Source organism: Mytilus edulis, chromosome 6 (genome assembly GCF_963676685.1).
Source record: "Mytilus edulis chromosome 6, xbMytEdul2.2, whole genome shotgun sequence".
Taxonomy (NCBI): domain Eukaryota; kingdom Metazoa; phylum Mollusca; class Bivalvia; order Mytilida; family Mytilidae; genus Mytilus; species Mytilus edulis.
The window spans coordinates 33,492,698-33,630,770 of NC_092349.1; the positions used below are offsets into that span (position 1 = coordinate 33,492,698).

The 138,073-nt window shown below is 32.0% G+C and overlaps 5 protein-coding genes across 8 annotated transcripts; 2 read left to right on the forward strand and 3 right to left on the reverse strand.

Annotated features, from left to right (window-relative positions):
- Window positions 1–33,211: 33,211 nt before the first annotated feature.
- Window positions 33,212–86,612, reverse strand: LOC139527550 (ATP-binding cassette sub-family C member 9-like). 4 transcript variants are annotated; one of them, XM_071323057.1, is made up of 35 exons: window positions 85,668–86,609; window positions 83,988–84,167; window positions 82,888–82,944; window positions 80,800–81,084; window positions 77,506–77,658; window positions 74,055–74,210; window positions 73,111–73,245; window positions 71,707–71,869; window positions 71,133–71,173; window positions 70,442–70,690; window positions 69,712–69,916; window positions 68,404–68,610; window positions 67,454–67,559; window positions 66,545–66,640; window positions 65,137–65,221; window positions 64,183–64,263; window positions 63,408–63,545; window positions 62,488–62,612; window positions 61,560–61,674; window positions 60,625–60,642; window positions 57,910–58,027; window positions 54,035–54,312; window positions 53,370–53,530; window positions 52,825–52,894; window positions 51,833–51,990; window positions 51,039–51,131; window positions 48,908–49,010; window positions 47,323–47,436; window positions 46,143–46,263; window positions 44,729–44,859; window positions 43,740–43,927; window positions 42,754–42,857; window positions 39,550–39,599; window positions 38,332–38,478; window positions 33,212–37,208 (listed from the first exon to the last, which is right to left on the reverse strand). In XM_071323057.1, exons 1-35 carry the CDS (start codon window positions 86,232–86,234, stop codon window positions 37,065–37,067), a joined length of 5,142 nt encoding a protein of 1,713 aa, XP_071179158.1. In that variant the 5' UTR covers window positions 86,235–86,609; the 3' UTR covers window positions 33,212–37,064. The 4 variants fall into 4 exon arrangements, with proteins under 4 accessions (XP_071179158.1, XP_071179159.1, XP_071179160.1 ...); XM_071323058.1 differs by lacking the exon at window positions 77,506–77,658 and adding an exon at window positions 78,614–78,766 and having other exon boundaries at window positions 85,668–86,584; XM_071323059.1 differs by lacking the exon at window positions 60,625–60,642 and having other exon boundaries at window positions 85,668–86,612.
- A 169-nt stretch (window positions 86,613–86,781) lies between these two features.
- On the forward strand, window positions 86,782–104,918 carry LOC139527551 (transcription elongation factor SPT4-like). Its single transcript, XM_071323061.1, has 4 exons — window positions 86,782–86,940; window positions 93,749–93,855; window positions 94,552–94,607; window positions 103,293–104,918. Exons 1-4 carry the CDS (start codon window positions 86,860–86,862, stop codon window positions 103,412–103,414), a joined length of 366 nt encoding a protein of 121 aa, XP_071179162.1. The 5' UTR covers window positions 86,782–86,859; the 3' UTR covers window positions 103,415–104,918.
- Window positions 104,919–107,874: 2,956 nt separating this feature from the next.
- LOC139526068 (uncharacterized) lies at window positions 107,875–111,661 on the forward strand. Its single transcript, XM_071321225.1, has 2 exons — window positions 107,875–108,965; window positions 111,273–111,661. Exons 1-2 carry the CDS (start codon window positions 108,086–108,088, stop codon window positions 111,659–111,661), a joined length of 1,269 nt encoding a protein of 422 aa, XP_071177326.1. The 5' UTR covers window positions 107,875–108,085.
- Window positions 111,662–115,006: 3,345 nt separating this feature from the next.
- Window positions 115,007–115,567, reverse strand: LOC139526360 (ankyrin repeat domain-containing protein 29-like). The gene has a single exon (XM_071321497.1). The coding sequence runs from the start codon at window positions 115,565–115,567 to the stop codon at window positions 115,007–115,009; it is 561 nt and encodes a 186-aa protein (XP_071177598.1).
- A 586-nt stretch (window positions 115,568–116,153) lies between these two features.
- LOC139526361 (ankyrin repeat domain-containing protein 29-like) lies at window positions 116,154–116,576 on the reverse strand. The gene has a single exon (XM_071321498.1). The coding sequence runs from the start codon at window positions 116,574–116,576 to the stop codon at window positions 116,154–116,156; it is 423 nt and encodes a 140-aa protein (XP_071177599.1).
- Between the last annotated feature and the right edge of the window lie 21,497 nt (window positions 116,577–138,073).

A 138,073-nucleotide genomic window follows, 5' to 3' on the forward strand; every position in this document is an offset into this window, starting at 1 on the left:
ATAATACAGATTACGCCTCACCCGATATCAATTTTATTTTCCTGATAAATTTTCTTATATCAATTGCACACTGTGTTAACTAATAATATTCTTTCAAAATAATGTTCACATGGCTGACTTTTGAATTATTATATAAAATGACTAAATGTGATAAATAATGTACCTGACCTTTTCTTCTGTTGCACATTAATAGCAATTGTTCCATAAGAGTAATCCGCTACCTTTTCTGTGTCTTTGTTTAATTTTGTAAAGGAGGCAATGGTAAATTTGGGGATTGATCGCTCGATATTTTTGGCATGAATTTTCCTGATTGTTTCTTCCTTCACCTGAAATATATATATATTTACTAGAACACACCCGTGATATCGCGGGGTCGTGACTGAATTAAAGTATATAACTATGCGTAAGCCTTATTTTAGTATTGGGATTGTCATCTGATAAAGTCATGCAGATTACAAGACGCAGTTTTCTCTGCTTTCAAAATCTTTCTGTTTGAACCCGTCGTCCTAGAATTTATCAGTTATTGGTAATATCAATTATTTAGAAAACAAAAGGTCCAGGGATGGAATATTTATTAATCAACAGCATTGTCCTATATTAGTTATAAATAAAGTTTAATTATTTTATTCGCTGTTTTACATCATGCCCGCTAACAAATTAAAAACTGTACCTATACGCCTTCTTTAAAGTCCAGAATTTTAGTATTCGTATTTTGATCTACTGATTAAAATACTACAATAGGGAACAATTTGACAATGATTGAATTTAGTAGCGTCAACCCTATGATTATAACCCGTGTATATAGCAAAATTCGAAATACACCGTTTGGTGGTGCGCCTCTCAGATGCGGAACGTTGTAACGATATGGGCCTCGTCTTTGTACTTTAGATATGGGGTTTCGACTAGCTCATGAACCAAAACACATCTTACGTTAACGACATCACTTGTACAATTCCGTAAAATATATAAAACTTAATTACACATGAATAAAACATATATATCTAAATATACAACATATCCCGGCAGAAAGAAAATTCCCATTGAATTTTTGCATATGTGGAATTCAGATTCACAATCAAATAAAAATACAGGATCAATATTACCAATATATCTTTCTAACTTTCATTATATTCAAAATTCTCTAACTTTCAATATATTTTAACAAACAAGTAACTGGTATGAATAACTTTGTGGAATAAGCATATTGTAACAAATTGCAGAGTACTACATGTATAAAAAAAATATCTTGCTCGTCATAAACGTGACAGTTAATATCATATGATATAAAATACTATGAAATCACCAGAGACCTTACTCTTATTTTGTAGATAAATGCTAAACGTGATAAAGTATGCACACATTCAAAGAGTCTTACACAAAAATAAAATATAAGACCAGCTCATAATACTCTCATGTACTCTGAATTTCTCGTGAACCATACTATTCGCAGCAATACATCGTTACATGGTGGAGGACCCGGGCAATCTGACATTCTAATTGTCTATCCTGCGAACGAAACTGCTGTGGTTCAGGATGTTGTTGGAACAAATTCCACAAATAAATCGAATAATATGGAAGCTCGAGAAAAACAAGTTTAATGATAATCGGAAAGGAACTTATAAATATGTCTGTATGTTTCACATACGCAATTCACTCTCTCATTATTAACCGATTGTAATTCAATAAATTTTCCAGTCTTTTCTGTCAGGTCACAAGTACCTAGCCAAAAGTAAATTGTAATATGTCGTGAAGAAAGTACCTGAATTTTAGATTCTAAGTTTTCTTTTAACCAAGTAAACTGAGTTTCAGTGTCCGCACCACATTTCCACCACCAAAAAAAATGTATTATCAGGATGCGATGACCAGTCAATAATGTTAGCTAAATATTTGGCCTTGTTATCAGACAATATTACAGGTATTGTGCGCAAAGAGGCGCTTGGTCAAGTCTCTGCTCTAAATTACGCACTTGTTTACTCACACGGGCTAGACTCATTTATAATGGCGAATAGATGTGAAAAATAAATGTCTTATGTATATGTTGAAAACAAATGTGTTATAAATGAATATCTGTTTGTATAATGCAAAAGTCACTGGAAAAAATGTTCTCATAATTTATCCATATTGACGAATCAACCTCGTGTGTCGTTCTCGTGTTCGGGGTCTACATGTAAAATTGCACGGAAGTCACATTTTCAAAATGAAGATTATTTGTCTTGAAAATTGCATAAATGTTCTAAAACATTTAGTGAAAAGTCTCCAGATATTCTTTTTAGGGTCACTCCACCATGTAACGATATGGGCCTCGTCTTTGTATACTTAAGATTTGGGGTTGCGACTAGCTCATGAACAAAACACATCTTACGTTAACGACATTTATTAAAAGAGAGAGTAAAACAAAAAGGCGTTTCCGGACATCACTTGTACAATTCCGTAAACATATAAAACTTAATTATACATATATAAAACATATATATCTAAATATACAACGTACAGATAAGGTAATAGGCAACAGGTGAATATAGTATCGGTATCGGATTCGACCCGGAACTTGTTAATTATTGGCAATATTAATTATGTGGAAAACAAAAGGGTCTAGAGTGGTGTAATTTTTAATCAACAACATTGTCCTATATTGGCTATATATCAAATTGAATTCTTTGATTTGTCGTTTTTTTGCCCCATGACGGCTCACAAATTGGACCTCTTTATTTTAGTATTATAGATGACATATGTAGATTAGTTAGTGATGGTTAAACTAAAAACAGATAAAAAAAAAATTATATGGGTTTCATCATGAAATCGGTTATTCACACTAAATTAATATTCATGGTCTCTTATTTCTAGAAGAAACAATATAAAGCAATGACGGGATGTATAAGTACCGAGCCACGTCAAATGAATAATACCAAACATCAACTTAACAGTAAAAGTATTTTATGCCAGAACACATTTAAAGTTTTAGCAGATTGAATTGGGGATCAAAATGCACTACTTGAAAAACCTAGAGGAGGTAATCAGAAGAGGGTTATTTGAACCCATCACTCTAAACGTCTGGTCATATCTCCACTTGTGAATATTTGGACTTCGTGTTAGAGGAATAAAATGAACAGTGAAAGCAATGATTTAGTAAAGGGATACATGCAGATGCTGTTCATTCCAATGATTCTGTGGAAAACTAACCACAAACACATTTAACTGTGGGGTGGGTTATTTGCCATAACAACAGATAGAACAAAATGACTGTATCTGACTTGCATAATTAGAGCTTAATGATCTGCAGCCAGTTGTACGAACATGTCATTAACCTAATGTGTCATTAAGTCTTCATTAAGCCCTTATGATGCATTAGGCTAATGACAACTTAGGCTAATGACATGTTTGTACAACCAGCTGCTGAAGATTACAGAATCAGAAATTGTAAATATTAAATTACTGCTCCTCTGACCATGATATTACTGTGGATCTAAATATAATTCAACATGAAAATCTCCGAAAGATGATTTCTCATAGTCCTTAGTTTAGAGAGCCCCAACACATCAATTTCAAGCATCTACGCCAGGGCATGTGGTAAACAAGAAGTTGAACTGGACACTTTAACGAGTGAAATTTATGTATTACTAAAAAATTAAAACACCAGGGTTTCGATATCACAAACTAGTCAAAACATTTGCTAAACTTTTTGGAATTTCGGATTCTCAATGCTTTTGAACTTTGTACTTGTTTGGCTTTATAAATATTTTGATATGAACGTCACTGGTGAGTCTTATGTAGACGAAACGCGCGTCTGGCGTACTAAATTATAATCCTGGTATCTTTGATAACTATAATCATCGGTATAAGGACATTCATTCGTAAATATAGCTAAACATGCAGACTTCTTATACGTTCAGGTATTTCACATCCAATTTTTTATGGAAATGTTCTTTATTATTAAAGCACAAACATGTCAGTATTCACATCAGAAGCTAACAAAACCTTTAAATAGACTTATTAAGAAGGGATATAGTTACGACACTGTTGTCAGATGAATAAAGATTGCATATTTTGGCGTTAATATTGATTCACTTATAGGGTCTTTGTATCGGAACTAAACACATTTATTTAAAAAACAGTTGTTGGCATGACACGGGTTATGTTCTTCTAATATATGTTATGTTGATATGATACTAAACCCCTAACGGGAAGGAATGAGCCTGATATTCATATGATGAAGACACAATCTTTCAATCAGTTTAATTTAAGTCTGGAGCTGGCATGTCAGTTAACTGCTAGCTGTCTGTTGTTATTTATTTATCATTGTCATTTTGTTTATTTTCTTTGGCTACATCTTCTGACATCAGACTCCGACTTCTCTTGAACTGAATTTTAATGTGCGTATTGTTATGCGTTTACTTTTCTACATTGGCTAGAGGTATAGGGGAAGGGTTGAGATATCATTAACATATTTAACACAGCTGCATTTTTGCGTTTGTCCAAAGTCAGGATCCTCTAGCCTTTGTTAGTCTTGTACTATTTTTAATTTTTGTTTCATTCTGAACTAGTATATATATCTGTTTAGGGGCCAACTGAAGGACGCCTCCGGGTGCGGAAATTTCTCGCTGCATTGAAGACCTGTTGGTTACCTTCTGCTGTTGTCTCTTTTACACCTTCATTATTTCCATTCTCAATTTTACTGTCAGAATTGGTCAAAACCATCAGGACCCGGTTGCACGAACGTCAGTTAGTTTAACTAACTGTTAAGCCTTTAACTGTTAGTTTAAATTTTAACTGCAAGTTACGTAACTATTGATTAAAAATCCGTTGCATAACAGTAAGTTACGTTTGAGTTTACTAATTTACGTTTAACTAGTAGTTTGGTATTTAACAATCAGTTATGTTCGACCTCGCGCAATTTCGCCTACTTTTGGCAGACATGGCGTCTAAGAGAGAAAGGCAACCAAACTGGAGCATCTCAGAAATAACTCTATTACAAGAACTTGTAGAAAAGGATGAGTTCGTGTTAAAATCAAAGCAAACAAACACCATAACAAATAACAAAAAAAAAATGAAAAGTGGGCAGAAATATGTTCTAAAATTAACGCAATGGGACTTCAAAAAAGAACGACGAAGCAAGTAATATCGTCTTGGTACCTGTTTTGACGCGGACCAGAAATGACGCACCAATTTAGTTTTGGGTTTTATATTTCTAAACAAAAGATGTGACGTCATCGATAATTACTATTCATAACATGATGGTGAGGGTCATATGACTACAACATAGATGCCTCAAACTCTGTCCAGAAATGTTATTATTGCTTGAATTAGTAAAGATAATGCAATTTCTGCCATTTTATTAAGGTCAAAAACAGTCTACCCTTCCCAGAATGATTATCAGTCCTAAATCCACTTTGGCCGGCAAAAGTATGTATGCACATGCTGCCCCAGTTTGTGTTTTTCAAATCATATGACTGTCATGTGACATGGTTTTACATTTAAGCGGGAATCACTGTAGAACAAATGATCGTCGCTTATATAATTTTCTATTGTTTATCGATTTTTTTCATTCATTGTACGAAGTATACATTGATAAATGTTTTAATGTCAATGTTGTTTTATGAATGCAATTACTTCTTATTTTCAAGTATATGGAATATATATGTCACTTTGATAAATTTTGAACAATTTTATATAAAATTTGAAATAAAATATAGGTTACAATTAAATTAATGAAAAAAATTGTGTTGCTATCAACATAATCATAAAAGTGACTGTAAATGTCAAAATTTGTTATTAAAATTAAATTTGTTGAATAGTGTTAACTTTAAATTATCCGGATTGAAGCAATTTTTCGAACATCAGGTACACTGCAAGTGGTTTTTACTGGTTTGTTTATAGTGCGTCATTACTGGTACCCATCATAAGTTGACAGTCCGTTTGTAATGTTAGCAAACATGATTTTTATTGCTTTTACTGTTTCAAAAATCAACTGTTTAATGATTGAAATACATTAACAAGTGATCAATCTTTCATTCTATTCCGTGTTTCTTTTTCTTTTAAATGGTAGATTAAATGCAGAGACAAACACAATGTTAGGTGCGTCATTACTGGTTCCTCGGGGATATATAAATGGGGAAACTTACAACAGAATGCAAAAAAAAATATAGTGAAGTAAAAAAACAGAGGAAATTGACTGGAGGAGGGCCGGCACCAAAGCCACCATCAGCCGTGGAAGAAAAAATCATTGAAATGATGAAAGGACAGGCCAAATTTTAGTGGAATATCCTGTGGTTTTGAGTCCACTATGCCTCCATTGTTTGAGAGTACGTTTTATTATGCATATGCTAAATAACTTTATATGAAATATACAGATACACGTATTAGCTAGCCAATCTTTCTTTATTGTCATGTATCTATTTGTTTTGTTCACAAACGCTGGGGTTACAGTCATTTTAATGACGTCATAAAATGCAAAATAACCACTTTTTCACGATTTCGAAAAAAAAAAGAACTTACCTTTCAAATACTGTTTATTCCTTCTCTTTATATGTACTCAATCAAACAGAGCAAGCGATTATTGAACACACTAAATCCTTTTTTTTTCCTTTAGATTTCAGGATTACAAGTTTGACGTTTTCTAAAATCATACATATGAACATGTTTATAGTCATTCTGACTTTTCACTGAAACTTTCTACATTAGGTTAGGCAGAGATATTTGTATAGATGAAGGAATAGTAGAATTTTAAGATGAACATAAATAAATGCAACAGTAGTATACCGATGTTCAAAACTCGTAAATCGATAGAAAAAAAACAAAATCCGGGTTACAAACTATAACCGAGGGAAACGCATTAAATATAAGAGAATGACGACACAACATTAAAATGTAACCCACACAAAAACGAACTAAGCATTAGGCAAAATCCGATGACAATAACAAATATAACATCAAAACATGAATTTGGGATAGAAAAGTACCGTGACACGTCTTATGATAATGTGAATTCACACTCGAATATAACAGGAAACAAACGACACGAAAGAAACACAACGTTAAAATGTAACACAAAAAGAAACGAACTATAATATAACAATGACCATATTCCTGACTTGGTACATAATATCGTCCAAAACACTTCAACGAAAAAATCTCATTGATGGGGAGCCAAAATTTTTGGTTCTTATTGAATATTATACAGGATATACTAAGTACGTACAGTTTTACTATTGACAACGTAACCACGAGCTTCCATATCATCATGGAGTTGGTTATTAACAGAGTTAATAGAAACATACTATAATATATTTCACCATGTAACAACAGACAGTCTTAGCCACTCCAAAACTCACTCACGACTTACTTGGCAATGACACTTACTCGACCGTGACAGTCAAAGATGGCAAAAGGGAATGCCGTTGAGTTTCAAAACACAAAGGAATGATTAATGCTAATAAACGGTGAAATGTACTTGCAATTTATTGGTCTGATCGTCGAAATGTGTCATCTGATCATAAAGGTTTGTAAAGTTTATATATGCTATGGTCAGATATATTAGCTGCCTTAGAACTTTCAAATTCATGGTTTAATATTTCTTTCTTTGAAATTTAATGTAGAGTTTTCAGATATTACTAATTATAGTAGTTATAGAAATAATGATAATAGTAATACAAATGTAGTACTAAATGTAACTAAACAGTAAACATCAACAATGATTAGAAAGCAATTATTATAAATCAAGATAATCCGAAAACTAAACAAAAATACCAGCCAACACGACTGCAGACGGTAGTGAGAGAGAATGATTTGGTACTGCAGAGGATGACGACATCGCGATATAATGAATTCTGTTTAGGCAAAAGACACTCAAAAATCAGTTTGCTTAATAATTAGCTTTGACTTCTGTGTATCAAAAAGGAGAGACGAAAATATCGAGGACGTAAGCCCAGCCAGTCTGAATATTTTTTTAAGGAATTCTACGTAAATATTCGCCAAACAAATGGAGATTTCTTTTCCAGGAGTAGCTTTTGTGTAATTCGATAGTCAAACAACAGCCGTCTAAAGCATCCGCCACACAACAAACTATTTGACATGATATCTGATACTGAATTTACTAGGATAAACAACGTCTTTAAAGCAAGGTGTAAAAAACTTAGGAGGGAAGTAAAAGGACAAACTACACAGAAAAAGTCAGTTGCAAAAGGTGATATCAACAAACTGTATGAAGGCACGTGTATTTAATGTTCATTCACCTTCATCATGTTCATGACTGTTAAATAAAGTTTGGTTTGATGTACGTCTATATTTTTGCCGATGGGGGGCAAGTAAACCTCCCTGAAATGACGCCATCACTTTCAAATTTCTGAAAAATATGAAGGTAGAATATATGCTTAAAATGTCAGCTGAAGTGATAAAAACACAAACACCAGGGAGCCCGGAGTGGAAAGAATGTATGCCGAAGGTATCCAAATGTGCCCCGTTTAATCCCCGTTTTATCCTTCAAGAAGTATCTACAAATACTTAACCAAAACAAAACTGATTTATGGTAAAGACCTAGAGATTTTTTAAATAAGGAGGACGAAATATATGGTATGAAAATAAACACATAAGAAAAAACATTTAAGGAAGTATGATGAAAAACCTTTCTCATTCAACAAATCTCTGCAAAACTTGTACAAATCAAATTTGTTTTTTTTACAAAGCTAGTGCTTCTGACATCTGAAATGTAGATGAAGCTTGTATATTAAACTACATAACAAATCCATTCAAAACGGCCGGTGCTATTGGAGTTAAGCAAGTAGACGGAATTAAGTCTGATAAATAAAGGCAACAGTGATAAGTAAGATTATCTTGTCACAGTAAGCTCGATCCGTAAACGCCATTGGGAACAGTGTACCACCCATATTGATTTTAAAGCACTTCAGTGACCACTTTATCAGAGATGGACCGAACAGAATTTGTGGTGGAGTCCATTCATCAGGTCGGACGACAGCTGAGAATTTTCTCATTTTTCTACAACAATTTGTGAACCACAACTCTAGTACAGAAATCCCGTTCTGCTTTTGTTAGATAACCACCATTCTCATCATGTAACAATACTTGCCTTTGCAAAACTCAATGGAATTGTAATGCTTTCATTTCTTGTTCCCACAAGCTTCAACCATTGGACAGGAATGTGTATAGTCCATTGAAAAATTACTTTGCAACAGCACATGACTGTTGGTTGAGAAATAACCCTGGAAAGCCAATGATTATATATGACTGACCTGGGATCTTTAGAGAGTCTTAAATTTAAAGCTTTACTACAACTTTCACATAAACTTAACATGATCCAAGAAAATGAGGTCAGTCTCATGTGAACCGAAGGAGAAATACATGTACACTTTACAATCATATAATACACTAAATTTAGTTGGCTTATTGAGCTTATAGTTTTTAAGAAACGGACTACTTAACCAAGAAAAACTTAACATTGGCCAATGAACCATGAAAATTTTGTCAATGTCAGATTGACCATACCAAGCTGTGCGTATTGGTGTGTGTTTGTTTTTTCTACATTGGCTAGAGGTATAGGGGAAGCTTGAGATCTCAAAAATCATGTTTAACCCAACCGCATTTTTGAACCCGAGTCTCTGGCCTTTGTTAGACTTGTATGAATTTTTATTTCAGCCTCTTGTGTATATTTCGGAGTAAAGTATGTCGTCCATTAGCACTGAAATAGTATACATTTTTGTTTACGGGCCAGCTGAAGCATGCCTCCGGGTGCGGGAGTTTTTTCGCTGCATTTAAGACCCATTGGTGGCCTTCGGCTATTGCCTGCACTTTGGTCGAGTTGTTGTCTCTTTGAAACCTTTCCCATTTCTATTTTCAATTTTATAAGAACTATTAAAGCATTTCACATAAATGACCCCCAAAAAAGTGGTCCGATATTGGAAACATAAGTTTGTTATCATACTAGTATTTTTCCTCTTTGTCTTGATAGTGGCTGATTAAGGCTTAACATTTATAGAATCATTTCTTCTTCGTTTTCAGCACAAACTTTTAAAATGTTAGAGCAGTTTAATTCTGTGTTTTTTAAGTATGAGTGATGTTGTTTCAACATAAAATTGAGAATGGAAAATGGGGAACAGTTTGTTTGCTGTTGTTAGTAGTTGCATATTTGTCATTTTCTACACTTTGAGGTTCCTGAAGGCTTGTTGACACTTCAATTTCTTCAGCCACATAAATATCATGCCAGATATTCTAAAATAAAAAAGATGTCATAAAAGGTGTGCCATGGATGTGTTCAGCTGAAATTGACTGTTGAGTCTCCCTTGACATGTCATTTCTGTGTGTATCCCCTCATCTGTCTCGTCGACTCCATCATTTTGTTATTCTTGGTTTTTATCTGAATTACTGTAAGGATCTACTTTCCTTTGTTTTATTTGTGCATAATTATGAAAATATAAGGTCACGGCAAAAATATGTCCATACACCAAATATTACACCATGTACCTATAGTATAAGAAAAAAAATAAACACTTAACTTTGACCAATGAACCATAAAATTGAATTCAAGGTCAGATGACACCGGCCAGATGAACATGTACACCTTACCATCATTCCATACACAAAAAATAGTAAACATATTGCAAACAGTATAAGAAAATCAAACCAAAAACACAACAAAATTACTATAACCCCTGAACCAAGAAAATGAGGTCAAAGTCATATGGTACCTGCCAGTTGGACATATTCACCTTACAATCCTGTAATACACCAAATATACTAGACATATTGCATATAGTATCTGAAAAATGGACTTGAAAACAAAAACTAAACCGTGTTCACTGATCCATGAAATGAGGTTGAGGTAAAGTGAAAAACAACTTTTTACAAATTGAATCAGAAAAAGACAAATTTACCGTTTTCCATTAGTGGATCTCTTTCTTGTGGACTCGTTCGTTTCCTTTTGTTATAAGTTATATAACTTATGATTATAATACTGTCACAAATATTCATTAAATAATAATCATAAAAATTTTTTTTAGTTTTTATTCTAGAAATAAGTGAGCATATAATTTGTATCACCAAGTTCGATAAATCATTAGTCCTTGCTAAATTTAAACTCCAGCAATTACTACGAATACATTCTGTGAAAGATGACTTCAAAACAACATGGTCAAAATACGTTTATGATTCACACGAGCAAACTTGACTTTGCAAAAGAAACGTTAGTTATTGCAAACAAAATCTCAAAACAAAATAATGCTTCTAACTGGTGCGGAAAAAGCAAAAAGTAAAATCATAAAAAATACTGAACTTGGAGGAAAATCAATTCGGAAAGTCCATAATCACATGGCAAAATCAAACAACAAAACGCATCAAAAACGAATGGACAAGAACTGTCATATTCCTGACTTGGTACAGGCATTTTCAAATGTAGAAAATGGTGGATTAAACCTGGTTCTATAGCGCTAACCCTCTCACTTTAATGACAGTCTCATCAATTTTTCATCAAAGCGATGGCGAGAGTGTTGAGAATCAATACCCTTGGAAATATGGCGAATATCTGCAAAAGGAAAGGAAAAGATACAAAGATTAAACAAAATATTTGTGTTTTTAAACTAATTAAGGATATAAGATCGAGCGCAAAGGCGTACTCAAAAACACCGGAGTAAACACCAAGCCAATAAAAGGGAAAGCATTCAGCAGGCAATCAAAACAAATATTTTTTGATTGACTCTGAACGAGCCTGATGTCTTTACCGTGCCATCTTAGTGAACCGCTCCTTGCCCGACTAGTGCTGTTGGGAGCGGCCAACTACGAACATCGACGGCATTCTTCTCAATGGGGACCTACTAAGTCTTCTGCGTGTGTCTTTACGTTTTAAACTTCTCTTAGGGGATCGATCCCTACTAGCTGAAATAAATTGTCGGATCTTTCTCTTAGGTCGTGTTTCGACCTTTCTGCAAACCACTTCAATATTCTCTTGGACATGTTCTCCTTACATAGTATACTGGTCTCTTATCCTTAAGCCCGATTCCTCTGTCTGCCCTATGTTTTGGTGTCCTCTTTTCGAAAATCTTTTTACACACTGTGCATTTAGATCCATATGGACGGTGCAGCTCCATTATATGTTTTCTCTCTGGTCATTTAAACGGAAATTATCTATCGACAAAAATCTTGCAAACTAGCATCTGCTTCTCTTTATTAAAACTCGTGTTGTTAGTATTGTAACGATATGTGGTTCACCTGAAAATCAAATGGTACTTAATTCCACTAAAATTGTGTAATGAAGTTTAATTCTTACCAATAATTGACTTTTCTTATTATATATTTCTTGTATAACTATGATTAACCTCTAATTTTTTTTATTATTCTTGACTATGTTTTAACATTCGGAACACCTGAATTGTTTGTTTCAAATGACGTCATTACCTATTTGGGTAATGATTTTATCATTTCTGGTTTTGGTAATTCCGGTATTTTCCGAAATGGCGAAACAAAATGGAAAACGGTAAACCATATTGGTAATCGACCTGCTTACCTTCCTCATGCTATTTTTCTTGCACTCGAACGCCAATGAAAAACAAAGCATGCATGCATGTCGCCTTTTAATGTATCACGTTTAGACAATTGCAAATGACACAATAAGTTCAGACAGACACAAAAAGTGAAACCATCGTCCCATTCTTTTCTTTTGATTCTCATACACGACGCACAATTCAATTTCATAAGTGACAACCCCGTGCTTTATAGCACGGTCTTTCAGCGTGTTGTGCTGCGTTTTAAGGTGTGTGATTGCATCACTGAGAGTTTCACTTATATTAAAGTATATAAAAAAGTTGTCCACTGCATTTGGGTCATTCTTTGTAAAGATTTGCACACCAACTGCCGGTGGAGAAGCCATGACGATCTATAACCGGAAGTTTACATTCGATGTCAATTTAGTTGGATACGGAGACAATACGGTACGGACATTACGGAAAGTCTGGAAACGATTTTTTTTTTTTCGCATGGAATATTCTGAAAATAATGTCCAACCGCATTAAGATAATCATTAAGAACAATAACTCCCTTTTTTCGTGTAAGATTTTTGTTAAATACTGCACTTAAGGAGGTAGACCTAGGTTAAGGGAAATAACTCTTAAAATCATCAGTACGTTTGTGTCAACCATTTTCAAAAACATATTCTAAGCTTCTAGGTTACATAGATTATTTTCAATCTGTTTCAGGTAAATGCTTAAAATACATTGATGAACTTGACTTTTACAAACGCTTGACTGATTTAAAGAGTTATCTCCCTGAACCAAGGTCTACCCCCTTAATCAGTGCTAAAAAGCAAAGCGATGGCGAGAGCGTCAAAATCAGACCCTTGGAAAAATAATGAATATCTGCAAAAGGAAAGGAATAGATACAAAGATAAAATAAAATCTGATGATTTCAAACCAATTAAGGATATGACAGAACGAGAGCAAATTCGTACACGAATACACTGGAGGTAACACCAAGCAAAAAAAGAGGAAAGAATGAGCAGGCAATAGAAATAACAAAAATTTGGCAAATAACACACCTCATGTGTCCAGAAAATGAGACACTCCGTACATTTTACGGATACAATCATGAATTTATTGATTCAAACGATGTGACTGTCTGGTCTAAAAGAATATGAATGTTTTAAAGATTGTGAATTCGCATTGCTATAAGACGTGTCACGGTATTTGTTTATCCTACACGCATATTGTATTTGTAATTCTGATCTGATATTGTCTTATTGTTTGTAGTTGTAATTCTTTTTTGTATGAAAATTAAAGATAATTAATCGCCCAGTTCATACATGTCATTTGAGTTTAAAGTAACTATATTTACACAATTTTATTTATTTTACAGCTTGATTTAGAAGAAATACCAACATAGCTAGATAGTGCAATTAATTATGTAACTTCTAACACAATTCTATATTAATATTCTTGTAATCGTTATATAATACATCAAATAACATAATTACAAACTCCATCTTGATTTATATGCATTTTTTTTAAAATTTGTCCTAGGTTGTTTTATGTGTTCGTTGTTATGTGGTTAGCATGTCGAAATATACTATTTTATATTTATGTTATTTGTGTTCTTCTCTTTCCTGAATGTTCTTGCCTTTATTTGTACTGTATTCCTGTCATGTAATGTTAAAGTTTTTGAGGTAAATTTAACATTGCCATAAAAGCGGGAGTTTTTTTTTCTTAAACTGTCCCGTACTAAGTCCGGCAAAATGACAGTGGTTATCTTATAGTTCGTTTCTGTGTGTTGCATTTCAGTGTTTCTGTTGTTTCGTCGTTTTCCTTTTATAGTTGATGTTATGCCCTCTGTTTTAGTTTTTAACCCGGATTTGTTTTCTCTCAATCGATTTATGTCATTTGAACAGCGGTATACTACTGTTGTCTTTATTCATAGAACAAAGATAGAACGATTACTTAACGACGAGGTAAAAATACAGAGGTGAGAAAAGGTAGACCAAAGGCGTAAAGACAACTGAAGAAATTTAGTGTCCATCTCATTAGCGTAGAAATTTGTAAAAATCACCAAAAAAAAGCTGAGCTCGGAGGATCTCCGAAAGTCCTTAATCATATGATAACATCAAAAGCTTAAACACATCAAACGAATGGATAACAACTGTCATATTCCTGACTTGGTACAGGTATTTTCTTAATTAGAAATGGGATTAAACCTTGTTTTATAGCTAGCTAAACCATTTACCTGTATGACAGTCGCATGAAAATTCCATTATATTGACAAGGATGTGTAACAAAGAATGAAGAGTAAAGGAAAGCTTACATGTGAATCACACCGATCTAACTATTTTCCTAAAGGGAGAGAACGTTAACCCGAAAGTAAAGAAAATACCCCTCTACCATTCCACTTTAGTATAAGGCATTAAGCTAAAGTACAGAGACAATATCAGTGAAATCAAACATTTTGAAGAAATACACATTTAAATATTTTATAGAGAAAAGATTGTCTTCTTGCAGGGAAAAAAGTCGGAATACAATAGAAAACAGCATAAAAATAAAATAAAATAGAGTGGGTCTCATTGGAGTCTAAGCGTGACGCGGGATTGACGATGTTTTGTAAGCGTGACACGTGAAAGTCAAATTATTGTGCCGTGAAAACGGGAAATAAAGTCTAGCGGGACACGGGAAATTACAAAAAAATGAGAATTGATTACATACATCCACTGACTGACTCGCTTACATGCAATTCTGTCTTGCGACAACTCTAAATTAAAGGAAATTCTTAAAAGACAAATACCCGTCAATTCCAAAAATCCTAAAAGCTTCTTCATCAATCAATCGTATTGCTACAACAATACAAACTGCCAAACATTCTTGACTCCAGTAGAAAACTGCCTTCCAAGGTAGAAGGAGACTATAACATGAAATAAAATCAAAATCACAGTTAATAACAACTAACATTAATTGACAATGTTTGCTATAATATCGCCAACAAATTGTATGTAAAGGCAATGTGACAGATGTGAAAAGAACGAACATGATCTTACACAACAGCTGCAGGTATCGTTGTAAAAGGGGTGCACACATAGAGATGAAAATATAATAAAACAAATGATCAACTGAAACAATTTCAACAGTTAACGTTGACGATCATCTTATTGGTGATTTTCAAAGAAGTTTGAAGAAATTTTACTACCACTGTTTCAACATAGTACACCAGTATTCTGGCCCTGCAAAGGCGGAAGGAAAATTTGAATGACAAAAACGTAGTATAGATGTGAATTTTCCGAATATGTTAACTGCAGATATGAAATAGAAATCCGGAGCGTCCATCTTGGTGCCAAATAGCGTTCCGTTTCACTACATACTGGTTTTGTATCATCAAAATAGAGTATTATTTTAATTTTGTCGGCATTTTTATGGAAACTAAATGTGCGCCTCTCCTTGTCCACCTCTTCTTATTTTCCTATAAATCGGAGTTCCTCCATACACTTGTCAAAAACAAGAAGATCAAAGAAGAGAGGGGTCCTGGTCACGTAATCCCGGGCTTAAAAATATGAAATCCCGAGGTCCCAAATTTAAAGAAATTTAAATCCCACCATTCCGAAATTCGACCAAAGAATTCCCGGATCCCAAAAGGATCATTCCCGAAATCATGAACTTAAATAGTTATCAAAAGTACCAGGATTATAATTTTATACGCCAGACGCGCGTTTCGTCTACATAAGACTCATCAGTGACGCTCAGATCACCCGATCACAAAGTCCCGAAAAAGGTCCACCATTTCTATTTCTATATATCTAAACTATCCTCGTTTGAGATAAAATTAGTGTCTGCGATTATCGAAATCATTATAAATCGGATTCTGAAAGTCTGTACAATACTGTGTGAAAATATATTGGTTATGCTACCTATTCTGTATTTCTATATAGGCAAGCTAGACGCATGTCTAGTTAACGTAACGATACCCAAATTGCACCGAGTACCCAAATTGCACCTATTTAGCAAAACTAGCAGCGAAAATCTTGGCAAGATTTCCTAGAGACTAAACAATTTGTATTTTTATGATTTGATACTAAGCACATCTTTCAACATAGGTAAAACTATTTAGATATGCACAAAACGTTCACAGTATTTATCAACAGATGAAGTGTTTACTGAAAAAAGCAAAATGTACTGAAACGTCGCCATGCGACGTCATCAAAACGTCATCTTTTTAAAATGAGCAAATACAATATGTTAAAGTATCCATTTCTTAAAAAATGAAGAGTAAGCATGGACTAATATCCAATAGTTCAAAATATTTGAAGAAATTAAACAAAAGCTCAGTTATTAGACTTTTGACGATGCGAATTTAAGCATGGATGCAATTTGGGTACTCCTCATTTCAGAATCATTGATGGTTTGGAGGTCAGTTTAGACCAATTTTTCTATGATTCCATATGGAATAAAAATCAAATTGGTGTACCTTTATAATAAAGAAGGATACGGCTACAAAATAAACACAGAATGGACATTTTTGTCTTTATCATAAAAAAACGTACATGAAAAAACTGTCAAAATAGGTGCAATTTGGCTATATATAGGTAGAAGAGGAATTATGTAGCTTATTTCAGATGAAACATGGGTTCAATTAAGACATGCATATCGCTTATAAGGAAAAAAAGTTAAAAAAAAAAGAAACCACCAAGAAATTTTGAATACGTAAAGTCTTAGAGCAAATGGCTAAATGAAAATCAAAGCTCAATCTCATCAAACTATTTGCTAACAATATAAAACAACACGTTTAATAATTTATTGCGTCCGAAGCGCTTTTCTGGATTTACCTTCATCAGGAACGCTCAAAGCCAAACATTTGAAATCCGAAGATGTATAAGTACCGAAAATCGTTGAAGAGCTATATGTTAAAAATACCTAAAATAAATAGCCAAATTCATCTAAAGCCAACTTTGCCTGAGGGAGTTGAAACCTTAGTTTCATAATAATTTCAAAATTTATAAACGGACAATTTTAGTAAAGTTTGTTTAATCATGTCAGTACCGAAGCACTGACTACTGAGCTGATGATACCCTCGGGGACTGATAGTCCACCAGCAGAGGTATCGACCCAGTGATGTAAAAATATAAAACAACACGTTTAATAATTTATTGCGTCCGAAGCGCTTTTCTGGATTTACCTTCATCAGGAACGCTCAAAGCCAAACATTTGAAATCCGAAGATGTATAAGTACCGAAAATCGTTGAAGAGCTATATGTTAAAAATACCTAAAATAAATAGCCAAATTCATCTAAAGCCAACTTTGCCTGAGGGAGTTGAAACCTTAGTTTCATAATAATTTCAAAATTTATAAACGGACAATTTTAGTAAAGTTTGTTTAATCATGTCAGTACCGAAGCACTGACTACTGAGCTGATGATACCCTCGGGGACTGATAGTCCACCAGCAGAGGTATCGACTCAGTGATGTAAAAATATAAAACAACACGTTTAATAATTTATTGCGTCCGAAGCGCTTTTCTGGATTTACCTTCATCAGGAACGCTCAAAGCCAAACATTTGAAATCCGAAGATGTATAAGTACCGAAAATCGTTGAAGAGCTATATGTTAAAAATACCTAAAATAAATAGCCAAATTCATCTAAAGCCAACTTTGCCTGAGGGAGTTGAAACCTTAGTTTCATAATAATTTCAAAATTTATAAACGGACAATTTTAGTAAAGTTTGTTTAATCATGTCAGTACCGAAGCACTGACTAACAACTGTCTTAAAATTATATTCCTGACTTGGTACTGACATTTCCTTATGTAAAAATGGTAAACTAATTCTAGTTCTATAACTTACTAAAGCCTCTCACTTGTATGGCAGTCGGCACAAGAATACTTTATATTATTGACAACTATGTGAGCAATACAAGCAGATATTATATGTAAAAATGGGTACAGCAATCTTTTTTTAAAAACTATTTTCAACCAAGGAAACCAAATTAACATATAGACAAAAAACTTAAATAAAATAAAACGGACGAGTACAAAATATGATTTTGCACGATCACACAATGGCGGGATGTATAAGTACCGAGCCACGCCAAAAGAATATCCTTTAAGAGAGACCAAAGATACCAGAGGGACAGTCAAACTCATAAATTGAGGATAAACTGACAACGTCATGGCTAAAAATGAAAAGACAAACAGACAAACAATAGTACACATGACACAACATAGAAAACTAAAGAATAAGCAACACGTCGTGTTGCTCATGTTATAAAAAATCATAATTAGTCTTATTCGGTAGGTCTTATTCATGAAAGGGAAGGGGATTGTAAGTTACGACGTAAAAAAAATATCCGATATCATCTGCGAGACTCGTGATGGCGTCCGTAAAATTTACGAAGGTCTGATTTCACCATTTGGAACTTTTGCTTTAAGAGCTTCCATGTGAGAAGCAACCCTCTATCAAGAAAATCTTGATAGGAAATACAAGCACGGGAATATCGTTTCAATTTGGAGATGTTTACCCGGTATGCAGGTGCTGCTGGAATGTTGCTACTTAGAAATGGAAAGTTCACAATTGGAAAGCTGAAATCATCTTTTTTGTCGTAATGTTTTCTATCAACCGAAACTCATTGTCAATGTCTAGATACAAGTCAGATATGAGGCCGACTTACTGTATCTGTAGTATCCGTTATTTCGATGGGATAGATGCGTTCAACATAGTCACCAAATTTTGAATTATTTAGTGAGAAAACATCATCTATTAAGCGGAACGTAAAGTTAAAGGATATTGCCAACTTCTTATCTTTCTTCCTAAGAAGTTCCTGTATGAAGTCAGCCTCATAATAATAAAGAAACAAGTCGACAAGAAGAGGGGCACAAAAAGCTCGTCCTCCGTACGTAACAAATATGTTGTCAATTAAGAAATCAAGCATCTTGATAATGTCGGTTTCAGAGAATTTTTTGTTTGAATCAGACTCATCCTTTACAAGGTAGGATGTATCCCTCTCCAAGACAAGATACTTGTATCTACGTTGGTCATTCTATTTTATGAAACTAAAGCAATACCATCTCTTTCAATTGGTCTTTTAGTTAGGAATGTTGTATAATTGTGTAAAGTGTAGAAAACTTGTGTAAAGTGTAGAAACGTAATACTATTGAAAGATGAAAGAGAGTTAGATTTCTATGTACTCTAAAAGCTCTTTGGAATATTTAATTGTTCACATCTGATCCACGCCACCTCTAGAATAGACAGTTTCACAATAACTTTGAAGCCCGGCTTTAATTGCTGATAAAATAGATAATAATAGTTTAGAAAGAGGTTTTGTGGAGCACTTGGGAGACCCTGCAATATACCGTTTAAAATGGATCAAACTGAAATGGTTGAAAATATACAGACAGATAAAAAGAGAGCAATCACGTCATTTAAAAGACAAACAAAGTCAGTACATATAATCTATACAAGACCATCATGTATTCTGGTTAAGATGTCTTTTCGCTGAATTCACTGGATCTGTAATGATGGATAGTTTAGCTTAAGATGCATGAAACTCTATATATATAGTGCTGTTTATTTCTTTGAATAAGCTGTCCGATTATTCTTGTATTTATTCTTAGTTTTCATTTTGTTGTTGGGATATACAAATACCCTCCCACGTCCACTTTGTGTTTTTGTTAGATGTATTTTGATTTGTACCAATCTAACGAGTTTAGCCTTTTTCAATTGATGATTTTCATAGTGTGTGACAGGGGCCGGGTTTGACACCCGTTAATATGTTTACTCCCGCCACATTCTGTATGTGCTTGTTTGAAGCCAGGAGCCTGTCATACAATGTTGTTGTTTGTTGATGTACTGTGTTAAATATTTGTTTTTCGTTAATGTATTGTACATTAATTAGGTCGTTAGGTTTCTCGTTGGATTTTTGTTAAATTAATTTGTCAGTTCGGAACCTTTTGCAGCTGACTATGCGACATGGACTTATGTCATTGTTGAAGGCCGTACGGTGACCTATAGTTGTTTCTTGGTCATTTAGTCTCTTGTGGAGAGTTGTCTCATAGGCAATTGTACCAAATTTTCTTTTTTTATATTTGGTCTATCATTCATGCAGTTTTTCAACTCATGAATTCGACGTTTACTCATCAGATACCCGATTGTTTTTGACACATTTGGAAAAATTCTGGCGTAGTCCGCAATGAACATGTTGAACTACTGTGTGCTTTATTAGACAAATTAAAGGCATGTAAATATCATGAATATGTAGAACGTAAATCAGATTTCACGGTATCCCTTTTGATTGAATTTGGATTGTTAGCTGTTCACTTGGAAGTTCTTTAATTGGTTCTTTTCTAATGTTGTGAAAATTGCATATCTTTTGACCAATTTATGAAAATTTTATAACAGAAAAATTATTCGTCTGATCTATTAATTCGAGAATACTGAATAATGCAGAAACAACCAAACGCAACAGTTACGGATACTCTATTCTTAAAGTTAAATACAGTTACGGATATCAGTCTTTACAGTTACCCATATCATCGGGGTTTTTTTGACGACCAATATCTCCATTTAATTAGCGGTTAAACTATAAAAAAAAACATCGTTTTTCAGTTTCAAATTTTAAAATAAGGTTAAAAAGACTTGAAAGACCGAAGAATAGAACATAGTTATTACAAAATCGACAAAAGACATATTGAGCAGAAAGCCGTTCGCCATCTTTGGATACATGTAACTGCAGTTACGGAGATCACATTTACCCCATTGATTAATATATCCCCAGATCTAGAAAATTAAAGAAACAACATACACGGCTTCCTCCAACTTAGTAGCTATATACCAATTTCACCTGCATATTGGATATACATTTCCAAACAAATTCGGTATTCAAGAGCTTGCATTTACTACTCAGACGTCACCCTAGTTCAAATAATTATGACGTCTGGTAAGGCTATTATATTTTTTTTCTGGGACGCCTTCCTACGAAGGCGTCCCAGAAAAAATTAAAATAGCCTTGCCAGACGTCATAATTATTTGGACTAACGTCACCCGTATCAGACATTGATGAATCGTTTTTTTTTTCTAAGAAAGTCTCGTCTTTTTCCGAAGTTTTTTTAAAAGTTCAACGGAAGGTACCAGTACCAAGACCATGATGATAACTATTCCGTATCAACTTCACAAAAAATATGTGATGGTCTTAAATTATAGATTATAGGTACTGAAGTGGTTTAGCATCTTAGGCAGCAACCATTTGATTTTCTGGGGGGGGCTATGGTTTTTTTTGGAAAAAAAAGTTTGTTTCCAGTTTTTGGAGAAAAAAATAATTTGTTTTTTGATTCTGAGAAAAAAAAATTGTTTGTTTCACCCTCAGCTGCCACTATATGTAATGCTAAAATTGAAAGAAAAAAATTGTTTTTGACTTGTCGCGAAAAAAATAGATTGTTTTTCGCCGCCGGCGAAAAAAAAAATTTGTCCAGAAAAAAAAACCATAGCCCCCCCCAGAAAATCAAATGGTTGCTGCCTTAGTAATGTGTTGTAGTATTCTTTTTATATGTCTTCGTGAATATTACATTTAATTGTACCATGTGTTGTTGTTCTATGATCTTTTTGTATTGTTGGTTTTCATTTATGCTATAAACGTGCTTTGTCTATGCCTTATTGGGTTTCTTTGATACATTTACGTGGCTCTGTACTTATTCATCCCGTCATTGTGTTATTGTTGTAAGAAGATTAAAGAAAGGATTTTTACGATTCAATTGATACTGTAAACCTTATAAGTGATGGACAAATAGCCCAGTATAGAGATGAATAGAATATTTACTTGCTGTAAACCTATTTTTCACGATAGGTTTAAAAGTAGGAAATTGGAATTTAATTTGTTTTAACGCCGGCCGGGGGAAAGGAGCTGCTTATTGCAAAGGGGTTGCGGTGTCACCGTGAAAATGACAGCTGATAGGGTAATAGCAAACGGTCATGATATCACGAATTAAAAATCGTTGCGGCAAATGTTACATGACGCTCTATTTAACATGTTAGTGATATCCCAACCCCCCCTAACCTGGGACAGTCCGCTTTTGATTGTGAGAAGCTTCTGTCCAAGTTTGGTAAAAATCCAGGCTAGTTTAAGAATCTTAAAAATGTTTTAAATACTTTAACTGCAGACTGTATGTAATGTTAACTGGAAGAAAAACTAAGTCCATTTATAAGTAAAATACGGGAAAAATGGAATTTTATTTTTACAAAATTTACTTCTGGATACTATCTCCTGATCATAAACAAGCTTCTGGCCAAGTTTCTTACAATTCCAGGGTAGTTAAAGAAAGTTATTAAAATTTTAAAAACTTTAACCACAGAGTGAATGTAATGTTTCCTGGCAGAAAGTCCATTTATAAGTAAAATACGGAAAAAATGGAATTTTATTTTTACAAAATTTACTTCTGGCCAAGTTTTGTACATTTCCAGGATAGTTTAAGAAAGTTATTAAAATTTTAAAAACTTTAACCACAGAGTGAATGTAATGTTTCCTGGCAGAAAAAACTAAGTCCATTTATAAGTAAAATACGGAAAAAATGGAATTTTATTTTTACAAATAAAATTGAGAATGGAAATGGGGAATGTGTCAAAGAGACAACAACCCGACCAAATAAAAAACAACAGCAGAGGGTCACCAACAGGTCTTCAATGTAGCGAGAAATTCCCGCACCCGGAGGCGTCCTTCAGCTGGCCCCTAAACAAATATATACTAGTCCAGTGATAATGAACGCCATACTAATTTCCAAATTGTACACAAGAAACTAAAATTAAAATAATACAAGACTAACAAAGGCCAGAGGCTCCTGACTTGGGACAGGCACAAAATGCGGCGGGGTTAAACATGTTTGTGAGATCTCAACCCTCCCCCTATACCTCTAACCAATGTAGTAAAGTAAACGCCTAACTAATTAAATTCTGGATACTATCTTATGAACATAAACAAGCTTCTGTCCAAGTTTCGTACAATTCAATGATAGTTTAAGAAAGTTATTAACCAACCAAGATGGCCACCATGGCTAAAAATAGAACATAGGGGTAAAATGCAGTTTTTGGCTTATAACTGAAAAACCAAAGCATTTAGAGCAAATCTGACATGAAAAAAATTGTTCATCAGGTGGAGATCAATCAGCCCTGAAATTTTCAGATGAATCGGACATTCCGTTGTTGGGTTGCTGCCCCTGAAATGGTAATTTTAAGGAAATTTTGCTGTTTTTAGTTATTATCTTGAATATTATTATAGATCGAGATAAACTGTAAACAGCAATAATGTTCAGCAAAGTAAGATCTACAAATAAGTCAATATGACCAAAATGGTCAGTTGACCACTTTAGGAGTTATTGCCCTTTATAGTCAATTTTTAACCATTTTTCGTAAATCTTAGTAATCTTTTAGAAAAATCTTCTCCTCTGAAACTACTGGGCCAAATTTAACCAAACTTAGCCATAATCATCTTTTGGGTTAGTAGTTAAAAAAATGTGTCCGGTAACTCGGCCAACAAACCAAGATGGCCTCCATTGCTAAAAATAGAACATGGGGGTAAAATGCAGTTTTTGGCTTATAACTAAAAAACCAAAGCATTAAGAGCAAATCTGACAGGAAGTAAAATTGTTGATCAGGTCACGATCTATCTGCCCTGGAATTTTCGGATAAATCGGATAATCGTTGTTAGGTTGCTGTCCCTGAATTGGTAATTTTGAGGAAATTTTGCTGTTTTTTTTTTGTTATTATCTTGAATATTATTATAGATAGAGATAAACTGTAAACAGCAATAATGTACAGCAAAGTAAGAACTAAAAATAAGTCACTATGACCAAAATAGTCAATTGACCCCCTAAGGAGTTATTGCCCTTCATAGTCAATTTTTAACAATTTTCTTAAACATTTTCCACAGAAAGTACTGTTATAGATAGATATAATTGTAAGCAGCAAGAATGTTTAGTAAAGTAAGATCTACAAACACATCACCATCACCAAAACACAATTTTGTCATGAATCCATCTGTGTCCATTGTTTAATATTCACATAGATTAAGGTGGAGCGACACAGGCTCTTTAGAGCCTCTAGTTTTAAGTGCAGCCGTGAAAAGGGTTTGTTTTTCACCGTGTTTGTTGAAATCGATAAAAAGATAAATGTGCAAGAAATTTTTGATGTACGTTCATCATGAAATGGCATTTTTATTTCGAGTTTTTCTGTGCAGATACCCTCTTTACTCCCCTCTTTAAACATAATTTTCATATTTACTCTGGGACAGGACAATTATTTTCATGTTATTCTTCATGTATACTATGATTATAATCCTATTATTTATAGACTCTCTATTATATATAGTAGTAAGCGTTGTGGAGAAGAAACAGATTCTTTTCTTATAAAGGCCTGCCAGAATTATATGAAACCAACCATTTAACTGGAAACAGGGAGGCGGGCAAGTCTGGAAAAACGGAGGCTGTACGGATTCTGATTCTGAAGTGTGGGGAAAATTATATTCTGGTCAGTAAAGGAAGAAAAAAAGTATTCTGAGAGAGGGTTATTGCCACATTGGAAAAAAAGGAGGTTACTTTTATTTCTGCTAGAAATGTTTTTAAGGACGCGGCATGGCAATATTTTTTTCCAAATTTCTTTTCTTTTTTTTATTCCCTTGCATTTTTCATCAATTAAATCCGATTTATTATTTTGTATACTATGCCATGTTGCTCTTGTTGCACACAATGTGTGCCTGGGTTTATTTTGTTAAAAAAAATTGACAGCCCAGGTAATCGTTTTATCCACTGGGTCGATGCCACTGCTGGTGGACGTTTCGTCCCCGAGGGTATCACCAGCCCAGTAGTCAACATTTCGGTGTTGACATGAATATCAATAATGTGGTCATTTTTATAAATTTCCTGTTTACAAAACTTTGAATTTTTTAAAAAACTAAGGATTTTCTTCTTCCAGGCATAGATTACCTTAGCCGTATTTTGCACAACTTTTTGGAATTTTGGATCCTCAATGCTCTTCAACTTTGTACATGTTTGGCTTTATCAATATTTCGATTTGAGCGTCACTGATGAGTCTTGTGTAAACGAAACGCGCGTCTGGCGTACTAAATTATAATCCTGGTACTTTTGATAACTATTATAAGACTGTTAGTATTTGCCACAGTTAATGATAGTCCGAGCTAGATGTTTGTCATAAACTATTGGTATACGTTTAAGCTATAAACAATTATTATAGAACAGAACATTACTGCCATTAGAAGGGATAGTCGGTTAATTATGCAAGTACAAATAGGAATTTCTATGAGAAAATAATTATGAAAAATTGTGTTCAAAAGAAAACACACAAAAATGGTAGATCGAACCTGGTTTTATAGCTAGCTAAACCTCTCACTTGTATACCTTAGCTGAATTTGGCAAAACTTTTAGGAATTTTGGTCCTTAATGCTCTTCAACTTCATACTTTATTTGGCCTTTTTTACTTTTTTGGATTCGAGGGTCACTGGTGGGTCTTTTGTGGCGTATATACAAAATTTAGTCCTGGTATCTATGATGAGTTTATTGTATGACTGTAGCATCAAATTCCATAATATTGACAACGATGTGTCTAAATAATTAAATACTATTTCATCAAAGATACCAGGATAATATTTAGGTATGCGAGATGTGTGTTTCTTTTACATACTGCTCAGGTCAAAACAATTTGATCCTTAACCAAATTCAAGATGAATACCATAAAATCAAAAATTGTGCAAAACTACTTATAAAGGCAATCTAATACAACAGTTTAGAATTCCTTCAGTACAACATTAACTTGAAAGAAAATTTTAAAGATTAATCAAACAATATTCAAGGGACTAAACCAATCAGATGGCAACCAAGTAAAAATACAGAATTTAACTTTTCCAAAGTTGATTAGTGCAAAGTAATAGTTAAAAAGTCAAAGAACACTCGGACAAAATACATATTTTTTCTTGGTGGGATAAAAATTTCAGTGAGAAAATATCACCATTACAAATACTATTCTGCTTCAAATAGTCATTCAAAGTACACATGGTTATATCTACCCACCAGACAATATTTCAAAGGCAATTTTTTATTCTCCCTCCATTTAACTTTCTATTGTTGTCTTAGCCTGCAAAAAAGCTCCTCAAAGGGAGGTAATTTGGTAGGCCCAATAACCAAAAATATGACAACAAACACTCATTTTTACCATAGTTACAATGAAATATTTTAGTAGGGATTCATTTGCCCATAAAAGTTTCTTTCATTTATTATTTACAATATAATGCTCAATTAAAATATATTGATGATTAACTGTGAAATGGCTGGCTTTTCTTGAAATTTGAAAATAAAAATAGCTGATGAAGACTTCTTTCTTGAGGGAAAATCAAGTAGAAATTAATGTTTTCTCAATTTTTGACAAAATTTTTCTTTATTTCATAATAAGTTCTAGTAGATATTGATAGTGAGCTGCTTTTTTGTGTTCAACATGTACACAGCAACAGTAAGTTCTGCAAATTGGATCTCAGGCCATTATTCCACATTTTGACATGTTCTGACTCAGTTACCATGGAAACGACAAAACAAATCATTTTTGTGTAACATAATTTTTTTCTCATCTTAGTCTACTAAACACAATTACATCAAATTTGGGGCATTTTGGTTTGGTGTGTGCCATTGGATTTTGGTGGTTACAGAGAATTGCTCTTAATAGTCCAGAGAAAATCTACCAACAACAACCTCTGGGTGATTGAAAAGCACGTAAAATATGTGGTGGGATAAAACATGTTTCCAGTATATTCATTATGTAAGTTCACCTAAAAGGTATATTAGTTAGAGAGTCGTCCGTTGATAATTGGTCTACATTGAAAGTAGCTCATCAACAATGCTTACTATATGTATATATTTCCACCCTTTTTCACAACAGAGTGTATTCCAATCTGATCTTAAGTGACTAGGACTGCAAATGTCCTGGACATTCTGGCTTTCACCAAAAAAAAACTGACTGTCATGATAAAGCCAAGAGTTCTAAAATAGAAATAAACACCAACAAACAATCAACCATTAGTAGGAGGGTAACGATGTATATAATCAACAAGAATAACAAACATTAGAAATCATTTTCATGTTTAATCATTATATTTCCCTGTAAATTAAGCCAGGAAAAATCTATGTTAAATAGACAATTCTGTACAAAAAGTGTTAATAATGCCTAAAATGCAATAATCAGAAAAAAATAATCAAAACAAAAATATATGTGACAAATAAACCATAAAAAAACTAAGACTCTACATTTTTAAAATGTCTATGTAAATTTTATGTGCATGTGTAAAACTACAAAATCAAACTTAAAAATAAACAAATATTGTACTCAGCAACTATATTCAAATATAAAAAAGGAAATAAATAGATACATTAACAAACAACAATGTCAACAGCGTAAATAATCTTCTTGTAGATTAAATATTTCAAAATATGAGGTGATGCACACATCTTTCATTCTAAGAAGCAAACTGAAAATATACCAATTAAATTGGCTAAAGCTGTGTGTTGAGGCAAAAGATATAGCTGCTGCAGCTGCTGCAATTTATATATATCTCGTCATTTGGCTGATTGAAGCAAGTCAAATCCTAAGATGATTCACATGAACTAATATTTATAAAAAATTGAAACTAAAAATAAAAAAAAACCATCTTATTTGTTTGATTAATCTTTAAAATTTTCGTGAATGTTGTACTGAAGGAATTCTAAACTGTTGTATTAGTTTGCCTTTGTAAGTAGTTTTGCACAATTTTTTTTTTATGCTGTTCATCTCAGTGGTGGATCCAGGCGGAGGGTTCCGGGGGTTGGAGGCTCCCTTTTTTTTAGCACGATCAATGCATTTGAATGGGGACATATAGTTGGAAACCTTCTTTGTCCTGGGTTGGGACCCCCTTTTCAAATGGTTGGATTCGCCACTGCATCTTGTATTTGTAGGTTTGAAATTGTTTTGACTTGAACAGTATGTAGAAGAAACACACATCTTGCATACCTTAATATTACCCTGGTATCTTTGATAAGTTAGAACTTAATAATTTACAGACATGTAGTTGTCAATATTATGGAATTTGATGTAACTGTCAAATAAGTGAGAGGTTTAGCTAGCTATAAAACCAGGTTCAATCCACCATTTTCTACATAAGAAAATACCTATACAAAGTCAAAAATATGGCAGTAGTTGTCCATTAGTTTGATGTGCTTGAGCTTTTAATTTTGACATTTGATTCCATTTTGAATTTTCCTCAGAGTTCAGTATTTTCGTGATTTTACTTTTGAATGGATCTGGGGTTAAATATATGCCCTCTGATAAATGGTGTCTCTCATTTATTTAGGGAAGCAAAACTAATAAACATGATTATATATGTTTGAAACTGTTACCTTTTAGACGCCTAACAGTTATTCAAATATCTGCTCATCATTTGATACAAACAAAAAGAACATTTGTTAACATTTAAAACTGTTACTTATATGTTATGTGTGGCTTTGTCAAAATATTTACAAGTCTTTATCAATCATAGCTGTATAAAGAAGATAATTAGAACTTTCTTTATTGCTATATATTACACTATTTATAATTAAATTCTTTTCATTCAATTAAGTTATCAAAAACAATCATAAACTACGATTTAACAACAATCTACTGATAAATAATAAAACATTTATTTTAAAAAAGTTATAAAATACTTCCACAATGTGTTATCGTGTAATTCAGTAAAAAAAAATTGTCATGTCACAATAATAATTGGCACCAACTGAAAACAAATATTTCATAGCCTATATAAATATGTAACAATAACGCAACGCAAAAGGTTGGGTCAAAAAGATCGTGAATTATGTTAAAATGACTGAAAAAGCCTTGAAAACTAAAAAGTATATGACCGTTTCATGCTTTGCCCAGTCGGACTTTTACCAAACATTATACAAATGACCGGAATATATGACCGTTTTGGAAGCCCTGCCTAACAGGTGAATTTATTTCCACTATTCACTATATAAATGAGTGTGGATGGGGTTTAGAGAATAATGGGCAAAATGTGCAGAATAAAAGGCAAACAAAATAAATAGAGAAAAGAGAATCATGGGTGGTCAAAATAGATAAAGCAAATAGAAAATTGGTCTAAAATAATAAAGAAATGAATGGTCCACTATCCAGACCCTAATATATTCTGTCGCCAAAGAAATTTTGTGTAAACCAATGCAGTGCAAAAAACTGTTCCTAAAATAAATATTTAACAACTAGCTGTCAACTGAAAGTGTGTACTGTAATCATATAATTGTTTGCTAGGTAATCAACTAATATATCAATACATGACAATATGATATAAATGTTTCATTCACATAAATTCAAGCACTGATTTCATCAATTTTAATATTGTCAATACTTTTTACATGCATACCTGTATGTTGTTTTCTTTTGAACACAATTTTTCATAATTATTTTCCCTAGAAATTACTATTTGCACTTACATACTTAATGCTTAGTTAATTCCCTTACTAAACATACGATAATAAACCGAAATATGACTATCCCTCCTAATGGCAGTGATGTTCTGTTACAGAATAATTCTTAACAGCTTTAACTTTTAAAATTTTATGAATAACATTAAGCTTTGACTATCTTTAACTGCAATAAATGCTGTCTTATATATAGTGTTTACCTGAACTGTCAAAAATAAGTATAACAAAAAAACTGATATTAAATGTAAATTCAAAAAGTCCATAAAAGGTGTCAGACCACCGATTAAAAATCTCTATCTGTTCAACCAAATTTTGCAATTTTCACAGCTTTCTAAATATTTTACCTTGAGTTTAACTTCATAGAAACCAGGTATATCCTGCATTGTACATGTATCAGCTTTCTACATGCCAATTTTCACCATACCTTTAAAGCCTTCTAACAAAATAACTGACCTTGGAACAGAGGTACTCCAAAAATAACCCCTGGTTTTCTGGAAATCTTAAATTAGTATACTATGGAGTGCATTAATCCTCAATTTTTAATGAAAACTCATAGACAAGTAAATTTTGGCTCAAAATGGTCTAGATATATTTCTTTTTCACCAAAAGTTTGTTTCATTTCTGCAAATTTGTTGATTAGTTTAAGTAAACAAGGACATCAAAAGCACTATTTTGTGTCAGAGAAGGACTACTTTTACATACGTTCTAAATTGGAGGGTGTGAATTGGTGGTCTGACACCTAAAAACTGACAAAATCAAACGTAGGAATATATCAACAAAGGGAATGAAGTTAAACAATTGTCCTGGCTTTGTACAGGCATTTTCTTAATATAATGGTAGGTTAAACATTGTTACAAGACATGCAATTTCACAGTCATTTCACATAGCAGTCCTTGACAACTAGGAAAAGTATATCTCATGTTATTGTGTTCATCACATTCACTGACAGACTGACAGACCAGGTAAAGATGTTAATATGGATGTGAACGATAGTTCTGGAACAGAAATTGACTACCACAAGGAAGAACAGTTATTTTATTGTCATGATAAAATGTACACTAAATCTAAATATAAGGTGCATGATTTACGATAAAAGGTTTACAAATGTACTTGATGTAAAATGTTATAATTACGTTCTACTTTATTATCCAAGTCTTTTTTCTTGTCACATTTTCTAATTGATCATAAGATTTTAGAAACAAGGCAAATATTATTCTGACAATTAAACCTACAAAATTGTTGTGATCTCTCAAAGGTGTTGCATTTTTCAATGTTAACTGTTAAGAAATCAGTGTGAAAAGATTCATCACAACTAGATACAGTTTATGTTTTGAAAATGCATGAAAGCCTTGCTGTTACATTCATATATATGGAATAGCTTGGACCTAATTTTATTTCTAACATTGTAAAACTAAATACATATTTTATTGCTGCCAGTATCAACCTATTATGGGACTAGATTTGATTTCAAATTAACTATTTTTGACACTTTTGACCAATGCACTAAACATGCTGTCTTTGTCTTTCATTAAATTCTTTGGTGATTCATATTCCATAACCTTGCCTTTGTCAAGAACAATAACTCTGTCATAATTCATAATTGTGGAAATACGATGCTACAAAAGAGACAAAAATCATGTTAAGTTACAATACAACTGGTGCATACTGTATTGGTGCAATATTAATATCATTACTAAATATGTTATCATGTTTGATTGATTGATTGGTATTAAATGCTAATTTCAACACTATTGTGCTATTTGTTGGAGGTGAGTTGGTGAATGGTGCTGCAGTTATAGGAGAGAACCAACGACCTTTGGTAAGAAAACTGACAATCCTAGTCAATTAAGACTGGAATAGAGTGCCCTTGCCTCTCGTGGGATTAGAACCAACAACTTCAGCATTGACAGGCTAGTGATGTAGAAGTTCCACTAAGACCACTCTGCCCCATATTTAGTTTGACAAACCCCAGTAATCCTTCCAAGAAACTGTTCAAATTGTGCACTTTATTGCAGATATTTTTTTCAGTATAATTTTGGGATTGTCAAAGAAAAACATGTCTATGGCCATTCATTTCTAATTTACAATGCTATTACTTTTATGCTAAGTTAGTCTTGGTGGGATAAAAATTTCAGTGAGAAAATATCACCATTACAAATACTATTCTGCTTCAAATAGTCATTCAAAGTACACATGGTTATATCTACCCACCAGACAATATTTCAAAGGCAATTTTTTATTCTCCCTCCATTTAACTTTCTATTGTTGTCTTAGCCTGCAAAAAAGCTCCTCAAAGGGAGGTAATTTGGTAGGCCCAATAACCAAAAATATGACAACAAACACTCATTTTTACCATAGTTACAATGAAATATTTTAGTAGGGATTCATTTGCCCATAAAAGTTTCTTTCATTTATTATTTACAATATAATGCTCAATTAAAATATATTGATGATTAACTGTGAAATGGCTGGCTTTTCTTGAAATTTGAAAATAAAAATAGCTGATGAAGACTTCTTTCTTGAGGGAAAATCAAGTAGAAATTAATGTTTTCTCAATTTTTGACAAAATTTTTCTTTATTTCATAATAAGTTCTAGTAGATATTGATAGTGAGCTGCTTTTTTGTGTTCAACATGTACACAGCAACAGTAAGTTCTGCAAATTGGATCTCAGGCCATTATTCCACATTTTGACATGTTCTGACTCAGTTACCATGGAAACGACAAAACAAATCATTTTTGTGTAACATAATTTTTTTCTCATCTTAGTCTACTAAACACAATTACATCAAATTTGGGGCATTTTGGTTTGGTGTGTGCCATTGGATTTTGGTGGTTACAGAGAATTGCTCTTAATAGTCCAGAGAAAATCTACCAACAACAACCTCTGGGTGATTGAAAAGCACGTAAAATATGTGGTGGGATAAAACATGTTTCCAGTATATTCATTATGTAAGTTCACCTAAAAGGTATATTAGTTAGAGAGTCGTCCGTTGATAATTGGTCTACATTGAAAGTAGCTCATCAACAATGCTTACTATATGTATATATTTCCACCCTTTTTCACAACAGAGTGTATTCCAATCTGATCTTAAGTGACTAGGACTGCAAATGTCCTGGACATTCTGGCTTTCACCAAAAAAAAACTGACTGTCATGATAAAGCCAAGAGTTCTAAAATAGAAATAAACACCAACAAACAATCAACCATTAGTAGGAGGGTAACGATGTATATAATCAACAAGAATAACAAACATTAGAAATCATTTTCATGTTTAATCATTATATTTCCCTGTAAATTAAGCCAGGAAAAATCTATGTTAAATAGACAATTCTGTACAAAAAGTGTTAATAATGCCTAAAATGCAATAATCAGAAAAAAATAATCAAAACAAAAATATATGTGACAAATAAACCATAAAAAAACTAAGACTCTACATTTTTAAAATGTCTATGTAAATTTTATGTGCATGTGTAAAACTACAAAATCAAACTTAAAAATAAACAAATATTGTACTCAGCAACTATATTCAAATATAAAAAAGGAAATAAATAGATACATTAACAAACAACAATGTCAACAGCGTAAATAATCTTCTTGTAGATTAAATATTTCAAAATATGAGGTGATGCACACATCTTTCATTCTAAGAAGCAAACTGAAAATATACCAATTAAATTGGCTAAAGCTGTGTGTTGAGGCAAAAGATATAGCTGCTGCAGCTGCTGCAATTTATATATATCTCGTCATTTGGCTGATTGAAGCAAGTCAAATCCTAAGATGATTCACATGAACTAATATTTATAAAAAATTGAAACTAAAAATAAAAAAAAACCATCTTATTTGTTTGATTAATCTTTAAAATTTTCGTGAATGTTGTACTGAAGGAATTCTAAACTGTTGTATTAGTTTGCCTTTGTAAGTAGTTTTGCACAATTTTTTTTTTATGCTGTTCATCTCAGTGGTGGATCCAGGCGGAGGGTTCCGGGGGTTGGAGGCTCCCTTTTTTTTAGCACGATCAATGCATTTGAATGGGGACATATAGTTGGAAACCTTCTTTGTCCTGGGTTGGGACCCCCTTTTCAAATGGTTGGATTCGCCACTGCATCTTGTATTTGTAGGTTTGAAATTGTTTTGACTTGAACAGTATGTAGAAGAAACACACATCTTGCATACCTTAATATTACCCTGGTATCTTTGATAAGTTAGAACTTAATAATTTACAGACATGTAGTTGTCAATATTATGGAATTTGATGTAACTGTCAAATAAGTGAGAGGTTTAGCTAGCTATAAAACCAGGTTCAATCCACCATTTTCTACATAAGAAAATACCTATACAAAGTCAAAAATATGGCAGTAGTTGTCCATTAGTTTGATGTGCTTGAGCTTTTAATTTTGACATTTGATTCCATTTTGAATTTTCCTCAGAGTTCAGTATTTTCGTGATTTTACTTTTGAATGGATCTGGGGTTAAATATATGCCCTCTGATAAATGGTGTCTCTCATTTATTTAGGGAAGCAAAACTAATAAACATGATTATATATGTTTGAAACTGTTACCTTTTAGACGCCTAACAGTTATTCAAATATCTGCTCATCATTTGATACAAACAAAAAGAACATTTGTTAACATTTAAAACTGTTACTTATATGTTATGTGTGGCTTTGTCAAAATATTTACAAGTCTTTATCAATCATAGCTGTATAAAGAAGATAATTAGAACTTTCTTTATTGCTATATATTACACTATTTATAATTAAATTCTTTTCATTCAATTAAGTTATCAAAAACAATCATAAACTACGATTTAACAACAATCTACTGATAAATAATAAAACATTTATTTTAAAAAAGTTATAAAATACTTCCACAATGTGTTATCGTGTAATTCAGTAAAAAAAAATTGTCATGTCACAATAATAATTGGCACCAACTGAAAACAAATATTTCATAGCCTATATAAATATGTAACAATAACGCAACGCAAAAGGTTGGGTCAAAAAGATCGTGAATTATGTTAAAATGACTGAAAAAGCCTTGAAAACTAAAAAGTATATGACCGTTTCATGCTTTGCCCAGTCGGACTTTTACCAAACATTATACAAATGACCGGAATATATGACCGTTTTGGAAGCCCTGCCTAACAGGTGAATTTATTTCCACTATTCACTATATAAATGAGTGTGGATGGGGTTTAGAGAATAATGGGCAAAATGTGCAGAATAAAAGGCAAACAAAATAAATAGAGAAAAGAGAATCATGGGTGGTCAAAATAGATAAAGCAAATAGAAAATTGGTCTAAAATAATAAAGAAATGAATGGTCCACTATCCAGACCCTAATATATTCTGTCGCCAAAGAAATTTTGTGTAAACCAATGCAGTGCAAAAAACTGTTCCTAAAATAAATATTTAACAACTAGCTGTCAACTGAAAGTGTGTACTGTAATCATATAATTGTTTGCTAGGTAATCAACTAATATATCAATACATGACAATATGATATAAATGTTTCATTCACATAAATTCAAGCACTGATTTCATCAATTTTAATATTGTCAATACTTTTTACATGCATACCTGTATGTTGTTTTCTTTTGAACACAATTTTTCATAATTATTTTCCCTAGAAATTACTATTTGCACTTACATACTTAATGCTTAGTTAATTCCCTTACTAAACATACGATAATAAACCGAAATATGACTATCCCTCCTAATGGCAGTGATGTTCTGTTACAGAATAATTCTTAACAGCTTTAACTTTTAAAATTTTATGAATAACATTAAGCTTTGACTATCTTTAACTGCAATAAATGCTGTCTTATATATAGTGTTTACCTGAACTGTCAAAAATAAGTATAACAAAAAAACTGATATTAAATGTAAATTCAAAAAGTCCATAAAAGGTGTCAGACCACCGATTAAAAATCTCTATCTGTTCAACCAAATTTTGCAATTTTCACAGCTTTCTAAATATTTTACCTTGAGTTTAACTTCATAGAAACCAGGTATATCCTGCATTGTACATGTATCAGCTTTCTACATGCCAATTTTCACCATACCTTTAAAGCCTTCTAACAAAATAACTGACCTTGGAACAGAGGTACTCCAAAAATAACCCCTGGTTTTCTGGAAATCTTAAATTAGTATACTATGGAGTGCATTAATCCTCAATTTTTAATGAAAACTCATAGACAAGTAAATTTTGGCTCAAAATGGTCTAGATATATTTCTTTTTCACCAAAAGTTTGTTTCATTTCTGCAAATTTGTTGATTAGTTTAAGTAAACAAGGACATCAAAAGCACTATTTTGTGTCAGAGAAGGACTACTTTTACATACGTTCTAAATTGGAGGGTGTGAATTGGTGGTCTGACACCTAAAAACTGACAAAATCAAACGTAGGAATATATCAACAAAGGGAATGAAGTTAAACAATTGTCCTGGCTTTGTACAGGCATTTTCTTAATATAATGGTAGGTTAAACATTGTTACAAGACATGCAATTTCACAGTCATTTCACATAGCAGTCCTTGACAACTAGGAAAAGTATATCTCATGTTATTGTGTTCATCACATTCACTGACAGACTGACAGACCAGGTAAAGATGTTAATATGGATGTGAACGATAGTTCTGGAACAGAAATTGACTACCACAAGGAAGAACAGTTATTTTATTGTCATGATAAAATGTACACTAAATCTAAATATAAGGTGCATGATTTACGATAAAAGGTTTACAAATGTACTTGATGTAAAATGTTATAATTACGTTCTACTTTATTATCCAAGTCTTTTTTCTTGTCACATTTTCTAATTGATCATAAGATTTTAGAAACAAGGCAAATATTATTCTGACAATTAAACCTACAAAATTGTTGTGATCTCTCAAAGGTGTTGCATTTTTCAATGTTAACTGTTAAGAAATCAGTGTGAAAAGATTCATCACAACTAGATACAGTTTATGTTTTGAAAATGCATGAAAGCCTTGCTGTTACATTCATATATATGGAATAGCTTGGACCTAATTTTATTTCTAACATTGTAAAACTAAATACATATTTTATTGCTGCCAGTATCAACCTATTATGGGACTAGATTTGATTTCAAATTAACTATTTTTGACACTTTTGACCAATGCACTAAACATGCTGTCTTTGTCTTTCATTAAATTCTTTGGTGATTCATATTCCATAACCTTGCCTTTGTCAAGAACAATAACTCTGTCATAATTCATAATTGTGGAAATACGATGCTACAAAAGAGACAAAAATCATGTTAAGTTACAATACAACTGGTGCATACTGTATTGGTGCAATATTAATATCATTACTAAATATGTTATCATGTTTGATTGATTGATTGGTATTAAATGCTAATTTCAACACTATTGTGCTATTTGTTGGAGGTGAGTTGGTGAATGGTGCTGCAGTTATAGGAGAGAACCAACGACCTTTGGTAAGAAAACTGACAATCCTAGTCAATTAAGACTGGAATAGAGTGCCCTTGCCTCTCGTGGGATTAGAACCAACAACTTCAGCATTGACAGGCTAGTGATGTAGAAGTTCCACTAAGACCACTCTGCCCCATATTTAGTTTGACAAACCCCAGTAATCCTTCCAAGAAACTGTTCAAATTGTGCACTTTATTGCAGATATTTTTTTCAGTATAATTTTGGGATTGTCAAAGAAAAACATGTCTATGGCCATTCATTTCTAATTTACAATGCTATTACTTTTATGCTAAGTTAGTGATATTGAATACATATCTGAAAGTCAAACTCATAGTTAAAATTCAGAATTCATACCAAAAACATGAATTATGGGTTTCAATTCAATAGGCTTTCTGAAGAGAAAAAGATACAAAGATATATACAATTTTCACTTTCAGATACTAATGCATTCTGGGTAATATTTTCAAAAACATAAACAAAAAAGCATTGAGTTTTGTTAAAATCATCCTACGATTGTGCTTTTTGTTGGAGGTAAGTTGGTGAATTGGTTGTATTATCATCAAATACAACTTATATTTAAATATTAAGAATGAACACGAATGCGGCCACTTCCATTTAAGACGAAAACCGTCTAAAATTTAACTCAAATGCTAAAATTGTGAAGATTTCAGTAATATAGCATGACTTTATGATGCTAGTACCCGATATATGTGCATTGTATTGTACGCCCATATTCATGTGGCAGAAGTATTCTACTTTCCAATAAATAGCTAGAAGTTTGTATTTTTACAATTTTGTAAAACTGCTATAGTTTGGGGCCAAAAAGGGATCCTTCTGAACCTACTCCTTTGTGGTTTATCTTTACCCACTAAATCCATAAAAAATGGTATCCTATGAACAGTAACAAATCTAAAAAAGTACTTACTGCTATAGTGATGATAGTTTTGTTTTTAAATGCTGAGAAGATAACTTGTTGAAGTTTATTATCCGTGGCTAAGTCTATGGAGGCTGTGGCTTCATCTAGTACTAGTATCTTATTATTTCTTAAAAAGGCTCTGGCTAAACAGAATAACTGAAAATACAAAATAACATAAAAAAATTATATATTTTAATATATTTTTTTTACTCCAGGAATAGATTACTCTAGATTCATTTGGCAAAACCTTTCAGAAATATTAGTCCTGGTTGTTTTTCAACTTTGTACTTCATCTTTCTATTTTATTTTTTTTTATTTGAGCATCAGTGATGAGTCTTTTGTGGACAAAATATTGGACTGGCATACAAAGATATACACCAGACATCTTTTTTTTAAGATGAAATTGATAAAATGTTGATTGAAACCGCGTTTATATCACACATGTGTTATATTGTGGAATAGAAAACATAATTTAAAAAAAATATTTGTATTTTTAGTCTTGTACGATTTTTAATTTTAGTTTCTTGTGCATAATTCGGAGTTTAGTATGACGTCCATTATCACTGAACTAGTAAAGATATTTGTTTAGAGACCAGCTGAAGGACGCCTCCGGGTGGGCGAGTTTCTCGCTGCATTGAAGACCTATTGGTGACCTTCTGCTGTTTTCTGTCTATGGTCGGGTTGTTGTCTCTTTGACACATTCCCCTTTTCCATTCTCAATTTAATTCTATCTAAAAACAATAGATAACCAAAGGCAAAAGACAATTAAACTATCATAAGAAGACTGACTGAACAATGCATGATGTCATCCCAAGACTAACTCAGAAACAAAAGATTTTTAAATAGTTTTACAAAATGGAAACATAATGTCAAACTGAAATTATTGGGGAAATCAAGTAACAGCTCCATAACATGTTCTTAATGATACAACTTTCAATACAAATTACAGTATTGTTCAACACTGGAAATAATATAATAGAGTTATATCACTAAAACAATAATAGAAGACAGAATCTCCCATCTCTGTGAATCAAAGTTAGAAATGTGAAAGTTTGTCCTCCAAGTTAATTTCATTATATTGTTTACACATGCATGTAACAGTTGTACCTTATAGTTATATTTATATATGTTCTCTATAAGTATGTAATTGTAGTTTTGTGAGAAAAAAATATTCATAGTATGTATGTTTGATTATCAATGTATGTTAAAATAAGTAATTCAACAAACCTGTTTCTGTCCAACACTGAAGTTTTCTCCTCCTTCTGTTACATCAGAATCTGAAAGGAAAACACAAGTTTTCAAATGTTTAAAAATGTGTATAAAAGTGTAAAGTTATATGAAAACTAGAGGCTCTAAAGAGCATGTGTCGCTCACCTTGGTCTATGTGCATAGTAAACAAAGGACACAGATGGATTCATCACAAAATTGTGTTTTGGTGACAGTGATGTGTTTGTATATATAACTTTACTGAACATTCTTGCTGCTTACAATTATCTCTATCTATCATGCCTATAATGAACTTGACCCAATGGAAAATATTTTGTAAAAATTAACAAAATTTATGAAAATTGTTAAAAATTTACTTTTAAGGGCAGTAACTCCTAAAGGGGTCAATTGACCATTTTGGTTACTTGACTTATTTTTAGGAATTACTTTGCTGTACATTATTGCTGTTTACAGTTTATCTCTATCTATAATAATATTCAAGATAATAACCAACCAGGTGCTCCGCAGGGCGCAGCTTTATACGACCACAGAGGTCGAACCCTGAACAGTTGGGGCAATTATGGACAAAACATTCAAGCGTGATACAGCTCTGAATTTGGATTGTGATCAAATTTTTGACATTACATGGTTTTTTTTTACACAAAACAAATGTCAAGATCAATTAAAGATTTCTTCTTCAAACTTATTTAAATCTAAAATTAAATAGTTGACACAGCATAGGTTTCTGACACAGAATGAATGTGGTCTAATGAACTTTAAAAATTGTTTTTGCCTTTGAGCAATTCACTATGCTGTTGAATATTAATCCTCTCAAAAAAATGTTTGAAGAAATTTTCTTTTTATTTATGAAATCTGAAATGAGAAAAATTTAACCCCCCCCCCCCCCCTCATTTTTTTTTTCACATCCCTGTTTCCCTTTTTCCAAAACTGATATCAATTCAAATTTCTAATGGAGTTTGCAACAATAACTACTCTTTTAAATACATCATAAAATATTAAAATGTAAAATAAAGTGCTTGTTATCACTGAATGGTAAAGATTGGTTGGTAGTAAAAGTGAATATACATTGTTTATTGTATAAAACAATAAAAAAAACTTCATCAGCAACATTTTATATTGGCAAATTTCCAATGAAGTTATTTACATAAAGTTATTGGCAAATAAAAATGACATCATAGTCATGTCTGGCAAATGTCCAACATACATTATCTAAAAACATTTTAGATAAGATAAGGAAAAAAAGCTTCATCAGCAACATTTTATATTGGCAAATTTCCAATGAAGTTATTTACATAAATTTATTGGCAAATAAAAATAGAAAATGACATCATAGTCATGTCTGGCAAATTTCCAACATATATTATCAACTACTATTCTATACAAAGAAAGATAACTCCAATTGAAAATTAACTGCTATTGCACAATATTGTGCAATTAGATATTTCTTGCTATTGTGCAATACTGTGCAATTGAAAATTTTTTGCTATTGCACAATACTTGATATGGAATCCTGATTTGGACCAACTTGAAAACTGGGCCCATAATCAAAAATCAAAGTACATGTTTAGATAAAGCATATCAAATAAGCCCAAGAATTTAATTTTTGTTAAAATCACACTTAGTTTAATTTTGGACCCTTTGGACCTTAAGAATCTACATACACAGTTAGATTTGGCATATCAAAGAACCCATTTATTCAATTTTTGATGAAATCAAACAAAGTTTAATTTTGGACCCCCATTTGGACCAACTTGAAAACTAGGCCAATAATTAAAAATCTAAATACATTTTTAAATTCAGCATATCAAAGAACCCCAAGGATTCAATTTTTGTTAAAATCAAACTAAGTTTAATTTTGGACCCTTTGGACCTTAATGTAGACCAATTTGAAAACGGGACCAAAAATTAAGAATCTACATACATAGTTAGATTCGGCATATGAAAGAACCCCAATTATTCAATTTTTGATGAAATCACACAAAGTTCAATTTTGGACCCTTTGGGCCCCTTATTTCTAAACTGTTGGGACCAAAACTCCCAAAATCAAACCCAACATTCCTTTTATGGTCATAAACCTTGTGTTTAAATTTCATAGATTTCTATTTACTTATACTAAAGTTATGGTGCAAAAACCAAAAATAATGCTTATTTGGGCCCTTTTTTGGCCCCTAATTCATAAACTGTTGTGACCTCAACTCCAAAAATCAATCCCAACCTTCCTTTTGTGGTCATAAACCTTGTGTTTAAATTTCATTGATTTCTATTTACTTAAATTAAAGTTATAGTGCGAAAACCAAGAAAATGCTTATTTGGGCCCTTTTTTGGCCCTTAATTCCTAAACTGTTGGAACCAAAACTCCCAAAATCAATCCCAACCGTCCTTTTGTGGTCATAAACCTTGTGTCAAAATTTCATAGATTTCTATTCACTTAAATTAAAGTTATAGTGCGAAAACCAAGAAAATGCTTATTTGGGCCCTTTTTGGCCCCTAATTCCTAAAATGTTGGGACCAAAACTCCCAAAATCAATCCCAACCTTCCTTTTGTGGTCATAAACCTTGTGTTAAAATTTCATTGATTTCTATTCACTTTTACTAAAGTTAGAGTGCGAAAACTAAAAGTATTCGGACAACGACGACGACGCAGGACGAGGAAGACGACGACGCCAACGTGATAGCAATATACGACCAAAAAATTTAAATTTTTGCGGTCGTATAAAAACTGCAAAATTTCCTTAAAATTACTAATTCCAGGGCAGCAACCCAACAACGGGTTGTCTGATTTGTCTGAAAATTTCAGGTAGATAGATCTTGACCTGATAAACAATTTTACTCCCATGTCAGATTTGGTTTCAGAGATATAAGCCGAAATCTACATTTTACCCCTATGTTCTATTTTTAGCCATGGTGGCCATCTTGGTTGGTTGGCCAGGTCATCAGACACATTTTTTAAACTAGATACCCCAATGATGATTGTGGACAATTTTGGTTAAATTTGGCCCAGTAGTTTCAGAGGAGAAGATTTTTGTAAAAGTTAACGACGACGACGGATGATGGACGTCAAGTGATGAGAAAAGCTCATTTGACCTTTCGGCCCAGGTGAGCTTAAAACTAAATCCATTTATCAGTATAATACAGTAGCATACAATTTTTCAAACTTTTTTCTTTCAGATACCCTCTTAAAATGTCAATTATAATGAAACATACTTAATTGGTCAGGCAGGGCTGTTATGACCTCTTTCATTTGTACTGTTTCTAATGCTGACCACAACTTCTCATCGTCTAAAGTATCTGTAGGGTCTAAATTGTACCTAAAACAAATAGACAAATATTTTTCATTACTTACTTATAGCATTTTCATATTGGACAGATGCATGTATGCATATTTCCATTTTTAAATGCTTTTAGACTCCATTAAAGAAGGTCCGTTTGTTTTGTTCACACATTGTTGTCAGTATAATGGAATTTATTTGACTGCCCTACAAGCAAGAGATTTAGCAACAATAGCTAAAAAAATAGGTTTAATCCAGCATTTTCTATATAAGGCAATGCCTGTATCAAGTCAGGATATGACCGTCGTTTTCCAACCAGTTGATATGTTTGAGCTTTTGATTTTGCCATTTGATAATGGACTGTCCGTTTTGAAATTTCCTTGGAGTTAGGTATTTTTGTTATTTTACTCTGTACTTAGCATAAAGTTTTAAACTGGAACACATTGTATCATTCATATAGGTGCACCAACTTTCATGGACTAAAGAAATGTAGTTTTTGTCATTTTGACAATACTGCACACAAGCTTATATTTGTTTTTTTGTTGAACACTTTTCTTACATTCATAGTTATATTCTTAATTCTAGAAATCAAATGAAAATAATAAGTATACAGTATTGTCATTGATTCAAATTTAGTCATCAAATAAATCATAACAAGAGGGATTCTGACTGTAGCTAATCTGTCTATCTTAGTAAACACAAGGAAAATTTTCATTTTTAAAGAATTTGATCTTTATTATTTATATAACATATATATGTCCAAACTTTTACTCATTTCAATAAATTTTGAAAAAGTTATGTGCAACAGATATTTATACTGTGAAGAAATTGAATATGGTAGTGCGCTTCTTTTGAAGTTGAGTATATGATGTAAAGAAAGAAATGCATCTGTTCACATATATCTTTACATCAAAGACTAACCTCACTGAGCCAGCAAACAAAACTGGATCCTGAGGGATTATTGCTAACTGGGATCTCAACTTTTCTAAAGGCACTCTTGCTATATCTTTCCCATCTATGATTATACTGCCACCACATATATCAATCATGCGGAACAAACTCAACGTAACGGATGATTTTCCACTGCCTGTTCTTCCACATAAACCAACCTGAAAATAATTGTATATACTGTAAACTCAAAAATTATTGGGATGTTTTATTATTATGAAAAATGCGACAGGGTTATAATGACAATAATTTAAACTCGCATTTTGAAGTTTTTTCATATGAATTAAACAGGATTTTTCTCAATATTGCAAATATTAAAACCGCATTGTAGTCTGAAATGACAAAATGGCAATACTGAATAAATGTAACAATTTCTGAATTTACAGTATAATATTTCAAATTTTTGGAAAATTGCTCTTAAAAATGCTGATTTATTTCCCATAATATAACCATGTACATTGTAATTCCATTTTCATGTAAATCATAATAGGGATCTTATTTTAAACAAGGACATAAAACATGTTTGAAGTCTGTAATAAAGATCTAATATTTGATACATCGCAACCATTTCAACATCCCTTAATATTTTAAAACTCTAAAACAAAGCTTGCAATTCTTTCTTTTATATTGATAGATTGATTGATTAGTGTTCAATACCACATTCAACACTATTGCGCTATTTCGTGGGACTCAGTTTTTATGAGTGAAAGAAGCCAGATAAAATGACTGATCTTCAGAAAGAAAACTGACAATCCTAGTCATTCAAGATCCAAGTCCAGTGCATCTGCAACATGCTGGATTCGAACTCACAACCTTAGTGTTGACAGGCTAGTGGTACAGTCTTTCAGACCACACGGCAACAGGGACCCCTTTTTTTTTATAATATTCAACATTAATTAAATATGAAATAAAAGTAAGGGTATAATACTGTAGAAATAACAAAACATTTGCTATGACATTACCTTTTCTCCAGGATTTATTGTAAATGATGCCTCTGTTACCACAGGATCTAAGTGGGAATCATATCTTAGACTGACTTTATCAAAAGTTATCTCCCCTTTCTCAGGCCAGGATTCATCAACAATCAAGTTTCCTATAAAAAAAAAACAAAAAAAAACTGTTTTACAATATAATCATGAGTATTGTTTTTTATGGTAATATATTCAATATAATAACAAAGCTTATTTGTGCAATGACCCTTCAGGAGCATTCAAAAAATATGGATATTAGTAAGAAATAAAACAGTTAAACAGATCAGAAAATCAGTAACTTTTCTTATGATTCAGATGCAATACAGTTGCAAATTAAAGAACAATGCATGTTCAATGGAGTTTTTGGACTCATTTATTTTCATGGATATAAACTTTTGTAAATTGAGAAAACTTGTTTTTGATTTTTTGTCAAATATTCAAAATCCTTTTGTTTTATCCATGGAGCCATTAAACAAATTTTTAAAATTTCAAACCCTTCTTTTCTTTTCAGAATATTTTTTTTTTATAAAATCATTGGTTTTTGTTAAAGCTTTTGAAAGATAAAAGGTGCAAATATTAAATATATAAAAAATGTAGAGAGAATCATTTTCCGCAAAATTTTCAATGGCTCATTTCTTGGAAACATGGACATAGAAACTTATTTTTTTTTCTGCTATTTTTGTTTTGTTGTTTAAATACTACCAATTTATACCAGTCTTACTAAAAGTTTTGTTCATTTTGAAACATTTTTATTCATCATATAACATCTCTATCCTTTTATAAATGTTCTATCTACTATTGTACATTTAACAACCCTCCCCTGTTTAGAATGTATATAGGTGTTACAGCATTTTGTAAACATATATCCTCTCTTTTTAAAATAAAATAGTTTTTACTCATCAACTGAGTGTTTGATAGGTTAAATAATTTATCATCTTGGTGTTTGTAAGGTTTATTCACTGTCTTAAGGATGATTGCTGCTCAGTTTCAAAATAAATAGCTTTCCATAAAACTAGTATATAATGATAGGGGACTAATTGAGGAATCAAAAAAGCAAAAAAAAATAAAGGGGTCAATGTGCTTGTTTTCAAGATATTAGCCATTGGAATTTTGGCAGGAAAATGTTCTCTCTTGATTTTTCATAGCTTTATCATTGACCAGTTAAAGTTCTCAAAAACTATTAAAAAATAAATAAGATTTAATAAGACTTTAACAAATGGCTTATAATTATACATGCAAAAGATTTATAAAAAGAAAATGGGGGTCCATTGGCAAATTTTTTTAAGGCATTCAAATGGATAAAACTACAGGATTTCGAAAATCTGACAAAAATTCCGAATCATGACAAGCAAACATCCTTAAGCTTGTTGTTTGTTAGGTTATATAATTTTAAGGTGTTACTCACCGTCTTGGTGTTTGTCAGGTTCTCTTTCTAACTTGGTATACTCATGAACTCTCTCCACAGAATTCATTAACATTTCTGTCTCAGTTGTCATCCTTACAATCCAATTTAAATAAAATGATACCTGAAATAATTTTGTTACAATACATTATTATAATAATTAAAATCATAAAGGTTGATATTTTTCTCTCTATAAAATTTAATTTATTAGTTTCATAAAAATGTATGACATATTAGAACATAGACTTCTGATTGTTTAATATCAACATATTTCAAGAATTAACCTAAATAAAGCAGTGCATTTTTCTTATTTGAAACCAGATTTTTTAAGAGAGTGTAGAAATTGTATCTTTGTATGCCAGATATAATCAAATTAAAGTTCACAGTCTCATGCTAGCTTGGTTACTTTTTTTCAGGGGTGAAGTCTTTCTTGTTATTTCTCATTCCACGGTTATCATAATAGTCTTATAACTTTATTTTCATACTCTTGCCTTTGCACTATTTTACTCATGATTTTAAAAAAGAAACAAGATTGACTGATTGTTGGTGTTTTATATTTCTTTCGGCACAGTCATGTCGTCCAATTCTTATAGAAGAAAAGAATTTTATGATAATATTTCAGTAGGTTGTAAAAATTTTGAAAAGTTAAGCACAAGTGCCAAATTTAATTGGCTTTTTATTCAAGAAAACCTAGAGGTATTGAAAAATATTGCTATTTATATTAATAAATGTTTTGAACTGAGAAAACTATCAATATAGTATAGATATTGTTTTATTAAAGATGTTGAGAATATTTGCCTGTTAAGAATAAATATATTGTTATGCCTTTTTATGTATATGGCTCTGATCTGGTTGTAGATTAACATCTAAGAAATAGTTAAATTCATGTTTATGATTTGTGTCATTATTGTTTCATTATTGTAACAATTATAAAAATCATTGTAATAAATTGCTTTGCTCTTCATGGGCCCTTTAATTGGAATAAAAATATCTTATCTTATCTTATCTTATCTTATAGACATAAGGAGCTTGAAAATGCAAAGAAAATTGGACCTTCAGCATTAAAACTGGCATTCTTACTCAATTAAGACCCGAGTCAAACACATCTTGCCACAAGTAGGGTTGAAAATCACAGATTGGTGATCACTATACAAAAAGATGAAGGTTCACAGTTAATATATACCTGTAAAGCATATGTTATTCCTAGACCAACAAATGCAGGTGATGTACTGCCTGCCAGACAGCTGGATAGTGTTACTACAGCAGCAAATAAAACTTGGATTGACCCTAAATAATCCTTGGAAAGAAAAAAATACATTTACTAATTAGACTCTGTAAATTTAGAAATTTATTGTTATGATCCTTGTAAAAGGAGTAGGTCCAGTAAGACCCCTTTTTGGCCCCAAAATATAGCAGTTTTACAAAATTGTTAAAATGTAAACTTTTAGTTATTTATTGGACAGTAGAATGCTTCTGCTACATAAATATGGGCTGTTTTTGACAATACAATGCACATATATCGGGTACTATCACCATTAAGTCATGCTAAATTACTGAAATCTTCACAATTCTAGCATTTTAGTTAAATTTTAGACAGTTTTCGTGTGAAACGAAAGTGGCCGCATTCGTGTTCATCCTTATTATTGAAATGTAAGTTGTATTTTATGATAATACATAACATATATAAAGGTTGAGGATGAACACGGATGCGGCCACTTTCATTTTTGACAAAAATCATCTGAAAAGTGACATTTTTCGGCATATTTGGTAGATTTTTCATATTTGAGCTTGAATCGGGTTGTTTTTAATGACTAAATCAGTTAAAATCTTTCACATAAATTAATTGATTCAAATGAAATAGACACTTAAGTGTTTAAAAAGTGGTCAAAATCTTTCGTCAGATGAACCTGAAATTTGAGGCCAAAATCGATCCTTACCGGACCTACTCCTTTATAGAAATATGAGATTAAGGTGGTACCTAACACTACAGGGAGATAACTCTGTAAAGTTAGCTTAAAGTTTTAATGATGTTGTGTTGTAAAAGGAATATAAAGCTTCTCAATGATCAAAATAAGTGTTTGTCAAACTGCTATATAACCAGTGTAATTTTTCTGATAAAACAATTGGTTCAAATTTTTTGAAATTTTTATATTTTTGTAAAAGGGTCAAAGTAAATACTTTGTCAAAATTTTAAGAAAATTAAACGAGCCAAATTAATTTTAGTTCAAGTGTTGGGTACCACCTTAATGATTGCAAATTCAGGAATTGCTGCATACAAACGCTTTTACAATTTAAAACGAAAATTTTTAATGTTGCAAAACCTATCCTGTCTCAACTTTTGCATCAATAAAAGCATCGCAAAAAATTCCAAATTAGTATTATTTCATTTCAAACAACAAACCATGAAAGATTTTCATGTTGATAGCATAGAAAGGGCTAGATACAACGTTTATCATAACGACATTTTTATACAAGAATCATTGTGTGTTATGGGAATAACATTATCATCAACCCTGGCAAATAAATTGATACTTTAGGCAGACCACTTTGGACTGACATGAAAATTTGAAATAAAAGGTCATATTAAATAGGTGGAAGGTATAAATTTGTTGTAAACTTAATTTTTATAAATTGTAAGAGTACTGAGTGTAAACAGGTTGGACATTAAAAAAGCTGGCATGATTTCAGACAAAAAGTTTAATTCATACCATTGTAAACCATTGATTTAGTAATAAATTAAAAAAGAGAGAAATTGTCATATTACTTACCAAATTTACACCTAACCATCTATTAGCTGTATGCATATATAAAAATGGTGTGTTGTTTTTGTTTATTAAATTCATCACTTTGGAAAAAAATCTTTTCTCTGCCCTGAAAAGAAACATGTTTATAATAATTATTTGTAACTTATATTTTTTAACAGCTATTGATGGTTGTTCTTTCAATATTTTTATTGAGGTCTGGACCTAGCATGTTAGTAACTGCTAGTAGTTCTTTGTTAACTTTTGTATCATTGTCATTTTGCTTAGTTTCATTTGTTACCTAATCTGACATTGGACTGATATTTTTGTACGACTGAGTTTTACTGTGTTTGTTTTTTCTACATCGGCTAGAGGTACTTTGGTATGTGATAAATAGTTGTCCCATTGGCAATCATATCCAATCTCCTTATTTTCATAAAGATTATTGAACTTGAAATCATTGTGAAACAAGAATGTGTCCACAGTACACAGATGCCCCACTCGCACTATCATTTTCTATGTTTAGTGGACCGTGAAATTGGAATAAATTCTCTAATTTGGCATTAAAATTAGAAAGATCATATCATAGGGCACATGTATACTAAGTTTCAAGTTGATTGGACTTTAACTTCATCAAAAACTACCTTGACCAAAAACTTTAACCTGAAGCGGGACAGACAGACGGACGGACGGACGGACGAACAGACGAACGGACGCACAGACGAGAAAACATAATGCCCCTCTACTGTCGTAGGTGAGGCATAAAAAGGAATACCTGATTCAGAAGTTTCCAATGAAGGCAATTTAAATGCAACAAAATGTAACAAGAGTGCACATGCTGAAATGTCTTGCCTTCTTTACTAATCATTGATATTATGTTGATAGTCCTCAATATAAAGCTTTTTACAACTATCACATAAACCAATGAACCATGACAATAGGTCAAGGTAAGATGAACCATACCAGGCAGCCATGTACAGCTAACAATTTTTTCCATACAACAAATATAGTTGACCTATTGTTTATTGTTTTTGAAAAACAGATTAAAACACCAAAACTTAACACTGAGCAATGAACCATGTATATGAGGTCAAGGTCAAATAAAACCTGCGCGACTGACATATAGATCATAAAATATTTCTATACACCAAATATAGTTGACCTATTGCATATAGTATTAGAAAAAAGACCAAAACTCCAAAACTTGACTTTGACCACTGAACCATAAAAATGAGGTCAAGGTCAGATGATGACACCTAACAGTTAGACATGTACACCTTACAATCATTCTATACACCAAATATAGTAGACCTATCGGATACAGTATAAGAAAAAAACAGACCAAAACGCAAAAATTTAACTATAACCACTGAACCATGAAAATGAGGTCAAGGTCAGATGACACCTGCCAGTTGGACATGTACACCTTACAGTGCTTCCATACACCGAATATACTGGACATATTGCTCATAGTATCTGAGATATGGACTTGACCACCAAAACTTAACCTTGTTAACTGATCCATGAAAAGAGGTCGAGGTCAAGTGAAAACTGACTGACAGGAATGAGGACCTTGCAAGGTACGCACATACCAAATATAGTTATCCTATTACTTATAATAAGAGAATTTAACATTACAAAAAATCTTAACTTTCTTTTCAAGTAGTCACTGAACCATGAAAATGAGGACATGTGACTGACGGAAACTTTGTAACATGAGGCATCCATATACAAAGTATAAAGCATCCAGGTCTTCCATCTTCTAAAATATGAAGCTTTTTAGAAGTTAGCTAATGCCGCCACCGTTGTCCGATCACTATCCCTAAGTCGAGCTTTCTGCGACAAAAGTCGCAGGCTCGACAAAAATGTTTAACAAAAATTACAGGTCCGTAATATGTACTACTCACCCTCACATTTCCATGCTTGGTAAAAATGAAATCTGGGCCCAATTCCTTAACGTTGTATATGTATTTAGAAGATCAATACATAATCAACAGATGAATTGAGTTTCAAGCTTGATGCGACTTCAGCCAACCTTAAAACCCAAATTTTTACCTGATAAGGATAACATAGACAGACATACAGACACAAAGTAAAAGCATGTCTGTTATGTTTTTTAAATTAGACCTCAGAAAACTGAATAATAAATATACTTTACCTGTATGCCCTAATAGTCTGTAGTCCATTTAATGTTTCTGAGAAATGTGAAAATATTGGTGATTTTGTTGTATTATCTAATCTTTGTAACTCTCTACAAAACAAAGTGCATATAAACTGTATCATTGTAATTTATTTAGCAGTTATTTTCTTGGCTCTGGAAAATCTTAAAAATAAGATTTACGGTAAATATTTTTTATTTTGGTAAATTCCCAAAAATGATATGTTGAGCAAAAAGAAAATTGGTTTTACTTTTGTTCCAGGTTTAGGAGTTTGAGGACTCTCATTCATATTAAACCCTGTCACATACTGTTAGGTATGCAATGATTTGATTTGATTTATGTTGTTTAACGCCACTTTTAAGCACCACATTCAGACTGTTTCGTGGCGGCCAGTTTTTATTGGTGGAGGAAGCTGGAGTGGCCGGAGAAAACCATCAACCTTTGATAAGAAAATTAACAATCCTAGTCAATTAAGAATGGCGTGGAGTGCACCAGCATGAGCAGGGTTGGAACTCACAACCTCAGTGTTGACTGGCTAGTGATTACAGTAGTAACTACTTAGACCACACGGCCACTGAGGCCCCAGGTATGAAATATGTTCATTCTAATCAAAGGCTGACTATTTAAATCCATGTTATTTAGACTCTGTTAGATAGTTATATAATTGGAAGTCATACGATATCTTCATATTTTTTTTTATTACACATATATGGTTTTCTACCCCTTATAAAATTAAAATGGCAATGGGGAATGTGTCAAACAGACAACAAACAGTCAAGGGCTAAACACTTACCTAGCCGAAGCTCTGAAGAACAATTGTATGAGATAATACAGTATAAACAGAGGTATGGCAGCTAATAGAAAGTATGGCGTGGTTATAGTATTGACAATCACAGCACATAGTGTGGTAAATAAACAGCCTAGAAAGTTATCCAAAATATTTGGTAGTTTCTGAAAAATAAAATGATACATATTACTTCACAAAAGGCTGTTGATTCATCTATCAATTTCCTGGAAGGAGGAAAAGTATTTTCATCAATTCTGTAATTTGGTGCTTTGCCAATGTATGCATACAAGCATAAAATGTTTGCTTGTCATGTTTTGGAATTTTTGTCAGATTTTGGAAATCCTCTGGTTTTATCCATTTGAATGCCTTAAAAAATTTTGCCCATGGACCCCCGTTTTTCTTTTTATAAATCTTTTACATGTATTATTATTATTCATTTGTAAAAGTCTTATACAATTTTTATTTTCTAATAGTTTTTGAGAACTTTAACCGGTCAATGATAAAGCTATGAAAAATCAAGAGAGAACATTTTCACACCAAAATTCCAATGGCTAATATAGCGAAAAACAAGCACATTGACCCCTTTATTTTTTTTGCTTTTTTGATTCTTCAATTGACACCCTATCAATATATACTAGTGTTATGGAAAACTATTTATTTTCATTTTCATGAATTGCTAAAAATATTTTATTTGCAAGTTTTATATATATTAGACCGTTGGTTTTCCGGTTTGAATTGTTTCTCACTAATCATTTTGAGGCCCTTTATAGCTTGCTGTTTGGTGTGAGCCAAGGATCTGTGTTGAGTGCTGTACCTTGACCTATAATGGTTTACTTTTTAACAAGTTGTGACTTAGATAGAGAGTTGTCTCATCTGTACTCATACCACATCTTCTTATATGGAAGGTATTTTTTTTTGTAAACCTGTCAAAATTTTTGCAGACCTGTAATAAAATATCTAGGAATTTAAAAATTTCTAGTTTTTGAATAATATATTACCTGATCCACTTGTCCCATATCATTAGAAAATCTGTTGATAATTCTTCCACTGGGATTTGTGTCAAAGAATCTGTAAAACGATAATTATGTATTAAAGCAATTACACTTGACCATATATATTGTTGCCTACCAATATATAGCTACCAACCTAAAAAGCATATTACCCGAGAAATTCTATGATTCAGATCAGTTCAATTTTTGTTTAATGATTTTTTCCTGCTTTCGTGTCTTTTTCTTGTCTAAAACATGTAACTTAATTCGTTGGCAAAAAAAACCCAACATCCCTACCTACAATGTGTGCTAACAAACCCTGCAAGGCATGGGTAGGCAACATCAAACGAAGATTTTTTTTAAACATGGTCTTATTGTATTATTTTATGCCAACAACAATGTGCTTGAATAATTTTATTAAAAGAATTAGAAAATTGAATTGTTTTTAAATTATATTATAAAAGAAATTCTTATATGACTTTAAAGTAAATTATTTGTCTGTTGATTTCATTTATGGACTATATATTACATTGTATTGATATCAGAATTCTTACCTCCCAGGTACATGCAGAATTGTATCTAACATCAACTTGTGTAGATTTCTAGATGCCCTAATCCCAACAACATAGAGGACCAGACCAGCCAATAAAGCTGCCATGATCCCTCCTACAGATAATGCCACATAGATATTGGTGTAATAAGTGTTGTTAAATACCTGAAAATACAGCAAAATTAATAAGCAACCAGGTGTGTCTATAACTTGTTATTCAATATATAGAAAAAATACCTGCATAAATAAAATACAGAAGATATTGGTAAAAAGAAATTTCTGCAATCTTCTTTGTACTTATAGAATATATATATAATCTGTTAATATAACCAAACAGCTTATATTTAAAGCATAGATGTTGTGTGATTGCAAGTAGTTCTGCGTAAAAAGTTGCTTGAGCTTATCACTAATTTGCAGAGCTGTAACAAATTTTCTTCATGCTTCACTGTGACATTAAGATGAAGACCAGCAATCATAGCTTTGTTTCTTGGCTCTTGATGTTTTACATTTGTATAGAGATTGTGTGTATAAATCAAATCAATTTTGGTAAATTCCATTTTAGAAACATTCAATATGCAAATGAATACACTATACAAAAGTTTCAAGACAACAATAAAAGTCACATGATCAAAATATTCCCATCGGTTATCTCCCCTTAGATTAACTTACAGGTGCAGTCATATTGGTGTTATTTCCTAGCTGCCGGAATGCTTTTAGCTGTGTATTAAACTCCGTAGAATCTTCACTCCACACAGACAGCCAGAAATTACTACCAACTAATAAAGCATAATAGGATACCAGTAGGGACAGTACCAGTATAACACAAGCAGTACCACAGGCTTTGACATAATGTAAGTATACAATGGCCTTCACTGCCCCTTTCTCCTGGTGCTCTTTCTTTATCAATTTGCCATCTTTTTCAGCAGTATTGCTCTTCAATGGTGAAGCTGTAAAATAATCTTTGTTGATAAGAAAACTAGTTTCCATTGAAAAAAATAAATCTTTAAATATCTAGGGTTTTTTTGGTTGTCAAAATAGCTGTTTCAAATTTATGTTCATATCTCTAACAGTTATTTTTAGATCTTTTTACCTAATCTTTATTTCTAAGATTTTTGTTATGTAGAGCTAAACAAGAATGTGTCCACAGTACACGGATGCCCCACTCGCACTATCATTTTCTATGTTTAGTGGACCGTGAAATTGGAATAAATTCTCTAATTTGGCATTAAAATTAGAATGATCTTATAAAAGGGAACATGTATACTAAGTTTCAAGTTGAGTGGACTTCTACTTTATCAAAAACTACCTTGACCAAAAACTTTAACCTGAAATTTGCACTATCATTTTCTATGTTCAGTGAACCGTAAAATTGGGGTCAAAACTATAATTTGGCATTTAAATTAGAAAGATCATATCATAGGGCACATGTATACTAAGTTTCAAGTTGATTGGACTTCAACTTCATAAAAAACTACCTTGACCAAAAACTTTAACCTGAAGCGGGACAGACGGACGAACGAACGGACGAACGAACAGACGAACGAACAGACGGACGTACGAACGGACGCACAGACCAGAAAACATAATGCCCCTCTACTATCGTAGGTGGGGCATAAAAATAACAAAGGAGTAGGTCCGGTAAGGACCGATTTTGGCCTCAAATTTCAGTTTCATCTGACGAAAGATTTTGACCACTTTTTAAACACTTAAGTGTCTATTTCATATGATGCAATTAATTTATGTGAAAGATTTTAACTTATTTAGTGATTAAAAACGATCCGATGCTGGCTCAAATATGAGAAATCTACCAAATATGCGAAAAAATGTCACTTTTCAGATGGTTTTTGTCAAAAACGAAAGTGGCTGCATCCGTGTTCATCCTCAATCTTTATATATGTTATGTATTATCATTAAATATAACTTCCATTTCAATATTTTGGATGAACACGAATGCGGCCACTTTCGTTTGACACGGAAACCGTCTAAAATTTAACTAAAATGCTGGAATTGTGAAGATTTCAGTAATTTAGCATGAATTAATGGTGCTAGTTCTCAATATATGTGCATTGTATTGGCAAAAAGAGCCCATATTTATGTAGCAGAACCTTTCTACTATCCAATAAATGACTAAAAGTTTACATTTTAACAATTTTGTAAAACTGCTATATTTTGGGGCCAAAAAGGGGTCTTACTGGACCTACTCCTTTAATATTGATTCACTTATAGGGTCTTTGCATTGGAACTAAACACATTTATTTAACCAGATGCTCCGCAGGGCACAGCTTTATACGACCACAGAGGTCAAACCCTGAACAGTTGGGGCAAGTATGGACACAACATTTAAGCTTGATACAGCTCTGAATTTGGATTGTGATTAAATAGTTGACACAACATAGGTTTCTGACACAGAATGAATGTGGTCTAAGAACTTAAACTTTTAAAAAAAAATTTAATTTGACATTTACCTATTATATTATGGTCCAATATCCAAAATCTAAATACATGGTTAGATTCAGCATATCATAGAACCCCAAGAATTCAATTTTTTATGAAATCAAATAATGTTAGACCCTTTAGACCAATTTGATAACCAGGCCCAAATATTAAAAATCTAAAGCATATCAAAGAACCCAAAGAATTCAATTTTTGTTAAAATCAAACTAACTTTAATTTTGGACCCTTTGGACCTTAATGTAGACCAATTTGAAAACAGGACCAAAAATTAAGAATCTAAATACACTATTAGATTTGGCATATCAAAGAACCCCAATAATTCATTTTTTGATGAAATCAAACAAAGTTTATTTTGGACCCTTTTGACCCCTAATTCCTAAACTGTTGGGACCAAAACTCCCAAAATCAATCCCAACCTTCCTTTTATGGTCATAAACCTTGTGTTTAAATTTCATAGATTTCTATTTACTTACACTAAAGTTATAGTGCAAAAAACCAAATGACTTCAGACGCCGACGCCGACGTCATACCAATATATAAAAAAAAATTTTTTTGCGGTTGTATAAAAACCAGTTGTTGGCATGACACGGGTTATGTTCTTCTCATATATGTTATGATGGTATGATACTAAACCCCTAACAAGAGGGATTATGCCTGATATTCATATGATGAAGACATAATCTTTCAATCAGTTTAATTGAAGTCTGGAGCTGGCATGTCAGTTAACTGCTAGTAGTTTGTTGTTATTTATGTATTATTGTCATTTTGTTTATTTTCTTTTGTTACATCTTCTGACATCAGACTCAAACTTTTCTTGAACTGAATTTTAAAGTGTGTATTGTTATGCGTTTACTTTTCTACATTGGCTAGAGGTATAGGGGGGGGGGGGGGGGGGGTTGAGATCTGATATACATGTTTTACCCCACCGCATTTTTGGGCCTGTCCCAAGTCAGAAGCCTCTGGCCTTTGTTAGTCTTGTATTATTTTTAATTTTAGTTTCTTGTGTATAATTTGGAGTTTAGTATGGCGTTCATTACCACTGAACTAGTAGTTATATTTGTATAGGAGCCAGCTGAAGGACGCCTCCTGGTGCGGGAATTTCTCGCTGCATTGAAGACCTATTGGTGACCTTCTGCTGTTGTCTGCTAATGCGGCGTAAAGCAACCAACAATCAATCAATCAATCTGCTGTTGTCTGTTCTATGGTCGGGTTGTTGTCTCTTTGACACATCCCCATTTCCATTCTCAGTTTTATTATCATCAAATAACTGTTTTAGTGAAATAACAAACTGGGCATGTGTTTATTTATTGTAAAAAATGTATTCTAATTTAGTTACTTATGTCTTAAAGAAATGTAATTGTAGCAAACAGCAGGGCACTACTTCAATTAAACAAATCTACAAATGAAAACTTCAGATTTCTTTTAAATTATGATGTTCTGACCAACACAGCAGAAATGATGCTTTCATTAATTGTACAGTTAAGTATGATCACAAATAATCCAAAAATCATTGTAATAAACTAATGTTTCCTTCAAAAAAAGCCAGTTAAAAGTTGTTCCTTTGATTTTGTGTGTGTGTGTAGGAATTTTGTGTGAGCCATATGTCCTTTTGTTTCCCATTAAATCTTATTACCCTAAGGCACACATCTATAAACTTACTGTAAACTATATAAATCTTGCCATTTTTGTCGCTTTAGCAAATGTTTAGGAGTTGAAAAAAAACTTTTAAATATTTCAAGTGTTGGAATTTTTTTAAGTTTGTTTATATTAAACATATTTATTTATAGTCGATTGGGAAACAAGTTATTGCAACTTATATTAATCCCTCTCCACTTTGTGGGTGCGAGTGCTGCCTTGTAGCAGCATTCGCCTGCTATTTTTCAAAATCTACAAGGGTGTCTTTTACATGCAAGAGATATGGCTCTCTCTTAACACGGGTCAGCCATTGTTGTCCCCTTCAGATGGACTATCATCGTTTCCTTAAGACCATACTCGTAAATAGTGTCAAAGGATAGCGGAAAACTTGACCTTCACTTATAAAAAAAAAAAAAAAATGACGGAAAAGTATCCAAGCAAACTATTGATCAAACCTTCAGAATCCTCATTTTCTTCAACGTCTTGTTCCTTAAACTCTATAACTGGTTCTTCTTCTTGTTCATTGTAAGAAAACTGAGACAACTGACGACCTAATGTATTGGAACTGAAAGACTGAAATATACAGTATATATAAATAATTAAATTTGCTTAAAGTGTTGAAATTATGTTTTTTTTTGTGATGTATTTTTTCATTAAAGTATTGGAACCACTGGTTCATAATAATTAGAGCCAAATGAAAATAATTTACTTTGAATTTTGTGTTGGAATATCAGAATTTCATAGCATTGTTTCTTGGGATTTTTTTTTGTAAAGCATTCCAACTTACAGAATGTTGCTGCATATCACATTGCATGTAATTTACTTTGATTTTGGTGTTAAGAAGAAAATAAATATTGTTAAAGTCTCCATTGTGCATTTTAGTTTCCTGCAGGCTACATACGTTGAATATGCTAATTTTTTAAATTTAACTCCTTATGATCTAGATCTAAAAAATGGATTTCAACTGATTTTTATAGTTCATTCTTATGTTGTACTGTTATAACACTGTCCCAGGTTAGGGGGAGGGTTGGGATCCCGCTAACATGTTTAACCCCACCACATTATGTATATATGTGCCGACCCAAGTCAGGAGCCTGTAATTCAGTGGTTGTAGTTTGCTTATGTGTTGCATATTTTTTTTTTGTTCATTTTTTAAAATAGGGCCGTTAGTTTTCTCGTTTGAATTGTTTTACATTGTCATTTCAGGGTCTTTTATATCTGACTATGCGGTATGGGATTTGCTCATTGTTGAAGGCAGTACGGTGACCTATAGTTGTTAATTTCTGTGTTATTTTGGTCTCTTGTTGAGAGTTGTCTCATTGGCAATCATACCACATCTTCTTTTTTATATTCACCACTCTGTATAGAGGACACTACTGGTACTCTATTTGCTTAATTCAAGCTTTAAAAAATGTGAAATTTTAATAAATATGAAAATCTGAGGCCTAGCCTATGAAATTATTTTCTTACTGTGAATTTCTTATTATTCATGGTGTACCAAATTCTGTTGATGTTATTGGAAAAAGGAAACCAAGAATTTAAATGTTCAAAAAAGTACAATATGTTTCCAGAGGCTGGTATATAATTTTGTAAGACACCAATATGAAATATTCATGCAAATTATACATATTTCCTCAATCTATGAAAATTGGTACTCACGAAAATAAAAATTTCCACAATAGTGACCTAAATTTAACTCTAATCAACATTTGCTAAAAGGGTAAACTTTTAACATACTTCTAGGTTTCTAAGCTACAAATACTGCACAAAAGTAGAGAATGTGTGTCTGTGATTTAACTCATTGCAAGATGTAAATTAGTTTTGGGAACTGAAATTTTCAAACTTTTCAAATTTCTGTGAATTATCTGACATAACTTATTCTCAATATTATGTCTATTAACAATATATTTTTTGTTATCCTAACTATTATAACTATTGCAAGTGGATAAATGTAACAGTTATTGTGGTAAAGTGAAAGAACTGGTTTCTGTAATGATTAAGTGGAAAATAATGATTTCAAAGTGCCCAATAAATTTTATAATGATTGGTTTAACAAACTGGAAAGAACCAGTATAAATGAATACAAAAATTAAAGAAAAAGAAATACAAATTTATAATACATGTGTCAATGAATATTATTGACGAGATAAAATCTATGTAACAACCATCAATATGCATGCATCCTCAAGGCAGTTTGGCAATTTGATGAAAAAAATAATAATAATAATCAATTAGAAAATAATCATATTTATATTTTCATTTGTTAGCAAGTTTTTATAGCTGACTATGCGGTATGGTCTTTGCTCATTGTTGAAGGCCATACGGTGACATAAATTGTTAATGTCTGTGTCATTTTGGTCTCTTGAGGACAGTTGTCTCATTGGCAATCACACCACATCTTCTTTTTTATATTTACAAATATAAAGCCTACCCTTGTTGAAATTAGCAAGGCGTATGGCATTAAAGAATTATTTCTTAAACAAATATATTTTGATTGTTAGAAATTTATTTACACATATATTGCCTACCCATGTTAAAATTACCATATATAGTATATGGCTTTTAAAAATACAAGTGAAACTGTGGGATACTATTTGCTAATGATAACCCAGCCTGCCCAGGAAGTTCTTGCGATGTTTTCTTTATTGTGAAAAATGCTACCGTGTTATAATGGCAATAATTAAGACTTGCATTTTGTAATTTTTTAAATGAATTTAACCGGATTTTTATCAATATCGCAAACATTAAAATCACATTTTAGTCCAAAATGACAAAATTGCAATAATAAATGCACCCATTAATTTCTGAATTTACAGTTACTGAAAACACATCACTTGGTAAAGCTGACTTAAATATAAACCCTGAATCGGAATTTCAGAAATCCTAATGATGTAGTTCCTCAGAAATATCTGAAGAAAATCTTCATGGGACAGATGGACGGACAGACAGACAGACAGATGTAAAACCGTATACCCCACTTATTTAAAAGAGTATAACTAATCTGTAATGATTTAATAATATGATTTTTTAGAATGATCCAAATGTACATGTCTCATTACAACAACTTGGTTAAGAAAACAGAAAAGTATATTATTTAGATTGCAATAAACAGTACACCACAGAAAACATGCATCTTTGTACAATATCTTTCATCACTCATAATCAATTACCTTGGATTGAGACTCGTTCTGTAAAATACAACTGTTATATAAGGTGCATGCTAGTTAGGGTCCTACTCAATGATTATAAAACTAAACTTTTCATAAAAAATTCATAATACAAATTAATTTTAAATCAAGTCATGGTGCCTAATAATAGTATCTTAAACAATGTGTTCAAAGTTGAAATTTTCACACATAAATAGTACATTTTTTTTTAAATATCAAATTATAAAACATAAGTTAATTAAATAAAAAAAAAAGTTTAAAAAAAAACCTAAGTAACTCCACTTATCCACATAGGGATAACCATAAAATTGAAAATGTTCTAAATTTTAAAAATAAATTTATCAATATTAGGTTCTAGTATTCTGCATAATTTTTGGGTCAATTGTTAAAGTTTTCGATGATTTAAAATAAATCTGTTCCCCTCCATGTTCCCATCCCATAATTGGTTTCTCCTGCATACACTGAAACAGTGTACACTAGAAATTACATGTATAAGGAATATTGTTTAATCATGTACCTATAAATAATTCAAATTGAATTTTTCAACCAATTTCCCTTTTCCTGGTCAACTCTATACAAATAGCTACAAGAACTTATTAATTATTGATTACCATTGAAATGGAAATTGTTGTGGTTGAACTCAGAAAAAATATTAGGTAAAAGTATTTTTTTAATGGTGTTTTCATAAATTATTTTAATTTCGGGATACTTATTTTTAAAGTTTCTATTACTTGCTGCAGAGTGTTTGCTAAACAGATGAATAGTTTCTTCTTCTACGTATACTCAAAGCACATGCCTCTTGTGTTATTCTAATTTCAAAAGTAATTCTTGATTCAAATATTGAAATTAAAAAAAAAATGCAAAAAACTAATAAGCAAATCCAAACTAGTACGAAGCTACATGTATATATTCGTTATGAACTGTATATATAGACTTACGACTGATGATTGATGTTGAAGTTCAGTAATACTTGGATAGCTATGTTTTCTTCCCTCCAAGTGAGGACTTCCCACTCTCATTTCTGTAGAACTCTCTGATGGTCGCTCACTCTCTCTGTAAAGAAGAAAACAAGTCAAAATAAAGCATATACCTGTATATAGTATTACATTTATGATGATGATTGTGGATAGGTGTTTAACGTCTAGAATCAAATAGGAAGAATATGTTGCGGATAAAAAAAATTATTAAATTTAAAACTGTGATTTTTGAAAATTAACATGATTGGGATAAAGATCATACCTGATTTAAATGAAGAAAATAAGAATGTGTGTCTGTAAGACATCATGCTCTGCTCATAATTCCATGGAAAATATTGGTAAAAACCCTATTTGGAAAATATTTTTAAGTTGACATCATGCGAATTAAGTTTCAAGTTGATATGACACATCTTTATAAACTACTAAAAACTTTAACCCTTTATTAGAGGAACAGATGGATAGATAGACAGATGCATAGACATAAATCATAATCCACCCTATGTTGGAATAAAAATCTTGAAACCAGGTCAAAATAAGGCATTTAGGATGATAATGAATCTGGTGTAAACTTTGTAAAAAAATCTTTTACAGTCGATTTCATTGAGTGTGAAGCCGAAGGTACTATCTTTGGTTATCTTGCTTGTTAACTGAACCGTGAAATCATTGTTAGGTCAGGTAAACTACCCACCTTTAAGAGTAGACTAGTCTAGCAGATAACCCATCTATCTGTATGTCAGACTAGGCTACTTCGAAAGTAGGGTATTATACCTGACCTAATAATGACTTCATGGTTCAGCTAACAAGCAAGCTAACCAACGATATTACATTTGGCTACACACTCAATGAAATCGGCTGTAAAAATAAAAACTAAACACTAAGGATTGCTTACCTAGGTTCAATGGTTGATGCTTCCCTGAGAGCTTTCCTCCAGGACTCATATAACTCTGGATTGACCTTTTTAACATCATGTAGTTTACCCTGGTATTGTATACCACCTTCTTTCATTACAATTACCTATTGAGAAATAAATACTTAAGATGAACATTTTTTATTGGTACACGTATCAGATTTTATTTCTTTCGTAAAAGGTTACAGATTCCATATCCTAGTTTATTTTTTCATCAATTCCAATAAAAATAAAAATATTATGCCACATAAAAATAAAAATATTATGCCACAAGCCTTTAATGGCTTAGTATATATACTATATTGATTTTGCCATACATTGATTTAAAATTGCTACAACCATGTACATCATTTTGCCTCTGGTGGATATAGTTCATCTCATTGACAATCATACCACATATTATTCTTATAAAAAGCAACAAATTGTACTGGTTCAGTCTGGTTTAAACGAGACAGAACTGTTGAATTCTATTTGAAGTGTTAGAGACTGAAACTCATCTAGTTTAACTGTTTTGTCCATAAAATGGAGTAAAAATCAGACTTTTACACATATATACACCATTCCATTCAAGTCATGTACATAATCCTTTATATCCAGAATCTTGTAAGCTTGCACTGATGTCAAGCAAACAGTTTTGATATCTTTTTGAAGATTTAAAGTGTTGTTGAATTGCTGTCTCATTGAGGTATACCTATCATCCAATTCTGATCTCAAGAATTTTATACATACAAATATATCTACCATAGAAGCACAACATTTCCTATTTGAAATTTGTGTAATTATCACAATTGAAATATTCTATGAAAACACTTCGCCTATTTTAAATAAAATGCCACATTATGGGTCAATTATACTACATAAAAGTGACACCCTCTTCAAGAATGCAGCACATATATACCTACATGACTAGCATAGCTGAGGTATTGTAATTGATGGGTGACTAGAATTACTGTTCTTTTCTTCTTTAACATGCGATTCAAAATGGCTTCCTCGAATACATGCTTCCCTACGTGAGCATCCAATGCAGAAAAGGGATCATCCTGTTCAAAAATAGATTTAAATTTCGATAAATAATAAATTGACTTATAAAAGATTCATTCATTAAAACATAAACTGAAACTAAGGAAGGCATGTTGTAATTTGGTAAATATCTAAACAGAATTTCAATGACATTGTAACAAATTTTTATTGCTTCGGAGCATACATATTATTATTGTTTTCAATTCTTATAATGCAAATATGTGTTCATATTAACAACCAACCAGAATTGAGATTTTGAGATGCCTTTCTGAATCTCCCCAGTATTTTATTTTTTTTATTTTGTACAGTGTATTTACAAGTTCAAATGTTTTGCTTTACTTTTCCTCTACAGTGAAGGGATTATCATAACTTTAATTGTATAGTATTTTTTCATCTTATTTTGTATCAAATTATTCCTCAATATGTATATTTTTTTCTATTAGTTTGCTGGACATCAGAATCTGATTTTTTTCTCTTCCTATCTTAAACATCAAATATTTAAAATGAACACAACCTGTAAATTATATAGTAAATAGTCTCCATTGCTACACAGTAGATTAAGATACAAGTTCCTACACTTTAGTCCTAAAAAAATAAATAATACCATTTCATTTGGTTAAGACAGATTTCTTCATATTGCATTCAAAGTAATCTTACCAATAAAACTGTATCAGCTTTGGAGTACAAGGCTCTGGCAATACTTATTCTTTGTTTCTGGCCTCCACTTAGATTTATACCCTATAAAATGAAAGCAAAAATAAATAGTTTAAAGTCTATGACAATTTGTTGCAAAAAGGTACAAAATTAGTACATTTGTACATATATATCATGGTTACTGACTGTCTTTGATGTCTAGTAGTAGCATGCTGATGTTGTGGGCTCCATCTAGAAAGAGATCAAATCAAAGACTTTAAAATTGGTACTTGCTGATTCTCCAGAAAGCATGCATCATAAGGAGTTAGAGCAATGAATAATTAGCCTGGAGTCAGAATAATGTGTTATGGCAGGGTGACATGTCTTCCTGCAGACTGTAACCTCAGGAAATAGTTCTTTAAAATCACAGCCTGTTGTTTTAGTACAAAGATGAGTTGATATACATATCACATAGACACATTTTGACCTGAATATGAATATCATTTTTACTAGAAATTTGCCAAAAAAAATGATTGATAAACAGCCATCAAACAGTAAATCAAGATAACTGGATGATAGTATTTCCCCTTACATTTGAAAACACATGATAAGATTTCAGTGCCAAGGAACATTTCTAAAATACCACTGGTTGACGTATAGTGTAGAAAATGAGATCACCAGTATAGGAAATTCAAAACTTTTTTTTATAACAGGCATGATTTAATGTGTAATAGTATTGTGAATATTAGTCTCCTTTTACCATTCTTTTGTGTTTCAGAGACAATTAAAACTTAAATCATCAAAAAAAGTTCAATAATGGTTTTAGATTAACAACAAAAGAGAGAATATTTACACCAAAAAGTACCCTTTACAATTATAATATATTACGAGCTTGAGTATACTGAAATGTTGTTGACCTACAAGTATTTTTACTCTTAAGAATTCTTGCAATAAGAGCTGCAGGATAATTTTACTTACCTTCTCACCAATTTCTGTAGAATCACCAGATGGTAACATATCTAAATCTGGCTGTAAAGCACATGAGTGAATCACACTTTTATATCTGAAAAGATATCAACAAGCATGGTATCATTCTAGATAAAATGTGGATTCATTTATTTTTGTGGGTTGAGGAAAGCTTGCATATTCTTGGACATTTGATTTCGAGGTTTTCCCTTCTCTAGTATAGCCTATAGAAAATCTGTAATTTGTTTAACATTTGAATTTATGGTTCACCTGTACCCACAAAATCCATGAAAACAATAAAGAATATATAGTATATAGATATTGTGAATGAACTAATTTTCATAAACAATTTATTTTTGTGTTAAAGTAAATAACGCAAATATAAACGGTCGCAATTATAAAATACTTTAATCTTTCCTATTTTTACTACATCAAATATATTTGAAAGTCACGAAAGTAGATTAGAAAGTGCTAAATGCAATAAACAGTTTGTTTACAGAACCTAAATCTGACATTAAATAACATGATGCAAAACAGGTTTTAATAACTTCTGTAAACAAGAATGTGTCCCCAGTATACAAATGCCCCACTCGCACTATTATTTTCTATATCCAGTGGACCGTGAAATTGGGGTAAACCCTCTAATTTGGCATTAAAATTTAAAAGATCATATCATAGGGAACATGTATACTAAGTTTGAAGTCGATTGGACTTCAACTTCATCAAAACTACCTTGACCAAAAACTTTAACCTGAAGCGGGACAGACGGACAAACAAACGGACGCACAGACCAGAAAACATAATGCCCCTCTACTATCGTATTGACATATTGACATCTGATAAGTTTCAGATACTTATATGATTTATTCAGCTATCTTTGTTATACATTTCATCTCAAATTTTTAATTTGATCAAATATCATGAAGTTTGTAACAGTTGCCTATCTCTACAGCCCATCATTTACGGTTATAAAATAACATATGGACTAAAAGCAACTTATTATTCCATCAAAGTTTGATTCCTAGGTGAGGAAGGGGCATTTATTACATTATATGGTATTTTGATTGGGATATCTATTTCAATTTTTAGTATACTTTCCTTTCTATTTCCTGGGCCAAAAAGAAGAGACATTCCTTGTCCACCAGTTAATTTAAAATATAAAGACAGTTTTGTCCTTTCAAATATTCACTTACTATTTTTATATGCTTATATTGATGGAAGCAATAAGGTACAATTTTTTAAGATGTATTTGTTTTAACAATAGTGCAAATTTTGATATCCATAAAAGTATAAATCCTTTTTTTTATGAATAAAGTCTGCAAATACAACTTTTATCCTTTTTCACAATGCTTTAAATTTTAAATCAATGAACATTTTCGCAGAAAATATATTATCCTTTCTAAAGTTTCACGTAACAAACCTTCTCCATGTGTAAGGGAGACCAAACAATACATTATCCCTGAGTGTATCGTGAAGTAACCAAGCTTTCTGTGCTGCATAGGCTAGTTTTGATCCCCTGAAAAACAATCAAAGTACACATGTATTACCAAATTACCCATTCTCTAAAATTTCTGTGTTGAATTGCTTTCTAAATTTTCTATCTATTAGTATTCCTCCTGTTTTTGACTTTATACATCATTGTTGTAAAAGGCAACTCACATAAAAGATCGATGTAGGATAAAAAAACTTAAATCAAATAGTTTGGGGGTGGGGGGTCAACATTGCTGCAAGTTTTGTTAATCTAAAATCGATTTTACATATATCCCTATTGGTCAATCAATTTTTCCCAAATTAAGTTAAGAGGGGGGTGTGGGGGTCAGTGAAAAAACTATGTGAATTAAGTTTTTTATCCTTCATTGAACTTTTGATGTCGTCCCTAACAGTAATATCTATTCAAAAATTCAAAGTTTACCTTAATATTCAAGCACTGTTAATTGATCTACTATTTTTTTTATAGCTTGTTAAAAAAAACCTCTTATTTCCACAACTGCTTAAAAAAAATATAATTAAAAAATTTCTTGCACAAGTCCAATATTTTATGGAATAAATTACAAGAATAGATCTTTTTCCCATAAGCATTGTTTCCATCAACAGCTATCAATTCTTTCAAATATAATCTGCATCAAACTACTCATACAGTTGCATTTAAATCCTTATACCCACTTAATTAGAACTTTGGTGGAAAGTTGTCTCAATAGCAATCCTACCTCATCTTCTTATTTTCATACTGTATATAAATTGATCTATTTTTAGTTTAGCAAATTCAATAGATTAAGAATATTACTGTAGTTTTCAATCATAACAGTAAAACCTGGCTTTATTTACATACTTGTGCCAACTAACTTCTCCTTGGACAGTTAACATCTCTCCCAACATTGCACTGAGTAATGACGTCTTTCCTGAACCCACTGATCCAACTATTATTGTCAACTTTCCTAAAGAGTATAAATTATTATATCACTCAATTTCTGTGGCTAAAAAATACTCTCCATATTAGTTATTGGAATAAGATTATTTTTAATGGTTTTAGTGTTTTTTGTCCTTTTTTTTGTAAGTGGCACAGGAGGGAGTGTTGTGTCATTGGGCTGTTGTCTCATTGATTTTTACCTCATGTGTCCTTTTACTCATACTTAAGAAATAAATAACTTTTTACATTTATTTTATATCATTTTTCTTCTTTTTGAGAAATCAGTATATTATGTAAACCACAAATTTGAGTGTTTAATGAAATGCAAATTTAACTTAGATTTGTTTGCAGAATTATTTAAAACCATGAACATGACAAAAAGATACATTCTTGAAAAATACCAATTTTTTATCAGTCTATAGAAATTGATATAAGAGAATCCATAGTCTGTTTCTGATGTAATTAATGGATACCTCTGTCTAAAAAAATCTTCTAGGCATTTGCAATTTAAAATATATGAGCTATATTGGATAGAAATTGACCTTATGCGGGTGCATATCTAAATTTATAACACTTTGATTTTATACAATTCAAATTCAATATTAAAGATGAATTTTGGTCTATTTTGTAGGGTTCTTATGTCAACTTGATTTTCAAACAGTTACAGATAAAAAAAAAATCAATACCAAATAGGTTAACTCGCTACATTGAAGACCTGTTGGTGACCTTCTGCTGTTGTTTTTTCTATGGTCAGGTTGTTGTCTCTTTGACACATTCCCCATTTCCATTCTCAATTTTAACAGATGTATTGATCTTTATATGAATAAGTTTGATTTCTATCCCATACAGCTCATATATTAAATGTATAATACCTGTAGGTATTTTGACATTGATATCATTCAAAGTTGGTTCTTTGGATGAAAGGTCCCAGGAGAATGACCCATTGTTGATTTCTACAACCATTCTGGCCTCTATCAAGGTAAATTTTTCAGCGATCTCGTCCTCATCCTCTGTAGATACACCACTAGTATGGCGCTGTCTTCCACTTGTTTCTTTCTTATCATTTACAGTTAATGATCCTACAAATAGTGCAAGTACATATGTATATATAAATTAAAAAATCAAAACTTATAACAGGGTTTCAACCACAAATCAGTCATATCTCTGTAAACACACAGCATGATTTAAAGGAACAACAGTTTTGTTCACAAAATTTAGGATATTAGAACAAATAAACATGTGTTTTAAAACATTTTGATAAAACTTTAAATAACAGTTTTTTAGTACGAACCTGCAAACTTAAAAGCATGCTAAATCCATTGGCATAAGAATTAAACCTCTTGTAGGGATAAACAACTTGTACTTAGTAATTTGTCAGAGAACCTTCATTGGCTTGGTTTGTTTGGTTTACTCAGTCATTTTCCACAAGTTCAATTATATTTATTCTTCAGTAATTGTGAAGGACCTCAAGCGCTTAGCCTCCCTTTTTGATGGATTATTTCTCTTGTTAACAAAAGCCTGTCTATGTTGATGGATTTATTGTATACTCTCTTATTTAATGAACTATGACCCAACTTATTTGTTTTATAAAAAAGAAGATGTGGTATGATTGCCAATGAGACAGCTATCCACAAAAGACCAAAATGACACAGAAATTAACAACTATAGGTCACCATACGGCCTTCAACAATGAGCAAAGCCCATACCACATAGTCAGCTATAAAAGGCCCTGATAAGACAATGTAAAACAATTCAAATGAGAAAACTTACGCCTTATTTATGTAAAAAAAAAAAAAAAAACGAAAAACAAATATGTAACACATAAACAAAAGACAACCACTAAATTACAGGCTCCTGACTTGGGACAGGCACATACGTAAATAATGTGGCAGGGTTAAACATGTTAGCGGGATCCCAACCCTCCCCCTAACCTGGGACAGTGGTATAACAGTACAACATAAGAACGAACTATAAAAATCAGTTGAAAAAGGCTTAACTCATCAGATTGACAAAAATACAAGTGGACGTGGTTGTTGGGTTTACTGTATGGTTTCCTTCAACACTGTGAATCATGACCCACCTATTCCGTTGGGTTCACTGTACATGTGTACCAGTAGTCATTCTTTGAAAGAAATTGGCAAATCTCCAGTAACCTTGACCTCAGTGAGCTTTTAACCTACCTGTTTTATTAGGTTCACTGTGTCGTCTCTCCTTCAACTCCATAATATCCTTAAGTGAACTGTGACTGTTCTGTCGACTGTGACCAGGTGTTCTAGACAGGTTACTCTCCAGTGAACTCTGGCTACTAGACATCTCATTCTGTAAAACTGTCACAGGTTTCCCTGTTCCATTAACACTCTCTACAACAACGCCAACTTTCATTGGCTGAAAAAAGTCCTTAGATAAATAACACAGCAGAGCTCTTAAAAAGTGTAGTTCAAATGTTTTGACCACCAAAAAGGACCAACACATGATTGGTATTTTTCAATAGATATAATAGTGAGGACTAGGAGATTTTCTTCAAGGACAATCAGGGATCTTTTTTTCAAGGACTCTGACAATGCCATTTAGATAATAGCGAGTGTTTTTTTATATTCAAATTGGAAATCATCTAACATCTAAACCATTGAATCTTAAAATATTTTATGTTTAATTGTAATACTTATAACACTGCAATTCATAATTGAAGTTAATACATGTAATACAAATTTAAACCCATTTGATAAAGTTAAATTAATTCTTTTGTTGAATGAGCATGAACAAATCTAGTAATGATTTTTACCAGGAATGGTAAAAAAACATTTCTTACTGTACCAATTTTTTTATTGAAATAGCTCATATGTACCATCTTAAGAACAAATCTAATTTTACCCATCAAACTAGGTTTTTACTAAGCATACTATTTTTTACCTTGTCTTCCATGGTATCTGTACCAATAGTATGTGTTTTGTGTTTATCCCCTGTGTTGAACCCCTCAGCATCTTCTGCCAAAAGATAGGGAATTACCCTTTTTGCACTGACATTTGCATTGATAAAAGAGTTTATAAAAGCTGTAAACAAAATGGTTGGCAGTCTTAGTACATTGAAAAGAGCTAATGTTGACAGAGCTTTCCCAGCATCTAGTGGCTCATCCTCTAAATATGGATACAGTATAAACGTCTGGAAAAGTAAAAGTCATTGTCATCATTAATGCAATTTTCACTCAATAATACAGTTGATAAACTGTTGAAGATATCTTGTACCATTTAAAAAAAAATTCTTACTAATAAATTTTAGGCTAGTCTTTTTCGTTGACAATTTATTTTAAAGTGCACACACTTTCAAGTATTTCCTTGTTAACATCAATTCTTACAAGCAAGACAAAAGGGGTGCAACATATGGAGCAGAATTTGCGTACACTTTTGGAGCACCTCAATTTACCCCCAATTTTTGGTGGGGTTGTTGCTCAGTCTTTCGTTTTCTATGTTGTGTTTTGTGTACTGTTGTTTGTCTTTTCTCTAGATCTCTTTGTAATTTTTTCACATGGTATGTCAGTTTTTTGGCGACTAAGAGTTTGATATGCCTTGTGTATTTTTCACCTATCTTGTACAGTTGTACTTACAATCATAGTTCCTAGAATTGGTATGGCTACTCCAGCAAAATCTGTAAATATATTAAAATATAAAGTACATGTACAGTGGAAAATCATGTATAAGAAATCATACTTTCATGCTATGCCCTATGCAATTTTTAACATTGGGAAAGGCATTATACATGTATTTGTCAATATCTTTATACCAAGCATTAGCAAAGTGTCAAATCAGGAGAATGTAGTTCAGTTTTTGTCCTTGGTCATGTCTGTTGTAATTATTTTTCCTAAATTAGGCTGTTATTCTTTTCTAAGAATTGTTTCACAATTTTCATGTCATGTTTTTTTTTCTGTCTGATAATGTACAAGAATGCTACAACAGCCTAGGGAGATCGCTACAATCATCAGGAACACTCAAACATTAACATTTGAAAAACAAGAATGTAAAAAAAAAAAAAAAAAAAAAAAGGATAGCTGCTGACTGTCTCACCTGACACCTTTAAAAAGAATCCTAATTTCAAAGAAGGAATCAATGATCAATGTCTAAAATATTCATGTTTCTCATTCATTGTTTTTAAAAACTAAAATTACATAAACATTGTCTTACTAAAGAATATACGGAAAACTGCTGCCCTAAACAAGGCCCATAACTCTGGTTTCCTGCTCTGGTTAATTGTTTTCTGACAAATTTTCTCCCATGCCAACAGTTTTATTACTCTCATAGATTGAATCATCTCATTACACTTTTTCACTCTGTTATCTGCATTACTCTAAAAAAGAAAAAAAAATAGTTGGGTTACCTTACCTAAAAGTTAATCTGCACTTTAAAGAGGGTGTATTTTTTTATGTAATGATACCATGCAGTAAATGTGTGCAATGTTTGGTTTTATTCAAAGAATCCATACTATCAATGACTGCTAAAATTACAAGAAATAACTGCAAAATTTACAAAATAACAATGTATGGGGGAAGGAAGGCATTTTTTATTTGACCCCACCATGCATACATTTTAAATTGTATATTTCATTTAAATGTTCATGCAATCTTTCTTAAATAATCAACAAGCATCATATTTTAATAAAAGTGCCTTCTTCCCCCTCCCCCTTCCATTTACAATTAATTCTGGAAAAGCTTCTCAATGATCAAAAGTTGTATTTATCAAACCACTATATATCCAATGAAAATTTTCCAATAAAGTGTGTGGTTCAAGTTTTATGAAATTTTTATATTTTTATCAAAGGGTCAAATAAATTTAAGTCAAGGTGTTTGGTACCTCCTTAACTACAGATTTTATTACAAATCAGCATTTAATAAGCAGTATACTAGTTTTAGTTTTAGTGTACTGTCTATGCATGTATCAGACTTTTTATATTCTTATACATGTACTTTTGTTCTTTCAACTTACATACCTATTATGTGAAATTATTATCATTTTAAAATAAGGTACAGATACTAGAAGACAATTCAATTTCAGATCTGCAGAAAGCCTTTTATAATCGTTTATAACAAAATGTGGTTTGAAGAATGATTATCAAAAGCTTATACAAAATCAAAATATTTTTACTTTACTTCATTTTCAATAAAATTGGTGTTAAAAGTTGAGGTGCTCAGTTCCCAATATATTCCTTTATTTCCATGCTTTGCAGCAAATAACCACCCACCTTATTTTTCTTTCAATTTCCTTCATACATGTTCATAGAAGTAATTGATGAAAATTTAATTTTCAAAGTTTTCAACAAGACAAAACCATGTCAATACTGACAGCAGAAAGGTTTTTATTAGGGGCTAAAAAGCTTGTGCACTCACCATAACTTTCTTTTGCTTGACAGACAATTGTCTAGTCCAAATTGTTATGATGTTGTGAAAGGCTCATATAAAATTTTGCTATGACACCTTCCTAAAATTATACATTTTGTAATAACCTTCAAAGAGGTCATAACGATTTGGACTAGCATTTGTCTAGATATACAATATTGAAATGATGATACAAAGGTAAAAATATATCACTCACCATGACCTTCTTTTGCTGGACAGACATCTGTCTAGCTATGTAGTACTGTAGGGGTGCTGCTAAAATAAAGATTGATGCCCCGATAACAGCACTAACTCCTAGCTTAAAATACAGCAGTATAATTGCAACCATTACCTTAAAAAAAAATGATGTACAATAGATAGGATGTAAGACTAATTAATGAATACACAAGAATATTCCACTGTAGCAGAATGTCCTATCCACTGTGTAACTGTGGGATACAGTCATAAAGTGTGAAAAGGCTAACTAGGATGAGATGATTGTGTCATAGTAAAAAATACATATTAGTATTACCAAGTTTATAAGATGCCTGTTATAAGGTGTCGGAGGAGTTGCATTCACAAGGTGTCATTGTGTTACAAGAAGGTACTTTGTCACATTTTTCCCCCTGACTGTTAGATAATTTATACCCTGTAGATAAACATCACAAAGAACCAACATCTTGAAGTAAGATTTTAAGTCATCTTTGAAACCTTATCAGACTGGAACTCTTTTACATGCATTTTGTTGTTTTTTAAGTTTCCAACTCTTGCACTATTTTCAATATTTGTTTTTTTCAATCTCTAGACTTGAACTGTGTTCATTGAATAAAGATCTGAAATTTTTTCATTTTTTGATTTTTTGATTTTCCAATTTTTCTGTTACTCTAATCTTTTATTGTCTTTTTTAAATCTCTGTTATCAATTTAAGGTTATACTGTATTTTCACATTTGAAATTTTGCATGTGTCTTTTGTGCATAAAATTTAAATTGCTTGTTGGTAGGGAAAATATGAATATTTTATTAGCAATTGTAAATATCGAAACAAGTTTTCCCCCTCTTCCAGCAGTAGTTACATATATCTTTGTTCTTTCAACACAATCATGTATATGAGCTGTAAGTGACATGCTATTTGTTGACCAATCACAAAAAAGTGGAACAAACCTGTAATGGTGCTGCCCATATATAATGGAAGAGGAAAAACAACATCATAATAAATAAGGTATCTAATGTCATGTGATTCATGATTGAACCAATCGTCATCTTCCCTCCACTGATCACCAGTCCTGATATTGTCAATGATTTCTTGTAAATAATGGTCTGAAATGATATTGAACATGAATCAATAAGTTATTGAAAACAAATAAAATTTTATCAATCATAAGCATACTAAAATGGTCATTCATATAACATATTAATGTGTCATTTCATCATATATTGTATTTTTAATCCAAAATGTGGCTATCAATTGCAACACAAAATCAGATGCCATTTTCAACAGAATGTTATATTTTGATAGTAAATTTAAATTATAAAGAAAAGAAAACAAATGATAAACAAATAATTCAATTTAATGTCAAACATTTAATTGTATGTTACAATTCAAATTTATATCTTTGCATGACCTAATGCTTGTTTCAATTTGAACTAATTTCACATTTCAAAAGTGGAACTTAAAGGTTCAAAGTTATATTGTAAATGTGTTTACAGAGCCTTTCCCCGTGTTAAAACACAATAAGTCTTAAGCTGAGGAGAAAGAATTCAGTTTGTGAAGGGTTTAAGCAAGTTTAAACATCATGAACATCAACAACTTAATCATGTTTATTCTATTTCTTTTTTTAACATTAATTGAAAATTTCACAGCTAAGTATTTATCTTCATTTTGATTTATCATTTAAAAACTGATGAAAATTATTTTATTAGCAATTTTTTAGAGTGTAGAATAAAGACTGCTTTTAAAGACTCGGACCTATCATGCGAAAATAAAATGGTCAAAATAAATAACTAACATTTCTTTTGATAAGATACATTCACAAGACAACATTTGAGGAAAGTTTTAAACATCTGTTTGAACACATTTTTTTCTAGGTTGATTTTGTTTCATTAATACTGTAACAAGATATACTTAATAAATCATAGCTGTTGAAATTAAAAGCTCAAGCAGAAATCAGTGACTTAGGGACGACATCAAAAGTTCAATGTAGGATAAAAAACTTAATTCCCCCCCCCCCCCCCCTTCTTAACTTAATTTGGTAGAAATTGATTTACCAATTGGGATATATGTAAAAATCGATTTTTTTATATACAAAACTGGCAGAATTTTAACCCGTCACCCCCAAACTATTTGATTTAAGTTTTTTATCCTACATCGATCTTTTGATGTCGTCCCTTATATAATTTGTACAATCATATGCTATTTAAGGCAGATACAGATAAGTTATCTTGAGGTCTTCAAAGACACTTATTTAACAACTTATATATGTCAGATGACTCAAGAATATTTCAGATATGTATGGTAAGTATTCATTTATAAAATTCTGTGAGTGGCAGATTCAGGATGGAGCATATAACTAATTAGAAAATATGTCATTTTTTGGCGTAAAATTGTAACAAAAAATTCATTGCAGACAATTATGCCCCTCTTTTCTTTGAATCATGAACCCCTGGGTGATGATCATCTTATGTAAAAGCGTATTCAAGGACCTCACTAAATTTATTATCTGAAAGCAAAATTCATATTATCATGCAAAAACACCTATGTTATCTGCGTGTTCTGAAATCAAACCAAAACATAATCTAAAACTAAATAAAATTGCATATAAATTAGTAAAAAAAGCTGTTAAAACAATTACAATTACATGTAAAGCTGGTGTTTTCAAAACATTATCAGATATTATTGCAATGTTTTTATTATTGTGAAAATAGCAAGTTAGGATATTGGTGTAGCAAAAATAAAAAATTGCATTTCCAAATTTTTGTCACACAAATTCCTGAAATTTTAATTACTTATCTAATTTGGTAGTACCAAACTTGGAACATTATTTAACAATAGAGATAGTAAACACCAACATTTCTAATTTACAGTATAAGGTTTATAACTGATTTTTATTACCATTAATTGCCATGTATGCCTGTTTTATCTGTTTGTCGTTCAAAATCAATGAAAATAGGAAATAAAGGTCTGCCGGACAAATTAACCATATTCTTATCATGTTTATAGCATGTTATAGACACATGAGACAAATTAATAACAAGAGGCTGTCACAACGACAGCAAACCGGATTTATTAACATTTATTTGTGTCCTGGCAATATCACAAGAACCATTACTGATGAATGGTGAAAGTGAAAATCGTCAATATCAAATTTGACCTCCATTTTGTCATCAGTATCAACATATTAAAATTTGAAAAGCTTAGATTGAATGGTTCATGAGTAAATGCAACAACCTGAATGGAAACACCATTTTACGATCTTTCAAGAACCATAACTCCTGAACGGTAAAAGTCAAAATCGTCATTATTGAACTTGACCTCTATTTTGTCATTCGTAACAACATATTAAAATTTCAAAAGCTTTGGTTGAATGGTTCATGAGAAAATGCACGGACACGACGGGAAACACCATTTATCAATCTTTCAAGAACCATAACTCCTGAACGGTAAAAGTCAAAATCGTCATTATTGAACTTGACCTCCATTTTGTCATCAGTAACAGCATATTAAAATTTCGGAAGCTTTGGTAGAACAGTTCATGCATAAATGCACGGACACGACTGGAAACTCCATTTTTCAATCTTTCAAGAACCATAACTCCTGAACGGTAAAAGTCAAATTCGTCATTATTGAACTTGACCTCCATTCTTTCATAAGTAACAACATATTGAAATTTGGGAAGCTTTGGTAGAACAGTTCATGCGTAAATGCACGGACAACTCCATTTTTCAATCTTTCAAGAACCATAACTCCTGAACGGTAAAAGTCAAAATCGCCATTATTGAACTTGACCTTCGAATAGTTGTCAGTAATAACATATTAAAATTTTAAAAGCTTTGGTTGAACGGTTCATGAGTTAATGCACGGACAACATTTGATTGCCGCCCGCCCGCCCGCCCGCCCGCCCGACTGCCCGACCGCCCGCCCGCCCGCCCGCCGTACATCCCCAAATCAATAACCGACATTTTTGTCACAAAAATCCGGTTAAAAACTCTAGGTTTTTTGACAAGCAGTGTGACCACATAGCATAATAATTATGGTAATGAAAATCAAAGATTATCTCTTATGCACGTTTTGAAAGAAATAACAGGGTAAAGAAGCCATAGCTCAACAAAACAGAATAATTAAAATTAAAAATGATAGCGTTAACATTGGTACATCAATTATTAGTTTAAACAACACTCGAAATATTCCAACATTCCAAAAACAATCATGCATAATGAATACAAGGATAGTTTATGTCTCATTTTGTTCAAACAAATTAACATATCTACAAAACACTTGATTGCACCTCAGAAGTAAGCTTAAGACAGCAGACCAACAAAATACACACTTTTTTCTTTCAAAAGGTGAGACATAAATTATCCTTGCACATCTTTTCTGGAATGCAATTAATTTTACCTGTAGGGCTGTTTTTACTCTAATACCTTCTCTGATTACAAGAAAATAATGATACTGAAGTAACGATAACTGAACTATGGTGCATATGAACAAAACACCACATAAAACATAGCCGTTTTGTAGGAACTCTGACACTGTCAAGTAATGGATGATCTGAAAAAGGCAAAGCAGTGCAAGTTTCTTTAATAATGTGTACACTTAAATATTCTTATATCAGTATATAGGGTAACATTCTAATCACAGCTGCTGAAAAATTTGTAAACAAATATAGCAAAATTTTGAATAATTTTAAAGGTTATTCTTATCATGCTTGAAGTTACAAGATCCTTCAATTTTAAATGATTCGACCTAATTTCATTTTAGATTTTTTTCCCCACAGCTGTGATTAAACATGTTCAATGCACTTATCTGCTTATAAATATAGGATCATTCAAGACAACTGTTCTTACCAAAATCAACATACAAATTTTAAAAAAAACAATATTGCAAATTTTGATGCCATGAATTTTATCTACTGTAAATTCAGAAGTTATTGCGTGCATTAACTATTTCAACTTTTGAAGACTGAAATAAAATGCGAGATTGCTTTTTGTATAGATATGCACTCACTCAGTCGCATTATATTCATTAATAAAATCCTCACAATATTTTATGAATTTACAGTATAGGTTGCAGTGTTTCCAAAAAAAATCAGAAACCACAGCCAGCATATTTCTATATATTTCCAAACCAATTCAATTATTTCTAGAAAATCATGAAATTCTATATCATAAAATTAACCTACAGGTAATTTCCTAATGCATGTAAAACAAAACTTTGGTTAGCTTGCTTGCTTTGTTTGTATATTGTACAATCAGTAGAATAACACCCAATTAAATTCAAATATGATATATACAGGTAAAACTATGCCTATATAAATTGTTTAAAGATGTCAATCTTATTTACAAAGCTTGAATAAACAGTTATACAAACAAAGCAAGCAAGCCAACCAAAGTTTTGTTCTACATGCATTAGGAAATTAGCTGTAATACAAATATGACACCTGGGTCTCACATAAAGAACAGTTACCTTGAATAACCGAGAAATACATATTTGCATAATAATTTACCTGTAGAGCAGTTTTAACTCTTATACCTTGTCTAATGACGAAATACACTTGTAGCTGATTAATGGTCAATTGTATACTGGTCCCAATAAACAAAACGAAACACAATATGTAACCATTCTTAAAGAAGTCAGATATGGTCACGTAGTATGTTATCTGGAATATATAACACCATATATTACTAAGTACATGGTGACAGGAGTTTGGGGTTGGACTGCTTGTTAGGACTGTGGGGAGAATAAGGAATCTTGAATAGTATATAGGGAGATCTGGAGGGAGAATAACAAATACGCATGTATTGGTAGAAACACTTGAAGCATAAGTCACGATAAAACTTACTTAAAAATTGCTCCTTCACTTGTATATAAACTACATTGTCAATGATTAGCTGTGGGATACCAATTAATACTTTGGATAATAAAAAAATAATGCTTTTAAATGCTTAAATGTTTACCATGAGCAACATGAATGTTGATACTAGTTCAGAAGGATCTGCTTATCATGCTTATAAATATATGATTATTTTTTCTAGAGCAACAAAGATCACTAACAGACTTTTATGGGGTTCATGCTGTGTAGTGTTTTTTGGACTGATTTTCTTTTTCATCATGCTCATTTTCTTTCGTTTCTTGCCATGGACTTTAACAGTTTCTCTCAGACTTATAAGCAGTCAGGGGACTTACTGAAATAGGTGATTTTTAAATCACTTATTTGAGTAGCAAAATCGTGGTTTTGTCACAAATTGGAATTTTGTATTTTTTTCCAAATTTTAAAAACATAGGTTTAAATAATATCTTTTAATTAGTAAAATTAAAAAAAACAAAAACTTTTTGCTTCTTTTAAGTAGAAAGGTTTCTACCTTTAATGCTATCATTTAGCTGAAAACTCTATTTTAGTTGAAAAAATGCTATAATAATGGCTTTACATAATGAACTGATACTTTCTTAAAAGATTTTTCCCAGCAGTGGGAGTATTTTTCCTGTGAAGTTCAAGGTTTCATCTTTCAGATTATGTAATAAAATTCTACTGTTCGCGATAAAAATCTCACTGTTCGGGGGTGTTGAAATTAGTAGGGATTATTAAAAGAATGATACTTAAAGAAGTGATTTTTGGGAAGGAAATTGAGGTCTGATACTTAAACAAGTGATTTTTATGTCATTATCCTAGATTCAGTACAAGGTCATCACCTGAAATGACCTGGTCATCCTAGACAACACAGATGTTGGTTCTGATAAGTTTAGAAACATAATTAGTCCCTGGATCATTAGTATTCTATATTTAAAGCTACAATAAAATTAAATCACTTCTTCTAGTGATTAATTTGTACTACTTAAATAGGTGATTATTAAAGAAAGACAACTCTAACTTCCAACCTTTATGGAAATAATGTTACTTAAATCAGTGATTTAGAAAATCACTTATTTAAATAAGTCCCCTGACTGATAAGTTTTAAAAGGTCCAACTGTATCAAAAGACTCTATTTTCAAGATATACTGAACATGCTGAAAGGTCAATTAAAGTTGAACCCCTGGTTTCGGAAAAAAATGCTAATGAATAATAAATAGACACAATGATCTGTATGATGTATCCATATATTCACTGAGTTTTTCAATACATAAAAAGTATTTTATATTCATATACTTTTAATTAAATAAGAAAATATGGTGCTTTTAAATTTTTTGGGAATGAAAGTTTATGAATTTTAAAAGCATTTTTTAACATGGTTAAGGAGGACATGTATATCAGTGTTTAAGCCAGGATTTGTTTACCGTGTTTTTGTGTTCATGGTGTCAAGGTCAGCATGTGCTAAAATCTGTGTTGCCATATGATATTAAAAATGTCTGTATTGCAATAATGTTTACAATTGGAAACGAAAAATATCAATTATTAATTACATATAAACATTTGAATAAACAGAAAAGTAAAATAACTTTATAAAATAAATAACATACCAGTAATGAATTGTTGATTTGAATATTTTAAAATTAATGTTCTTTATGATCATGCAGCTTTTTTCTGATATAAATATGTGCAATTTTGTATATGCAAAATATATATATGTTCACTACTTCCACCAAAGAAATTGCAACATTGGTTTTTGCATAAAAAGTCATACATATCATATATGTATAGACCCTAATCACAAATTAATAAACACATAAAAGACTATAAAAATATTACTTATATACCTGAGTGGAATTCATCTGATTAAGTATAAAAGTAAAATTATTGGATAGGTTGTCTTGGTAACCATATAAAGAAGCATTCTGATTGGTCAGCAAAGGAACAGGGAGGTCACGTGACTTTGTTTCCTTATAAGCATAAGCAACAACATGCTCAACGCACCAAGGTCCAACAAATGCCAGCATGTCCCCAAATAGTCTTAATAATCCAGCAAGTGCAAGAATGGGCCAGAAGGCTCTCAAGTAGATCTTGTGAAATGATGGCTGTTCACCTTTTAATTCTGCTTTACTCTAAAAAAAAAATAATAATAATTGTTTATGCCATTTATTTTCATTTTTCTAATCAGTCAACATACTGTACATGTGGATTCATTAATATTCCTTGGATACTAATTTTCGTGGATTTTGTGGGTACAGTGAAACCACAATATTTTCAACAAAATACAAATTTTTAACAGAATGTTTGCAGACTTTGTTAAAACAAAGAATTTAAATATCCACAAATATGCAAGTTTTCCTCAATCTGCGAAAAGTTGTACCCATGGAAGTAAATGAATCCACAGAAGTCAAACATGTCTTCACAAAGCTGGACATAATCTATGAGAAATCACAATGTCAGTATTTTTTTATTTTCCTACATCATGTACATCTTAACAATGCTTAAGGTGGTACCTAACAATAAAAGGGAGATAACTCTGTAAAATCAGGTAAACGTTTTAATTACATTGTGTTGTTAAGGGAATATTAAGCTTCTCAATGATCAAAATTAGTGTTTGTAAAACTGCTATATAACCAGTGTAATTTTTCTGATAAATTGGTTGGTTGAAATTTTTTGAAATCTTTATATTTTTGTCAAAGGGTCAAAGTAAATACTTCGTCAAAATTTCATGAAAATTAAACGAGCCAAATTAAATTTAGTGAAGGTGTTGGGAACCATCTTAACTATTTTTTTCTGAAAGACAGACAACCAGTTGCTGTACAAATGTTAATGGACTGCAGCATACTTTGGATTCATTTATTTTTTCATGAGTACCAATTTTCTTAAATTTAGGAAACATTGTATTTTTGTTGATATTTAATTTCGTGGTTTTACAAAATTCTGCATACATGCATACATAGAAAATGTGTACTTCATCTTTACCTACCAAATCATTGAATATTAGTATCCCATTAATCATAATGAATCCATAGTTCATTTAGATCTCTTTGTGACACTTTTTTGTACATATACAATATTTGATTTGTCATGTTTGTGTATTTTCATATACCTGTAAGATCGTTGTGGGGCTCATATGGAAGGATCTTATCCTTTTTAGCCCACCCTATTTTGGTACACTTTCAATGCATGCTCGTATTTAAAATCTTGGTTAAGACACTGTTCCTTTTTTTTTTACATGTGTAGTATAGAGTGATTGTGTGTCATGAATTGATTCACCTTTTCTCAAGATTCATGGCTAATTATCAATTATCAATTTTCAAGAAATTGAAATATTAACTATATAATTTTATATTGAACATTTCAATATTTTTATATACATGTACATGCTATATAGGCGATATAATGGTTCACGAGGTACATGTAGCCATTCACTAAATAAAAATCGCGTAGACATTTCACCATAAAAATGTTAGTTTTTAGTCAAAACAGTTAAAATCCATGACATTAACAATATCAATAATGTCATGTAGAACTTTGAAACAGAATTCATTTCAATCTGTAAATCCCAACCCTAAGAAAAGCAAGTGTGTATAAATTTCTATTCATTATATTTGTTTTTTTCAAAAATTTAGTAATTAAAAATTTCATATCCCAAAAGTGTTTAACATGTTTAAAGCTGGCATGTTTACCAGGTTGGCCAGAATATGGTTTTCAACAACTCATTTAAAGGAATTGGAGTTATTTCCCTTGCATTGTAAACCTTAAGAATTTTAGTTCACTTCTAAAAATAATAATTGATTTTTTTTATCTTATACATTGTTGATTTTATACTGTGTACACTCACAGTCACATGCACATATATCACATTTTTTTGTATTGTATAACCATGATAACTGTATAAAAGATTTTCCTCATATAAGAATGATAATACAAACCTTTTCAAATTCAAATGCTGCCTTTAACTTCTTATAGTTAGTAGAAGAAAGCTCACTCTGTAAAAAAAGACAACAAATATTAAACATATTGTTAAAGGTGAAGGTAAAAAAAGTCTCATTTTTTGCCCAAAAATTAAAATTTCACAAATATTAAAATGTTTGATAGCATCTGTTAATTTTGTTCACATTTCTAGACTTTGATTTTTTTTTTTAGCTAATATTATATAAACCGTAATCAGCCTTGCATGTAATAATCCTTTGTTGTCTTTAGGTTGCAGTGTCTTATATTCTTTATTTATTTATTTGGTGCATAAAAATAATAAGCAGATAATTGACCATATTCCTCTTTGTATGAGGTAAAAGTGGTACACTTAGGCTACAGACTAAAGTGTAGAGTTAATGCCCCCTGCCAACTTTGCTTGTCAAAAATGAAACAACTTTTTTTTTATTCAGGAATTGCATCCCCTTCCTTTCAAAAATCATTTCAATTTGTACCTGCTCCCCTGAAACATACACAAAATCTTTTTATTTATCATACATTTTGTTTACATACAAGAACCCTTCTTAATATTCTTATTATACATGTTATAATACATTGTGTACATGTACATGATGATGCACAAATGATGCATATGCATACATGTATGTACAACAAAAAGTAAAATGTAATATACATTGTAAATAAGGCTGTTAGTTTTCTCATTTTAAACATGTTAAATGATTAACATTTGTCAATTTCATGTTCACGTAGCTGACTATGTAGTATTGGCTTTTCTCATTCTTAAAGGCTGTATCATTTGTGTATGATGACCTACATTGTGTAGTCATGTTAATTTATGTGTCATTTTGGTCCCTTGTGAATTGTTGTTTCATTGGCAATCATATCACATCTTCTCTTTTACCATGTTTACTATGTACTGTGGATTCATTCTTTTTCGTGGGTACCAATTTTCATGGATTGTAGAAAACTTGCATATTCGTGGATATTTGATTTCATGGTTTTCCAAAAGTCTGTGTTGAACATTTAAATTCGTCATTTACCTGTACCCACAAAATCAACAAAAATAATAATGAATCCACAGTAAGAAAAATGTACATACCTCTGGAAGATCTCCAAGATGTTCTTGCTCTAAAGGATGTTTGTATCCTTGTCTTAGTAAACTTAATATCCAAAAACATGTGATTTTTGACATTAGATTTACATGCGAAAATATGTAATCAGATTTCCCTAAATCTGGTGATGGTCTAACAGGAATTGGGTTACTAAAAAAGGCATATCTCTGCAAGAATAGAAAGATTCATAATCATGATTTAGTAAAAGAATAATATCATTAAAGCTTGATAGAGGTCTGAATTTGGATTGTATTTCAATATTAGACACATTATCAATTAAGGTTTCTGACAAAGTATAAATTAGTCTAAAGACTTGATTCAATTGAAGATTTCTTGCTTTTGTACATGTGCAATACACTAGCTATATATGACTATGATCATGATGATGTTGTGCTATACTTAGTTAATCTGTTCAGAATATATACAATTAGGCCTAAATAATTGTAACCCCCTTTTTTCTTAAATCTAGATGGAAAAATTGACCCCCCCCCCAAAAAAAAAAAATTAAAAAATTCTGTAGTCCGTCTTTTTGGCTGTCTGTCCAAATTATTGCACAATAAATGTGTATTTATTGATTTCATCATCCTGTTCATTATGATACGTGTACATGTATCACTCAGATCATGCTGCTTTGCACATGACTCATCATCATGATCATGCTGCTTTGCACATGACTCATCATCATGAGCATGCTCATGTTAAATTATCAAAATCATTGTAATAAATTACTTTGCTCATCATGGGCCCTTTAATTTGAATAAAAAGATCTTGTCTGTTCTTAACACCAAAATGTGGTAAAACAAAATTTCTCTTGTTGTGAATATTTCAGTCAATATTATATTAAAAAAAAATGTGGTTAAGCATGTTACATGGAAGTAAAAAGTCACTTCTCAGTTGTGAAGAAATCATTTCAAACTATGCTGATTGTCAAACCACATGAACCATGCTAATTGTCTTTAAAAGCTTTGTTTCATGGTGATACATGTATCTTTCTATTTTGAACCAGATTTTCCAAGGTCGGAACTACCCAGCCCTTTTTTTGTCTGAACTCCCCTTTCAAAGGCATTGATAATCAAAAAAGCAGGGGTTCCAAATCCCAGACCCCCCCCCCCCCCCTTTATGGCTGGACTCTACACTGTTTACTGCAATACATGCAAAAAACAATGTACAATGTATGAACATGTATATGTTTTTTTATATTTATCAAAATGATTAAGGAACATGATCATGACCTTGTAAAGTGACACATTTTGTTTAATTACATTGAAGTTGAACATGTAGGATGTAATATTATTACATCCTACATGCATGACATGTTCAACTTTTTTCATCCAATCTTTTTCTGGTCCAATTGTATTAAAGATAACAATAACAAAGATTGACCCTACGTCATCCCAGTTTCCTTTTGTGATTACATGTACCATAATTACCACTAATCAAATATTGACATGACTGAAATAAACTTGACTTCCTCAAAAGGTTACCTGTTAACCCAATGATATGAATTAGTTTCACAATAACCCTGATAACTATAATTAATGTAAATGTTGGTCATGTAGGTGATTTTTAGTTAGAACGTGGATTGTGTGGTAGATTTTTCACTACTAGGAACAAAAAAATGTACATAACATATATTCTATTACATTTTTTTGTACATAAATTTTTACCTGTATAAAAAGAAAGATTATTTCTGTCAATAATAAAACCAGGTAAATCGCTATGTCTATCCATGTAACCCACATTCGAATATGTTCCGATGTCACTTTATTTTGGTCAAGTGAAATATACTTAAGTACTTTTAAAACAACACAGGACGTCCAATATAGAATCAATGACAATAAAAATTTCGGTGAATTCCACTGTTCCAAATTATGATAAAAAATGATGCTTAGCAATGTTCCTACTAATGCAATACACTGCGGTACAATTACATGTAGATTTATTGTGTCTGTATCAGCAAGTTCCGCCATAATTCCTTCCAGTAATGAAATAATTATGTTAAGAATCAAAAGCAAAGTTACGATCCATCTGACTGTGTGTCCTCTAAAATGTACCCATGTTTTCGCTTCCATGTTCCCAAGTGAAGATCTATTCCATACAATAAGAATAAACAAACTAAACATAGAAAAAATTCCATGTGGAACAAGGTTTAGGACATCAATGTAACATTCATTTCTAATAACACCCTCCTTCACACTAAGGGCATTATCCCTATTTCCACAAAACCCCATCATTTTTTACAGTGATGTTTTAATCTACCAGTAATATTTCAATGAATACTTTTAGTTGAACCTGAGAGCACATGTTCCAATGAACTAATCGACCGGCAAGATGGATCATAAATTGCACAACGTTTGTTTGAATAGGTTTAAGGTTCATAATTCAGGTCAACGATTGATAACTCAATTTCTATTGATAACTGAATTTAAACATGGACTAAAAGCCGAATAGTTGTAGGAAAATGTAATACCAAGTATGTCGTTTAAAAATCCAATTAAAATCTTTATTTTTCGGGTTTATTTAATGTTCTTAGCATTTCAAACTATCAAAATAACGTGATGCTACATCGGTGATCTTTTAATCTGTTTTGATTAGCCTAACAACTCCCCAACAGAATAATCATGCAACTTCCGGTATACTCATATCTTCCCCTTTTCAATCTGAAATTAATATACAACGGTGGATATAAAACAGAATCAATTATATTTTTGTATTTCAACTATATTAATTCATGAACGATATAAATGTTAAATAAAACTTCGTGACTACGATTTTCATGTACTATATTTCCTACGCTAAACCGGAAGTTGATAAAAGTGCTAAAACACACCTGTGGCCTGCAGAGCATTAAACATAATAATGGCTCAGCCAGCATCCCTTGAGACTGTTCCTAAAGATCAAAGAAATTTAAGAGCCTGTTTATTGTGTTCCCTAGTCAAGGTTCATTTTCGTTATATACCAGAATTCAGTGTCTCCATTTACTATGGAAGTCATAGACTACTTTTGCAGTGTATAGTACTGAAATTTATAAACCACACAATGTGGGTCTCATTGGGGTCTAAGCGTGACGCGGGATTGCAGATTTTTGGTAAGCGTGACACGGGAAAGTCAAATTATTGTGTCGTGAAAGCAGGAAATGAGGTCTAGCGGGACCCGGGAAATGACAAAAAAATGAGAATTGCTTACGTACATAGTGTAAGCAGGATACGGGAATCTGACAAAACAGTAAGCGGGATCCGGGATCGGAACCCCCCAATGAGACCCCCCCACAATGACACATATACCCCAAACTCGGCAGGTCTTTTCACCACCGCACACCGCCAAACACCACCGAACAACACAAAAGTTTATTATTTTGTCTTTTATCGTTATCAATGTGAATTAAATATAATATTCAAGTTATTAATTCAACAAATCAGAAGATTTAAAGTCCAAATAAACATGTAGGATGTATCTATAGAAAACCGAAAGGAAGAGTCTTATAATACCCCACTTTTTGAACTCCGCTGACCCACATGGACACCTCAAATATACTTTTTTTCCATTTTTACTTCTTCTAACTCTTCTATAAAATAGTTGTATCAATAATAATAAAAGAGAAAAATATCGAAATCTAACCAATGAACAGAGATCCAGGATACTAAATGAACTGATTACTAATTATGAAAGTGATGAATGCGGAGACGTTTTTTCTTATATTGATTTTCGATTTAAACATAAAAATGATGCCCATAAAAATCGAAAAATTGATTAAATTATATGTAATTTAATTTGTTTTATAGTTTTATTGCATAATATCAAAGTTTTTCTTAGTGGTTGGTGGTTTTTCAGGTGTTCGGTGGTGAAAAGACCCACCCCCCAAACTCGACGGTAACTGAAGACCTAATGTATTCTACAATAAAAAGCCTTCACCAGATACAAACATAGAATGTAATGGGTTAAATGACAATTTTACATTAGACAGTTACATTTACGACATCATTTTTGTTGATAAACAATGATAAAAAAAACTCTTTACTGTAGTGAAGCATAAAATTAATAAGGGGGAGGGGGGCAGAACCTTTTCCGGTATGTCAGGATCATGTGCTTTTAAGCTTGGGATTTTGGGATCCAGGATTTCATTTATCGAATTTGGGGATGTCTGGATTTGAGGTGATGATTTTTTTTAGATTAGGGACGTTGGTTTTCATGTTTTTAAGCCCAGAATTTAGGGATCAGGATCCCTTCTCCCCCCCCCCCCCCCTCCCCCCTTATAATTATGACATCTTGAAAGGTTATTTTAAATTTTTGCTGACGCCTTCCGTCAAGGTCATAAAAAAGCATCCTCCCAGAAAAAACTGTAATAGCCTTTAGACGTCATAATTATTTGGACTAGCTGAGTCCTGATCTTAGTTGGTATCAGGTCTGTTCGGGCCCAATACACTTTTGCACCCATCACTTTCGCACCTGGCAGGTTCACCCCTACACGCTCACAACCAATTTTAGATCAAAATCCAGTTGAACTTTTATAAAATCATGATCGTTGTGTTAACTTGCTTTTGTGTTAATACTGTATATGTTTAGCTTAGACATTGAAGATTTTAGATAAAACATACTAAAGTTGATTGTTCTAAACAACTTTGCCCCTTTATCTTATTTTATTTTGAATCAATAGAGAGAAAAATATAGCCATACACTAATCAAAACTTGATTAATTTAAGATTTTTTCAACACAAGAAAAAAGTTGTCAGAATATCTTTATTTTAAAACAATGACAAACAATTATAGTAATACACTAACCAAAACATGATTATTAATCACATTGATATTACATCCTACATGTTAAACTTTTTTTATCCAATCTTTTTCTGGTCCAATTGTATTAAAGATAACAATAACATATACATGATTGACCCTACGTCATCCCAGTTTCCTTTTGTCATTACATGTACCATAATTACCACTATAATCAGTCAGAGCTCAGACAGAAATAAGTCTGAATCTGCTTTTCTCTCATAGAGGTCTAAATTTGTAAGTTTTAGGATTTGTCTCCCTTTAATGCAAGACAAAATATGACTTTAATATATGCTACATACAGTACGCCCAGAGAGTATGTAATCGCGAACTCTAATCACCGATTTCCGAGTGTAGCGGTGTGACACCGCGAATCACGGATTATACTCCCAATTTCCTCCAAAGATTCTCTCCCAACACCGCGTGGCTGTTTATTGGTTTATTGCCCATCGGATGTACTGAAAATTAATGACGCGTGACAACATCATCGGATTAGCCAGATTTATTACCTTTGTACATTTAATCGATCTTGATTGCACCTCTGTGCTTTAAAATACGTTATTGAAATGTCCTTTCATTGTCAGATAAAAGTGTGACATTTTTATTTAAAATAAGATAATTATTCTTGTATGTTTTTCCCATGTCATTGTCATATGACATACAACGTACAAACGTATAAAAATATGAATAAAACACTTATTTTGTATTTTCATTATAGTCCGATCAGGTCACAATTTTTGTTTTTTCAACAAAGACGATTTTACCACAATTAGAACCTTTTATGACCTACTCAGTGAGCAATATTCGGTTCATTAATAGTTCAATATTATATAATTAATATCAACTGGCTTAAAACAAAATGATGTTTTTAACGGTAATATGTCCAATCTAAATTAAACCCAAGAGTTAATTTATCGGATCAACAAGTGAACTCTTGTTGCTTTCAATTTATTTTGAAATGTAAAATATTGTTTTTCACTACCTCGGGTGATTACCGACTTGAAATATTTGAATTTTAAAAAGAAACTGTAAAGTGACAAATAGTTTTGTATGCAATGTGGCAGCTCTATATTCATAAATACTGAGATACATGAATTCGCCGCCCAGACACAACACAATAATCACAACCTTTAAATATTTATTATATGGAGAAAAAAAATCATGTGTTTTTTATCCGTTATGATCTGTTATTGATCTTTAATTATTTAAAATAAAATTGGATTGGCGCAATCCGTATTTTACTGCTCGTTAAAAGTCCTCGGCGAAATATAAAAAGAAGTATTTCAACAATTATAAAATAGAATATATATTTAAATGAAATTATATTGTGTTCCACAAGAAAGAAATATGTAAAAAAAAAAATATGGATCGGATTTTTACGATCGACAAATTTTCACAGACTGAGGATCTCTACCAACGCCCATCAGGATCTGAACGACATGCATCCTGTTTTCATCTACCATTAATATATAGTGTTGACTATGGACGTATAAATAATGTCCGGTTTTATGTCCTCTGTTGACTGAGAAACGTAAAAATAAAAGGCTGATGTTGGTTCATTCAGAAAAGGAATACAATTTAGAATCCGGTTAATCAATTGTAAAAGTTCCTTATTGAGCCTCAATCTTAACGCACACAAATTTATGTCAATCATTACAAAGCAAGTTTAAACCTTGAATGAATTTTCCCACGGTTATCCAGAAAGGTCACCTGAGTTTACTGTTACATGATACTATTTCCCGCCAAATAAAAATCTCGTGGACAAAATTGATGTCACTATTTTTAGCATTCAATATTGTGAGCAAAGTCAAGTTCAAGTTCAACTACGCACTGTTGATCACTGAGATGCGTACCGTCTTCCCACGGCAATTAATTGCTTTAAAAATATTTAAAGATCACTGTTCTAAATACAACACAAAAGTTTACATTCATTGTGCGTAAATGAATATTATGCAACGACGATGATGCAGCTATAGAAGTATTCCTGTTGTAGCCGAAATGTATTATTTATCCTAAAGTAATGCTAAATATAACAAATCGTGAAGAGAAAATGCCGTAGACTTATTAAGCATAAGGAATGGTGAAAAGTATTTTCTTTTTTTTCTTGCATATACAAGTTTTAAGACACGTAATTTTCTTTCTTTCTCGCATTTTATACCTTCAGCGTTAATTTCCGTTTATTTTCACGCAAGTATGTCTCTTTTCGTAAGTTATATAAATTACCGATAAAAAAAAACCCGAGGTCATAATCAAGTCTAGATTTTTTTTTTATAAAACTTTAATGCAATTGAAAGCATTAACAACAACCTTTTGCTTTTTAAAACTTTTATTTTGTAATCGTAAAATGGAAATGGCGTAGACTTATTAGCATAACAGATAGTGAATAATATTTTTTTTTATTTGTATAAAAAACTTTGAGACGTGTCACTTTTCTTTAAATTACCCTAATTTATTCAGCGTTAGTCTCCGTTTATTGTTACACAATATTATCTCTTTTAGTAAATTAAATGATAAAAAACGGAAGTCAAAATCAAATATAGTTGTTTTTAAAAATTGATTTAAATGTACAGAGTAATTAAAAGAATTAACAACAACGTTTTGATTTTGATTTTAATCTTTCATTTGTTTCAAGCAATCAGATATAAACTGATAATCAATAGACAGGAAATACAAATGTTTAATTACATTAGAAATCTCGCATACCTTGACTGTCGCGTGCCGGCATAGATCAGAAGGATTAGGGCAATTAATTACCTGGTGTGACACCGCGTCACTCCAGACTGGGAGAGATGTCGCTAATACAATAAACAAAAGGTAACGGATTTACGCGGAAGTCGGAGGGAATACTCCCAAATTTCTCCGAGAATTTAGGGAGTGATGTCGGAGTTTCCTGGTGTCACACCAGGGAAAAACTCGGTGTATGGAGTTTGGGATGGCTTTCGCGAAAATTGTACTGTATATGTTTCAAAGGGACAATATACATCATTAGTTTTAATAAAATGTACATGTATATACAAGTTCTCTGTACCTATGTATTTGGTGATGAGAATAAACTGATACTACTTTTATCATTATGTATACTTACATCAATTGTGTAACTATAGAAAGATATAACAGTTCATAGTATGCCAATCATGCATAATACACCTATGTTATTAGAGAAAAAATATTGTTGTAAGAACTACATGAACTACATCACTCCAAGGCATTTGCTGAGACATAAATCATGCTTAATTGCAATGTCTTTTAATTTATTGTAAGGAATAATGATCAGAGCATGTAATGAGGTTCTGCACAAGCTTCACAGTAATTCCCAAGTGTCTCATATTATTAGTTACATGCCTTTAATAACTAAGCCTTGTTATTACAGCTAAGTTAATTCATTAAAAGCCTTGTCTCATTGATTAACCATGCCCATGGTTAATGAAAAATGTATTAAATATAATTCAAAAATTAGTAATCAAGGCTACATGTATGCATTTAGATTCTGTGCAAAGTTTCAAGAGTATCATGAGTATATAAACAAGTGTTGGTAAGTGTATTGTTATTAATTTTTTTTTCTTCATGGTTTCAAAGCAAAGTGCGATTTTTACAATGTTTTTTTGTGTGTTTTTTGGTTAGTCTATTAATTGCTAATAAAAAAAATATCATTTTTAACCGGATTTTTGTGACAAAAATGTCGGTTATTGATTTGGGGATGTATGGCGGGCAGTCAGGCAGACGGGCGGGCGACAAACAACATGAACAAATGTTGTCCGTGCATTTACTCATTACCGTTCATCCAAAGCTTTTAAAATTTTAATATGTTGTTACTGACAACAAAATGAAGGTCAAGTTCAACAATGACGATTTTGACTTTTACCGTTCAGGAGTTATGGTTCTTGAAAGATTGAAAATGGCGTTTCCAGTCGTGTTCCTGCATTTACGCATGAACTGTTCAACCAAAGCTTCCCAAATTTTAATATGTTGTTACTGATGAAAAAATGGAGGTCAAGTTGAAGAATGAAGATTTTGAATTTTACCAATCAGGAGTTATGGTTCTTGAAAGATTGAAAAATGGTGTTTCCAGTCATGTCCGTGCATTTACGCATGAACTGTTCAATCAAAGCTTCCCAAATTCTAATATGTTGTTACTGATGACAAAATGGAGGTCAAGTTCAAGAATGACAATTTTTACTTTTACTGTTCAGGAGTTATGGTTCTTGAAAGATCAAAAAATGGTGTTTCCATTGTTGCATTTACTCATGAACCATTCAACCTAAGCTCTTTCAAATTTTAATTTTACTTTCACCGTTCATCAGTTATGGTTCTTGTGATATTGCCAGGACACAAATAAATGTTAATAAATCCGGTTTGCTGTCGTGACAGCTTCTTGTTTGTAGTAAAGTGAGATTCAGACAACCTTTTTTCAGGTGTTGAATAAATCTTAAATTATGTATTGGTTAGTGTTCTTCTTACGGACCTGATACCAAATACAATATGCAATTTTGTGGGTTGCTACATGTTATTCATCTACAAAGCATCTTTAATCAAGCGTCACTGATGAGTCTTTTGTAGACGAAATGTGCGTCTGGCGTAATTATAAAATTTTAATCCGGGTATCTATGACATGTATGATGAGATTATTATCAATAAAAGTCAGAGATTACTCTGACGTCCAACAGCTGATTTGCCAGATAAGCTTGGGCTGTGGGACTTCAGAGCTATTTCCATATCAAAAAGTGGTTATTTGTCCTTCCAAAATAATTGCACTGTTTTGTTGCTTCTGACGCCAACTAACGGCATTAGATCCATACTAATCAGGTCTCAATTTGTTCATTTTTCAATTGAAAATAAAACTACCAAAAAAAATTCAATATTCTGGAGACATTTACATGTTATTATATAATGAGTGAGATATTAGTTACCTGTCTACTTATATCATGTATATTTGAAATGTACAGTAATACTGACCTATGTATTTTTATAATTTCAGACAATTGACCAGTTTGAGTTACATGGATGTGATAACTGTGAAGAATATCTTCATCTGAAGAACAACAGGACAGCAGTATATGACTGTACCAGTTCCAATTTTGATGGGTAGGCATATAAATGTATCACAGTGTTCATGGTGTTCAAGGCAGTTTTTAAAAAGGATTTTTTTTTATCATTATGATCATAGACCTTTACATGCTATAAAAAAATGAAATTATTGAATTATTTCATGTATTTTTGCTATATTTACTTGTGGTTGTAAAAACCCCTTTCTAGTAATAACAAGTCTATAGGATTTGTTTGCATCTAAAAGTATTTAGCCTTTGACCTTATAAGAATTGAACATACAAATTACATGATTTAAATGTGTAAAACTTTTGTTTTCAATTTTTTTTTTTATGAAATGTGAAGCTAGTTTTGACATGTTTGAGGTGACAGAATTGTCTATCCACTATGTGACCGTAGCTGTTCATTTGTTGACAATTGATATGTTTCTAGTCTCATGGTGAAAATCTTAAATTTAGAAGAAAATTTTGAAACAGGTCTATGATGGAACCAAATGAATGCAATAGCGATTGCAGATATTTTGCATTAAAATTCATTCTAAGACTATGTTTATAGTCAGATAAATTTGACATTGAAATAAATGTAGAAGATTTTTTATAAGTCTCACAAACAATAACTTCAGTTTAGAAATTTTGAATTATGAAATTCAATCCTTTAATTAGCAATTGTTCTTTGTTAAGAACTTAAGATTTATTTGAATCATATAACAAATAATGTCTATTTTATGATTAATAGGTTTGTAGCTCTCATGGATCCAAAAGACAGCTGGGTGGCTAAGTGGCAGCGAGCAGGTATGTCACATATTTCAATTGAAAGAGACACATAATTATACTCAACTCAACGTGAACGATACATGTTTCTGGAATTATCTTCATCTGAAGACTAAAACTTTGCAAGGCCATATCATGTATATACAGTACGCCCAGAGAGTACAGTACGGGTAGGGACTTATTTTTATGGATGCCTTAATCCGTCTAGTCGGATATGAATAATCCGACATTTTTATGGTAGGTAGTCTGTTCATTAAACAACAGATCCAGGTGTGAATGGTCCTTTCATCTTAATCCGTGTTGCAAGAATTACGGTTCACTGATTTCAGAATCAGATTACCTGTAATTTTAACCTCTCAGTCACTTTATTGATTATATTAGTTCTACATCGTATTTGACATAAAATATTTTTACAGGTGAAGTACTGGAGAAAACTTTGTTTAATAAAAATAGCCTATTTTTGTTAATTATGGTTTTGATATTTCAACTGTTAATATTTATTTTCTTTGTTCCTAAAAATTATTTTTATTTTATGTTCCTTTTCGTTTAATTTATTTTTTTGTATTTTTTTCTTATTTGTTTGCACAAATTTTTTAAACATATATATTTTTACATGTATTTTATTTCTTGAAGCTTACGGTTATTTTTATTTTACTGATTTATTTTCCACGTAAATCCATTGATTAGCGGAATGCTGTCTCAAGTGCTGCTGCATACGTTTTAGTTTGACGCGGTCACATGCAAAATATTTCTATAATTTGTATTTAATATTCAGTCTGTTGTGTCAGTTCCGAGATAAAAATAATTACAGTGAGCAACACTTGTATATTATTAGTAGCTTGATGATTCTTTGTAGTTTTTACTTTTTACTGTAAACAAATATTGTCCGAAAGTTGGTGATGTATGACTAAAATAGAACGCAAATAATAACACTAGAAGAAAATATTGATTCTTCCCGGGCATAAGTTTATTTTAAGATTTCTGTGTTTGTTCATTATGCTAAATTAATATAATTGATCTGCATTTGGGGGTAGGGGGTAAAATGGGTCCGGATCTCGAAATCCCGGGCTTAAAAACACGAAGTCCCAAGGTCCCGAATTTAAATAAATTTAAATCCCGACATCGCGAAAAAAGAATTCCCAGATCCCGAACTTAATTGCATAATATTAATTTACGCACAATCCATGTAAAAAAGGAAACTTGTATGTTATATTTTTTATAGCAATCTAAAAGAAAAAATTGCTGTGGAAAGACAATTCCATGATACACATATCAGTGATCAACAGCGTGTGCACGTGGTTGAACTTTAACTTGACTCCACTCGCAATAATATTGAATGCTAATAAAAGATATTAAAGATCGATTTTGTCCACTGCACGAGATTTTTAGGTAAACGGACAGAAAGTCACAGGACATAAAGTCACAAATTTGGTAGGACAAAAAGTCACAGGACAAAAAGTCACAAATAATTTGTTGACAATTATTTGAATATGTAAGAGAAATATCTTGAAATATTTACTTTTTAATACATATTTTGATATTAAAGTTTAGGAAATGTGTCATTATACTTAAAAAATTAAGATTTATTTAATTTAATCATGCAAAAGACATATTTCTTGGCACTATGAAGCCATTTAAGTGCCAAGCCACTTTGACATTTTGTTTTTTTTACTATTATTTGATCATCTTTGATATTTTTTTGATAAATTTTGTTTACAAAGTTGGTTTATATACAGTAGTTCAAGAAAAATACAAAAATATTTTTGTAGAAATAAGCGGTTTTTCTTCAAAGAAAATAATCAGAAAAAATTAATTGTGACTTTTTGTCCTGTGACTTTTTGTCCGTGACTTTTTGTCTGTGACTTTTTGTCCTGTGACTTTCTGTCCTACATTCTATTTTTATATGGCGGGAAATGTCGTAACAGTAAACACAGGTGACCTTACTGACCGACCGTGGGAAAATTCATTCATGATTAAATTTGATGTGGAATGATTGACAGTATTGTGTTTTAGTTTTGAGGCTCTTGATCAATTTACCAGAATAGAAATTTAATCGATTTACATACATGTATAATCAAAACACTATTTTTTGTTTTATTTTTATCAGTCATTTCCCGGATTCCCATTTAAATAATCTATTAGGAGACTTCCTTTAAACTTCGGAAATAATACAACATCGATTTAAAAAATCATACTGACTGCGCGAGCTTTAGAATGACTAGAAGTACGACGAAAAAGTAAAGACAGCTGATCATGACTAGTACGACTAACCTTCAATCCCATTGGGGTATAAATGTGCATTTAGTCAATAAACTATATAAGGTTAAACTTTGATTTTCGTGTATCGATTTGATACAATTTGTAAAATATATTTATAACACCGGCGATTTTCATAAAATATTTCCGACATGAAAATAGAAAGGCATATTTATATCTGAGTGTCAACAATTTTAAATAAAATAAAAAAATAGGAATTGAAATATGATCTCGGCGTTATAAATATTGTATTAAAGGAAACCAATTGTTTTACTTTCAAAGAGATTAACGGGAAATATGTCAAAATAGAAAGCACGAGTGATCTGTCTGACCAAAATGTTTCACTTGCAAGAAATGATTGACAGGTGTGAATAGATGTAGAGGCTCCGACGGGGAAAGTTGTATCAAAAGGAAAATAACTTAATTCACAATGCCTATACATATTTCATAAACACGATATGTTGGCCTTATACTTAAAATTGAGTTTCTTATAATAACATATAAAGGAACAGGACGTTAAAAGAGGGAAATAATATAACCATCAACGAAAACTGGTATAATTTACGGGATTGAAGTCTCAACAATTTTATTTAAACTTCTATTGAAAACAGTCTTGGTTGTTATTAGGCTTATTATTTTGAATTAGATGAAATATTTACGGTTTACAAATACAAATACAAAATAGTTTATTGGCACAAAACTATTGAAATAATTGGCAACACAATATATTGTTAAAAATCGTCTTTATTTCATTTTCAAATTATAAAAAAAATTAAATTATATTTAATTTTAATATTTATTCTTATATTTAATTTTAATTTTATTTCTTATATTTAATTTTAATTCTTTCTCTTTGAATATCAAAACAATATTTTACATTTATCTATCCTCCATAAATACTAATATATCTGTACAGGTAAAATTTAATTCTAATCAAGCTGGTACAGATTGATTTACGACCTTCCACTTGGATATTGCACAGCAGGTGTTTATTACACTGGGACAACTGTCCGACCAGTCTGACATCTAGACGGATTAAGGCATCCATAAAAATAAGTCCCTACCTGTACTGTATGTAATCGCGAACTCTAATCACCGATTTCCGAGTGTAGCGGTGTGACACCGCGAATCACGGATTATACTCCCAATTTCCTCCAAAGATTCTCTCCCAACACCGCGTGGCTGTTAATTGGTTTATTGCCCATCGGATGTTCTGAAAATTAATGACGTGTGACAACATCATCGGATTAGCCAGATTTATTACCTTTGTACTTTTAATCGATCTTGATTGCACCTGTGTGCTTTAAAATAAGTTATTTAAATGTCCTTTCATTGTCAGATAAAAGTGTTACATTTCTATTTAAAATAAGATTATTATTCTTGTATGTATATGCCATGTCATTGTCATATGACATACAGCGTACAGACGTATAAAAATACGAATAAAACACTTATTTTGTATTTTCATTATAGTCCGAACAGGTCATAATTTTTGTTTTTTTCAACAAAGACGATTTTACCACAATTAGAACCTTTAATGACCTACTCAGTGAGCAATATTCGGTTCATTAATAGTTCAATATTATAAAATTAATATCAACTGGCTTAAAACAAAATGATGTTTTTACGGTAATTTGTCCAATCTAAATTAAACCCAAGAGTTAATTTATCGGATCAACAAGTGAACTCTGTTACTTTCAATTTATTTCGAAATTTAAAATATTATGTTTCACTACCTCGGTAGAATAAAATTTCGGACTTGAAATATTTGAATTTTAAAAAGAAACTGTAGAGTGACAAATAGTTTTGTATGCAATGTGGCAGCCCTATATTCATAAATACTGAGAAGACACAACACAATAATCACAACCTTATTTAATTATATGGAGAAAAGAAATCATGTGTTTTTAATCTGTTATTGATCTTTAATTATTTAAAATAAAATTGGATTGACGCAATCCGTATTTTACTGCTCGTTAAAACAGAGGTCACTACCAACGCCCATCATGAACATGCATCCTGTTTTCATATACCATTAATATATAGTGTTGACTATAGACGTATAAATAATGTCCGGTTTTATGTCCTCTGTTGACTGAGAAACGTAAAAATAAAAGGCTGATGTTGGTTTATTCAGAAAAGGAATATAATTTAGAATCCGGTTTTAAAATCAATTGTAAAAGGATCTTCTAGAGCCTCAATCTTAACGCACACAAATTTATGTCAATCATTACAAAGCAAGTTTAAACCTTGAATGAATTTTCCCACGGTTATCCAGAAAGGTCACCTGAGTTAACTGTTACATGATACTATTTCCCGCCAAATAAAAATCTCGTGGACAAAATTGATGTCACTATTTTTAGCATTCAATATTGTGATTGAAGTCAAGTTCAAGTTCAACCACGCACTGTTGGTCACTGAGTCGCGTATCGTCTTCCCACGGCAATTTATTGGTTTAGAAATATTTTAAGATTACTGTTCTAAATACAACACAAAAGTTTACATTCATTGTGCGTAAATGAATATTATCAGAGACATATATGTGTATATATGTCTCTGATATTATGCAACGACGAGTTGATGCAGCTATAGAAGTATTCCTGTTGTTGCCGAAATGTATTATTTATCCTAAAGTAATGCTAACAAATCGTGAAGAGAAAATGCCGTAGACTTATTAAGCATAGCGAATTGTGAATAGTATTTTCTTTTTTTCTTGCATATACAAGTTTAAAGACACGTAATTTTCTTTCTTTCTCACATTTTATAACTTTAGCGTTAATTTCCGTCTATTTTCGCAAGTTATATAAATTACCGATAAAAAGAACAAGAGATCAAAATCAAGTATAGGTTTTTTTTTTTATAAAACTTTACTGCAATTGAAAGCATTAACAACAATCTTTTGCTTTTTAAAACTTTTATTTTGTAATCGTAAAATGGAAATGGAAACTTATTAGCATAACAGATAGTGAATAATATTTTCTTTTTTACTTGTATAAAAAACTTTGAGACGTGTAATTTTTCTTTAAACTGTCCTAATTTATTCAACGTTAGTCTCAGTTTATTGTTACACAATTATATCTCTTTTAGTAAATTAAATATTTATTTACTGATAAAAAACGGAAGTCAAAATCAAATATAGTTTTTATTAAACCTGATTTAAATGTACAGTGTAATTGAAAGAATTAACAACAACGTTTTGACTTTTATTTTAATCTTTCATTTGTATCAAGCAATCAGATATAACCTGATAATCAATAGACAGGAAATACAATTGTTAAATTACATTAGAAATCTCGCATACCTTGACTGTCGAGTGCCGGCATAGATCAGAAGGATTAGGGCAATTAATTACCTGGTGTGACACCGCGTCACTCCAGACTGGGAGAGATGTCGCTTATACAATAAACAAAAGGTAACGGATTTACGCGGAAGTCGGAGGGAATACTCCCAAATTTCTCCGACAATTTAGGGAGTGATGTCGGAGTTTCCTGGTGTCACACCAGCAAAAAACTCGGTGTTTGGAGTTTGGGATGGCTTTCGCGAAAATTGAACTGTTATACTAATGTTTTGTGAGGAATATCTGTAGAAATGATTTATACAGTACAACCACAAACCATATGAAATTAACTGATCTTCAAAGACATGAAAGAGGGTATACATTTACTCCATGGTATATAATGTGGTCCCAGAACCTCCATCTGAGTGTGAAAGGGGGTTGAAAGACCCCCACATTATAAAGAAAATTCTTCAAGCTTTTCAGGATTAATAGATAATGTAGGCATTCAGAATTCGAGTAAGAAAAGTGACAGATCTCTTTGGAGGATAGGTTATGATTTGTTGCATGTCAGCATATCTGCACTATCTGGCACTAATTTGCCATTAAAGATAAAAAAAAAATACAGAATCACACACAATTCACTCTCCAAATTGTTGTCCTCTTGAATATGCTGAAATATTTGAAACTGGAATTATGCCTTGGGCAGTTGCTAGCAAACTTTAAGTACTGTGAAATTAATTGAAACAAATTTATTTATTCCAACTATCATTTAAATTATGAAAATACTAATGCACTCATTTAATAGAAATGATCAAATTTTTAGCTCACCTGGCCCGAAGGGCCAAGTGAGCTATTCCCATCACTTTGCGTCCGGCGTCCGTCGTCCGTCGTCGTTAACTTTTACAAAAATCTTCTCCTCTGAAACTACTGGGCCAAATCTAACCAAACTTGACCAAAATCATCATTGGGGTATCTAGTTTAAAAAATGTGTGGCGTGACCCGGTCAACCAACCAAGATGGCCGCCACGGCTAAAAATAGAACATAGGGGTAAAATGCAGTTTTTGGCTTATAACTCAGAAACCAAAGCATTTAGAGCAAATCTGACATGTGGTAAAAATGTTTATCAGGTCAAGATCTATCTGCCCTGAAATTTTCAGATGAATCGGTCAATCGGTTGTTGGGTTGCTGCCCCTGAATTGGTAATTTTGAGGAAATTTTGTTGTTTTTGGTTATTATCTTGAATATTATTATAGATAGAGATAAACTGTAAACAGCAATAATGTTCAGCAAAGTAAGATCTACAAATAAGTCAACATGACCAAAATGGTCAGTTGACCCGTTTAGGAGTTATTGCCCTTTATAGTCAATTTTTAACCATTTTTCGTTAATTAAAGTAATCTTTGACAAAAATCTTCTCCTCTGAAACTACTGGGCCGAATCTAACCACACTTGACCAAAATCATCATTGGGGTATCTAGTTTAAAAAATGTGTGGCGTGACCCGGTCAACCAACCAAGATGGCCGCCACGGCTAAAAATAGAACATAGGGGTAAAATGCAGTTTTTGGCTTATAACTCAGAAACCAAAGCATTTAGAGCAAATCTGACATGGGGTAAAAATGTTAATCAGGTCAAGATCTATCTGCCCTGAAATTTTCAGATGAATCGGTCAATCGGTTGTTGGGTTGCTGCCCCTGAATTGGTAATTTTGAGGAAATTTTGCTGTTTTTGGTTACTATCTTGAATATTATTATAGATAGAGATAAACTGTAAACAGCAATAATGTTCAGCAAAGTAAGATCTACAAATAAGTCAACATGACCAAAATGGTCAGTTGACCCCTTTAAGAGTTATTGCCCTTTATAGTCAATTTTTAACCATTTTTCGTAAATTAAAGTTATCTTTTACAAAAATCTTCTCCTCTGAAACTACTGGGCCAAATTAATCCAAACTTGGCCACAATCATCTTTGGGTTATCTAGTTTAAAAAATGTGTTGCGTGACCTGGTCAACCAACCAAGATGGCCGCCACCGCTAAAAATAGAACATAGGGGTAAAATGCAGTTTTTGGCTTATAACTCAAAAACCAAAGCCTTTTTAGGAATCTGACATGGGATAAAAATGTTTATCAGGTCAAGATCTATCTGCCCTGAAATTTTCAGATGAATCGGTCAATCGGTTGTTGGGTTGCTGCCCCTGAATTGGTAATTTTGAGGAAATTTTGCTGTTTTTGGTTATTATCTTGAATATTATTATAGATAGAGATAAATTGTAAACAGCAATAATGTTCAGCAAAGTAAGATCTACAAATAAGTCAACATGACCAAAATGGTCAGTTGACCCCTTTAGGAGTTATTGCCCTTTATAGTCAATCTTTAACCATTTTTCATAAATCTAAGTAATCTTTTACAAAATCTCCACTGAAACTACTAGGCCACAATCATCTTTGGGGTATCTAGTTTGAAAAATGTGTCCGATGACCTGGCCATTCAACCAAGATGGCCGCCACGGCTAAAAATAGAACATAGGGGTAAAATGCAGTTTTTGGCTTATAACTATGAAACCAAAGCATCTAGAGCAAATCTGACAAGAAGTTAAATTGTTAATCAAGTCAATATCTATCTGCCCTGAATTTTTCAGATGAATTGGACAACTGGTTGTTGGGTTGCTGCCCTCCAATTGATAATTTTTAAAGAAATTTTGCCGTTTTTGGTTATCTTGAATACTATTATAGATAGCGATAAACTGTAAACAGCAATAATGTTCAGCAAAGTAAGATCTACAAATAAGTCAACATGACCTAAATGGTCAATTGACCCCTTAAGGAGTTATTGCCCTTTATAGTCAATTTTTAACAATTTTCATTAATTTGGTAAATTTATGTAACTTTTTACCAAATATAGTCCTCTGTTACTAATGGGCAAAGTTCATTATAGATATAATTGTAAGAAGCAAAATCGTTCAGTAAAGTAAGAACTTCAAACACATCACCATCACCAAAATACAATTTTGTCATGAATCCATTTGTGTCCATTGTTTAATATGCACATAGACCAAGGTGAGCGACACAGGCTCTTTAGAGCCTCTAGTTCAATTTGTCTTAAATTTATTATTTACAGTAATATAATAGTTTTTTCTCAAGATACAATGTATAAACACATGTTTTTTTTGTAGGAGGTTTTGTAAAAGGATGTTATGCCATATCAGTAACAGGACGATTACCACCTGGAGTTGTTCGTAGTATCAAACAGAAAGGGGTCATATACAGATCAAGAGATACGAGTCAGAAATCATGATGTAATCAGAGGTTATATAGTACCAGGAAGAAGAAGAATATTTCATTGGACTTCAGATTTCAACCAGCAACATAAATGCTTTCAAGAACTAAGGGCTGTGTTGCCTGGTCTATTTATGAAAAATGTTGTTGAAAACTGTTCAGATATCCATTCGCATTGATATTAACATAAGTTTTGCATTAAGGTTCCAAATACATGTATGAAACTGCAAGTGCAATTAAAATGTTTTATTACGTTCCATGCATGGCAACTGATGTTAAAGGAGATATTGATCCTGGGCTGTGTTTTCATGTGGAATTCATTTTTTTAGGATGAAAATTCACCAAGCAGCAGTAATTTCTATTATAATAATGACTTAAATGATGCATTATGACCTATTTGTATTTTTTTTTTAAAGTAAGAATCTCAGATGATCTTCATTTCAGCTTTTCTTGAATGTCCCTTGATTATCTTGAGATCCTTAAACCATTGGTCTCATATATGGATCTGATGCAGGGTATCAAGTCAGTATCTTATGTTTGTAGAATAATCATTCCTGTTTTGCTTTAGTTCTTAAAATGAATACAGTTGACAAGTTTACTGTGAAATGTTTTGTGTTATGTTGCTAAGAAACATTGTACTAATGCATACATTTTTTTTATATATATATATATGAAGAAAGATGATCCATTTTTATGCCCCACCTACGATAGTAGAGGGGCATTATGTTTTCTGGTCTGTGCGTCCGTTCGTTCGTTTGTCCGTTCGTTCGTTCGTTCGTCCGTTCGTTCGTTCATCCGTCTGTCCCGCTTCAGGTTAAAGTTTTTGGTCGAGGTAGTTTTTGATGAAGTTGAAGTCCAATCGACTTCAAACTTGGTACACATGTTCCCTTTAATATGATCTTTCTAATTTTAATTCCAAATTAAAGTTTTGACCCCAATTTCACGGTCCACTGAACATGGAAAATTATAGTGCGAGTGGGGCATTCGTGTACTGAGGACACATTCTTGTTTAAGACAACTTTGTAAATGCTTGAAGTTGTTAAAACAGAAGTTTCGTATAAATGCACAGATTTATTCAATTGATCTAGCCTTTTCACTTAAAATTGATTTTTTTTTCAATACTTTTGTAATTAAATAAATGTAAATGTAAAAATAACTAATTACGACTTATGAAAAATTAGTATCAAATCATAGATTTCCACATACATGACATATGAAAAAGATTTCATCTTGAGTCATTACTTTAATATTGAAAGGTAATTACTTATTTTAGTATTGACTTCTTAGAATTCATTGTTTCATCCTTGTTATCATAATGTGTATGTTGAATTGTTTTGGTTATTTTACATTTGCAAGAAATATATAATTAAGTGCAGTAAGATATGTATGATACAATTTTGCTTAAGCCTTGGCAAGATGCCATGGTATGTGTGTAATATGTGAGTTGGGAGTGAGTCACACATGTGAATAATTGTGTAATATGTGTAAGAGAAGACAAATATGACAATAAACATTTCTTTAAACCACCTAGTTATATTTTATCACACATTCAGGACATGTAGGTTTCTGTAGATCTTCTGACAGATATTGGAAATTCTCTGGTTTTATCCATGTTTTGCTATAAAAACATTTTGCCAACTAACCCTTACTTTTCTTTTTATAATTTTAAATCATATAGTTTTGAAAGGCTAATTAAATTCATTTTATTTTTTATAGTTTTTTCAAAGAAAATGTGCCAATGTTAAAGTATGAAAAGCCTAGAGAGAATCATTTCCTGCCAAAATTTCAGCAATAAATGTACTAAAAATTTCAGAATTTATAGTTTCATTATATTCTAGGTACTACTGTACCAGGAAATTATTCTTTGCTTATTCTTATATTTTATAAATATATAAAAAAAAGAATGAGACAGCAACCTAATGTCACCAAAATCAAAGGACATCCTAATTTAATTATTATATGAAAATAAAAAGATGTGGTTTGATTGCTAATGAGATAACTCAACCTGGGAAATAGAAGGTGAGCAACTTATGTCATTATACTGCCTTCAAAAATGAGAAAAAAACAAAACTGTCAGCAAATAATTAAAGGGCCCAAAAAGACCAATACTAAATCAATTCAAATGAGGAAACTAACAACCTGAATTATATTAAAAAGTTTATGATAAACAGCAACCAACAACAACCACTGAATTTCAGGCTCCTGACTTTTTTCATTCATATAACAAATATCAAAATGTGAGTTTAAGTTATAGCGAATATAACCCTGTCACATTTGCAATAAAAAAAATATCGCAATGGATTCTGATATACAGTAATAGAATAACTCAATTTGGTATATGGAATCCATGCAAATTCTAAATGTCTGTATTGTAAACCTTATTTCAGATACTATAGGCAACAGTTTAACTATATTTGTTGTTGCTGTTTTAAATGATTGTAAGGTACACCTTATAATCATTTCAAACAGCAACAACAAATATAGTTCATCTGTTGTGACATCATGACATTTTTAAATTGACTGGTAAAATGTCTTCTTTACAAATAACCTGAATGACCTAAGGTTTAACCTGATAAACAGGAACTTCAAGGTGCAATCAGTGATCTCCAGTGTGCTACTGATATAAAAAAAGAGGGAAATTAGCAAAGAGACAATCAAATTGAATATGTCGATGAGAAATCGATAAAACCATGGCGAAGATCGAAAAGCAACAAAAGGCCAAAACAGATATAAGAAGATGTGGTTTGAGACAACTCTCCATCTAAGTCACAATCATAGGCGGATCCGGGAGCGGGGGGCTGGGATTGGAAAAATTTGGTTGACTATATAGGAAAGCACTGGAGCGGGCCCCCTTATGAAAAGTTCTGGATCTGCCACTGACAATTTGTGAAAGTAATGACTAATCCATTATAGGTCAAAGGACGGTCTTCAACACGGAGCCTTGGCTCACACCTATAAACAGCAAGTTATAAAGGGCCCCAAAAATTGCTAGTGTAAAACCATTCTAATGGAGAAAAAAACAGTCTAATGTATATAAAAACAAAATAGGGTTTAAGGTCTACAAGACACTAAAGATTAAGCAACACAAATATTACCAGAACCATCCTGTTGCTCATATTAAGTTCACATTTCTTGATATCATATTTCGAAGAGACATGTTGAAACTGTTTGGGAGATATCTTTAAATAGTCATATCAAAAATTAAATAGCCATAGATATGGTAATTATATCTATAGTCTTATACAAATTTCCGTTTTTATGATATGAAATAAGCATTATGGTTTCCGACTTCTTTTATTATCTAAACATCAATCTGTTGTTGGAATTGAAAACTGTAAAAAAAAAAAGTCGATTTGACAGCCTGCAACTTGATGACGTTACAATTATTTTGGTGTATGGTTAGGGTTTTTTTCATATAGAACACCACTTTGAATGTATACCTTAAAACGAAGTCGGTGACCTTATCACTATTTTTCATCATTAAAGTGGAAATGTATGTGTTAACAACATATATATATATAGTTTTTAAGAAAATCCAGTGTGAGAATTTACGATACAAGACAAATTTAAGTAGTTATCTACAGTTTTATCGTTCATCATTTCAACGAGGTTGATTTTCTTGCTTGAGCCAATGATAATCTGTTTATCGCTATATTACATATGACGACGTTATTATTTCGTTGACAACGGGAACGTGCACCCTTAGTTTCTAGCGATATCTTTTCATATCTCTCTACTGTGCTGAGAAAGGAAATTATCAGTCAGTGGGATCAAAGGAAAATTCCGTAACATGGCGATAATTGCGTTATGTACTTTCTATACCAATGTTCACCGATTTTGAAACAATTCAAACAGCAATATTTTAGATAATAAAAGAGATAAATGCATTATTTTTTCAGTTTATTGATTCAAGGCTGTGACACGTATAAGTTCATTAACTGTAACTTGACCATAGTTTAAACGTCATTGATACCAGCTAAATCATAACTTTTACCTGATGTGTATTATCATAGGATTTATTTCACACGCAAGCGAAATTTGTTTTTCGGAAAATAACGGAATTTCGTTGTAATACCTGCTACATATATACTTTACACTCACCATGTCAATTTTGATTATTTTATCATATATACATGCATCATGAAATAATGTTATCAACACACTAAAAAAATCAACGTATGAGTTCTTTGGCCACTCGATTTGTGCTTTAACGCTACTCTTAAGCACCGCTTTTGGGATAACTCGTAGTAACCAGTTTTTGTTGGTGGAATAATCCTGAGTCCCCGGAGAAAACCACAAACCTTCGATGGGAAAACTGACAATCCTATTGAATTAAGAGTCGAGCGCACCCGTACGAGCGAGGTTCGAACTCACAACCTCAGTATTAACTGGCTAGTGGTTACAGTAGTAACTACTTAGACCATTCGTCCCCCTAAGGATAGAGATAATAGATGTCTAAAATTCAAGGTATTCATAATTTGTTATAAACTAAATGTTCGTATGAGCTGTTCAATGTCAGAAAACATTTCGTCGTATCATGAGCGTATCCACAAAGATAAAGATAGAAATGCGCATCGAAAATTCGGGACAGTGAATTAAGTCATTCATTTATCATGTTATGAAGGCCTTATACATGTTATATAACTGCTTAATCGGTGTTTCTAGTACATGACTTTTGCTGTACAATAAAATGATAAGATTAACGTCCGAAATAAAACTAACACATGTCGTGTTTCCGTCATTCATATCTGTATGGACTTGCAACAGAAAAGGTGTCATGATTTTTACTATGCAGTTTTGTTTTCTGTCTTGCATTATGCTATCTCTTTGCCATGGATTTTTATTGGCCAATAAAACAAGTATATCTTCCGTAGGAACACCCGGCTTGACTGACAGTCATTACTTAATTTTAACGGATGCACTAGGCGTACAGAAGCAGTTACTCTCGCAAATGGAAACTTTTGTTCTGCGACTTCAAAATGAGTTAAAAACTGTGAACCAAGAAGTCAAGGATTTAAAATCTGGAAACAGTGCCGGTCATTCGTTTGCTATTGTAGAATTGAAAAATGAAACTTCTGAGTTACGTGAAAAAAGTGCCCAGTTACAGAAAAGCTATGACGTCTTGCAGAAGAAATTCGATACTATTCAAAACGAAAACAATGTCCTTAAACATGATAATGTTGCACTGAAAGTTCAAATGTCAAATTGGAACAATTTCAGTGTTCTTATAAATCAAAAACTAAATTCTTTTACACACTCCATTGCCGCTTCAAACATCCAAAACGTTACCACGATACAAAGCAGTGTTGACACCCTTAAATCCCAAGTGAAAATTTTAAACACACGTTTTTCTTCTCTATCGTGGACCTCCACATCGCGAGGCCAGGATTTTTTAGCGTTATTAGATAAATCGAATGTGGCTGATCTAAAGTTAGAAACGTTTGAACAGAACTACGCACTAGACGGTAATTCTACGAAAGATAGATTCCAGTCATTGGAGCAGAATTTTACTAGCTTGTCAAGCGAGATCAGGACTTTGAAAGGAAAGGTGCAAGATATGAATCAGCCTGGTACGTAAATGTAAACAAAATGCACTAGTTAAGCTATACAATAATCAAAACCAAAGTTTTCGTAATCCCAACTTTGCAATTCTTAAATTGTTTGCATGTAACTATGCAATTTTGAGATCCAAACTTTTGTTACATTTACAAAAAAATAAGATGTGATATGAATTCCAATGAGACATGTATCCACCAATTTCAATTGTAATGGATTTAATGCATTATATAGGTATCCGAACTGCACTCAACAATGAAAACGCCAACACATATGGTATCTTCGGCTATAAAAGGCCTTATCATGAACGTTTGAAACTGAGAAAACTAACAGCCGAATTCATAAAAACAAATCAATTTACGAAAAAACAATTATGACAAACACGAACCATCGACACCCAGAATCCTGACTTGGGACAGTAATATACAGAATATGGCGGTGTTTATTGTGTTTTATGGCGCAAACCTCTCCTAAACTGGGACAGTAATGCAACGGCACACAACAAAACAATAATCTAGACACAATTAATATTATAACTTTGAACTTTTCGAAAAACTAAGGATTTTCTTATCCCAGGAATAGATTACCTTAGCCATAATTGGCACAACTTTTTGGAATTTCGGATCCTAAATGCTCTTTAACTTTGTACTTGTTTGGCTTTATAACTATTTTGATATGAGCGTCGCTGATGAGTCTTATGTAGACGTCTGGCGTACTAAGTTATAATCATGGTACCTTTGATAACTATAGATATCAACTAATACATCATATGTTTAAAATTGACACTATACATCTTTTGTTTGATGTGTTTGAGCTTTTGATTTTTCCGTTTGATTAGAGACTTTCCGATTTGAATTTTCCTCGGAGTTCAGTATTTTTGTGATTTTCCTTTTTTTACAATATATTTTAAAGAACTAATTTGCTTTCCAGATTTGACACGGTCAAATTCCTATATTGACGTGAAACAATTAATGAAGCATAACCATATTCGTATTCTAATCAGCATGTTGTTAATAAAATACATAAAAAAGGCCGTTAGTTTTCTCGTTTGAATTGTTTTACATTGTCATTTCGGGGCCTTTTATAGCCAACTATGCGGTATGACCTTTGCTCATTGTTATAGGCCGTACGGTGGCCTATAGTTGTTATTTTCTGTGTCCATTTGGTCTCTTGTGGACAGTTGTCTCATTGGCAATCATACCACATCTTCTTTTTTTATTTACAGCATTTTGTAAATTGACATTACACAAATTGTTGTCATTTTTCACTCAACCGTCGATAAGTTGTAATAAATCGCGTGGTTGATGCTGCAAATCAGAAATACATGTCGAGTTGTAATAATAATCATAACAACAGTTGTTGTAACAAAATTTAATGTTGCTTGTTTTATATTCATATCAGCTTTATGTCGATTACAAGTATTCAACTGAAGAATACAGACACATTACTTTCTAAAAATAACATAAATGCATTAAACGAGTAGGCATATTACAAATTCTGAATAATAGATAAACCTCTAACAAATGTACAAATTACGAAAGCCTATATCCCTGATGTAGATAACAAATGTACCTACCATGTACCATGTGTACCAATTACAGAAAATCAAAATTCAAGTTTTGAATCGCGTAGTTACATAGTTTCGAGATGTAATTCTCAAAGGAAGGTTCAATTGTCGAGCATTGTAATTTAAGAATTGCAAAATTGGGATTTCAAAGTTATGAGCTACAGACCAAAACCAAATCGTGAGATGAAAGTTAATGTACTGGTATATGCTCCTCGCATTCTTTATTTTTCTACGACAAGCGGGATTAGATGGTGCAATAACAAACACAAAACGTCTAGTTAGTGCTCTTCTATTATCAATAGCAGACGTTCACCCCCTCAGAAGGTAAAAAGAAACATAATCATATATATGTAAGAACTGTATAACATTTAAGCAGTAACCGTTGAAGTTATATTACAGCATACATTACCAGCTTTTAACTCATTTAATGATAAGGAGACGTGGTATGCTGCCAATTAGATAACTATCCAAGAACGTTCAAATGAAGTGGATTTAAGCAATAACATGCAAACGTACGGCTTTCAAATATGAGAAAACCCATAACGTATGTCAACTCTAGGGATTATTAAAGTATATTGTCAGAAGTTACAGAATGTCGCTACTTCGAATTAACCTTGTTAGGACTACTTTGTTCTAAAAGTAGCACATATCGTATAAGTTTTCTTTTTTTCTTCATTTTCTTTTTAACTTGCAGCACTAATATTAAATTCAGTTTTATTTCAGATGTTGACCCTTTGAATTCTTTTTCTTTCAGTTGCCTTAACATCATGCATTTCAAGTTCAGTAGATTATCGCAACGGACAGATCATAAAATTTCCAGTTACCAAAACATCTATAGGAATCAATAATGTGACTGAATTCCATACTACAGGAACCTTTACTTGTGAAACATCTGGCGTCTACCTACTTGCCGTTCACATTGCGAATTCTGGCAATTCGAATGCAGTATTTGCATTGTACAAAAACAGTAAAGTTATTTCGTATGTTATGGTTGTATATGGGACACATAGTACCGATTATAATTCAGGATCGGGAACTGTAGTCGTTGAAATGAAGGCTGGTGATATTTTACTTGCAAAAGCGATTGAAAATTTTAATGTACAGGGTTCTTACAGCTGTTTTACTGTATTAAAAATTAACTGATAATGTTTTATTTTATTTTGATTAACTTGGCTTTTTAACGTAGGGTTTCTTCCGTTTTAAACGTCAAACCCGATAAACCATAGATATAAGATTAACAATCGTGGTGTAATGGAAAACAATATTCTACAATAAACTCTCATTATTTCTGGACGATGTATTTGATGCGACTGTCATACAGGTGATAGGTTTAACGCTATAAACCAGGTTCAATCCACCATTTAATACATTTGAAAATGCCTGTATCAAGCCAGGAATATGAAAGTAGTTGTCTATTCGTTTGATGTGCCTTATTAATTGAATTTGCTATTCGATTAGGGACTTTCCGTTTTGAATTTTCCTTGGAGTTCAGTATTTTTGTGATTTTACTTTTTAATAGAACCCTGGCAATTAGAGAAATTTGGATAGTTAATTGAAAGAACATCATTAATGTATCTGAATATGAAATTAAATAATCTTTTTGTTTTTGACATGTGTATGAAGGAACACCGACTCATATGAAAATAAGAAGAGGTCGGCAAGGTTAGGCACACAGGTTGTGCACATAGGAATGCCGTCAATTAGTTAAAGATATCTACATCGAAATTCAACAAATATGTTGTTAATAAGAAACTCCAGCATACTGATCAATTGTTCCTATTTTGAGCATGTTTAACCTTTTTTGTTCACTTTTAACAAACCATGCCGTATGGTGTCCAAAAGTAATAAACTTATAGCTGCATTTTATTTACTGAAACCTATTGATGGTTATTTCTTGCAGACTTTTTTCAACTTCACTCGGGGAATGGTTTATATTGGGTTGAACAATCAAATATTTTGATAGAGTTAATTTCAGAGAAAGATCAAGATTTAAAATTACCCAAGAAGTCATTGCCCCATTTCTTTTATTTGATATTTATACCCGGCCCATTGGACCTATATGTCACTTTAGCAATATCATATCATATTCGAAAAGCGTAAAAGTTTACAAATAAAAATACATTATATGAATGAATGCTGAATTTACAAGTAAAGTGCTCTAAACAATAGTTCAAATATGACTTTATTTTTTTATTTCATATATCGTATTATTTTAGAAAGAAAGGGTTCTACAGTGATGATAAGTTCTTTCATTTCATATCCAAATGACTTATCGACAAATTTTCAGCTATGCGCTGGAACTAATTTGTCTAAAAGAGGGTCGAAAGATACCAGAGGGACATACATACTAAATATACACAACTTTCCTGATTTTTCTTTTAGACCAGGTATGAATTAGTTGTTCGATAAAGTTTTATAAAATTTATAAAGCATATTGCAAACCTGCCTCTTTAATAAAGTCCTTACCTCATGTATAAATGTTAATTGAAAGATTTCATTAGCATTGCATGCAATTTTCTACTGGAATTCAAGATGTTTAGTTATCAAAGGTACCAGGATTAAAGTTTAATACGTCAGATTCGCATTTTGTCTACATCAGACTTATCAGTGACGCTCAGATCAAAATAGTTATAAAATTAAGCAAAAAAAGTACAAAGTTGAAGAGCGTCGAGGACCTAAAATTCCAAAAAGTTGTGCCAAATACACCTAATGTAATCTATGCATAGTATGAGAAATTAATAATTTAGAACGTAGTACAACACATGCTGCAGGAAACTGAAGTGTTTTATTTAAATACAACCTGCCTAATGTTTTTGCAAACATTTGTTGTTATTACATGATAGATCTGATACCTATTATGCTTAATGTACAAATTGACTGTTCAATTCAATTCAATGGACAAACCCATATTTACTGAAAATATGTATTAGAATATTGGCCAGTACCATATACACCAAACAGTTTCTGTGATATTTATTGAACACTTAAAACTGTAAAGATACTGCATATATATTGATCTTGATTTTTTCTGTATCATTTGCAATAATAACGACAAGAATGATTAACAAATGAATTGATAAGGAAGAAAACACGAACATTTAAAGGGAAAAAAATGAATTCCGAGAACATATCAAGATTAAGCATTAAACGTTTTTCTTTTGAATAAACCGGTAAAAAGATTAGTACCGTATGTGTTTTAGTTTACGTCATTAGTACTTAATCGTATCCTGAATCACTCGAAACCTTTAAACACATTATTCCACATCATAATTGAAATTATTTCCCTATCGACTCAATATGTAGCTGTGAAGTGACATATTTTGAATGGCATGTGCAGTCACATGTGCCTTCCGGAGAGGCAATGTGTCCTTAATATCACATTTATTTAGCTCCGCCGAATGTTGCAAGAGTTCTCTAACAACATCATCATGTCCTTATTGACTTGCTAGAAAAAGCAAAGTACATCCATCATTATCAAAGAGGTCAGTGTGAACATCATTAAACTTAAGGAGTACTTTTACAACCTCAACTTTATTTTTGTAACTTGCTATCTGTAGCGGTGGTGTGCTATCCTTACAACATTTATTGAAATCTGCCTTATGATGAAGAAGTTCTCTCACAACATTAACATGGCCTTGATGACTTGCTATCCACAGAGGTGATACACAGCTATCATCACAGCTATTTACAGCTACTGAATGTTGTAACAATTCTTTAACAACGGGTACATGTCCTGCTTGACTTGCTATCCATAGAGGTGACACGCCTCTATCATTACATTTGTTGATTTCAATAGAATGTTGTTACAATTCTTTAACAATATTAACATGTCCTCTATCACTGGCTATCCACAGAGGTGACACATCTTTATCGTTACACTTATTTACGTCTGCCGAATGTAGTAACAGTTCTACTACAACGAGTACATGTTCTGCCTGACTTGCAATCCACAGAGGTGACACGCCTCAATCATCACATTTGTTGACTTCGATATTTTTCAACAACATTAACATGTCCTCGCTCACTCGCTATCCACAGAGGTGACATATCTTAACCGTTACACTTGTTTACGTCTGCCGAATGAAGTAACAGTTCTACTATAACAAGTACATGTCCTGCCTGAATTGCAATGCACAGAGATGACACGCCCCAATCATCACATTTGTTGACTTCAATTGAATATTGTAACTCTAGTTCTGTAACACGCTTAACATGTCCCAGCTCACCGGCTATCCACAGTGGTGACAAATCTTTATCGTTACACTTGTTTACGTCTGCTGAGTGTAATTAGTAGGTCTTTACTATCATTCACATGTTCTTGCTGATTTAGTATCCATAGCGGTGATATGTCCTTGTCAGTATATTTGTGTGCTTCAGCCGAAAGGTTTAAAATATTATTTACTTTTGCTGAATTTCGTGTAAATTGTTTGACATCTTTACCATACCCTTTCCGTAGAGACGATGTGTCCTCAGTATCACATTTATTCACTATGGATCTGCAGGATCCGGAGGAATGATGTAATAGTTTCTTAATAACAATAACATGTCCCTGATAACTAGCCAAATAAAGTGAGGAACGTCCACTATTATCAGAGAGATAATATCAACATCAACACACGAAAGAAGAACATTGACAACTTCAATCTGTAGAGGTGAAATACCAGCATCACAACATTTATTGAGGTCGGATGAATGCTTTAATAGGGTTTTGACAACATCATCATGTCCTTGGTGACTTGCTGTCCACAAAGGTGACACACCTTTATCATAATGTTTATTTACTTCTGCTGAATGTTGTAGTAGTTCATTCACAATATTGAGATTTTCTTCCTGACTTGCTATCCACAAAGGTGAAATACCTTTGTCTTTACAGTTATTTACTTTTGCATAGTCACTTAACAGTTCTTTAACAACATGAAAATGTCCTTCCTGACTTGCCAAATATAATGGGGATCCTGTTTTAACACCCACGAGATCAAAATCAACATCATCACATTGCAGCAGTACACTTTCAATATCAATTCTGTTTTTATAGCAAGATATCTGCATATGGGATATTTAATCTTTCACACTTGTATTAACCTCTGCTGAATGCTGTTATAGTTCTTTGACAATATTCACACGTCCTTCCTGACTCGCTTTCCACAGAGATGACACACCGTTATTTTTACAGTTTTTCGAATCTGCTGAGTTTTGCAACAATTCTGTAACCTCATCTTCATGTCCGTTATTGCTTGCTCTCCATAAAGGGATGCACCTTTATTACTACAGATACTTATCTCTGCCGTTTGTTGTAACAATTCCTGAACAACACCAATATGTCCTTGCTGACATGCCAAATAAAGCGAGGAACGTCCTTCCTTATCACTAAGATCAATAATGATATCTTGACATAGAAAAAGTAGTTTAACAACCTTAATCATATTATTATAACTAGCAATCTGAAGCGGTGAGATGCCATCATCACAACATTTGTTGACCTGTGCAAAATGACGTAGGAGTTCTGTCACGGTATTAAAATGTCCTTGGCGGCTAGCTATCCACAAAGGCGACATACCTTTATTGCTACATAAATTAACGTTTGCTGAATGCTGTAATAATTCTTTAACTACACGAACGTTTCCTTCTTGACTTGCTATCCACAGAGATGAAAGACCCTTTTTTTACATGTATTTACCTTTGCAAAATGTTGTAACAGTATTTTAACATCAAAGTGACCTTCCTGACTTGCCAAATATAAGGAGGATCCTCCATTATCGTCACAAAGATTTACATCAACATCAACGCATTGCAGAAGTACACATACAACGTCAATATTGTTTTTATAACAAGCAATCTGTAGTGGTGAGAATCCGTCTTTTACATATTGATATACCTTTGTTGAATGTTGTAGTAGTTCTTTGACAGTATCAGCATGTCCTTCCTGACTCGCTATCCACAGAGGGGTTGCACCTTTATTGTTACAGATATTGAATTCTGTTGAACATGTTGAATTATGAAATAGTTCTTTAACACCATTAACATGTCCTTGGTAACTTGCTATCCACAGAAGTGACATGCCATTATATTTATATCTTTTTATATCTGCTGAGTATTGTGACAATTCTGTAGAAGTGTGGTGTCTTCTTTTCTACATTTATTGATATGTATTGCATGTCTTTTATGACATTGCATTTTGACAAACCACTTCGTTGTCGATACCGATTGTTGCATCTCTTGACTCTGACTGCTGTAACAATTCTTTAACAACATTTACCTGTCCTTGTTGGTTTGCCAATAACAAATGGAAATAACCGTCTTTTCCTAAATAGTTTATGTCACTGTTCTTACTAATTATCCATTTAACGATGTCAACAGAACCCATAAAACAACTGCTTCGAAGAGCTCTATGTTCATTTTTGATATCTTTCTTACAGGCAAGTTTAATTTGCTTTGACCAATCAAGTTTGTTTAAATTATTTATAAACCTTTCTGTAAATGCAGGATAACTCATGTTTCTGTTTAAAAATGTATTGTCTACGAAACCATTCCACAGTCTTTCAGAAGCATATCTATCGACATGTGCATCGGGTATTGGGATGGCGAACCCTATATCTTCGTCCATGTTGGTTGCGCTCCTCCATGGAAATCTTTCTCGTATGAAGCTTGTTGTTGCATTATCAATGAAGATCTGCAGCATCCTTTCACCGAAGTACTTAGCCACAAAATCAAGCAACTTATCATGGATAACTTTGTATACACTATCTTCAATGACTAAATATGTACCTTCAAGTGCTCTAAGTGATTCCTTTAAGATATTAACATCTGTTTCTTGTTTCAGTCCACATTCTCGCAATACATCTCCTATTCCTACCTCTATCTCCATATCGTTTTTGGACAAATCTTGTACTGTTATTGCGTTGTTTAACAACCCACAAAGAGCCAAACTACAATATTCATCTTACCGTTATCTATATTTGTATACATCCTATCAAGTTCATCTTTGAAAATATCAAACGGATTTCTACTAAAAGAGCTTATGCTTACATGCTTCTGAGGGTTCTGTTTATAATATAAACCTCTTAAAAATGGTAAAACTTGTATCTTTCTGACAACTCATTGTCTTTGTCAGAATTTTGCTTAAAGTAAACTTGAACTAAATCAAACTTTTCAGTAGCATTAAGTCAATCAAGGCAAAACCTATTTAGAATGGAAATGCTGTTACAATTTTCATCTTTAAAAATTTCAAGTTTACATGAACACACAATTTTACAACATTTATCTTTAAGCATATACGTGATGTGACCAAGCCACTGTTCCCAGTCGTTTATCATCTGTTGATCAATCGTATACCGCCCATAAACGTCATCAAAACAAATAATGTTTTTCTGTCCTGTTTATACCATTGTCTTATATTTACAGGATGACTGCAGGGAATTATTATATACCCCTTTTTAATCAATTTTAGTGCAACATGTCTTAAAAGAAAAAAAATTCCTGAGCCAGAAGTTCCTACGATTGCTACATAACTTTCGAATAGAACGTTTTGGATTACTTGTTTCTCTGCCTCTGTACAAACAAATTGTATTTAAATAGCGCATCCGAGCTCACCCATGAGCATGAAGCTATGATGGGTCTTCAATGTAGCGAGAAACTCATGCGTATACATACATGCATTACTGTATGCACATGCTTGGACATATATTTTATTGAAAATTATATACTAGACAATGCCAATCCAATCTTTCTTTCTTGTTGAAGAGGGGGAGGGGAGAGTGTCAGGATTTTTTTAAAACAAAACATTTGTTGGTTTCTTTTCAACATAAGACAAAAATGCGAAATTCAGTTTTAAAAACATATCTTGTAAGAAAAAAAAGGTTGTTGTTGAATAAATTCACAAAAGGGACAGCTGAAATATAAAAAAAAAAAATGCAAGAAATTGTAATGCGAAAATTGTATTATGAAGACATGCATATCTGTACTACTTGCCACTTAACAATTATTTGTACATATTCATTTAAAAAAAGAGATTTAAATTTGTAATTTCTTTCCTGATCAGAAGATTTCACCTGTTAATCTATACATGTTAATCCAAACACACAGGTGTCAATATCTGCAAATCTACCGGTAATTATAAGTTGTCATCAATATAACCATATTACATATTTCAAAAGTTTAAATTAAAAACAACGTTCAAACCTATGATTACATTGGAGAAAAACTACAATTTTCATTCGTATACATGCAAAACAAAATTATTGATACAGGGGTCTGAATACAGCACAGAAAAAAAAACATTTTCCTTAAAGTCATAAGAAACGAGTGACCGATGCAAAGATAATGTTTTTCCAATTCTTGAACCAATGCATACAAACATCAAAAAACTTAGTCTTCTGTGCACGAATTTATAATTTTTTTCGTGTAAATTTCGTATAATCGTCAATTTTTTTTTCAATCGGTCAGTGTTATTGTGAAAATATGGCAGGCAATTAAAGTTTGTGTTTTGAAGCCGAAGTTTAACGATTGTCATCTGTTTGTCAACAATCGACAAAAAATCAACAAAAAAGCATTGAAATTGAGCACGTGTTTAACATTTAAATTCAGATAATAGTTTATTTTAAGGACATCCATGCGTATTGCGATCACCGGAATTTTACGAGATGGGTCACACTGAGGTCACTTTGCATACGGAAAATATGTCGGGGGAATTGCTGGAAGGAAGTAATTAAAATAAAGTAATCTTTCTTCAGAAAAAAGTATATGTACATAAGTTTTATAATGAAAACTATCCATTGAGTTATAAAAAAACATAACTCCTTGTCCTTTGTAGCAGTTGTATCATTCCAGCAGGTCCTTATTGCACATTTTTGTTCTTAGTGCACTTAGGAGGTCCTTTGCGGTATTTCTACGGACCCGAATACCGTATGGTAGTTTTTGGGTCTAACATTGTAAACAGTTCCGATAGTAAATTGACAAATATTCTATATTAATATATTTATAAACTCAACGTAGATGGTGGATTTACTTTCGAATGGTTGATTTGTATAAAAAATATTGAATAAATAGATTTTCAAATATTTGGTTCAATCAGAGTAACTATGGTTTTAATCCAAAATGGTTAAAGTTGAGCATTAAACAGAGAATTTTTTAACCAATTTCAGCATACTTGGAAATCAGAAATGGAAAATTCTACAAAAGCATTATATGTTACAAACTGTTTAAAGAAAACTTTGAAGTTGAATATTTAGACTTGTTACTTTTAAAAGATAAAATAACGTTATGTAGGTTTAGAACTGGTAATCATCGGTTACCTAAAGAAACCGGTAGATGGCGTTGAATTATTAGACACGAAAGATACTGTGTACTTTATAACTCTTAAGAGATTTTCACTATATTCTAAACTGTACAGCTCTAACAGAAAGTAGAAGAGCTTTTTTTAAACCTTACTATGTAAACCGAGTAAATGTTTTGAAATTCGGCACTTTATTTATTTCCAATAAATACTCGTGTTTTGGAAAATTTGTGTAAATTAATTAGAATCAGCAATATAGAAGTATGTTCTCCAGGTTGATCACCAATCTCTCATTCTTGTTGCTCGTTTTGTGCAAACTTGTCATGCGCAAAATCTGTATGTTATTATATGTAAAATTGTCTTTCTTTGTACCGTTAACTTGGTTTTATAAGAAATAAAGAATCTGAATTAAATAATACATCTAATTTTATTTAGTTTTTTAAATTTAATTACGTTAAATAAAAGGATACGAAAAGATATATTAATGTAACTTCTTCAAAGTTCAAGTTGATCAATTATTGATTTAAGTGAATAAATCAAGTTTATTTTCTCGAGGAATAAATTGCATAGTATACAAATCCTGGTTCTTATATAAATAGTGATATTTTTTCATCGGCGAAACAGATAGATACATGTTCTTTTGTTGTGTTGGAAGAATCGTAAAGTTTTATTTTTCCATATTGGACTTCAAATTGTGTATTGAATTAAAACATGAACGCGGACTTCGACGAGAACACCTTGAATTGAAATTTTGCAAACGTTTCGACCAATGAAATTAATTTTACTATGTAACGGGAACTTCAACGAGAGCACCTAGATAAAATATTTTATTCACACGGCAATTAGTTTTAACTTAGAAATTTCCGCTAAAATATAGTAAGTAAAATTATATGTTACACAATGCAGAATTGTTTCTTTTCCGTTTTAGTTTTTTAACAATGTTAATGTTCATTTCAATTTGGTAAGTAGACTTATATTAAATGGCCCTAACGTAAATATATGTTTTTTTTTTAAATCAAAAGAAGACGTGAGAGAATGCCGACTTATAGCCATTCTAGGTCCTTAAACTTAAATCAACCTACCCCTCGTTATCGCATACTAAAATGTATCTCGCTACATTGAAGACCTGTTGGTGACCTTCTGCTGTTGTTTTTTATTTGGTCGGGTTGTTGTCTCTTTGACACATTCCCCATTTCCATTCTCAATTTTATTTTTTACAGAGTTTGTCTTTAGTGCCGTGTGGAGGCAGTAGAGTGCCTCCCCGTGCTTCAGGTTTATGCTCTTATAATATACTAGATTATGGAGTGTGTGTCCGAGCGAGAACTGCTTTAGTTCATTACTTTAGGAATATTTATCAAAAAGCAGTATTTCAATATTCAGCCCCATTCAACTATTTAGTCAGCCATCAGTCCTACCCTGATATACACTATCTTTTTCGGGTAATTTATACTGATAGCGTTTGACATTTTCAGCTAACAAATTTATCAATTTTACATAACTTAAATTATTGTATGCTGGTTCATATTCTTTGCTCCTTTATTATGTAATTCACTAACAAAACAATTATGAAGCTTAGAAATGGAAAAATACTAAATACTAAACTTGTTCAAAGGGTATCTACACGTCTCAATCTTCAAAATCGGTTATCTAAAAATACTACCATCGCTAACATTTTTAACAATAAAAATCGTGGCTACCCTTCTATCGATAAGTGTCATGCCAAAAAATGACTTACATGTCCCCGTCTTTCCACCAACAATACGGTAAGGTCCACGTTTAATGGTCGCACATTTTCTTTAAATTTTGAAACTGATATAACTTGAAAAACAAACAGTATTATTTATTTACTCACATGAAACAAACCGGGGTGTGGTATTCAGTACGTAGGAGAAACTGGACGATATTTATCTAAACGCACTCAAGAACATCTGTATCGTTTTAAAAGACCAAATAAATTCAAAAGTATCATTTACCAACACCTTAAGAAGCACAACCATCCTTTTAAATATTTAGCAGTTCAACCTTTAGAAGTAGTAAATAAGCAGCCTGGTGAATCGCATTCAAAGTTTGTACGATCACGGAAAATAATTGAATTAAATTGGATTAAAAAATTACAGACAGTTTACCCTCTCGGTCTAAATGATAATATCATGGGAATTGGTAATATATCTAGAACCAATACCGTTAACATTTTGGATATAGTTTCTAAAACTGTTCGTAAAAACCGTTCTCACGGTCGTAGAACAAATCGCAATCAAAGAAAATTTCGGGCCAATCATACCAATATTTCGAACCTAATTTCTATTTCAAAAAACAACGGCAGACATTATCTGTTAACAAAACTCTGTTCGTTACCGGTTAATAAGTTAAATAAAATTTTGGAGGATTGCAACACAATTTCATATAGCAGTCCTAAGTATGAAATTGTTCAAATTATTATGGCATATTGTTATTCTAAATTATTTCCCAAAATTGATCGCCCTGAAGATCATAAAAAGCATTTTATTAAAATTAAGTATGTCAATAAAGGCTTTGATTTTGTAAATATTGCCGGTATATTTAACGATCATTCTGTTAAAGAACAAATTTCTGGATATTTTGACAATACTGAGCTACCTCTTATTTGTTATATTTACAAGAAATCTACCCGGAAATTTGTGTTTAATTATAGTCAATTGTGTAAAGATGTTAATATCAGTGAAAATACACCTACTTCATGTAATTGCAGTAATTCCGAATATATTTATGGACCCATTTCCCATGTTATAACAGGAGATCTTAACATCGTTCAAGACCGAGAGTTAAAATCATTCCTCAGTAAAGGACCTAAATATCGTCCCCCGTCAATTATTAATTGGAATGAGTGTCGTAATATCATCCACGACTCACTCCATACTTACTGTATAAAATGGATAAAACGGGAAAAAGCTGACAAAAAATCTTTGGACTCTTTTTTTAATTCAGTAATGAAGATAGTTGATATACGTATTCAACATTTTAAAGAACATTTTACTATTAACAATAACCAAAATAAACCTATTTCTCGTATCAAACATAAACTAAAAGAATTAGCCAAGGAATTTGTTTTTGTCCCGGCCGATAAAGCTGCTAATAACATTATTATTGTTTGACGTAAATTTTACATTGAGGTTCTGAAAAAGGAAATCACCAATTCACCAACATTCCAACTGACTCCATTTTCAGAAAACGAAATCTGTAACAAACATAAACTTTTAGCCACCGCTTTAAAAGCAGAGCCAAATACAATGAAAGTCCCAACAATGTATTGGCTTCCGAAGCTACACAAAACCCCTTACAAATATAGATTTATTTCGTCTTCAAGCCATTGTTCAACTACTAAATTGTCTATTCTTCTTACCAGCACACTTGGTACAATTAAAAACCTTATAATAAATTGTTCAAATAAGGCCTTCGAAAATAGTGGAATAAATTACTTTTGGAGTGTCAAGAACTCGTTGGAAGTTTCTTGATAAATTGCATGCTTATATTGGTGATTTTGAATCTATTCAAAGTTTTGATTTTTCTACCCTGTATACCACATTGCCTCACATTCTCATTAAGAAAAAAATCACACACCTAATTAAATGGGCATTCAAAAAATCAGAATGTGAATATATATGTTCAAACTCTTTTAGGTCATTTTTTAGTAGCAATAAACAAAAAAAATATGTTAATTGGACATGCTTTGATACTATATATGCCCTTGAATTTTTACTAGATAACATTTTTGTTCGCTTTGGGGATTCCGTATATCGTCAGATTATCGGAATTCCAATGGGGACTAACTGTGCACCACTTATTGCGGACCTCTTTTTGTATTGTTATGAGTTACAATTTATGACAAAAATAAGCAAAGATCCATCAAAACAACATCTGATAAACAAATTTAATAATACTTTTAGATATTTGGATGATATTTTGGCTCTCAATAATGACGACTTCAGTATGTATATTAATGAAATTTATCCTGCTGAACTTACTTTAAATAAAGCTAATATTAACAATGACCACTGCCCTTTCCTCGATCTTGATATCTATATCACTAACGGAAAGCTGAATACTAAAATTTATGATAAAAGGGATGATTTTTCATTTCCTATCGTTAATTACCCGTTTTTAGATGGTGACGTTCCGTTGTCACCATCTTACGGTGTTTATATATCTCAACTTGTACGATTCGCTCGTGTATGTAACAATGTTTTAGATTTTAACGAGAGAAATTTATGTATTACTGAAAAATTATTACACCAGGGTTTTCGATATCACAAACTAGTCAAAACATTTACTAAATTTTATCATCGGTATAAAGACATCATTCGTAAATATAGCTCAACATGCAGACTTCTTATACGTTCAGGTATTTCACATCCAATTTTTTATGGAAATATTCTTTATAAAGCACAAAGGTGTCAGTATTCACCTCAGAAACTTAAAAAAACCTTTGAATAGACTTATTAAGAAGGGATATAATTACGATACTGTTGTCAAGTCATTAAAGATTGCATATTTTGGCGTTAATATTGAGTCACTGATAAGGTCTTTGCGTCGGAACTAAACACATTTATTCTAAAAACAGTTGTTGGCATGACACGGGTTATGTTCTTCTCATATATGTTATGATGGTATGATACTAAACCCCTAACGGGAAGGATTGTGCCTGATGTACATATGATGAAATCATAATCTTTCAGTCAGATTAATTGAAGTCTGGAGCTGGCATGTCAGTTAACTGCTAGTAGTCTGTTGTTATTTATGTATTATTGTCATTTTGTTTATTTTCTTTGGTTACATCTTCTGACATCAGACTCGGACTTCTCTTGAACTGAATTTTAATGTACGTATTGTTATGCGTTTACTTTTCTACATTGGTTAGAGGTATAGGGGGAGGGTTGAGATCTCACAAACATGTTTAACCCCGCCGCATTTTTGCGCCTGTCCCAAGTCAGGAGCCTCTGGCCTTTGTTAGTCTTGTATTATTTTAATTTTAGTGTACAATTTGGAAATTAGTATGGCGTTCATTATCACTGAACTAGTATATATTTGTTTAGGGGCCAGCTGAAGGACGCCTCCGGGTGCGGGAATTTCTCGCTACATTGAAGACCTGTTGGTGACCTTCTGCTGTTGTTTTTTATTTGGTCGGGTTGTTGTCTCTTTGACACATTCCCCATTTCCATTCTCAATTTTACTCATATATACAGAATACATGTTCATTTATTGGAAGTACGTCACGGTGCATGACAGCACAATAATCCCTTTACAGAACCGTAAGCACAATATTTTTGTTTGATATCTGGTTCTCTTCCACAATTAACGCCTGTTTTGTGCCAGTGACCGGTATTACAATTTAACACAGTTTTAAAAGTTCATTGAGCTGCTACTTCATTTAGAATTTTGAGCAAGACTAACTGTTTATCATATTCAACAAACGTCAACATTATTTTCATCAATTTTATTATTCAACAAAACATTGTTTTTCATTACAAGCTATTCCATAAAATAATATACAGCTAGGGAATGAATATTTGTTGCTTACCGGAAATATAAGATACATTTATTTAAATTATGTACACAATAAATAATTTCTGTGTGGTTTTCCGTGTCTATATTTAATTTACGAGTACAATATAGTAAAACAGAAAAAAGAGAAACGGTAAATATACAGGAATACATGAAGTTTCGTAAATAGTTGCAAAGGATCACACGTTACTTACATGCCACGAGTTTTCATAGCACTTGGCAATTTTTGAAACGCATATATATGTGCGATAAAGATCTAGTGCATTTGTGCAAATTAAGATTATGTTATACATCTAGCTATTTTATTTTCAACAGATTCACAAGTTTTGCATTTTTAAACCGCGCGTGCATATATATTTTAATGTTCTTATTTAAAACCATTATATATGTACATGTCCTGTGTATTATTCATTCGTTTGTTAAATTGTGAAGCATGTGACTTTACTAAGACTATACGCATTTAATTAACTGAAGTCGATAATGTTTGAAACAAAAGACGATAGATACATCGAGGTCGTTTTGCTTGAGTGATTTACCTGTAAAAAGCCCGGGTCTCGTCCATGTTTAAAACAAATTAATGTCTGTTTGAAATAGTTTAACGGGGGCGTGGCCTTTTAGTTTGACGCATCTAACCACCATCTTGATTTCAATTGGTTGACCGCAGAGAAATCCATTTGACTGGCGTTAAAATGAATTGAAATGAATTGAAATGGATAAAATATAATATCTAATTTTTGTCAATCTCTATCAAATGACGATTAATCTCATTTAAATAGCGTTAACACGTTTTTGTCCGTTCAAGCTAAATTCGGATTACTAGTGAATGCTAGGCCCAGTGTTTCTGCCGTGTTTGGGGGGAAAATCCCTGAGTCAGGCTTCATCAGTGGTCGACACAATAAGTTGTATATTGGCGTGTTATTTATGTTTTTTGTTTTATTTCGTATATTATATTGGACCATACACCGGTTGTCTTTGGATAACATATTAGTGGATTATGGTTTTTTTTTTGTGAGCTCAGTATCATATTGTGTTGTGTTGTGAAAAGACGAGCAGACTATACCCGCTAATGCTTTGATAGTAGTTCTTGTTAATTTGTATGTCTTCTATAAGCTATAATAGGATGATGATTAAATATATTCACACATTCAGGGTTTAATGAAATCAGCTTCCAGTGTTTTGTAGTTATATTTTTTAGTTTCTGTATAGATGGGTTGTGAATTTTGTTAACATAACTAGTGGTTGTTCCCGTTTCGTTGGGCGTTTTATAAGCAGGTTTTCCCTTTCTATATTTTGTGTTCTTACAAAATTCGTTGATTTAAGATATTTTATATCCTCGGTTGAGGAGACGTCTTTTTAAAAGCTTCAGACTGTTTTTTAAGTTCAGTTCTGCTACTGGTGTTTCTGATGTATCTCAATACTTCACCCTTGATAAATCCGTTGAAAACACTTTTCGGGTGTGAGCTGTATCTGTTTAGATATTGAGAGGTTTCAGTTGGTTTAGAATATTGTTTCATTACGGGAAAATTCGTAGGTGAACTTCAAGTGCGGGTGTGCAGTATTAGCTATTGTAAGTAGTTCGTGTATTTCCTCTATAGGTCCGGAATATATAATCCAGCAGTCATCCCTAAATCTGGAAGTCATTATCATTTTGTTTCTGTGCTGAAAGCGTTGTAAAACGTTTTCAAGAATGACAAACATTCTAAGGTCGGCCAATTCAGCAGCTGCCGATCCGCCCATAGGCACGCCAAAAGTTTCACGGTAAAGTTTATTGTTAAAAAAAAATTCATTGTTCTCTAGAATAAGCCTTAATAGGCGAAGTATACTGTTCTTTGGTGGAATTTTTATTTCATACTCGCTTGGATCAATATTGGTCAGTGCCGCGTTAGTAGTTTTTAGTATTTCATTAAATGTAAAGCAAGTGTACATATTTTTTGCATCGAATGTTACTAGATAGCAGTCTCTTTGGGGTTTAATATTTTCAATCTAATTAATAAAACTTGACGTATCTTTTTATACATGTATATTTTTTTTTAACAAGTGGAACAACAAAATAATCGATATAGTGCCCAATACTGTGTAAGGGCGTTCCACAAATTTTAAATTTCTCGTCTAGCTGTTTCATTTCTCTCCATTTCTGATAGTATATTTTGAGTAAGTTTATGTATTTTAGACAACAAAAAGAATTTTCCTACTTCAGTTGTATTTATGTTTTCTTTCAAATATTTGAATGTTATATTGTCAATATAATTATCATTATGACGGTCCACTACGTTATTAAAGACCTTATTGTTTTTCTAATAATGTTATTATTTTTCTTTAGATTCCGATTAGCCGACAATTCCTCGGCAGATATATTTCTGGTGTGTTTGTTTATTTTCATTCTACTAAGTTCTATTTTTGTTGAGAATATGTAATTTTCAATTGCTGGACAAGAATCCATCGGTTTATATCCCGAATTTATGTAAAAAGGGTGTCTCTTGTAAATTCTACCATCATTAAAGAGATATCGACATCTAAGTTTTCTTGAGAATTCGTCAAAGTCCTTCATAACGTTTCTTATGGCATTTTTGTTCGAAGGGTTAATAATGAACTTTACACCTTTTGCAAGTAATAAGGTTTCGTGATTCGTCAAATTATATCCCGATAAATTTTTCACAAATAATTCGGCATTTTTTACTAACTTGGTACTATGTAATTTACTCCTTTATTGTTGTTGTTTTCTACAAGTTTATGTCATACTTTTTGTTTTTAATAGTTCGTTTAAAGCGTCTGGCCATGTTGATTGTAAAGTAGTGAACTTATTTTTGTACTCGTGCTATTTTAACCTCATTTATCGTATTACATAGCAATTACCTGCAGATAATGTTAGGATCAGATTTGTGATAAAAATAGAATGACTTACAGAAGGTTAATTAGGTGAGTAGTTATGAATGGAATATCTGACCTCCTAAGATCTTCACATAGCGTAAATAATTGTAGTTTGTGGTTTTGCGTAATATAAAAAAAATATAAATTTTACATTTTCTGCACATCCCTGAATAATAGATAATAATACAATTGATATCGTTGAATTTGTTACATTGTATAGTGTATAGATATTTGATTGTTGTAATCGTTATTGAAATGTTGTGTGTTTATCTGTCTTAACTGGTATACTCTGCATTATATTTAATGGGTGCAGGGTAGAGAGATATTATATCGTTATCGTTTCGTTTTAGGAGTAATACATAAGGTTTAATTATAATATGTACAGTGATAGTTGATATGGCCAATATTAATATAATTTTCTTCATAAATTGACTAACCAGTCGTAGTAAATTCATATAATAGAAATAAATACCAACATCTATCATAAACAAGTTTAATGTTTTAATCTGGAGGTAGACTTACATTTGTATAGTGATATATAGTCCAAAAACTAAGTAGGAACAAATAGCGTGATATATTCAAATGTACAGTTTATCTTCTTCTATTTAGTTTGCCGGCAGATTCGTGCCTGTTGCAGTAAGGGCGGTTTAGATCCCTATTAAAGTTGGTGGTGTTTCCCGATGTTCAGTTCATTCTGTTCACACTTGTTCTGTATTCTTCCGTCCAATTGTTTTTAAGTTTAAGTAGTTCATCATTAAACTCGGTGATAGCTTTGTTACCACTTTCAGAACCCGAGTTTAGTTCTTTGTATAGATCCAGTTTAAGTTTATCAGCATCGACGGTACATTTGGTAGAAAACTCCTTGCAGGATGCAGTTTATTTTTTCCATAATACACTGGTTAGATTCTTGACGTATAGCCTTTAATTTTCCCACGAAGAAGTCTTTCACTTCATTTGATCCATAAAATGGTCTAAAGTCAATGTTTGTATTAAAAATATGGGTGTTCTAGTTGATTCTTTTCTAATTGTATATTCTAGTGTAAGAATGTGATGTCTTTTCTCAAGGATGGTGTTAATCGCTTTGATGGTTGCTCCGACTGTTGGTGTTGCATGTTTAATTGGAGATATCAAGTCGATGTCGAAAAATTTCACTGAGTTGTCATTCGTAGTGGTATCCATACTGAGGGATTCTAGCAAAGGCATGTCCCTCTAGGTTAGATGTTCTAATTTAAAGTTCATGTCAGTTCCATGTAAAGATCCATGTTTAATTTTTCCAAATTTTCTACTGCTACTGTTGTTTCTTTGTCCGCTTGATGTTTTTCACACAAATAAATGTTGCCGTCGTATTCGGTCGTTGTTAAGATAATTCCTTTTCAAGTTTTAGCAACGGGCTATTGTACGTAGTTGTATTAGTTTTGTTGAGAGAGAGTTTGTTATTGTAGCGCCACATAATTCCAAGAAGTAATGTGAGCGAACTTGGAAATTTAAAGGTTAAAAGGTTGTACACTTACATTTTGGTGATACAGAATAACCTTATATATAAGAATAAGGAGATTATTGCTAATCATAAGATCACTTATTTTGTACCGATATTAAAAGAGAAAATTTGCTATTTTTTCAAGTTACCTCGATTGGGACTTGCTAAAGATAATGGACATTTTAACACGGTAACGGAACTTCGATGAAGATCGTTTAGTTATAATAGTTCTTATAGCAGCCGGTATTGTATGTTATTCCTGTGCATACCAAGCTAAAGAGTTTACCAACATTGTTTGGTTAGTGTTTCCCAGTTTTAAAACGGTGAATTCATTTTGAGAAAGAGCAAACATTGTTTACCTCAATCAATGTCATTTTTCAGTGTAGCGTGATAAACATACTATATTGGTTTAGTTATCTTTTTGTACTAATGTCTCGTGCTTATATCAATCTGCTCATATCTGTTGACCATAATCTATAAGGGCTTTGGTAATGTTATATTTGGGTTTTCTTACAATTTATAGGAGCTTAAGGATGTACACCTCTGAGGAGCCAAAAATTTCTAGAATTAAACTTTTTTTCTTAACCTGATTTTTGGGTTTATAAGACTGTAACAAAATAATTGGTGAAGAAAAAATCATATGGTGGTGCACTTCTTTTTTTGCTACGGCCCTTAGAAAATGCCCAATTTTTATGATTTTCCCATTTTTCATCGACTTTTACCTATTTTTGGACTATTATCGTGAAAAAAATCACAGTTCCACAATTAAACTTTTTTTCATACTTTCTATAAAGATGAAATGGACCAATCTGAATACATTTTAATTTAAAAAAAAAAAAACTAAAGGTAGGTGTTATTATAAGAAAGTTTTATCATATTTTTATGCTTTTTTGTGTAAAATTTACCTTGCTGTCAAATTAGTATTTTTGTGATTTTTCTCAGTTTTCGGAACAAAATTCATATTATTTCAACTTTTTTGTTATAAATGATTGAAAAAATACATATCTAAGAAATTTGAAAAGACCAAAATGATATGGGATGTACATGATTCTTCTAAAATATTTTTTTGTATCCCTCACCCATTTTCACAAAATTTTGGCTAAAAAATACAGACTTTATTGGTCGTAAAATTTGAAAACTGGATTACTCAAAAACCATTCATTGTAAATTCACATTTTTTTCACAGAGTTATGTTTGATTATAATATTTTTAAAATTCATTGATATTTTGTACTTGTATAACATGTTTTGGAAATAATTCAAGAACGAGATTTCAACGAGACTGAACGAGACTGGAAAGTCAGATGAATACATCATTAATAACGGCTCATATTAAACTTTTTTTACTTTTTGATTTCATGTCGCGTTAATGTCAAGATTCTGACAGCTATCTTTATCCGACCTTTGTTCATCAGAAGGGTGTTTTTCAATATCTTTTATTTTATCTCTAACCTCGAAATAAAATCTGCCGCAATTTTTATAATATATGAAATGAGTATGGTTGTGTTACTGCCTATGAATGTTATATTGTCCCCTTAATGCTTTAAGCAAACAATTAACCATTCGTGGTAGTTGCAAATTTTTTCTAAGTACAAATATATACGTTGTTCAAGGCGAGTTTACGTTTGTCCGATGGAATTATATAAAAAATATTGATTCCTAGACCACATATGTTGGTTTTAGAATAGAGATATAAGAAAAAAGTCAACTATATATATTGACTAGGGACAATGGACATTCGTAGCGATTTATTTGTGCTATATGTGCTAAACAGGCAAAACATTTCAGCACAATCGTCGTTTTAACTAAATGCAATTTGTTTACATTCGGTTAATCAAACACAATCTGGTTTATCACTATTTCAGTACTTCGGAGTGAACGAGCCTGCATATGGAATATATACCTCCTAGATGACACAATATTCCAAAACAGGTGTTTACAACACTATTGCAGAGGGTTGCTGTGTATTTAGAAGATATCAAACTAAGGGTTTCAAGTAACAAAGTTCAAGTCATCATTTCAAAATGTTTACGGACGCCATCACGTATTGTTTGACCATTATTGGATATTTGTGTCACAGATAAACATAAACATGTCCCAATTGTCGTAACCACCATTGCCTCCCTTACCCCGAATGTGACATCACCAAATTAGTTCTAACCTGATAAAACTACTAAAACAAAATTGTCCACTCAGAATTAAATATATGCAAAGAATGATAATCAAGGTATGAAGACTCAAAGTATTCTGTTTTCTGAAATATATCTTTAGACAAATGTTTACGCCAACGCGCAGCCGGATTGTATTGCGTACACTTAGATTTTTAATTAATTTAAAGCGAGACAAAGGGTTAATACCTGGGCTTTCAGAAGAAAATATTCATTGAATTATACAGTGTTCAAATTATGTTGTAAAATATGTTAATTTAATATATAGAAGATATTACTCATTCGAGTACTAGTAATCCATGGAATTTCATACAAAATTAAAAAAAAATCAATTTAGTATCAGGAATAAAGGAATATTAAACAAAACATGTACTAGTAATATCAATTTTAATAAATCAAAAGTTGTAATTGTATAATGGTATGGAGCCATATATAAATTGATATTGTATTGTAAAACTATACTTATCATTCTATTTTGGTAGAGTTCTCGGTAGATGATATTTCCTAGAACTATTGTAATTTTTTTGCGCCTGTCCCAAGTCAGGAGCCTCTGGCCTTTGTTAGTCTTGTATTATTTTTAATTTTAGTTTCTTGTGTACAATTTGGAGTTTAGTATGGCGTTCATTATCACTGAACTAGTATATATAATTGTTTAGGGGCCAGTTGAAGGACGCCTCCGGCGTGCTGAAATTTCTCGCTGCATTGGAGACCTGTTGGTGAGTGACCTTCTGCTGTTGTCTTCTCTATGGTCGGGTTGTTGTCTCTTTGACACATACCTCATTTCCGTTATCAATTTTAATTCCGAGAATAAAGTTTATACTTTGAATTCGTGCGAATTGAAAATCTTGTCTGTAATTAAGTCTGCTATTTCGAGAAATATATCACATTTAAATCGGACTTTGCGTAAATTTTAACTTTTGCGTATATTTTAAAGAAAGATGTGGGACGTCATGCACTACTAGGACACAAAGCAATATGTCAAGATGACACGCATTTAAATTGAATTAAGTTTTGAAATCTTATCCTCCACAATAAAGATATGATAATTTTAACATCTTTTCATGTAACCTGTAAGTACTTACGAAAATTTTGTATGATTTTTTCAACCTGTTTTTGATTCACTCATCACTGATGAGTTTTTTGTAAACGAAACGCGCCTCTTGCGCAGATAAAAAAATTAATCCTAGTATCAATGATGAGTTTATACAAATACACAATTCATTTTGACATAAAAATGACGCATATCATCGAATTCCTTCATATAAAGCAAAGCTATCAATATGTAACGACAACACTTGGTTGGATCTCTTACACTCAAATTAGATCCACGTTTAAAAAAACACACTTGTAACGATTGTCTGAGGATTTGGGATTTGACCTTTTTTTGAAAAATTTCTGTCCTTGTCCAACAGATTTACACGAGATTTCACGTTAAGCGCCAATCTTCCCGGTGAACCTATCTTTTTGTTTTAGGTGGTTTTGCGATTTTCAAAAATCAGATATGTGTTAAAATAAAATATGTTAAAACTATTCCGAGAAAAAATGACAAACCAGAGCTTAAGTTTCAAAAGTCGAAACTTATTTTAAAAGAGAGATGTATGCTACTTTAGCTTCATACACTGGTGGTAAGCGAAAGGTCCGAAAATGAGCGACAACTCTAGGGATAAGTATTTCTTTTCCGATTTTCGTGCAGTAAAAGGTTTATTTGAGCCAAACCGCTTGTCTCATACATACTAATCGTCATGCGTTGATATTGGAACAACATTTGATGCATCAAAACATTCCAATTTTGGTAAAATAGTCATTAAAAAATGAAAGCATGATGGTCGTAACTATATAAACAAAAATGTTGAGGATGGTCGTAACTTAAATTTGTGATGGTCGTTACTCTTTATTAAATAAGACCGAATAAGGCAAGCCAAGAGTTTTAAACGTGTCTTTTATTATATGAATATATAATATGATATATTTGTGAAGTTTTTTTTTTACTTTTACATACAACGTAAAATATAGCAATTTCAATCTGTGTAACACTTATCAATTCAAAATTTTAAAACAGTTTTCAAATAGTATTTTTTGGGGAATTTTGATTAAAGTTTGATTAATAAAATTTTTATTTTTTTAAAATGTTTTGAATTGAATAAGGCAAGTCAAGAGTTTTAAACGTGTCTTTTGTCGTCTGAATAAACTATATTATATATTTGTGAAGTTGTTTTCATCCAATAATAAAACCTAAAAGGGTGAAGTGTGTGTGTGGGGGGTGGGTACCTTTAAAGTGCGAAACGGAAGAAAATTGGAACGAATCGAACAAAACAATACAAAATGAAATGAACAGTCATTGCTACTTAAAGTATAATGTATAAAATTAACCAAGAGGCAAATAGTTGTGTTTTTTTTTTGACAAATTGGACATCACATGAAATAACAGTATCCTGTTTTTTTCTTCGTTAGATTTTGCATCTATTGAAAAGATAAACTTTTCAAAAACAATTTGAGGATGTATATTTCATTGCATATAAGAAATTAACCATCACTGGAAGTTAACCAATCACATTTTCACATTTTTTTATTATCTGTGTACAATTTTAGTAACCATGCAACCTCAAGTGTCAAAAATATTCTATAGAAACCACCAATAAAAAATAATGGTGCTTAAATAAATATACCAAAGATATATGTTTATGACCAAGAAATGTATCACTGCAATGCAATGTAGGATTACTTACATGCAAGTGTCAAATTCAATCTATTTTTGTATGCGACCGGATGTGACGTACTATGATTTGTTGGTATTAGATCTAAAGACATTTAAAGACAATTGCTTGGACACTTAAAGTGGCATATGTGGGTAAACTTACAAGACCAAGTGTATCAAGATGTAGTTTAAACAACCCATATCTTCACGTCCAAAAAGAAGCCGAAAGCAGGGATACTTGTCCCAGGTACGACTGGCACGCGTCTTAAAATTTCAAAGGACGTGTTTCCTTCTAAGCGTGCATTTCATCTGCGTTAAACATACGACAATATACGTTACTTCAACGCTCCATAAACGCTTATGTGCTTTTCTCGTACACCCTAAACACGTTGTGCACACGATATAGATATGACTGACAAGTGTACTAGCGTATTGGAGGCGTACAAGGTTTATGGACACGCCCGGCGTACGTCGGTGCTTAACGCTGATGTGTGATGCCGGAATCAATCGGACGTACAAAGTCGATAAAACCATTTTTGATGTTCTCGAAACAACCAACAACAAGTTTGCTTTGCTGTGTAATATTTTCTGATCAATTCATGTCACAAGAATCAGATATTTTTTTTATTTCAAGGATAACAAATTCAAATTCAAATATGTATTGTCATATAAACTCTGAACAATAAGTTTGTGACAAATAATATAAACATACACAAAATACATTTAACAAACAAAACCATGAAAACAAAAAAAGCAAAAAAGCAATACAATCTATCTATATGATATATAATTAAATTTTATAAATAAATCAAGAGTCCCCTATCCTCAGTTCTAATGCATGTTCAAAATATGACCCTAAGCTTTCTACTTCTTTTGAGGTTGATGGACAAAGAAGATATAACAGTTACACTGACCAATATTTCGCGGCAATTTCGAAAACAATTTCCAGAGGTCAATCCATGTTATCAGAAGTATCCAAATTCTTATTTGTAACTAGTTATCAATGGTGAATTTTTATAGACAAAGATAAAAACATAGTTTAAATTGTGTAGTTTTTTTTATGTTTACGTGATGATCAAATTTAGCCTTCGACCTAAAATAACAAATAGTTTAAATTCAAATAAAAAAATACAATCAATATTTTGAGAACTGTTTTATTCTAGTTTTAAACCAGGTGAATGTAACAATGTTAACTGCAATGACTTTATTTTCACACCGATCATATAATCTACATGTAGAATGCATTTGATTATAAAATTTTACTTTACAAATAGTGTATGAATAAACACAATAATAACAATAATCGAGTTGGCCACATAGGCTTGGATTTTCATTGTATATATTTTATTTTATCTGTGGTTCAGAATTTGTCCCTTTTAAACAAAATTTGTTAATTAAATCCGTTCTGATTTTTTTTTGTACAAAAATTGATTTTTCGAAATTCTAAAAAGCAATACCAACTTGCAGATCGGGTGATCGATTTCTTGTAGAGATGGGTAACGGCATTTACTACATAAATTAACCAATAGTCTTTCCTTATCCCGTGTTAGCGTCAGTGATGAGTCTTCTATAGACGTTATACGCGTCTGGCGTATGAAATTATAAGCCTGGTACCTTTAATAACTATTAGCATTTTGTTATGTTCTATTATACTGTTAATTTTGATATTTCTCTGAATCCATTTATTTCAATTGTAGTCCTGTTATTTTGTTATTTTAGTGTTATATTTAACATTGCCATAAAAGTGGGATGTTTGGCTAGCCACTAAACCATGTTCAACCCACCATTTTTTCTTAAAATACTCTGTATCAAGTCAGGAAATAGCAATTGTTATCTCATAGTTCGTTTCTGTTGTTTCGTTGATTGATCTTATATTGGAAGTGTTTCCCTCAGTTTTAGTTTGAAACCCGGATTTGTTTTCTCTCAATCAATTGATGACTTGCGAACAGCGGTATACTACTGCTGCCTTTATTTAAACAGAGACAAATTTAAGAGCGCTATAGTGTTTAAAGTTTGTTTTATCGAAATTCCCAATAGGTTCGAGACCACAATTGTCGTCCCTTGATTTTCGTTGTTCACATATATAGTCCCTAGTTTTGACAGTGGGTTACTTGCCATTAATTTTTATACCCCTTCCAAATTTATTTCTCCATGTTTAATGCCTCAAATTGCAAGTAGGGGGGGGGGGGGGGTGAAATTACACTGTAAAGAAATTTGGGTCCAGAATTTTAGAGGAAAGTAGTGATTTGGTAACTGAAAAAGGTTTAAAATTAGCACATCGGAAGCTGTCAAAAGATGTCAAGACGCCCTAAACATAAAAATTTCCATATTTTGATCATGAGTTAGAGCCGATGAAGTTTTGTATAATTTTGATATAATTTGTCCCAAAAGTAGTACAACACTCTGTAAAAGTTTCTTTTAGAAAGCGCAGGTGGGATTTTTTTTATTTTCATTTATGTTCTAAAAGAAATGCACTACTAAATAATTGTGGTCTCGGACCAAAATGTTAATAAAAAAGCACATCCTACGAGAATAAATCTATGAAAATATTCCCGAATGTCATCTGCATCCTACGTCTGTACGTTACGCGTTCATGCCAATATCTTAAAGTGACATTTGCCTTTAAAGAAAAGAAAAACTTGTGAAATCTAAACGGCGTCCGTACAGTGGTCCCAGTTTGTCAAACGTTCAATATGACTCTACAGGTGAATTAAAACACGCAGAATGCCATATGAATTCGAAGTAAAACTGTCAGTGTGTTCATATGCATATATCCCAGCCACAGAATGGTACTGGATGTCACTTAAGGTGAAATGTGGTTAGTAAGCAAGAGGATGTTACCACTATGGGCGATTTAAAGTGCTCCATATAAATTATCTAAATATTGTGGGCTGTTGTACATTTGTCATATTTCCTTATTTATCTGTGTCTCTTCCGGACCTTAAGTTGATATGAGAATTTCATACATGTGTAGGAGGAAAACATTTATCTTCAGAAATGAACCACCGAAGTGTATTTTGAATATCAATTCATGAAGTCAGTCTGAAATTCTGAATGCGTAAAGTCATTGTACACAACCCACGATTGTGGTCTACGTATTGCATGATAGATAAATCACGTAATAAAGTCATGAACTTGCTTTAATCGATACGTATTTATGAAAAGATAAGATTTAAGTAGAAATTCTGTAACTAGAACTAACATATGTTGTGATTCTGTCTTTCTTACCTGAAGGTCTTACATGAGCTTAGGTAGCATGGATTTAACTATGCAGGTACGTTTTCTGTCTTGCATTATTCTTACTGCTTGTCATGGATTTTTGTTGACCAATAAAACAGGAATACCTTCCGTTGGAACATCCGCATTCACCGACTATCATTACCTTATGTTAACGGATGCGTTGGGCGCACAGAAGCAGTTACTCTCACAAATGGAAACTTTTGTTCTGCAACTTCAAAACCAATTGAAAACTGTGAACCAAGAAGTCAAGGATTTAAAATCTGGAAACAGTGCCGTGCATCAGTCGCTTGCTGTTGTCG

Bases quoted from the DNA above. Each gene is read 5' to 3' on its own strand.
- LOC139527550 (XM_071323057.1), bottom strand. From the start codon at position 86,234: ATGATGGGGTTTTGTGGAAATAGGGATAATGCCCTTAGTGTGAAGGAG. The intron at 82,945-83,987 runs GTATGTACATTT...CTTTTTTTACAG, and splicing joins ATCTTGGAGATCTTCCAGAG to AGTGAGCTTTCTTCTACTAA. The intron at 81,085-82,887 runs GTTTGTATTATC...TTTTTTTTTTAG, and splicing joins CAGCATTTGAATTTGAAAAG to AGTAAAGCAGAATTAAAAGG.
- LOC139527551 (XM_071323061.1), top strand. From the start codon at position 86,860: ATGGCTCAGCCAGCATCCCTTGAGACTGTTCCTAAAGATCAAAGAAAT. The intron at 86,941-93,748 runs GTTCATTTTCGT...TTATAATTTCAG, and splicing joins TATTGTGTTCCCTAGTCAAG to ACAATTGACCAGTTTGAGTT. The intron at 94,608-103,292 runs GTATGTCACATA...TTTTTTTTGTAG, and splicing joins GGCTAAGTGGCAGCGAGCAG to GAGGTTTTGTAAAAGGATGT.
- LOC139526068 (XM_071321225.1), top strand. From the start codon at position 108,086: ATGATAAGATTAACGTCCGAAATAAAACTAACACATGTCGTGTTTCCG. The intron at 108,966-111,272 runs GTACGTAAATGT...TTTTTCTTTCAG, and splicing joins GCAAGATATGAATCAGCCTG to TTGCCTTAACATCATGCATT.
- LOC139526360 (XM_071321497.1), bottom strand. From the start codon at position 115,567: ATGCAGATATCTTGCTATAAAAACAGAATTGATATTGAAAGTGTACTG.
- LOC139526361 (XM_071321498.1), bottom strand. From the start codon at position 116,576: ATGTCACTTCTGTGGATAGCAAGTTACCAAGGACATGTTAATGGTGTT.